At 40.8% G+C, this 144,179-nt stretch overlaps 2 protein-coding genes and 1 long non-coding RNA gene across 4 annotated transcripts in view; 1 reads left to right on the top strand and 2 right to left on the bottom strand.

Moving 5' to 3' along the window:
* nhlh2 (nescient helix-loop-helix 2) overlaps positions 1-5,720 on the bottom strand; it is a 13,995-nt gene extending 8,275 nt beyond the window's left edge. The window contains exon 1 of the mRNA XM_003216805.4: positions 4,424-5,720. The gene's annotated coding sequence lies outside the window, so the exon portion shown is untranslated. The remainder of the gene's footprint in view (positions 1-4,423) is intronic.
* Positions 5,721-61,933: 56,213 nt separating this feature from the next.
* LOC103277751 (uncharacterized) lies at positions 61,934-88,178 on the bottom strand. Its single transcript, XR_505650.3, has 3 exons — positions 88,023-88,178; positions 73,638-73,752; positions 61,934-72,294 (listed from the first exon to the last, which is right to left on the bottom strand). It is a non-coding gene; the product is annotated as an uncharacterized LOC103277751 (long non-coding RNA).
* Positions 88,179-88,245: 67 nt separating this feature from the next.
* On the top strand, positions 88,246-122,120 carry slc22a15 (solute carrier family 22 member 15). 2 transcript variants are annotated; one of them, XM_062971354.1, is made up of 12 exons: positions 88,249-88,517; positions 93,927-94,139; positions 95,505-95,637; positions 96,570-96,734; positions 99,733-99,862; positions 101,926-102,141; positions 103,700-103,840; positions 105,917-106,002; positions 110,536-110,656; positions 111,185-111,257; positions 112,720-112,908; positions 113,615-122,120. In XM_062971354.1, the coding sequence occupies exons 1-12, from the start codon at positions 88,431-88,433 to the stop codon at positions 113,693-113,695; spliced, it is 1,635 nt and encodes a 544-aa protein (XP_062827424.1). In that variant the 5' UTR covers positions 88,249-88,430; the 3' UTR covers positions 113,696-122,120. The 2 variants fall into 2 exon arrangements, with proteins under 2 accessions (XP_062827425.1, XP_062827424.1); XM_062971355.1 differs by lacking the exon at positions 113,615-122,120 and having other exon boundaries at positions 88,246-88,517; positions 111,185-111,353; positions 112,720-112,859.
* The last annotated feature ends 22,059 nt before the right edge of the window (positions 122,121-144,179 follow it).

Raw genomic sequence — 144,179 nt, 5'->3', positions numbered from 1 at the left:
TGAAGTACTGTTAGGGATTGGGGGAGATGGACCCGGGATGATGGTCGTAGCAATTAATTCACAATCAAAGAGCACTGCGAAGTTCACCAACATGAGGGATGTGGACCACATTTGGCATGCATAGACATCATGACCAAGTCCTGGTGGGATTTGAGGGACATGGACCTGGGATGATGGGAGTGGTCGTTTACCCCTTACACATATGTGGTTTTTTTTCCTAATGGGACCATTGGAGCCCCCGATGGCGTAGTGGATTAAAGCCTTGTGACTTGAAGGTTGGGTTGCTGATCTGAAAGCTGCCAGGTTCGAATCCCACCTGGGGAGGGCGCGGATGAGCTCCCTCTATCAGCTCCAGCTCCATGCGGGGGACATGAGAGAAGCCTCCCATAAGGATGATAAAACATCAAAACATCCGGGCGTCCCCTGTGCAACGTCCTTGCAGACGGCCAATTCTCTCACACCAGAAGCGACTTGCAGTTTCTCAAGTCGCTCCTGACACGGAAAAAAAAATGGGACCATTCATAAAACCCCCAAACAAACAATGGCTGTTTCTAATACAGTGTTACAAATGTCCTAACCTGGGCATCGCTAGTTTCTTATACAAATTAAATGATTGTAGTGTGCCCCACAATATTTTTTAGACCCAGTCTGCCACTGAACGAAATGGGGCACGAAATACGGAGAGTCCTATTTTCATAGCATCACAGAACCCTAGAGCTGAAAAAGAAAGACCCCAATTAGGGCTATTTGGTCCAATTCCCTGCCATGTAGGAAAAGTACAAGCGAAGCACCCTGGACAGATGGCCATCCAGTCTCTGCTTAAAAGCCTCCAGAGAAGAAGACTCTGGAGCACCAGGAAGGTCTTCCTAATGTTTAGGTGGCATTTCCTCCGTCTCTTAAGGGGAAGCCGGCTTCAGAACCAAAGAGGGTTCCTTTAAACCTGGGGCTCAAATCTGGGACGAATTCAGGGCCCGCTGCGCAGAGGCTGGATCTACGCTGCTCCGACAGCCACAACCGGCGGGTTCCTGCGAAACCGAACGAGGGACATGGCTTGCCAAATATCGTTCCGCCTTTCTACTGTCGAAATCCGAACAAAAAGTGGCGGGGCGGGGAAAGGGACCCGAATGCGATATTATGGAAGAGGAGGAGGACGAGGAGGAGGAGGAGGCCGCGGCCATGTAAACAAACGAGCTTCCGTTGTTCTAAACGCTCTTCAGAGAAATGGCTCAGGTTGGGGCGGGGCGGGGGGGGGCGAAGAAGGAGAGGCTCTTTGTGGGACAGCGGCAGGGAGGTGATAGGAAGATCACAGAGATAGATTAGATTAGAGAGAAGTGTGAGAAAGTAGATAGATTAGATAGCTTGATAGGTGAGAGAAAGAGGGAAAAATATTACAGACACACAGAAATGGGAGATCTGTGATAGATAATAGCTAGGTAGACAGACAGAAGGATATAAGTGTGAGAAAGTAGATAGACTGATAGGTAAGAGAAAGAGAGAAAATATTAAAATAAAATATGATAGAAAGATGAGGGAGGAGTTAGACTAGATAGATCAGTTAGATGGATTAGATAGATAGAAGAGAGAGAGGTGACAAAGACTAGATAGAGAGAAAGATGCGAGGGGTGGTTGGTGTCAGGAGCGACTTGAGAAATTGCAGGTCGCTTCTGGTGGATGTTTGATATTTTTACTATCCTCGTGGGAGGCTTCTCTCATGTCCCCGCACAGAGCTGGAGCTGATAGAGGGAGCTCATCTTTCCCCGGATTCCAACCAGCAACCTTTAGGTCAGCAACCCAACCTTCCAGCCAGCAGCCCTGCCAGCACAAGGGTCTATCCCATTGTGCCACTGGTAATTAGATTAGATAGACAAATGCATGAGTGGATGAGATATGTGTGTGTGTTAGAAAGTAGATAGATTAGATAGATTGATAGGTGTGTGTGTGTGTGAGAGAGAATGTGATAGAGATGAGAGAAAGGTGATAGAAAGACTAGAAAGAGAAAGAGTGATAGAAATACTAGATAGATAGATAGAAAGATAGATAGATGAGAGATATATATGGGGGTGTATTAGAAAGTAGATAGACTAGATAGACTGATAGGTGAAAGAGAGAAATATTATAAAGATGAGAGAGGGGTGATGGAAAGATTAAATCAGTGGATATATGCGAGGTGATGGAAAAATTTGATGGATAGATTGATAGAAGGAGAAGATAGACAGAGATGAGAGAGGTGATAGAAAGAGGAGATAGATACATGGATGAGTGAATACGATATATGTGTGTGCTAGAAAGTAGATTACATGAATCTTTAAACTAACGCTCTTTTAATAGAGGTTGTTTTATACCTGGTTTATGTAATGTTATTATTGTTTTCATGTTGATGTATTTTATTTTATGTATTATATATTTTACGTATGGCATCTTTGTGTGCTATTTTGTAAGCTGCCCCGAGTCCCTATCAGATATGGTGGCAGGGTACAAATAAAAGTTTTATTATTATTTATTATTAAATTAGATAGAGTGATAGATGAGAGAGAACTATTACAGATAGAGATGAAAGAGGCGATAGAGAAATAGTTGAACTGATTGAGACAGAGAGAGCACTGGATAAACAGAGATGAGAGAGGTGATAGGTAGGTAGATAGATTCTAGATCAGGCATGGGTGATAGAAAGGCGAAATATAGATAAAGAGAGAGATGATAGAAGTAGATGAGAGAGATGATAGAGTACTAGATAGAGGTAGATGAGAAAGATGATAAAGAAATAGATAAGAGAAAGGATAGATCAGGCAAGGGGAAACTTGGGCCTTCCAGGTGTTTTGGACTCCAACTCCTACAATTCCTAACAGCCGGAAACACTGGGTTGTTGTGAGTTTTCCGGGCTGTATGGTCATGTTCCAGAAGCATTCTCTCCTGACGTTTCGCCCACATCTATGGCAGGCATCTTCACAGATTGAGGGGTCTATTGGAAACTAGGCAAGTGGGGTTTATATATCTGTGGAATGTCCAAGGTGGGGGAAAGAACACTGGTCTGCTCGAGATACGAATGCTGCAATTTGTCACTTTCATTAGCATTTTAATGGCCCGCAGTTTCAAGGCCTGGCTGGTAGCTGCCTGGGGGAATCATTTGTTGGGAGGTGCTAGCTGGCCCTGATTTATTCTTGTCTGGAATCCGATTGATTCTTGTCAGGACACAGCATATTATTTGAGAACACAGAAATGCTGGATCACTCTAACAACTACCTTGTCAAGACTACCCAGAGAAGCCACTGAAATCCACAAACATGTCGACAATTTCAACAGAAAGGAGGAAACCACGAAAAGGAACATCTGGCTACCAGTATTAAAAACCTCTAAAATCAGAACAGTAAATAAAGGCCGAGACTCAAAAAGCAGGGGAATGCCAGATACATAAATCTCACTTACTTAGTTTCCAACAGACCCTTCAACCTCTGGGGATGCCTGCCATAGATTTGGGAGAAACGTCAGGAGAGATTACTTCTGGAACACAGCCAAACAGCCCGGAAAACTTACAACAACCCAGGTGGTAAGCTGCTTAGGAATTGTGGGAGTTGGAGTCCAAAACACCTGGAGGGCCCAATTTTGCCCATTTGTGTGTGTTTGTCAGGAGCGACTTGAGAAACTGCAAGTCATTTCTGGTGTGAGAGAATTGGCCGCCTGCAAGGACGTTACCCAGGGGACGCCCGGATGTTTTTACCATCCTTGTGGGAGGCTTTTCTCATGTCCCCGCATAGATAGACGGAGCTCATCCGCGCTCTCCCCAGGTGGGATTCCAACCTGGCAACCTTCAGGTCTGCAACCCAACCTTCAAGTCACAAGGTTTTAACCCACTACGCCAGCGGGGGCTCATAGTTTGCCCATGCCTGGGATAGATACACAGACGCACAGGCAGATAGATGAGAGATGAGAGATAACGGATATAGAGATGGGAGAGATGCAGGTTTAAAACCGCAGGAGTAGCTTAGGTGCCGGGTCCCGTGGGTTCCTGGTGGAGCCTCCGGGAAAGGCGAGGCTCGGTGGGGCGGGGGCCTCTCCCGCCGTCAGTCACCCCTCCCCTTTCCTTCCTGGGGGCCTCAAGAGACGGGAGCCGCCTGTCAACAGCGTGACCTTTCACTTCGGGTTCCGATCGAAGCCCAGCGCTTGGGACGGGGAGGCAAGTGGGGGGAAAGTTCTCTCCCCAGGAAGCAACCGAGGCGCCCTTTCCATCCCTTCGCAACGAGTCCCGTGGGCCCTTGACGCCGTCACCTTCATCTCCCTTCCATTGTAAGACCCCATCGATTGTAAATGAGGCGCCCTAATTGCCATGCCACCACCAACAACAACAACAACCAAAAGGCACACCTGCCATTCTAAGACGCACCCCATTTTGGAGGGAAAAAATAAGTCTTAGACTGAACATATTTACCTTGTCAGAGCCGCCGTCGCCGCCACCGCCGCAGCCTCGCTTGCAACGCTTCCGGCCCCTTTGACGCCTCAAAGGACATTCCAGGAGGGAGGCATCGGGGTCTACGCCGAACCTGCTGCTGTTTTTTGGTTTGGGGGGAGAGGGAGGGGGTGAAGGGGAGGCGCCGCACAGAGAAATCCGGGGATTGGAAGGGGATGGAGCAGCGCGCTAGAAGTCGATCCGGATCGTGTTCATAGCGGAGACAGAGCAGGGAGAAGGAGACAGGAGGGAGCGCGGATGCCGACACTGCTGCTCATGTTCTCGCCGCGGAAGAGCCACCAAAGAGCGCGCGGGACGGTCCACGGAGGGGCTCCGGAGGGAGGGATGGAGGCGAGGAGGACGCGCATCCAATAACAAAAGAGAGGCCGAGGAGGAGGAGGAGGAAGAGGGAAAGGGGGAGGAGGAGGAAGAAGGCGGCGGCGGGGCTCCTCTCCTCCGGGAAAAGGAGGAGGTGGTGGTGGTGGAGGAGGAGGAGGAGGAAACGCTGCTGCCGTCTCGGGTCTCGAAGCCGATCACTCTGATTCGTTCTTCGGGGGAGGGGGGGGCTTTCCCTTTCCACTCCTGATGCTGCTGCTGCTTTTAATGCTGCCCTTCTGCTCCATCCAGAGCCCACCCACTGGTCCACCTCGCTATCAAGGCGAAAGGAGGAGGGAGGGGGGAAAGGGCACGGGGTGGGGTCCGCTTCTGCCTTCCTTCCCTCCCCTTCCCTTTTTCTCGCTCCACTACAGAGCCAGGCGTCCAGACTGTTTCTCGGGTTTCCAGAGCACGGGCCCACGAGCCCTCAGGGACCGCAGAACCCCTTCTCACTGGAGAGACGAGGCTCTGCTAAGGCTCCGCGTTGGGTTTGCTGCCCGTTCTTTCTCTTTTCGATTTCGGAATCCTCCCACAGACAGGCATCTGTGTCCCCGAGTTCCAAACATCCCTCTTCCAAACGACTCCTCCGGTTCCAAATCAACGGTGGGTTTTACTAACAAATCATCTCTTGGGTGCCACTTGGTTCATTGATAACATTATGATGTTTTAACAATAACTTGAATAAGTTTTACCCCTCCTTCCACTCCCCAATGGGCACTGTGGAAAATATCAATTAAAAAATTATGAGGTTCTGTATCCAGGCAGTCCCCAAGTTACAAACATCCCCCTTACAACTGACTCACAGTTAAGACAGCAGGAAGTGAGAGGAAATCTACCCCTCGGAAGGGAAATCCACTCCTGGAAGAGCGGTTATCACGAGGGAAAAAGAGCCCCCAGATGGTGTAGTGGACTAAGTGACTTGAAGATTGGGTTGCTGACCTGAAAGCTGCCAGGTTCGAATCCCACCCGGGGAGAGTGCGGATGAGCTCCCTCTATCAGCTCCAGCTCCATGCGGGGACATGAGAGAAGCCTCCCACAAGGATGGTAAAAACATCAAAAACATCTGGCCGTCCCCTGGGTAACGTCCTTGCAGACGGCCAATTCTCTCACTCCAGAAGCGACTCAAGTTGCTCCTGACACGAAAAAAAAACGAGGGAAAAGAGTCTCGGGGTTCTCCATCCAAAAGTTGTTCCCTCCGCTCTCATTATCCAGCCTCAGCAGAAACCTGAAGGGTTTGCCTCCTCAACATCTTAAGGTTGCAAACATTGGTCTTCAATAGATTTTCAGCAGCTTTACACGGAGATCGCTTGCGGGGGAAAACAACCTGACGCTCTTGCAAGATCAATATATTCTGCTGGCACATCATTGTCACAACTGAAGTGCACACTGCTGGGAGTTTTGAAATGGCTAGACCTCCAGTCTGTGTCCCAACAAAGTTTCTCTGAACAGTTTTGTTTTGAAAGCGAACTGTGATCAGGTAACAGAATATATGGAAGGGGAGTGGGGGGGGGGGATAAATAATGGTCACAAGTTTTTTAAAAAAATAGCAAGTGTACCTACCAAATGTATGGTTGCCTGAATATTTCACAAATGTAGTACAGGCAGTCCCCAAGTTACGAACAAGATAGATTCTGTACGTTTGTTCTTAAATTGATTTTGTTTGTAAGTAGGAACAGGCATATTTTTAAAGTGTAATTCTAGTCATCTATCTATCTTTGGATAACATGGGGAAGGCTTTACATCCCTGTGGTGTTTGTTTTAATGCCTGTGCTCTGTTCAGAGAATTTCACCTTACTTTCTGTCCCCGTGAGAATTGGATTCTGGGAATGTTTGCTTGTTGTGGAAACAAGGATTGGTGATAAAGATTCAGTGGAGAGCCCTTTCTTTCTCCCATGAGAATAACTCTTTCAGGATTAAATTTCCCTTCTGAAGAGTAGCTTTGTCTCCCTTCCTGTTGTTTCACCCTATTCTTAACTAGGAGTCGTTCGCAAGTCGGATGTTTATAACTCAGGGGACTGCCTGTATACAGAATATAATAATTTTATGAATGGACCATGTTGCACCCAAGATATTATTTGTTAGTAAAACCACAGTTAATTTGGATGGGAGACATTACAGCTGGCACGTCCAGCCACAACACGTGCTCTCTCTTGCATAGGGAGGTCACACTTTACAGTGGGGAATTAATGATCTGCCAACGGATCTCTAAAAAAGTAGAGATAGCACTATTGCCCAGGATATAGAAAACAATTTTTTTATTGTTTAATATAGATGAATGAAAGGTGTTCTCTGTGACTGAAAAAGAATTCTAGAATCACAGCGAGAAACTACACACTCAGAGGTCTATAGAGATGGTCTCAATAACTGCCTAGGCTGAGTCAGTTGTGCAATTACTTTGAAACTGTCTCCTTCATAATTTCAAAAACAAGATACTTATTTAAGTAATTGCTTATCTAACATTTATATATCATTTCCCCCAAGTATTGAAAGTGTTCCAAATCCAAATGAAAGGAAAATGGTCAACATAAAGAAATAAACCAATCTGTCTATGTTCTTTCCATTTTATCTGATACTTTTGAAACAGTAAAAATTAATATATTCATCTAGAGGAAGACTATGAAGATATGAGGGGGATAACCCTTTCAGCACATGTTTTTAAATCATTGGCACATTTCTTAGGCAATATCTGCATTTTACTATATATGCATTTCCACTCTTTAACTTTGAATTCATTGCTCCATTGAAATCACCACTCCCCAGATGTTATCCTTCTATAAATCCATCAGTTGCTTTTGTCAGCTTTTTAGAGAACAATGTCAAATTGTATAAGTGTTAACATTCAAGATATTATTTTAACAACTGTAAATAATACTTTTTCAGAGCACAAGCTAAACGTTTTCATCTCAAAAATTCTGCCATAGTGTTTCTTGTAATAACAATGACATCCTTTTAAATTTTATACCCAAAGAATAAACTTTCCCCAAGCTCATGTTTTTGTGCTTTTTTCTAATATGAATAAAATTATCTTTTTTTTTGGAAAGCACTTATAATTTATTCCTGTTGTTATCCAAGCCTGTTGTATGGATAGATGTAATATTGATTAATCCTATAATTAAATGGATAATTGGCTTGCATTATCCTGTAAATAAATCTTGAGGAAAGTTCAGAGTCTGAGGGGAAATGCAACTCTGGTAACACTTTGAAACACTTTTTATTATGGCCTCATTCCAACTCCCTTTAGCATGGTGTGAATACCCCCCATGCAAACATATGCCACGGCAGCACTCTGCAACCCTCCTGCAGAACAGCCAGATTGCACAACATATGTCAGTGATTTGATGCCATTGCACAATGCACATTACATGATACACAACCACAATGCGAAAAGTGCAATTTCTTTTCAATTTCACTACCTCTGCTATCAGCAGAATTACACTGAATTCCCATGGCTTCATCCTATGGAATCCTGGGAATTGTAGTTTTGCAAGATCTCTAGCCTACTCTGCCAAAGAATGCTGGGGCCTCACCAAACTCCAACTCCTAGGGGTATATAGCATGGCAGTTAAAATGGTTGGTAAAGGTAAAGGTTTTCCCCTAACGTTAAGTCCAATCATGACCGACTCTGGGGGTTGGTGCTCATCTCCATTTCTGAGCCGAAGAGCCGGCGTTGTCCATAGACACCTCCAAGGTCATGTGGCTGGCATGACTGCATGGAGCGCCGTTACCTTCCCACCGGAGTGGTACCTATTGATCTACTCACATTTGCATGTTTTCGAACTGCTAGGTTGGCAGAAGCTGGGGCTAACAGCGGGTGCTCATTCCGCTCCCGGGATTTGAACCCGGAACCTTTTGGTCCTCAAGTTCAGCAGCTCAGCACTTTAACACACTGTGCCACCAGGGCCCCCTAAAGTGGTATCAAACATTAATTAATTATGTATTATCTATTAAGCATTAATTATTATTAAGCAATATTGTTCTCTTCTGTGAGAGAAGTTGCAGAGATTGCTACACCAGATCGTACAAAAATGGCACTGCCATATTGTCTGTGAGGTCGTTCCACTGCCAGTTGCATTCCAAGAATTTTCGGTCTTCTCATTGTGATGTCTCTGTGTGTTTCCTGTATACATAGGATGTCACACGAAATGTCCTCAGACATTTTGGCTAATAGTTCTTCATTAGCAAGTGACAAACCTTCTATATTAATAGACATAATCGTCAGCAATGGTCTTGATAAAGACCTTTGGTATTCATCCATTCATCCACCCGACTGAATTTACTCAATCTTCGAGGAAGCTCTTTCCGTGTCCCCCAAAGACAAAGAATGGGCAACTTGGAAGTCCCTGAACAGACTCAGAAGTGGAGTGGGCAGATCTAAAGACAACTTGGCAAGGTGGCACTACCTGGAGGAATCCTCCACCTTGTGTGACTGTGGAGCAGAACAAACAACTCAGCATATGTATGCTTGCCCACAATGTCCTGCCTCATGCACGGAGGAGGAGTTGTTTAAAGCTACGGACAATGCGGTTGCTGTTGGCCGTTTCTGGTCTAAAACTATTTAGTTGTTTGTGATTTCCTCTATTTTTTTTCATCATTTTTAAATGTATTTGTATGCAATGCTTTTGACACGAAATAAATAAATAAATAAATTATTAAGCAATAATTCTACAGTGTAGATGAACCCTAAACAGTGTGATGGGGATTAGGACATCAAGCAGATAGAAAGCTGAAGCAAGTTTCAAAGAAACCAAGGCAATGAACCCTTCCATTTTCCTGATAATGAAAAAACTTCATGATCTTTCCTAGAAAATGGCATCAGAGATATCAGTGTGGGCCAATGCTTAGAAGCCCATTCATTTCTTCCCAGGCAATTTTGCAGTCCAGATTTATGATATTTATTTTAGTGGAGTTTAGGTTTACACTTTGTGGTTGTCATTTAAATTAAGAAAGAAAATTAAGTCAAGAAGTCAAGACAGTTGTAATAATAGTTGTAGACAGCATCCACCTGTCACGACATTTTTGAGAAAAGTGCAGGTGCTTTTGAACTATTGTTAGTACTTCTGATATGAAAGTTTTCCCTTCTGGTTTGTAACTTGTTTCTCCTACATAGTTGTGTCAGCAATGTTAGGGCAAGGAGGGATCTCCACGATAGCCTAACATCTCACTAGTGGGCCTCTTTTTCTTATTGTTTATTATCCTCAATGTATCAGTAGGTCTTTCACTGATATGTTCAATGCTGGAATGCAATGGGATCTTTAAAGGCACTGACAACTGTCCCATTCTTCAGTATGGTAGAATCCAGCCTCAAATGCAATACGAGTACTGGGAAGTACATTAGGGAGACTTTTACATGTTGGAGAAAGTTTGGCTATGTTTTTCAGTAGCTCAAAGATTTCTTAATAGCATGCTCTGACTACTAACAATGCCTACTCATTCATGGGTGCTGCTCACTATAGCAGCTCTACTTAGCTATTGTCAGTAGTAGCATATGTTACTTCAGACATATGCTCCTTCATTTCTTTGGCAGAGGACTTTCTGCCATCTGTTCTTAGTCCCAAGCACATACATATGCATACACAAACGAGGAAGGCAGGACTCACAGCACTGTTACACAACATATTTACACATTGTTGCCCAACAAAATGGAGGAGAACTACTTCATATATGGGTAAATTAGCAAAAGCACGGATTGTTAGTCCAAATGAATGGACATTGTACAGCTCATGCCTTTAACACATGAATTACCAAAGATGAAGAACAGCTTGCTTGGTACAGCAGCTCACTAGCCCCTCTATCTGCTGCATAGATTTATAAACAATGTGATTGACTCAATCAAGTGATTGAAATAGGACGATTGTAGAAAACCATGGCTGCAATTTAACATGGTCTAGACCCCTTCTAAACTGCCATATTTTTAGATTCAGATTATCTGCTTTGAAACTGGATTATATGGCAGTGTAGACTCATAAAAATCAGTTCAAAGAAGATAATATGGGTTATCTGCCTTGACAATCTGGATCATATGTCAGTGTAGATGGGGCATCAGTGTACCAATGTGAAACTAATGTTATATGGAATCATTTACCACTCCCTGTCTCGACCATACAGCCATTTAAATTCCACTCCATGGCCATTCCAAGGTTAATGAAGAGCAAGGGGATCACAGAAACATCTGGTTATGTCCCCATAGCCATATGTGAAGCAAGATTATATCTAGATGCTTCCACAAAAGTCCAACACCATATTTTCCACCAAGAACTATATGTACGTTCTGGAAGGAAAGGCCTTTGCTTGCTACCAAGGGCAGAAAGGGAACACAGCCTCTGTTCAACCACAAATAGGCATTACCAGATGTAAGATTAATAAATTATGGGTGCATGTGCCACTAACTGCATGCCAGCCAAAGAGTTCTAAGTACTCCTTGGTTCTGTCACTGGAGCTAGATTGGGACCAAACATAGGCTGATTTTGGAGAATGAAAAGAAAGTCCAGGAAAGTTCTTGGCCATTTGATAGGATTCAACTGAACTGGCTATGCAGAGCAAAAGCAACCGAGAACATTAGTGCTATTCAAATCAAAAGATATGATTATGATGGTTCAGGTGGTAGTTAAAGACAGAAACATGCCTAAGGGATGAAAAACTGCCAGGATTAGGCTGTATTTACTACCAATACTTGGAATTGTCTAATTTAAAAATACTTGTTTATGTTTGTTGACTGCTGAAGATGTCTGGCAAGCATTTTTAAATGTATTTGGACAAAGTAAGGAGTTCCTGGGGAATGTGGCAAGTGGGTTTATATCACATTCTGAGATTGCTCTGGAATCTTCAATGAAATAAAAAAGAAGCATAAAATAATTGGGAAAGGGATATATTTTGAGTTGGGTCTGAATGCCTGAATTAGATGTATTTTATTATTGTTTTCATATTTATATCCAACACACATAGTCAGGACATAATAAAAAGTATTTCAGAAAAAAAATCTGTAAAATCTAGACAACAGAAAGGCACAACTGAAACATGAGATTCATTTATTAAAATAAATTGTAAACAGTGGCAGTATTAGAAAAAAAAACCCTGCAACTGCAGACAGAAGCCTAAAGGTAGGTGCAGACATTATTTATTAAAATATGGAGTGTAGATGCTGCAGGAGAAATGTGGAGAAGGGGGATAAGCAAATCCTATAATAAAATAACAAGAGAAACATTAGAAGGCTACACCCAAGATGCATGTGAACTTCTAATATGGGAAAATAAATATGACTTGATAGGTATAGTTGAGACTTGGTGAACTGTCTCCCATGATTGCAGTGCCACAATTGAAGCATATAATGCCTTCAAAAACAATATATGCAACAGAAAAGCAAGAGAAGTAATATCGTATGTCAAAAGGGTATAGATTTGCATAGAAATAAAATATTATGAATATGGTGGTTGTGTTCTGTGTTTTACAGAGCACTTGAGTCCAAATAAGTAGAGAAAAAAGATAAAGAACTGTGTGATTAGTTTACTACAGATTGCAGATCCAAAACCAAGAAATTATCCAGGGTAGGGAGTGGTGGGAAGGAGGAAATTATGAGATAAAGATTGTGCTGGGAAAGACTCATCTTCTGCTCTAGCCAATCTTACTGTAAGGGTGTGTGTCTGCCTACAAAAGGCATGGTCTCCAGAATTCCCAGACATGCATGAATAGTAGAACACGTTTGGCCCACATATTCATGTTAGGAGTGTGTGAAACAGCAGAAATCTGTTAGATTTTCGTTTTGAATTCCCCCCCCCCCTTTTTTTTGTTTTTGTTTTCAGGAAGATTCCTAGAGATTAGGAGGGGGGGGGCGTTCAAATTTGTAACTTGGGATCCAGAGTTCCATTTCCATTGCAGGAAGAATCTTCCCAAAAACAGAACTGGGGGACGGGGACGGGACCCAAATTTTGAAACAGAACTAAAACAGAATGGATTTCTGCCATTTTGCATACCCCTATTTCATGTTTTTGGGATTCATGGGTTGGCCACTCCTCTTCATGAAGCCTGAGGCCGCCTTGTGTACATTGACACCACGGCCTTGAATTTTGAGAGGGGGGAACCCCAGGGATCGCCATAGCTGCTTCCAATCACCACCCAAGGCCTAGGGCTGTGTGAATGTGCACAGAGTGATCTCATTTACCATTTACTTCTGGAACTTTGCTGTGGATTTCCGGAGGTGGTTGGCAGGCCATTGCTGTGGCTCCACCACCCCTTCAAGCTTTGGGGGAGAAGGAGGAACAGCTGTCTTCTTTGCTAACCAACACTGGCAGCCAGCCAGTACATAGGCTTCCAAAGTTGGTTGGCTCACTGATCCCCCACCTCCTTCAAACCCACAGTTGCAGTGACCTGCTTTGCCAACCTACTCTGGCAGGCAGGCAGCACATAGGATGCCTGCCTGCCAGAGTGGGTTAGCAAAGGGCTTGTTGCTACCTTGCCCCTCCCATGGCTTAAGAAGAGATGGGATATATCTCCAGGGGATGGGGTAAGGGGACCTGGTGGCAGAATACCAGTAAGCCCCTTCACCAACCTCCTCTGCTTGTGGTTTTTTTTTTAATTACCCAGTTTAAATCTGTAAGAGGTCATCTTTTATTCTATGACTGCTAAGGCAACCAAGCAATCTCAGGCATGCGATTTTAATAAAATCTGTGTAGAAATCTAGGTAAATAATATCTGTCAGATCATTCTCATACATATGCTTAAACTATTAAAGGCTCATGAAATAGGACTTAGCTATTTTCCTATCTTTTCATCATGGCTTACCCTTCTATGTATCCTTTCTAGCCCTTTTCACCAATTTACTAGGCATGTGGGTTGTGTATCCACTATCCAAAATGCTTGGGACGAGGAGTGTTTTGGATTTCAGATTTTTTTTCAAATGCTACTGCTCAATCGCATAATTGTTTCCGACTCTTCATGGCCTCATGCTAGAGCCCAATCGGCTGTCACCGCCCCCAGTTCCTTCAAGGTCAAGCCAGTCACTTCAAGGATCTTGCCCTTGGTCGGCCTCTATTCCTTTTTCCTTCCATTTTCCCCAGCATCGTGATCTTTTCCAAGCTTTCCTGTCTTCTCATGATGTGGCCAAAATACTTCAATTTTGCTCTCACAACCATAAATTACTATAGGGAATAGCATTGCTTTGACTATGCGGACTTTCATTGCCAATGTGATATCTCTATATTTCAGATGCCAGAATACCTGTATTTATATGTACATACATTATGAGAAATCTTGGAGATGGGACTCACCTCTAAACACAAAATTCATTTATTTTGTGTGTGAAGCAATTTTTGTGTACATTTAACCACCAGAGAGGAAAGATGTTGCTGTCTTAGATGCCCATTGAGACAGTTTTGGATTCTGGAGTATTTTGGATTTGGGAATTCAGGATAAGCGTCCACTGTATTGTGCATATTTTGTATTTTCACTGCAGTCTTGAGAGGAAATTCATGCCTGGAATATGTATCTTTATCAACTTTTGTAAACTTTGAATTTTAAGGATGTTTGTTTTAACAGTTGCAAATTGAAGGCCTCACCATTGTTGTTGTCCAGACAGGTAATTGCAATGGCAAAACAAAATGTTAGTTTTTCTTGAGGTTTGTTCATAGTCTACAAAGTTATATAATCTATCTTCAAGAGGGGGCAAAGGCCAGGGTATAATTTTTTAATTAAATTTCCAGCCTTCCTTGTTTAACCTGAAACTGAGTGAAGGAGAGATGCAGGAGAACCTTAGAAAAACTACACTTATCACACTGGTTGCTATAAATGCAGAAAAGACAGAAATTTGTCTCAGGAGGTTTAAGTAGTGCGTCTATTACACCTTCAAATCTGTCCATGGGATGTCTCAGAGATCCCATCATCTCCCATGGACTAGTTTAATCCTCTGCTTCTGCCAAAGAAATGGCCCCTAATGGTAATACACATTCCTATAAGAACTACTAAAGTGATCCCATATAGTCTGGAAATACTTTTGCATACTCTTAAAAGAAGTGCTAATTTAGTAGTAACAGAACATCCACTTGAGTGGAACAAAGTAATTACATTTGTTAGCAATTCTTAAAGGAAAGTTTGAAAAAGAAGCCAGCAGCTGTTTCTTCAATATGTCTGCCACAGCGATATCTGCATTCCAGATGTTCTTGTCAAGAACCAGTGTTTGCAAACACTCTTAATAATTTGCCCAGTGTTTGGGCCACTCCTCACTCCATTTCCAAGGATAAGACCTTTTCATCACCCTTTCCTTTATGCCTGTTTCCGTTCACCAAGGGATTATCACAATAGCTGATCATTAATGTGTAAATTTGAAAATAGTAATCAAGATAATCTCATACAACACCAAATTATTGTAACTGTGTATGAGTTCTATCACAGCCTTGTAAGTAAAAGTTTGCTACAGGCAGGTTACAAACAAGATAGGTTTGTTCTTAAGTTGAATTTGTGTGTAGGTCGGAACAGGTACATTTTAAAAGTGGAACTCCAGCCAGATAGATAGATAGATAGATAGATAGATAGATAGATAGATAGATAGATAGATAGATAGATAGATAGATAGCTTTGGCTGGCATAGGGAAGGGTTAACACTTCTTTGGTGTTTGTTTTGCTGCCCTATTCAGAGGATTTCACTTCACTTTCTGTCTTTGTGATAATCTGATTTTGAAAAAATTGCTTGTTGTGGAAACAAGGATTGGTGATAAACCTTCAGTGGAGACATCTTTTTCCCATGATAACTCTTTTCAGAGTGAATTTATCTTATGTTTGTAACTTGAGGACTTGCCTGCATTTGTGTTAACAGCACAACCGACTAAAGCTATGAGTTAATCACTATAAAACAGAAGCAACTACTCCAAATACTTTTAAGAAAGTAAAAAGGTACAGTTTACATTTATTGTTTCAAAAAATCCATTAAAATGTAGTGCAGTTTTTGTAAACGTGGTACACAAGTTCATAAAGAGCTTTCTCTCTGTGTTAGTGTGCTTGGGCAATCACTATAGAAATTCCATGTACTGCCTATCTCTTTCTAGTTAAGAGAAAAAGCAAAAGGGAGTGGTGGTCTCATAAACAAGAGAAAGGAAGCAAAACCTAAGCTGAACAATCTACACACAGATCTAGAAAAGAGAATAACCAAACCAATGATTTGGAAGTAGATCTATGGCCAATCAGGCCTCCAGCAAAAACACCGCCAGCAAGGAGCTGTCCAGCCTCTTTTTGAAAGCATCAGGAGATGGAAACTCTTTCCCCCACCCAAATATATATTTTTATTTTTAAAAAACAATTGACACAACAACAACAACCCCCCCCCCCCATAAAATATAAATCCATCTCCGAGATTACACAGAAAGAAAGTAGGAAGGGACAGGGAAAAGGATGGGACAAACACTGTTTGGGATGGGATTGGGGTGGGGAAAGAAAGGTATATTTACCCTACACCCGACAGAAAACGTGTAAGCTGCTCCCGGAAAAAGAGAGGAAAAGAAAAAAAGAAGAAAAAAAAATAAGAGAAGGAAGAAAATAATGATAATAATGATAAAAATGACTTCCATCTATTGTATGATGTTGTGGATAATGTTCTTTAATTATGTTTCCATCTCCTATCTTGTTTTTCTTAAAAATTGTTTCAGCCACCTGCGCAGCTTAGTCTGAGGCAATTTTTTTAAGCAGTCATTCTTAATTATCATATGATTATTTTGCAATTTTCTTTTTTTAGATAATTTTTAATTTGTTCCCAATTTGTTTGGTTTTTTGGTCTACCTTGGTTTTGTGATAATAAGTTAGTTTATCCATATTCATAATCTCTAAAATTTTGTTGTACCACATTTTTATCTCTGGTCTACTTTTTTCCCTCCAGATTTTTGCATATATCATTCTCACCGCCGTTATTAAATAATTAAATAAAACCTCTTTGTTTTTGTCCTTTTCTGTATCATATAATCCAAACAGAAAATATTTTGGGTCTAAGTTGATTTTAATTTGTAACATCTTTTGTATTCTCTGGTGAATTTCCTTCTAAAAATTCCTGGCTGTATCGCACGTCCACCAGCAATGGAAGAACGTACCTTCCTGGTCTCCGCACTTCCAGCATTTATTAGAGATTCTTTTGTTATACTTTGATAATTTTTTTTTTTGGGGGGGGGGGGGTCAAATACCATCGGTTAAAAAAAATCCAATTTTCTTTAAGGTACGCTGAGTACGTAGATTTAAATCTGCAATTCCATGCCTTTTCTCACTCCTCAATTCTTATAATGTTCCCTATGTTTCTTGCCCATTTGATCATGCATTCCTTTATTATTTCCTCTTCTGTCGCCCACTCTAGTAATTTTTTATATATTTTGGTTATTACCTTGTTTTCTGATTGCATTATTTTATCCCAGAATGATTCCTTATCCTCAAATCCTATCTTCTTATCTGTATTGAAGTAGTCCTTCAATTGTAGATATTGGAGCCACCCTATATTGTAAAATTTTTGATTTATCTCTTCTTGGGTTTTTAATGTATATATTCCCTTTTCCCTTCGTAATATATCTTTGTATTTTGGCCAACCTGTCCCTCCCATTTCTCTTCTGTGTGAGGCCTCGAAAGGTGAAACCCATAGTGGGATTTTTGGGAATAGGTTTCCCTTATATTTTCCTCATATTTTTATTATTGCAGAACGGATAAAGTGGTCCCCGAAGTTCTTTTCTGTTTTTCATTCCCGTACCACGCATATGCGTGCTAGCCTGCTCTAAGGTCTAACCCCTCTATTGTTAGTAGTCTAGTTTTCTGGAGTGTTGTCCACTCTCGAGCCCACATTAGACCGCAGGCATCACTGTAGGTCAGTGAGGGCCAGACCACCTCTTCTTTTCTTGTCTATCATATGAGTTTTTCTTATTCTGGGTTTCTTATTTACCCAGATGAATTTATTTATATCCTTGTTCCAGGTTTTGAATTTCGTTATGTTTCTAATTAGCGGAATATTTTGGAAAAGAAATAGCATTTTTGGCAAGACTGACATTTTAATTACTGCTACTCTTCCCAGTAGTGAAATTTTGAGTTTGTTCCAATTATCTAGATCTTTTTTTATTTCTTTCCATTTTTGGTCATAGTTGTTATCCCTAAGTAACTAATCATCTTTCTAATTTGGATGCCTGATATATCTGCCAATTTGTCTTGTCTATCCTTAGTCATATTTTGCGTTAATAGCATAGTTTTATCTATTTATCTATTTGCTGCTTTCAGCTCTGGATCTTCAGTAGTATTACTAGTGCGAAAATAAATAACAGCAGGGAGAGCGGGCAGCCCTGCCTGGTTCCTTTCGTGATTTTGATAGGTTTTGAATCCAGGGTATTTATCTTAATTTTTGCTTCTTGTTTATCGTATATTCTATTAATCACATTATCAAATTTAAAACCCATGTCTAATTCTTTAATTAATAATTTTTAAAAATCCCAATTTAGGCTATCAAAAACTTTCTCCATGTCAATTGCCAATAAGGCTATTTCATCTTTATTTGTTTTTTCATAATATTCTATTATATTTATAATTTTCCTTACATTGTCTTTCAATTGTCTCCCTGGCAAGAATCCTACTTGATCCTCCTTAATCCACGCCTTCAGGAATTCTTTCATCCTTTCTGCCAATATCCCCATAAAAATTTTGTAATCTTGGTTCAATAATGATATCGGTCTATAATTTTTCACATTTTGGGGGTCGTGGCCTTCTTTATATGTCATTGTTATTATCGCTGATCTCCATGTAGCTGGCATTTCTTGGTTCTCCAAAATCTCATTTGTCATGGAGCCAAATCCCAGGGCTGAATTTCCAAGCCCTGAATCTGGCTTCATAACATAACATAAATAACCCTGCAAGCACCTGGCGGGAGAAGATAAAATGAGCCTGGGAACTCAGGGTTGAAAGTATAAACAATTATAATTGATATAGTGTGTGGGAATGGTAGTAATGTGATCCAGAGGGTGGGATTTGATGATGATATTTGCGTGTGGTATTACGTTGCATCAGAAGTGATAAAATTGAATGTATGTAAACATTAGGTCATTCTCGACTTTTCCAAAGTCATGTATTCTTCAATAAAGATTGGATTTGAGAGCAGCTATCTTTGATCTGCGTTCAGACTGGTCCTTTGAAGTGAGCCTGACATTTAAGTCGCTTTACTTGGGCCAGGGTGGATTCAACGCGCCCCGCTAGTTGAATCCATCCCTGGAGCGTTTCGGGGTCATCTCTGTGCGCTGCCCAGCTGAAAATCTCGGGGCGTAGTCCCTCTTTAAATAATTCCACTTTGGTCACTTCAGACCACTCTGGTACCCTTTCCGCGAGGTGGAGGAATTCCTCTGCGTACTCGGGCACTGTTTTGTCCCTCTGCTTTATTCCTTTCAGCTGGTCTCGAGCCCTCAATTGCTCTAGCCGGTCTCTGAACCGGTTTGTCAGTGCCCCGCTTCCTCGCCGCACTGGAAAACCGGGGCGCGTTGAATCCACCCTGGCCCAAGTAAAGCGCTTCAGGAGCAGCGGCGGCCAGCAAAGACCGGTGGCGAGAGGTCGAGGAGAAACGAGGAAGCAGGAAAGACCCGGAGGGAGGCCGGGGATTCCCTCCAGAGGAGACGACAACAAACCTAAACCGGGATGCTTTGTATGTGGGAAGACGGGCCATCGAGCAGCAGAATGCTGGGCCCGGAAGGGGGAGCCGCCAAAACCCCCAAAGCCCAAGCCAGCAACCGGGAGGCGTGCGGAAGAGGAGGTGCAAGCCCCAGAATCTTCAGAAAAACTGGTGAGTCGGGACAAACGCATGATAGTAGTGCCAATCTGCCTCTCGGGGCTAGAGAATCGGGCCACCTGCAAGGCATTTGTGGATTGTGGTTGTTCTAGAAACATTATAACTCCGGAATTAGCAGGAGCGCTGAAATGCCAGCAGATGGCGCTTGACTCCCCAATTGCATTTTCGCAGCTAGATGGATCAGTCGCTGCTGGGGAAGTATCTACAAAGGAAATACGGGGGGTCCCATGTAAAATAGGCAAATGGGAAGGAAGAATATCCTTTGTGATAGCCCCTATTGCCACATACCACGTAATATTAGGGATACCATGGCTCGAACAGGCAAATCCTGAAGTAGATTGGAGAGGAAAGAGCCTAGCATTTAAAGAACAGCAGACGCAATGGGAGATAAGCAAAATTGCAGAAGAGGAGGACGAGGGAGATGAAGCAGATGAAATAGACCCACAGCTATTGCCACCTGAATACAGAGACTTTGTGGATGTTTTCAATCAGAAAGAGGCCAGTAAATTACCTCCCAAAAGGAATATAGAAGTAGAAATTGAAATAACCCCAGGAGCAAACTTACCAAAACCAAAAGTGTATCCCATGTCTGTGCAGGAGAAGGAGGAATTGAGGAAATATATTGATAAAAACCTGGCGCGAGGCTTCATTAAGCCATCCAATTCTCCTCTCGGGGCCCCAGTGTTATTTAGGAGAAAGAAAGACAACTCCCTAAGATTGTGCATTGATTATCGAAATTTAAATGCAATTACTAAGGACAATAAATACCCTATGCCCTTAGTAAAGGATTTAATTACCGTATTGAAGAAAGGGAGCATATTTACTAAACTGGATTTAATTGAAGCATATCATAAATTAAGAATCAAACCGGAGGATACTTGGAAAACTGCATTTTCCTGCGCATTCGGCCATTTTGAATATAAAATTTTGCCTTTCGGATTAAAAAATGGAGGCGGTTGCTTTATGCAGCTTATAAATGAAATACTACACCCATTGTTGTACAGAGGGGTATTCATATTTCTTGATGATATCTTGATTGTGAGCGAAGATAAGGAAAAGCACGTAAAATTGGTCCGGGAAGTTTTGCAGAGACTAAGAGAAGCAAAGCTGTACGCAAAACTGTCCAAATGTGAATTTAATAAAACTCAAATTGACTTTCTGGGGTATCGGATATCTCCAGAAGGGTTAGCTATGGATCCAGCTAAAGTATCAGATGTGAAAGAATGGGGAGTGCCTCAAACAAGGAGGCAATTGCAATCATTTCTGGGGTTTGCAAATTTTTATAGATCCTTCATAAAAGGCTTCGCGCAAATAACCGCACCCCTTACTGAACTTTTAAAAACAAAAGGGAAAGGGGAGACAGCAAAAGTAAAAGCTCCTGGCGCCAAACTGGGTTGGACGCCAGAATGCCAAAAGGCATTTGAAACCCTAAAAGAATGCTTCACAGAAGGACCCATCCTAAAACACCCCGATATCAGGAGCCCTTTCATAATCCATTGCGATGCCTCAGACTGTGCGTATGGGGCAGTACTATTGCAAAAAGATCAAAATGGGAACTTAAAACCCTGCGGATATTTGTCCCGGAAGTTCAGCGAAACTGAAAAATGTTGGCCAATATGGGAAAAAGAGGCATTAGCCATATTAAAAGCCTTAGAATGCTGGCGACACTTCCTCGAAGGAAGCGGAATCCCATTTGAAATTTGGTCTGACCATAAGAACCTCCAGTATTTAAAGTCTCCTCGAAAATTGTCCCCCAAACAAATTAGATGGGCGCAATACTTCAGCAGGTTCGATTTCCAATTAAAGTTTTTTCAAGGGAAGCAGAATGTCTTGGCAGATGCTCTTTCACGCATGCCTCAACACGGAGGCATAACCACAGCAAAAGAGGGAACAATATTCTCTGATAAACAATGGGGCTTAGCTGTCAGGACAAGAGCGCAAACCCAAAAGGAGAACACTGCTATTGTTGAACTCGACGGGGAAGATAATTGGGGAAACGAACTGAAACAGTCTTATGAAGGAGATCAGTGGATCGCATCCAACGCAGAAAAGGGGAGCAGAAGGGGGGATTTTGGTTTGTGAACAAGAAACTGTATATCCCAGCAACATTAAGGATTAAAATTTTGCATCGTTTTCACAATAACCAGAGCGCTGGTCATACAGGAATTACAAAAACAACAAAGGCAATAGCAAAACATTGCTGGTGGCCAGGGATGAGGAAGGACATAAAGAATCATGTTGTTCAATGTGATGATTGTGCCAGAAATAAATCGAGAGGAGGGAAGCCAATGGGATTATTACAAACAGTAGCAGAACCTACCAGACCTTGGGAATGTGTAGCTATGGACTTTGTGGGGGAACTACCGGTTAGCAAAGGACATCGTTATATTTGGACAGTATTAGACCTGTTTTCTAAACAGGCCCACTTTATAGCACTGACGAAACTACCATCAGCCGAGAAACTAGCTGAATTGTACATAAACCACATTTACAAACTGCATGGATGTCCCAGTAGAGTGGTCAGTGACAGAGGAGTACAATTCACAGCAAAATTTTGGGAAAAATTCTTGGAAATGCTAGGAGCAGAAAGGAGTCTAAGTTCTGCTTTTCACCCCATGACAAACGGGGCGGTAGAACGTACTCAGCAGACACTTGGGCAGTTCCTTCGAATGTACTCTAACATGAGACAAAATGACTGGTCTAGGTGGTTGGCTTTTGCAGAACTAGCTTTTAATTCGACTATACATTCAGCAACAAATAAAACCCCCTTTGAAGTGGTTTACGGGTATGAAATACAGCCTTTGCCCCAGTTGCCAAGATGGACAGAGAATGAGGAAACAGAGGCAGGGAAATGGAAAACGCAAATGCTAGAATGCTGGAGTCAAGTGACTGCATCCTTAAAGGAAGCACACAAAAAGTATAAAGCGTTCGCAGACAGAAAGAGGGTGGAAGGCGATAAACTGGATAAAGGAGATCTAGTGTGGTTAAGTACCCAAAACATCAAATTGGGGCTACCTTCGAGAAAATTGGGCCCCAAATATATTGGACCATTCAGAATACAGGGTGTTATCAATGAAGTAACTTTCCAGTTGGCATTGCCAAAAAGTTTAGGGAAAATACACCCAGTATTCCATCGCAGCTTGCTGAAAAAATACATGGGGACTTTGGACAAAATGGACACATAGAGTTATTGTTTGATTTGTTTCAGGATTATGATGAAAGAAGAACCGAAGAGGAGGACGAAGAAAACGAGGGCGCCATGTCATGGAGCCAAATCCCAGGGCTGAATTTCCAAGCCCTGAATCTGGCTTCATAACATAACATAAATAACCCTGCAAGCACCTGGCGGGAGAAGATAAAATGAGCCTGGGAACTCAGGGTTGAAAGTATAAACAATTATAATTGATATAGTGTGTGGGAATGGTAGTAATGTGATCCAGAGGGTGGGATTTGATGATGATATTTGCGTGTGGTATTACGTTGCATCAGAAGTGATAAAATTGAATGTATGTAAACATTAGGTCATTCTCGACTTTTCCAAAGTCATGTATTCTTCAATAAAGATTGGATTTGAGAGCAGCTATCTTTGATCTGCGTTCAGACTGGTCCTTTGAAGTGAGCCTGACACTCATTCATTATCTTTTTAAGATGTGGTGTTACTTCCTCTATGAATACCTTATAATATATTCCAGTTAGTCCATCTGGACCTGGCACTTTATTACAATCTATTTCCCTAATCATTCTTTTAATTTCATTTTCAGAAATTTCTTTATTCAGTAATTCCCTTTGGTGGTCTGTTATCTTCTCTAATTTTTGTTTGCCTAAGAATATTGATATATCTTCCTTTCTTATTTGATCCTTGGTGTATAGTTTACTATAGAATTTGTTAAATTGGTTGGCTATTTCTGATTCATTAGTATATTTTTTCCCCTCTGATTGTATTTCAGATACAAATTGGGCCTGTCTTTTTTTCCTGATCTTCCAAGCTAACCACTTGCCAGGCTTATTGGTATTCTGAAATTGTTGTTGCTTTATAAATCTTAGCTGTTTCTCTAATTCTTTGACCTCTAAAAAGTTTTTTGTTTAGCCAATGTCTCTAATTTAAATTTTATAATCTTATTCCCTGGATTTTCTTTTAGTTTCTTTTCTCCCTGTCTGATTTCTTCTATTATTTTTTGTAGATCTTCTTTTCTCCATTTATTTTTTGGGCACTTTGCTGTATAAAGTGACCCCGCATGTAGGCTTTGCTAGCATCCCAAATATTTTGTGATGATACGTCATCGGAATCATTCCGGGTAAAATATTCCTTTATTTTTTTTGTTTTTCTCAATGTCTGTCTCAGATTTTAGTAGATTACCATTAAGTCTCCATTTATTTTTTGTGTTTTATTTATTGTAAATTCTAATGGGCAATAATCCAAATTGTTTCTGGGAAAATTTTTAATTTTTGATAATTTAGTAATCAGTGAGGGTGGCATCCAGGCCATATCAATTCTGGACCATGAGCTATGATGATTTGAAAAAAAGGCGTAATCTTTCACATTTGCATGGTGCATTCTCCATGCATCTTTTAGTTCCCAATTTTGTAGAATTTTCAAAAAAAATTACTGGCAGTTTCCTTGTTTTGTTTGTTCTTTTCAATTTTATATTCTCATTCTTATCTAATTTGGGGTCTAGTACTCCATTGAAGTCTCCCATAATGATTAGTTCATCAAAATCATGTTGTGTAATTTTTTCCTCTAATTTTTTGATAAATGTCATTTTTGCCCCATTCGGGGCATAAATATTGCAGAGTAATACTATTTTATTGTTGATTTTTATTTTCACGCCAATCATCCTTCCCTCTTCATCTTTAAAAGCGAATTCAGGTTTCAATTTAGGATTTACATAGATTACTAGCCGAAGAGATGAATTCATCTCCAATACATTTATTAATTAGGAGAGTTATATGTCTTTGGGAAATATGTGTCTCTTGAAGGGCCGCAACATCAAATTTGGACTTCTTTAGGTAATTGAATACTATTATACTTTTATTAGAGGAATTCAGGCCATTAATATTATTTGAGTATCATCTCAGTTCCATAATTTAGTCCTGGTTTTTATTCTCTTTATCCAAGGTCCCCAGATCTAGGGGCAACAATTTACCGTATTTTTTGCTTTATAAGACGCACTTCCCCCCCCCCCCAAATCGAGGGGAAAAGTCAGTGAGTCTTATAAACGCAACATGACCCACGAGCCCTGCGCTCAAGCCGGCTTTAAGGCCTGCCTCCCATTACATTTTCCCTCCGGGTTCTCCCCCAGGTCCGCACCATCCTGAGGGTCGTCTTCGGGGTCCTGTGAGGCGCCGGGAAGCGGGTTCAGGAGCCGCTCCAGCTCCTCCGCCAAGGGCGCCGCCATCTTCCCTGGCCTGGCTTCTCTTCCGCCTTGCCGGCTGCGAGACTTCATTTCCCAGAAGCCCTCATCATTGCAGAGCGCAGCCGAGGCTTCTGGGAGTTGAAGTTCGTGTGCTCTGAGGCGAGCCAATGAGGAGAGAGAGCCGTTGCCCCAACTAATTACTTAAAAGGCAGGATTTTAAACAGCCAGTGAAAATTGAAATACAGTAGAGTCTCACTTATCCAACATAAACGGGCCAGCAGAACGTTGGATAAGCGAATATGTTGGATAATAAGGAGGGATTAAGGAAAATACTATTACACATCAAATTAGGTTATGATTTTACAAATTAAGCACCAAAACATCATGTTTAACAACAAATTTTACAGAAAAAGTAGTTCAATACGCAGTAATGCTATGTAGTAATTACTGTATTTACGAATTTAGCACCAAAATATCACGATGTATTGAAAACATTGACTACAAAAATGTGTTGGATAATCCAGAACGTTGGATAAGCGAGTGTTGGATAAGTGAGACTCTACTGTAGTAAAATTACAGGCAGTTTTCTGACATGATTCCAGTACTTAAATTTGGTTCATACATTTATTTATGTAATGTTGCTCAGTAACCTGCGAAAGCCAAAATTTGGATATTTCTTGTATCATAAATCATAAAGGTCATCTTTTAGTTCAAATTATTTTTCCCCATTTTCCTCCTCTGAAAACTAGGTGCGTCTTATCATCTGGTGCGTCTTATAAAGCGAAAAATACGGTAATTGCCGTCTCCATCATTTTAGGGGATATTTCTCTAGCTCTTTTTCTCTCTCTTCGTTTTCCTGTTCTGTCTTTTCCGGTGTTTTAGTCTCTCTCATTAATCTCTTATAAAATTCTTTTGCCTTTTCTTCAGAAGTAATCCAGTATCTTTCATGTCTATAAGTCGTCATGATCCCTTCTTTTCTCTCCCACCTGAAGTGGATCTGTCTCTTTTTCAGCTCTTCAGTGAGAAAGTGGTATTTCTTCCTTTTTTGTAGGGTGCTCGTTGGGAATTATTTCAGTATAACTAATTTCTTCCTTTTAATGGTATTTTTACTGCTACATTTCAGGACTTCTTCTCTGCATTTTCTCTTAGAGAGTTGCACTATAGTGTCTCTTGCTACTTGATTTCTCCTGGAGAAATTTGTTGTGATTCTGAAGGTTTTATCAATATTTTCCTCCATCTCTTCATCAGTTGTTTGGACCAGGTCTGCTAGGACTTGGGTCACAATCAATTTTAAGTCTTCTTTTGGTTCTTCTGGCATATTCCTTATTCTTATTTGGAATTCTAATTCTTTCCGCTCAATTTTTTTCTGTCTTTCTTCTAATTTTGCATGTTTTGCCTCCAGTCATTCCAATTTCCTTTCAAATTTGTCTTGAGTCTTTTCCATTTTTTGTTTGTCTTCCTTAATCTCTTTGATGCTTAATTGAAGTTCACTCATTTCGTTTTTCATTTCCGTGAGGTCTTCTAAGAGGTCCTTTTTCATATTTGCCAGTTGTTCCTGAAACGTCTTCTGGTTTTCCCCTATCCTCAGGAGTTCCCTCATAATATCTCTTAAGTTAGGTTCCTCTGGGAGAGAGTTTTTCCTCCCTGGTACTTTCTTTTTTTCTTTCTCCATTCTTGTTTTCTGTGTGTACATTTCTAGTTTTCCCTTGTCTTTATAGTGCCTCTTGGTTATATGTTTAGTCCCAATATAGAAATTAGGGTTGATCATAGGTAACTGGAATTGATTGGTTAGCCAGTAAAATTAACAGTCAATTAATTAGTAGTTATCAGTTAAATGATTAACGATCAGATGGTTAATCTTCAAATAATGAGTTAATTAAACACTTAACCACTTAGTTGATTTCTTAGTAAATATTGCCTAACAATTATTTTTTCCAAATAATAGAGTGATTAATTACTTAAGTAGTTAAGTTAGAATGCAAAAGCATTTGAAACAATTAAACAAATAGTCAATTCAATTAGATAGATAAATAAACAAATAGACAGTTCACTGCTTGACTTGATCCCCTTAATTGATTTCCCGTCCCAGCATTGATTATTCAATTAATTATGCTCAAATATTTCTTGCTCCTTAGACTTTGTATATTATTAATTTATAGTTGATATATTTTTCCCAGCGCCCTATATCTTATTTCCAGACACTCATTAATCACTGTTGGGGTCTTTCTTTATAATTTGATAAGTCTATAACCAGTCTTTGATGCCAATAGGTCTCTAGGGGGTGGGGGTGGGGGGTTATCACTGAACAATCTCTTATCCCTTTTTGCCCCTTACAGTCTCTTCGTGTCCTTTGTTTGCTACAGACCCTTCTGGCTTCACCCTCCTTTTATTTTCTCTCCCGGCCTTGTCTGCTTCTCATCCTGGTCTGCCGGTTCGTCTGCTTCTCGTCCTGGTCTGCCAGTTCGTCTGCTTTTCGTCCTTGTCCTGTTTATCCTCCCCGACTGCTTCTCGTCCTCGTTTGTCTGTGTCTGTCTTCTAATCTTGCATCACGGCCTCCCTTGCTACCTTCTCCTTCGCTGCTGTGGTTTCCCTCGCGTCCTCTTTCCTTGTTGTTTGTATTTTGTCCTTCCTTCTCTATTTGATCCATTTTGGTCCTCTTTCCCACTATTTCCTGTGGCTTGTCTCTCCTTTAGTTTCTTCCACCTCTCTAGGCTGCTTTCGAACTTTATGGTTTATGTTCTCCCTTTTTGTTCCTCCTGTTTGTGGTGGTCTCACTAATTCCTCTGGCTTCACTTCCGGTCAGGTTGAGCCAAGCGCTTCTTTGTGTGGCGTGGTTCTCCGCTAGACAAAACAATTTCTCTCCAAGGTCAGATCTTATCTTTAAGGGCTTTAAGGGCTTCGGTTTCTTTCTTTTTCTTTCTTTTTCTCCTTGCCCCGCTACAGTTGCTCCTAATTTTCCAATACTAAAAGATTATGTAATTATAAATATTCCTTAAAACTTCGTTGAATATTTCTTTCCAACTAGTTGCCTTCTTTAGTTGAGGAGGTGGGATTTTTTCTCCCTCCCCCCTCTTAAATTTGCCTCAGTTTTCTTCCTTGCCCTTTTCTTTTTCTCAAGCTCATTCACCATACAATGATTTCTTTCTTTTCTGTACATTTACTATGTACTTGCATTTCTTTCGTTTCGTCTTTGCCGTCTCTATGAAGAGAGCGGCCAGGCTGCTGTAAATGGGAACAGGGTGTTTACCCGTCCGTGCTTACGTCCTCGCGTCCCGCTGCCCATTGCCCCTCGTCCAGATCTTTTGGCCGGCCTCCTTGAGGGGGGTCCGGCTCTTTGGATCATTGGTAGGGGTCTCGTTGGGCTCTGCCAATTCTCCAGCCTCAATCTGCTTGAGATGGGTGAGCTTATTCACTCCACCGGGTCGCTTTTAGGAGGCTGGTGTCTGAGAGCTCTCGAGACACTCATCCAGTTGCCATGCTGCCACTCCCAGAAAACTTCAGGGAGCGGCAGCATGGCAGGAGATGGAAACTCTTCTTGTTCTATTGCCGAACTGCTCTCACTGTCATGATATTCCTTCTAATGTTCAATCAAAATCTACCGTCCTGTAATTTCAAATAATTAGCCTAAATCCAGCTTTTTGTGGAAGCTCACAAGGGATTTAAAGAGTATAATCATGTCACCCTGCAACATCCTCTTCACTAAGTTGAACATGCTTTTCTCCTTCATTATTTCTTGTTAATGCCTTTTATCAACTCCACTGCCCTTCTCTGAACTCACTTCAACTTGTCGATATCCTTCCTAGGATCAGGCATCCGTAACAGAATATAAGTACTCTGGATGAGGTCTGACCAGCATAAACTAAAAAATATTATTTCCCTTGACTTGGAAACAGTGCTTCCACTAATGCAAATTAATATAACATTTGCCTTCTTTGCTACATTATCATACTGCTGGCTCAATATCAATAAAAAATCCTATGATCCTTTTCACTGAGTCAGGTATGTTCCATCCTATATCTGGACATTTAGTTTTTGTGGCCTCCCATCTTCTGATCTCACCTATAGTACAAGCTCTCTCAAAAATGATGGCCAGTAGTTCAGCCAGTTTGTCAGCAAGTTTCTTCAATAGTCTGGGATACAGAGTAATAGAAAAATCCCACAGGCTGTCCAAAACACAGCTCAACGCCTGCTTTCTCTATAAAGAATGAGAGGAAAGCAGCAGGGCCTATCTATTTCCTTGTCCCTGCACCATCCACTGGTTTAGGTTAATTGCCATAATGTTAGTGCTCTAATTTCCAGCAATTAAAAGATATAATGTCTACTGCTATTTATTGCTGGCAATGTCCACATCAATTAAGAAGTGGGATAAACTACAGAAGCACATTCACTACATTTTGTTCAGCTGTTCACCTTTCACCCAGGATAGGGATGAGGCTAAACCAGTTTGCAAGAAAAATCAATTGTGTGATTTACTCAACCCTTACCCCTTTTGTGGTGTCAAATGCCTCTTCCTTTTCATGATGGAATTTTTCAACTCAAACGCTTGCTGGGCTGTTATTTTTCAAATTGTTGAATCCACCAGAATAAAGATAAGGAATATGATTAATCTAAAAAGCTGTCAGATTTTGTTAAGCACTTAGCATAAAATCTCCTGGCACATGATGGATTGTGAGCTCTATAGTAAGCTTTTTTCCTCCTGCAGGCTGAAGGCTGAGGATCAAACTAAATGTGACACCATTTGCACAATTAGCATTTGTCTAAATGGTTTTTAAAGGCCATCTAGTGGCCAAGCCCCTATCCATCTAGATCAGGATGCTTCTGAGGGCTTTAACCTTTCCATGCTTCTGTGGTCCTGATCCAGAACATAAGTCCCAAGATTGGTTTTGGCATGAAGAATATCTAAATACAGAGAACGTTCTTCACAAGCTATTGGGACACTCGTAATCCTCTGCTAAAATCTCACATTTCTGGCAGGTTCATATGAAAGGAGGTGGTCTTTTAGAAATCTTGACTGCAAGTTGTGTAGTGCTTTGTAGGTCAATACCAGCACCCTGAATTGAGCTTGGAAGGAAATTAACAGACTAGGATCCCATTCCAAAGTTTTCCTACCAAAGCCGGCCCTAGGTATTTTTCAAGTGTAGGCGAACAGAATTTTGGCGCCCCCCAAACCAATCACTGAAAAATAAAAGCGTTGGATAAGCGAAAATGTTTGATAATAAGAAGGGATTAAGGAAAAGCCTATTAAACATCAAATTACATTAAGATTTTACAAATTAAGCACTAAAACATCATGTTTTACAACAAATCAACAGAAAAAGCAGTTCAATACCTTGCGGAGGCAGGCCGCAGGAGACAGGAGTTGCCTCGATGGCACCCCCAACAAGATGACGCCACAGGCAACTGCCTAGTTGGCCTGGTGGTTGAACTGCCTCTGTTTCCTACTGACTAGCAGCACTTCCATCATGTCTGAATGAAGCTCTAGCTTGTTCACTTGCATCTAGTCCTTTAGTGCATTCAGATGATTCAGCACTACCTGAGCTTCCTTGGCATCAGTTGTAAAGAAGCATGCTGATGATATCCAACCAGAAATCTCCAAATGACCTCTACCAGTAGCTTCATGTATACACTGAAAAGCATACAGTATTGATCCATGAGGAATTCCACAAATGGCAGAAAGGCTGAACAACAGTTTTTCCCAGCACCCTCTGGGAATTTTCAGCCCAAACAGTCCAAAACCATTGCAAAGCAATGGCCCTAAGTCCTATATGACCAAGTGACCAAGAAGGATCAACCAAAATATCATGAAAGACCAATGTATACTCACCTCTTGTCCAACTCCTAGTGTATATCAGTGACCAAGGCGAACAAAGCTAGTTCTGTGCCATAAACAGGCCTGACTTTAGATGGTTTAGGTATACAATCAGCATCATTCAAGAAAACCTTGTGCTTCCACTACTCTCTTTAGACCTTAGACCCTAACTGCACTGATATACAATGCAGTTTCAGTATAGACATATAATGCAGTTTAACTAGTAAAAATGGTTTACACTAACCATATATAAAGCAACTAGCTGTGCCCGGCCACGCGTTGCTGTGGCTTAGTCTGGTGGTGTTGGTCAGTCTACATTAGGTTGTATTTATGCTGTGACCTCCACCTTCTTTATACGCACATTAGTAGTAGTATTTGAAGTCTGTTACCTTCTTCAATTTTTGTGTTGATTGATAATTGCTTGAGATCCCTGTTGTCTTTGGATTGTTGTTAATTGTAAAGTCTGATTCTGCTAAGTGCGGTTTATATTTTTATTGTGGTACAATTGTCTTTTTTTTTGTTTTGCCTGTGTAGGTGTTTATTATTATTGTTGTTGTAATGGTCATGAACGTTGGATAAGTTAGATGCTACTGTATTGTTTTTTGGAGGCCCAGTATAGCACTGACTGGCCTCTCAGCCTCAGTGCCTGGCTGTTTCTTGCCTGTGATGGTGCTGATTCTTATTGTTGTTGTTGTTGTTGTCATTGTTATTATTGTAATTGTTTTTTTGGAGGCCAAGTGTGAATGTAGGGATTGGGGAGGTGGATGAGTTGTGTTGTCAGATTTTGTATTTGTTATAGTCACAATGCGTTGTTGTGAGTTTTGTGGGTCCAGATTGTGGTTTTGTGGTGTGGTTGTGTTGTTACAACTGAGAGGCAAGGCTTTTGTGTTGTGTTGCCAAGTTTTGTATTTCTGGGGCATTCAGTTGTGCTGTTATAGTCATGATGCATTGTTGAGAGTTTTGTGGGTCCGGATTGTGGTTTTGTGGTGTGGTTGTGTTGTTACAATCGGGAGGGAATGCTTTTGTGTTGTGTTGCCAAGTTTCGTATTTCTGGGGCGTTTAGTTGTGTTGTTATAGCGATGATGCTTTCTTGTGAGTTTTGTGGGTCCGGATCATGGTTTTGTGTTGTGGTTGTGTTCTTACAACTGGCAGGCAAGGCTTTTGCATTGTGTTGTCAAATTTTGTATTTCTGGGGCGTTTAGTTCTGTTATAGTCACGATGCGTTGTTGTGAGTTTTGTGGGTCCGGATTGTGGTTTTGTGGTGTAGTTGTGTTGTTACAACCGGGAGAAAAGTCTTTTGTGTTGTGTTGTCTAGTTTCGTATTTCTGGGGCGTTTAGTTGTGTTGTTATAGTCACGATGCATTGTTGAGTTTTGTGGGTCCGGATTGTGGTTTTGTGGTGTGGTTGTGTTGTTACAACCGGGAGGCAAGGTTTTTGCGTTGTGTTGTCAAGTTTTATATTTCTGGGGCGTTTAGTTGTGTGCCAAGTTTTGTATTTATGGGACGTTTAGTTGTGTTGTTATAGTCACGATGCATTGTTGTGAGTTTTGTTGGTCCGGATTGTGGTTTTGTGGTGTGGTTGTATTGTTACAACCGGGAGGCAAGGCTTTTGCGTTGTGTTGTTAAGTTTTATATTTCTGGGGCGTTTAGTTGTGTGCCAAGTTTCGTATTTCTGGGGCGTTTAGTTGTGTTGTTATAGTCACAATGCGTTGTTGTGAGTTTTATGGGTCCGGATTGTGGTTTTGTGGTGTGGTTGTGTTGTTACAACCTGGAGGGAAGGCTTTTGCGTTGCGTTGCCAAGTTTCGTATTTCTGGGGCATTTAGTTGTGTTGTTATAGTCACGATGCGTTGTTGCAAGTTTTGTGGGTCCTGTGTGGTTTTGTGGTGTGGTTGTGTTGTTACAACTGGGAGGCAAGGCTTTTGCATTGTGTTGCCAAGTTTTGTATTTCTGGGGCGTTTAGTTGTGTTGTTATCGCATGATGCGTTGTTGTGAGTTTTGTGGGTCTGGATTGTGGTTTTGTGGTGTGGTTGTGTTGTTGTAACCTGGAGGCAAGCCTTTTGCATTGTGTTGCCAAATTTCATATTTCTAGGATGTTTAGTTTTGTTGTTATAGTCACTGCGCAAACAACTTTATCATTTTATATATATAGACTAGCTGTGCCCGGCCACGTGTTGCTGCGGTTTATGGGAATCATTTGTTGGCCAGGTGGAATAGCAGTGAATAGCCTTGCAGCCTCAAAGCCTGGCTGTTTTCTTCTTATGCGAATTCTTGTTTGGTGAGCTGAACTACAATGGTATAGGCTTCCTGTTTGGAGGGCTGGGTACTTGCATTCTAGGGAAATAATTTTTTGGGCTGCTAGAGTTGCACTGAATAGTCTCGCTGCTTCAAAGCCTGGCCGCTTTCTACATAGGGGCATCCTTCGTTGGCCAGGTTGAATGGGATGAAGTAGCCTTGTTGCTTGCAAGTCTGGTCGCTTTTTACCTTGTGGAATTCTTGGTTGGCCAGGTTGAATAGGAATGAATAGTCTTGGTGCTGCAAGTAGGAATGCTGTAATTGATTAGCATTTAATGGCCTTACAGTTTCAAAGCCTGCCTGGGCAAATCTTTTGTTGGGAGGTGTTAGATGGCCCTGATTGTTTCCTTTCTGGAATTCTTGCTTTCAGAGTGTTGCTCTTTATTCGTTGTCCTGATTTTAGAGATTATATTGTTCTGTATTATTATACCACAACAATTATTATATATATTTATAATCTTATATTATCTGCTTAGAACTGGATTATATGAGGCTCTTTCTACACAGCTGTATAAAATCCACACTGAAGTGGATTATATGGCAGCGTGGACTCAAGATAATCCAATTCAAAACTATGGATTATCATGCCTTGGCATTCTGGATTATATAGGTGTGTGGAAGGGCCTTGAGTCTACACTGCCATATAATCCAATTCAAATCAGATAATCTATATTTTATAAGCAATGTGGAAGAAGCCTGAGTGAAGAGGCCCTGGCTGAGTGGGTTGCTAGGAGATGAAGTGGGCGGAGCCTACCCTTCTAACTGGCAGCAATGGGAAAAAACAGTTCTTCCTCTTCCTCTAATTTGGATCTTATTTTTCTAGTTTTTTTTAATTTGAAAGACATAGACTGGATGACTATGTCTTTTGTGGCCAAATTTGTTGTGATTTGGTTCAGTGGTTTTGTGGTTTACTCCATAGTAAAACAGCATATTACATTTTTATATAGAGAGAATTTAAAATGCATTATATGCCAGTGTAGACGGGGCCTTAGAAAAAGGGGAGATTTACAGACTGGCCAATAGTTATCTAGGAAGTTGGGATCCGATGATGATACAACTGCTTCCTCTTTTTTGTTTTGAGAGGTTGGAACTTAGCTCTCTTTCAAAGAAGCATTTACGACCTCTACCACCCAACTGGCCAGTCCACCTTGGAAGCTTTAATTAGCCGGGATGGAAATAGGTTGAACAGATATGGGATTGGCCTCACCTCTCCAAGCAACTTGTCCATATCTTGAACAACTTGAAGCTCATCCATCAAAACTGGACAAGTCAATGTCTCTGTTAGTTCCCTAGATACTACCTTCAAATATGGCACTGAAGTCAGAATGAATCTGATCAATTTTCTCCACAAAGTATTTATCAAACTCATCACAGCACTTTTCTGAGGGCTTTTGATAAATATGAGGTCTGAATCTAACAAGTTAACTACATGGAATAGCAGCACCCAACAAGATGGGGGTGATGTAACAGAGGCAACAAAGCTTGTTTCTCTGCTCTTGCTGTACTCATCAACCTAAGTTCTTCATTGCCCTGAGCTTTTGCTCTGCTTCTTAGGTAAAGGACATTTTATATGTTATCCTACTCTAATATGTCTTCATAGTTGCTTTCATCCATCCTTTCTGTCCTTTGTTTGTTTGCTCTCCACAGCTTCGTATTCTCCACCCCATCACCACATTCCCCTCCCATCCGTGCTTCGCTCCCTCACTTTGTCTCTGGAGACAGGCCTAGTGGCCTGGCTGCCATCTGCTGCCTGTTTCGTTTGTGCATGTAGGGTGTTTTTTTTTATGAGGTTGAGATCAGATGGCATCTAATCGATCGTCATGGTCTCCATGGTTACCAGGGTGACAGACTAGTTGGAAGAGAGACACAAGCTCCAGCCCTGGGGCTGTCAGACAGTTCCCGGAGAGGAAAAAAAGAGGCATAAAGACAAGACAAGCCTCTCCCATCAGATTTTCCATTTATATCTTCCTTTCTTCTTGATAACAGACACCTCAAGTCAGTGGGAAAAACATATACAGCCATGTTTGTATTTTGCATTCTTAATGCTCCAGGAGGTGTAACATGGCCTTTCTGCACAGATGGAAACAGGAGGTACAGAGAGCTTTAAGAATAAAAACATCTTCCCTTGCCCAGTTCATTGAAGGTTCCTGTGAATTCTTCATAATTCCTTTATACTAAGATAGAATGAGCTTGGTTTAACTAGAGAGGGGCAAGCACATAGCTTTAAAACTGCATGTACTGCCCTTTACTGAGATATACAAAATTGTATGGAAGTCGGACAATCAAGAGCAAGGTTTGGCTTGGTTCAGCCCCACCTTAGCATCCCCTCCCCATCATAGGGGGCCCGGGGGCAAGACAGAAACCCGGCACAGAGGCAGATCATTCCTCTGTTAATTGGTGTATCCTGATATCCTCAGAGGTATAACAAGAAAGCCTTCCATCTCCGTCTACAGCTGACACTGGATCTGCTTACAACAGTTGCATTTAAAATGTCAAGGCTGTAGCCTCCTCATAATTTTCAGCAGGAGGAGTTAAATTTTAGGGAAGAAGCTAAAAGCCAATAAGGGCTGGCTAGACATTTTCCTCCCAGCCTTCTGTTCCTTCTTATTGTTTGACACATCCCACTTTCCCTTTGTTATTCCTGCTCTTGGTATCTTTACTAGCTTCCCCCCAGAATAAAATTTCTGCACGGGAGATCCGCTTGTAAGAAATCTTGGGATCTTTCTCTTTTATATATATATTTTAAAAGCCTGATCGTCCATTTCCCCCGCTCTTCAGCTCCAAACCTTACCTTTGCTCTTTCATTTCAGATCACTGGTCTAATTCAAGGACTATTTATGCCTTACAGGAAATGTGTGTCTACCACCAATCTGTATTCAAAGTGCAACCTGCCACCAAGCCCCTCCAGTAACATCTGCTAAAAGAAACACATGGCTGGACATCATTATTTTCTCTGTTTCTCTGCCCACCTGAAAACAGCCCAATACTGTCATCAATACAGAACAAACAGATATTGCCTTTTTATTAGACATTACTGGGAAACAAATGGAAGACACAGTTTGGTGACAATATACAATATGCTCTGCAGTATCTAGGTGACATGCTTGAGGGCAAAAGGAAAGAGCCATTCTGGATCAGATCAGAATGTTCTGTGTTCAGATGGGGGCCAAACACAGTTCCTCAGAAACTGTTAAGTCGTGACATATTGCCCCTCATATTTGGGATGATATATACTTGTCCAAGCTATGCGTATTGATCACGCTATGCTCTATGAATTGATCTAAGTTGCTTTAAAGCTGTCCAAGCTGGCAGTCACTATATCTTATAGCAGTAAGTTGTACAGAGAACTAGTTTCTCGAATCTATTCTGAAATCATAGGATTACCTTTCCTTGTTTTTTACAACAAACACTCACAACACACACCACGGCACCTTTTATCCATGTTTTTGATTGTGTCAGTCACCATAACCCCGACAGCCCATGGTGGCTTATCTATTTGCAAATAGTAAGTTGTAGAACTTCTCTCATGACTTTTGGACTGAAGTTGTCATGCTTTTCTCCTAAAATATCAGTTCATGTATTTGTGCCAGATATTCATTCAGTATTTCTGCAACCTTTTTATCCTCCTTTAGAATTCCTTTAATTCAACTGACATCTAACAGCCTAACTGCTGTCCTGGTTTGGTATATTAAAATAATACAGTGATACCTTGACTAAAGAGTTTAATTCATTCCATGACTAAGCTCCTAACTCAAAATGTTTTTATCTCAAAGTGAATTTTCCTATTGCAATGCATTGAAATGCTATTAATCCATTCCAGCCCCCAAAACCCTCCCCCCATTTTTGTTACGTATTTCTACATAAGAAAATGTACTTTATAAATAACAAATTATGTACAAATGCACATTCGTTCATATAGAACAATAAAAAAGAAAGACCAACTTTAAAATGGTAGAAGCACAATATTGTAGCAAGGAAGCCCAAAGCACAAAGTGAAGAGACAGAAGCATCCTTTTCTTCATAATGTACACATTCCAGCCTCCCTCCCTTTCTTGCTCTTCCCCCGCTTTCTCTTCATCAAGCCGAACATCTGTCTATCTATACACATAATAAAAGTGGGTATGTGGCATGGGTGTCTGTTCACACAGACAGTCTCCAACCTCCATAAACAGGCTATAGTTCCCAGTGCTGAGGAACCACCAAGTCACTCTCTCCAAGGATATTGCAGGTTACAGCGAGCACATCCCAGTGTTCTTTTCTCTCTCCATTTGCATGACCCCACCCACTGCCTCTCCCTTAACCCTTTCCTATGACACACAGCAAACAATTGATCAGCAACTGAACATATTGGAAAGGTTTGGGGAGAATTCACCTTGATTCATAGGAGTTGTATGGACCGGGACGTATAGTTCACCTGCAATCTAAGAGCACTCTGTATCCCACCAACAATAGACCTGGAACTAAATTGGCACACAGACCCAACATGGCCAACTTGACCTTGACATCCAGGAGTAGTTCACCCGTATTCAGAGAACACTAAACTCACCTGATGATGGATCTGGACCAAACTTGGCACACACATTCAACATGGCCAACTGGGAATACTGGTGGACTTTGTGGCTGATTGACCTTTAACACTGGGAGTTATAGTTCATCTGTATTCTGTGAGCCCTCTGAACCCCACCAATGATGGATCTGGACCAAATTTGGCACACAGATCTAATGCTGCCAACTTGGTGTGATTGACCTTGGCATCGGAGAGTTATAGTTCACCCATATTCAGAGAACACTGAACCCAGCTGATGATGGATCTGGGCCACATTTGGCACACAGACCCAACATGGCCAACTATGAATACTGGCAGAGTTTTGGGAGGATTGACCCAAGATTTTTGGGAATTCCAGTTTATCCACATCCTTATGCATTTTCTAATGGGAGTATTCATAAAAACATCAGGAAAGACTGAGGTTTTTTCCCCTAAGAAATAGTGTAACACATGACCAAACTGATATTACCTAACATCCAAAAACAAACAAGACCCTTTTACAATAAACTAGGCATTGCCAGGTACCCAAACTAGTACCAGGAATAAAAACCACACAAATTCAATTAACCCAAAGTTCCTCAAAGCAGACAAGAGCAAAGCAGGCAGCAAATTCCCAAAGCGAACAAGAGCACAAAGCAGGGAGGCTGCTGTCTTGAAGCCCCAAAGTTTTGTACTCCAGTGCTAATGCTCCCTCTGGTGCTAGCTCTTAGCTCAAAATGCTGATCTTATGTCAAAGCAAAATCTGGGCTAAGTGGCAGTTCTTAACTCAAAATAATCTTAAGTTGGGATACTCTTAAGTAGAGGTTTCACTGTACTGTATTTTTTAACTTGATAGTATTACTGATAACAGGACAAAGCAGCATGCAATCAGAGTGGATTACAAATGTGCATTAAGGATATACGATAGTTTAGCAATAGGGAGATGGGGCATCCTCTACTTTCTGCAAATAAATATAGAATAATAGAATAATAGAGTTGGTCGAGGTCACACAGGCCATCTAGTCCAACCCCTTGGCATGAAGGAAAGAAATCAAATTATTATTAAGAGAACAGTGGTAGAATCAGAAGGACAGTAAGGGAGAGACCCTTCAGTGCTATGTATATGTCAACTTGCTTGCTGAACAGAACATGACCCTGTTGCAGTAAGTTCCCGCCCTTCATGAATGAAGGAACAACCATAAAACTGGTAAATAAGGTTAGTGCAAGTGGTGAACACTGGGACAAAAAATTACTGCTTTACACACGTCTTGATGGCATCTATGGTGGGTTGCAGTAGACAGCACTATTCAAATGTTAATCTGTAGCTACTATAAAAAGGGAAAGTTCTACATTAGAAAATAAATTGAAAATAAAACTATCAATAGAATCATGTTTTTATACACTTCTGTGGGGCAATCATATTTGGAATACAGTTTTAATCATAGTACCTAGAAATGGCTGCATCACAGATTAATGAACATTATCAAAAGATTAGAACACTTCCCTTGAGATGAAATATCAGAATGCCTGGGGCTGTTGAACTCTGAAAAAAGATGAAGAATGGGGCTATGTGATGTGAAGGAAGTCAGGAAAGGCTGCTAAAGCTGAATAGGTTTAGAGATAAATGAAAATATTAATATAAAATAGTGCATAGAGAAACTGGAGAAACTGCTATCACTAGATGGAGTTATTTCCACTGACTTCAATTACTTCTCCGATATGTGAGGTCTCTGATCTAGTATGATTCTATATATCAATTGTGAAAAGGCGTTATTGCACTCATGCCCCAGGGGCAACTTGCCTAATAAAACCCCCTAATAAAACAGAAAAAAAATGAGTGTTTTCTTTGGAACTCTCAAAAAGGTATAATAGATCAGAATGTCCTTTTCACGTACTGCTCTCATGGATATCTACAACATTAGTCTCATGATCAATTGAGTTGAACAAATTTTGCTTATACCACTTATTGGTCTAAAACAGATAGTTATGACTTTAACTATAGACAAAGAAATAAAGAGAAATAATATTTTATGAGATTATTTTGTCCAGTTGAAAACGGAGTCCCCAATACTTTGAGCAAAAGAGAATTATGTATGTGGTGCACAAACTATATCCATGTTTAGTATTTTTTCCCCAAACTGTAACTTAGTGTTCATATCAATTTGCTGTTTGACTCTGCCCGCCTTCCAGTTGCTTGCAGGTGTGTTTACCCAAGGTAGGTGAGTATGAGGCCATTTGTCCATGTCATAGCCCCAGTGGACACACTGCAGCAGTTCACCCTGCCGCTTGCAAATTGAGTTTGTCAGTGCTCAACCATGGAGACAGACAAAATGCTGCCTGATGTCTTTACCTCTCCTGGGAGAAGCAAGCAAGAATCATCTACCTTATAATGGAATCAATAAACAAAGGAGCGTGAATAAAGACCTAATTGCATTCATAAAGACGTTAATAAAGGAACTAAACACGCTTCTGGATTCCCTCCTCCTAGATATGAATAAGCAAATATATATCGAGATTCACTGAAGGCTAATGATGTCAGGGTAGCCTTATAGCCAGTTCTGGCACCTGAGCACAAAAGAGAAGAGATTTCTCTGTCTGGCATTCCCCCTAGGCATCTTTCACAAAGACAAAGGAATGGATATTTTATTATTTCTTTGTCCCTAAAAAGAAAATATATATCTGTCTCACTGAAGAGGCTCCTAAATACATGTGCACATGTATGCACAGGTACATACACATAGAGATAAATGACTAGTTAGTGGGAAATTGTTGCCACCATAAAATTAGTATGCATTCATCTTGATAACTAAAAACACGCTAAGATTAAGGATTTTTAAAAATCACTCAAACTTGTTAGAGATACTTAAGTCTAGTCCCCAGAAATCAGATAAACCCAGATGCCTTAGAAAACACAGGATTCTGGATTCTGGTTCTTTTATCTTCACATATTTCAACAATTGTGAAGCCACACTAAGTAATGCTTTCTGGTGATCGTGGATTATGTCGACGAAAGCAGAAATCTTTAAAGTTAACCTAAAAATGTGGAATAAACACAGAAAACTGAGAAGTCCTGGCTCTCGAGCGCTCTAACTGGAAGTCCGCTATTACCAATAGTGCTATGGATTTTGAAGAGCACAAATACAGAGCAAAAGGAAGAAATATGCCAAGAGGAAGGTATGTCCAGCAAACCATTGTTGTGACTGTCTTTGTCTAGAAATCTATGTTCTCAATGTAAACGATTATATGGATCCAAAATAGGTGAGTCGGAACACAGGCGCCTTAAAGAGCCACACACACAATTCTTAATCTAACAAAAGGTTTATTGCAACTCAAAAACAGGCTCAGAGACACTTAACTGCAGTGTTGCTGACCAAAACTCAAAGCTTTAGCCTGAACTGGGCTCAAAAAGAAGAACAGAAAAGAATCCGGATTAAATGGATGGATAATCCGGATTAAAACACAGTCAATGGAATTGGCAGCAAACAGCGCTGTAACAGGTTTCCTGGAAGACAGCGCTGCACACAGAGAGTAAACAAACAAGTCAAAGTTCCAAAAACAGCAGAAAAGAAGGTCCAAACTAACGTTGTCTCCAAAATGTTTACACAAGCCGCAGTCGAGTCAATCCGGGAGCCAGGAACAGGGGAAAGCCGCACTTACGATAGCCAATCCAAAGGTAGTTTCCAAAGTGGGTAACCGGAGCCGAAGTCAAGTCAATCCGAAGCTAGGAAGGGAGAAAGCTGCATCCATGATAAGCCAATCCAAACGTCGTTACCAAAGGTCATCAAACAGAGCCGAAGTCGCCAGTCCAAAGGTCCAGGAAGGGAGAAAGCACACTCACGATAGTCCAGTCCAAATCCAAGAATCACAGGAACCAGGAACGCCAAGCTGTAGAGCCAGGACCCAAAGCCCAACAGAAAAAACAGGCAGTGACAAACCTACGCCAATCCCTTACTACAGAAGATGAGTCTGGGAGAAATACTGATAGTTCGACTTCATCCCCCCACACTCCCTCATAGATCCAAAGGAATAGACGTACTAGATCGACCCTTTTTCAGAAGGACCAACACAAGAAAAGCGGTCCTTAGTAGTAAATCTTTCTAGTTACCCATTATCCATACAGGAAATTGTAGTAGTCAATAAAGGTTTAAATTTTGTACCCACCCCACGTTTCAATTTATTTAAAACTAAAATTGAGATCTTTAAACTATTTAGAACAATTAGTGTCACAGACAGAACGCCACCAGATAAGATTCAACACAGTTTATTGAAGTTACAGAACCAAAAATGCCCGTAAAAGACAAAGGGCTAGGCAAACATTGACCTTCAAAGTGAAAAGATACTAAAAAACGTTCAAAAGATAAACCGGATTAAACTGGAGTTTAATCCGGGTTAAACCAAAAATGCACCGTAGACGGTGTAGTACCTGCTTAACATGCTGCTGGTGTTCTCTTTCATCCTTAGAGAAAATTAATATATCGTCCAAATAAACCACTACAAATTGATCAATTAAGTCTCTAAATACATCGTTTATGAATCTTTGGAAGACCGCAGGCGCATTACAAAGTCCGAAAGGCATTACACGGAACTCGTGGCATCCGAAACACGTGTTAAATGCCGTCTTCCATTCATCACCTTCCCGTACTCTAATCAAGTTATACGCCCCCCGCAGGTCGAGCTTGGTAAAGATCTTAGCCCCTTGCACTCTTGATAGTAATTCCGAAATCAAAGGTAGCGGATACCTATCACGAATGGTGTGCTTGTTAAGAACCCGGTAATCACAAACTAACCTGAGCTCTCCTGTCTTTTTAGCTACAAAGAACACAGGTGCAGCAGTTGGAGAGCTAGATGGGCGAATAAACCCTTTAGCTAGGTTCTCGTCAAGGAATTCCCTCAAGGCTTGTCTTTCTGGTACCGTTAAAGCGTACAACCTTCCTGCTGGCAACTTAGCGCCTTCTACTAGTCTAATGGCACAATCGTATGGTCTATGAGGCGGCAACTTATCCGCTTCCTTCTTACAAAACACGTCTTGAAATTCCCTATATTCAGCAGGCACTCCCTCCATGTCAAGCTGAGAAGGATTTAGAGCAAAACATTCCTGCCTCTTAAAAGCTATAGTACGCTTCACCCAATCCACTTGAGGATTTACTAAAGTTAACCAATCCATTCCCAGGATTACATTGTATCTTGGTAACCGTGTAATGTCCCACACAAACTTTCCCGTTACTCCTTGTACCTCCCACGTTATTTCTGAGGTCTCACGATTAACCACCCCAGACTCCAGGAGTTTCCCATCCGCTCCTTCCACCCATATATCACATGCTTTACATACTGTAGGAAGCCCATGCTTCCTTGCAAACCCAACATCCACATATGAGACCGTAGCCCCTGAGTCCAGCAGTGCCAAAGTAGAAGCAAGTTCTTTCCCCCCAACAGATAAAGAAATGGGTACAAAGACATGTTTCTTCCCCTCAAGTGACTGCTTTAGAAGCCCTAATGCATTGGACTCACGTCGCACTAGGGCTGGCCTTTTCCCGAAAGCTGAGAAGGCTTAACATTACAATTCCTGGCAAAATGCCCAGCATTCCCGCAATACAAACACAATCCCAATTGTCTCCTACGGTCTTTTTCTGCCATAGACAGTTTTCTAAACACCCCGAGTTCCATAGGTTCCTCCCCTTTTGTCACAGGTGCCCTAGGCGCAGATGCAGATGGCGCATACATTGCCCTAGACTGTTTGCGAGATTCGAACTGGGCGTCCAAACGTAACACTTTAGCTACCAAAGCGTCCCAGTTTTCTGCCGGTTCTAAACGTGCCAATTCATCCTGGAGGTAGTCATTTAAGCCAGCAATAAACAAAAGCATAAACGCGTTCTCCCCCCAATCTAGTTGATGACGATAAGAGTTAAACTTGTTTAAATAGTCCAAAACAGACCCCTTTCCCTGTTTTAACCGATAAAGAGCCCAGCTAGCATTTTCCATACGGAGGGGATCCCCAAAAGTGTCAGATAATAATTTTTTGAAATCATTTAAATTGTCCTTGACTGGGTCGTTTCCCAAAATCAAATTAGTGGCCCATTGTCCCGCAGGACCGGTCAATAAACTCAAAATAAATGCCACCTTACTGGTGTCCGTAGGAAAAGCTTGTGCACTAATCTGGGAAAAATAAAGTTCAATTTGTGCCAAAAAAGTTGGCAGTTTGTTTCGAGTCCCATCGAAACGTTCGGGAGTCATAACATGTCCTTTAGCTGGCTGTGCTGCTTGTGCAGCGTAAAATGCAGCCTGCAGCTGGTCAAAACGAGCCTTAAGCTCCTCCATCGTCTTCTTGACGTAATTACCTAGCTAGAAAACTTTTTTCTGGCGTTGGGCAATCTGTCACAGACAGAACGCCACCAGATAAGATTCAACACAGTTTATTGAAGTTACAGAACCAAAAATGCCCGTAAAAGACAAAGGGCTAGGCAAACATTGGCCTTCAAAGTGAAAAGATACTAAAAAACGTTCAAAAGATAAACCGGATTAAACTGGAGTTTAATCCGGGTTAAACCAAAAATGCTTACTTCAGCCTGGCACTTTAAACAAACAAAAGCTGGTAAACAAAGGTTCAAAGAAACACAAATAACTGGCAGCAGATACTTCTCTGCTACCAAAAGCTTTGATTGAGTAACTAAGAAGTTACTCCTCCGAGCAGCAAGCAAACTCCGGGTTCAAACACATCAATCAGGGCAGCAGCGGTCAGCGAGATCCCAATCCGGTCCGAAGGTCGAAAGCCAGGTACAGATGTCTTTAGTTCACCAGTTCCAACGATAGCCACAGGAAGGATAGTCCGAGGTCGTAGTCAGTCAGTCAGTCAGTCAGTCCAAAGTAGGCAATTAGTGTCCGTCAAAAAGACGACGGAGGTCCAAGCTATCAAGATTAAACACAAGTTGCACAGGAAAAGCCCACACAGTTCCTCCCGCCGTCTATGCCCAGTGTCCTTGGTAACTTACGTATTCAGCAAACGAATCACACCCATCTTCAGGAAATTCCCAACAAGAGCCCAAGCGTTCGTCCAGATTACCTTGCCCAACGCAATTAGCCCTGGATTCTAAACCCCATTTTATGCCAGTTTACAACTCCTCATCGCTGTCAGCTGTTACCCTAATTCCAGGTGCCTCATCATCATCCTCCTCATCAGAGCTAAAACACCTTTGACTACGCCCCACAGCATCCCCAGCTGTGGATCCCGTTCCATCCCTCCAGCTCGTCCACGGGTCTAATCCTGAAACCCCCCAGTCGCCTCCCATACTATCATTGCCGGTGGCACCCAAATCCTCCCTCACACGAGTCCATTCCATGTCATCCTCCTCTGAGCTAACCATCTCTTCCTCCATTCCCTCGGTAAAACCCTCAAAGGAGTCTTCATCAGTTGGTTCTGCAAATAAGTCCTGCAGCCGCTTCCTTTCTCGCTCCTCAAGAGAGTCTGACTCCCGAGGAGTCTTACGACCACGTCTCCCAGTATCGGAGCCAGAAGGCTCAACCATAACAATTAGACTGAAACATTTTTTCAGAAACACAACTGTCTATACTCAACAAGATCCTTTCAAACCAAATAGTAATATAATATAATGATTAAGGCAATATAATGATTAAGGCCTTTGAAAAAGTAGTTACTAGGGACATTGAAGCTTTATCGAGTACCAACAATATACGACATTCTAATATGTCTAGATCAGAACTAGATATTTTATTTATCAACCATGCCAGAATTTATTTGGAAGCCTGCAGATAAAGGAGGAGCTATAATACTACTAAATATATCTGACTATATCACAGAAGTCAACAAACCTTTGACAGATCGCTCCTACTACAAGCCGATATCATCTGATCCAACCAACAAAATTAGATCCTTAATCAAAACAGTGTGTGCGGAAAGATTAGCTCTAAACTACATCACCATGCAGACGTTCAATTTTTTACAAAACCCATATCCCAGAATTCCTGTTTTTTATATCTTACCAAAAATACACAAAGGCATCATACCCCCTCCGGGTAAATCTATTATATCAGGCATGTATTCAATCTTAGAACCACTAGCCAAATATTTAGATTTTTTTCCTTCAGCCCTTTGTCTCTAAAACTCAAGCACACATCAAAGACACTACTCATTTTATTAACATCATTGAATCCTTACATCTTCCAAGACAGTCTACTCTCATGACCCTGGACATTGTTTCTTTATATACTAATATCACTTTAAATGAGGCAAGAACTATCATAAAAGATCTCCTAGATTCCAGAGAATCACAAGCACCACCAACACATTTCCTCATGGATCTACTGGATATAATTTTGGAAAATAATTTAGATTTGATACACAATTTTATTTGCAGACCAGTGGGGTTGCCATGGGAAGTCCAACAGCCCCTTCCATAGCAAATCTGTTTGTCTCACAACTAGAAATTGATTACATTTATAATCAAGACATGAATCCTTTTTTGAATGATATGATCTATTGTGGGAGATTTATAGATGATATACAGTAGAGTATCACTTATCCAACACTCGCTTATCCAACGTTCTGGATTATCCAACGCATTTTTGTAGTCAATGTTTTCAATATATCGTGATATTTTGGTGCTAAATTCATAAATACAGTAATTATTACATAGTATTACTGCGTATTGAACTACTTTTTCTGCCAAATTTGTTGTCTAACATGATGTTTTGGTGCTTCATTTGTAAAATCATAACCTAATTTGATGTTTAATAGGCTTTTCCTTAATCTCTCCTTATTATCCAACATATTCGCTTATCCAACATTCTGCCGGCCCGTTTATGTTGGATAAGTGAGACTCTACTGTATTTACGTTTTTTTTCTAATTTGCATACAGCTGAACAATTTAGTTCCTGGATCAACACCATACACCCCAATATTAAATTTTCCAAAACTATTAAATTAACAGACATAAATTTCTTAGATGTTTCTATACATCAAGATGGATGATAGGGGCCTATATGTAACCAATTACTCAAAACCAACTGACAAAAACTCTATTTTGCATTATAATAACTACCACCATCACTCACTCAAATTCAATTTACCTTACTCTCAATTTCTCAGAATTAAGAAGAACAATAGAAAGCCTTCTCATTATCTTTCAGCAGCCAGTTCACTTAGCAGCAAACTTAAAGCTAGAGGCTATACAGCCAAGATACTAAAACAGGCCTTTCAGAAGTCCTTACAAATTGATAGGAGTTCTTTATTAACATACAAACCAAAACAACAAAAAATAGGATAATTTGTCCATTAACACTTCCCCCACACATCCGCAGTATTATTTACAAACATTGGCACCTCATACGGAAAATCCCAGGTTACAAAGATATACCCATCATAGCACACAAAAGATCACAAAACTTAAAGGATATCCTTATCCATTCTGATTTTTTAAAAAATATATAGAATCCAGAAGTATCACAACAGGAAGTTTCAGGGGCGGCCACTGTGATGTCTGTTGTCTCATGTCCGACATTAAACTGTTTGTTCATCCATCATCAAATATTAAGATTAAATTGAAAGACTTTATTACATGTTCAACAGAAAATGTAATATACGGAATTTGATACCCTTGTGATTTACTTTATATTGGGATGACTACTAGATCCTTGAGAATTAGGATACAGGAACATTGGTCCAAAATCAAAAGAGAAAGTTTAGATTCCACTTTATATACGCATTTTCATGATAAATCTCACCCCTTTAACAGCTTTAGATTTTTTGCTCGAGAGAAGTTACATACTACTGACAATGCTGACATCAGAACTGGTCTCCTCAAAAGGGAAACTTTTTGGATTCACAAATTGAGAACAATCACACCTCATGGTTTGAATGACAGACTTGACCTCAGCTGTTTCCTGTAATCATATATTTAAACTGTCAGAAGACCACTAATGGCTGCTCACACTATAGAATCCACAATCAGCACGTAGACACTGCGAACATGTGAGTAGACAATTGGGACTATTATGCCTGGGAGTAAACAGTATGATAAATATAGCATTTGTTGATATTTTCACCAGGTCTATACAATCATATGTGATATCTTATAAAGAGCACTATATTAGACCATTTTCCTTTTATCTTTTTAAGAAAACTTGAAGCTGAGCCAACAATACAGATATTCAAAACATTGTCGCTTACCAGATGAAGGGTTAACTGAAACTGGAGTAAACCTGGGAACCAGTAGTAAATGGCTTATGTAAATGGCTTACTTCGGCTCACAGCCAGCCACTTTAAAATAACATCTATTTGACCAGGCTTCCTGGCTGGGAACTGTAAATGACTGCAACATCTGTCCCCCTATTTGGAAGCTTATCTCTGAAAAACTGAATTTATTGTCAACAAACTGAAACTACGGCTAATTGACTGCATTTACAACCTGAGGAGTCCTATAGAACTGCTTCAAGACTACAGAGACTTTGATTTGTTTTGACTCCAACCCAGGTTTGAGCCAATTGATTTGTATACTGATATATTTAGTTTCACAGCATATTACATTTTGGAAAGACTGAATGTACACATACTGTGTCGCTACCAAATTTTAGTTGGAGTCTTGTTGATATATGTTCTATACTGAAAACTGCTGTGTAGCATTTAAATCTGGATGATTGCAGTCTATAAATCTTTATACTCTGTAAGTTACTACTCTGTAAGTTATGACTGTGTGCCACTACAGCTGACTGAATTTGGTTATCAGTTGTATTATTTGTATTATTGTTAACATTATTATGTATATGATGCTCTAATATACATATTGTGTTCTATGCTTTGAACCTTTATCAAGGTGCATATTTTTCAGATATACTTATAGGCTTACCGTCAAAACTCTATCCTTGGAAAACAGCCATACTTGGTCATGAGTGATAGCCTATGATGATGATTTCACAGATAGAGGAAAGCAGCAAGACTGTCTCAAGGAGTGCTGCTCTTGGTCACTGGCACTAACATTTCCCTAATCAGGCATTCAAAAAGTCGAGAAGTTGCACCACAGCAGAGAGAGTAGAAAGGGCTGGTGTTTCTTTTAGGTTTTCTCAGGACGGGCTAAAATCTTGCCTTTCACGATTCTACTCAGAGAAGGGGTGGTTCTTTTTTATCAGAGTGAAGGCACAGGGCTTACATTGAAACATGGATAAATCAACCAATTTTTTGGGTGTGTGTTATTTTCTGACTGATATTTCTAGGCTTATTCATGAATATAGACATAGTTTTTATATTGGGGATGTGGTAATGGTTATATCGAACATTTGATTTTAACTGTTTCAACTTCAGTATTGTATGTTTTATGTGTTGTAAGCCTCAATGAGTCTGCTTGCAGAGAAAGGCGGGGTAAAAATATCTTAAATTAGTAAATAAGTAAATAAAATATGGTTCCGAGTGTTCCCCAGTGTGGCAGGTTTGGGGAGACCCAACTGAAAGCAAGTGGTTTTATGCAGAACCGGCCCGAGGTCATTTTAAAACATATGCGGGGAAAAAAATTCCGCCCCCCCGCGGTGCGGGAGGCGTGGCCACGTCTGGCCCCGCCTCCTGCACCACGCACCCTGGCCCAACCGGGCTGCGGCGGGAGTCTCTCCAGGCCACAGCAAAGGCTTTGCTGCAGCCTGGAAGGCCTCTGTCACAGCTTGGCTACCCCAGGGTGGCTGGGCCAGGGTGCGCGGCGCGGGAGGTGGGGCCAAACTTGGCCCCACCTCCCGCGCTGCACTCCCTGGCCCCGCCTCCCGCACTGCGCTCCCTGGCCTCGTCTCTCGCGCTGTTCGGGGGGCGGGGCCAGGGAGTGCCGCGTGGGAGGCGGGGCCAGGGCACCAACCACGCCCCCGCTTTGGGCGCCATGTTGCGGGGGCGCTATCGAGCCCCACGGGAGGCGGGGCCAGATGTGGGCCCGCCTCCCGTGGGGCTCGATAGCGCCCCCGCAACATGGCGCCAAACGCGGGGGCGTGGTGGGCATCCCATGTTGGGCCAGGCCTGGTTTTATGTTCAATGAAACATTTCTCCATGTAATCAGCTGAGGACAGAAAAGTCCCTGGTCAGCAAAGAGAAAAAATTGGCTCTGCTTTTCCATTTTCCAGTTTTATGATTTTAGGAGCCTGTTTTGTGTGCCACTTGTAGCAAATAGCAGCAGAAACGGTGCTCAGGAAAAAAAAAAAACCCAACCCACCCTGATCTGGATTTGCAAAAAAAAAAAAGATGGATGGAACTCCCAAAAACAAGATTCAAGGAAATAGTTATCCAATATCTTATTGACTCATATCCTCTTTTTGAAAAATACACCTGAAGAGGTGTATATATGTTATATATGTGCCTATATATATGTGTGTGTGTGTTATGTGTTTACAAATTACCTTCCATTGTTGCTGATATGATGCAGACTAAAATAAAATAAATTCAAAGATGTAAAAATTAAGTGAATGCTCTAATGGAGCAATGCGGAGTAAAATTTCCTTGAGCTAACTGCTGCACTGTATTAAGTGTGTGTAATAGTATGTTCATCAAGAACAAGAGTACTGGACCCAGTTCCTCTTCTCTCTTTGAAAGCATTGTTCAGCTGCATATACTGCATGTCAGAATGCATTTGCAAACATAGATTGGGGGGCCTTTATCTGCTCCCCACCTACCTTTGTTGCTGAGACCATATTCACCCTATCATAAATCCAAATGGCAAGCCTTAACACCAGTTATGCAAAATTATTGACAAGGAGGCATTTGCAAACCCACTAGACTTTACACTTTCATGCAAAGCATCAACCACCACTCCAATGGAGCCACTTATACTACTGTTCTTTTCCTGTATGATAGAGACGAGGACTGAAGAGTAAAGGTGCCTTTGTTTACCACTAGGGTATATATGGATTTGCATGTGTACTCCTTTGTATGTACCCTTGCCTCCCATAGCTGCTATGGCTCCTGATTTACAGATTTGGGGTGCCTGTTTTGATCACCAGTTTTTTCTTAATTGACCTCTAGAACAATATACCCTTCAATTGTCTCCATTTGGCAGGGACAGTCTCAATTAATCCTTTGTCATACCAACTTTTACGCTGCATTTCAAACAACCCCATTTTGTCTCCCTTCCCCTTTAACCTCAGCTTATTTTAATTGCTGCAAATAGAGGTCCGAATGCAATGGTTAACATGCTGCTCAGCAATGGGGAGAGGAGCGGTGGTTCTCAAGGCTTTCCCTTGCCTTTCCCAAAAGGCTCAGGCAAAAGCAAACAGTTGAAGCTTCTCCTGGCATATTCCTCATTAATAAGCTTTTGATATCTGGACCACATTGTGCTGTTGCTTGTCAACATGTGTCCTGGTTTTCATCTTGTGGAACATTGGAATTGGAACAAAGCTTTCATCTTGTGGAACATTGGAATTGGAACGAAGTGTGTCCCTAGATGCTGTTAGAATGTAACTCCTAACAGCCTTAGGTAACTTAGTAGTGAAGGATAATGGAATTTTTGGTTCAACAGCATCTGGGGGGGGGGGGGGAATTGCCTAATGACTTGAGTCAGTTATTCAAACCCCCAAAAAACTCAAAATCTGTGGCCAAGAAAGATGCCATGAAGGGTTTCACTGGCTGACAACTAAGGATGACTTTTACCCCAGAAACACAGTCCGCCTGACCTTTCCCCCCAGAAACACAGTTTATTTGCATCTATCAAGTAGGAAATAAGGTACCACTTATAAAAGTGGGGAGGCAAGTTTAACTAATTTACGACTTGGAATGAGGAAGTGCCATCAGAGTGGATGATGAAGCAGCTGCTCCCCCCTGTGGCCAGAATTGAACATCCCCTCAGGAGAAGGTTAAATTGCCTCTGCGTCTGTCTGTCTTGGTCTCTGTTTGATGTGTTTATGTTTGCCCTATGTGTGTATAATGTGATCAACCCTGAGTCCCCTTCGGGGTGAAAAGGGCGGAATATAAATACTGTAAATAAATAAATAAAGTCTCTATAAATGTCTCTGTATGTATCCATTGCCTTGATGTCTGATTTGAGAGTGTAGACTCTCCAACATCCACTTTTGATCTCTGATCCTTGCCTTCAACCTGCTTGTATCTGATTTGATCCTTTGGAGCAATCCTTTGAATTGCCACATTTCCAGAAATATACATAGTCAAATATAGTTAAGACTACAGATGTATTGTGTCTATCTTGCTGAATCACTTTTAATTTGGACTTGGAAGAAGATCTCCCTATTAGATTTTGTACCTCTTGCCAAAAGAAAAACTGAAAAGTAAAATTGGTTTCTGTCAGTTTTAGTTTCAGTTGAAAAATTACAGTCTCTCTCATCCTCATTTTCTTTCAGAACTTTACAATCTCCTCCCTCCTTTTCTTAAGAAACAGGTATTTTCCAGCTGCTAGAGCCTAAATGTTGCACCCCTGGAAATCTCTATGACCATAGCACCACACAAGAGTCCAAAGTATAAGAAAAGTTTTTGTAAAAACACATAAAATATATGAAAAAAACAGGAATAAGGAAAGAAGATGTATAATCCAAAAGTCCACAAGCAAAGGTATACTTAGTAAAACTTGTGCAAGAATATAAAACAAGAACATAGAAAACTTCCAGGATACTTAAATCCAAAATCAAAGCTTGACTTTATTACCTTTAGTCGTTCCCATCCCTAGTCACCAAAGAATATGCATTTTCAGATTTCCATTCCCCTTAAAATGGCCCATGGCCTATGGTGCTTGACTACAGATTGGGATTACTGTCTATGTCAAGGGTCCCCAAACTACGGGCCGCGGGCCGCATGCAGCCCCCCAAGAACAATTTATCCGGCCCCCGCAGCTTTATCGCCTTTCCTGCCTTATCCCGCTCCCTACACAAGCCTTGGAGCCTTGCCTTTCCATTTTTCCCGCCACTTTTCTGCTGCACGAGCCTTTGAGCCTCTCCTGGCTCCCCCCTCTCCCTGCCCAAGCCTTGGAACCCTGCCTTTCCCGCCACCTTTCTGCTGCACGAGACTGAGCCTCTCCAGGCTTCTCCCTCTCCCTGCACAAGTCTTGGAGGAGTTTCTTCCCCCCACTAAGGCCTCGAACCCTGGGAGAAATCCGGAGTATATTGCCAATGCTGATTAGTAATACACTCCGGGTTTCTTCCAGGGCTCGAGGCCTTAGCGGGGGAAAAGAGTTTCTTCTACCCACTAAGGCCTCAGACCCTGGGAGAAATCCGGAGGGTATTGCCAAAGGCCTGGCTTAGAGAAACCGGGGAGCGTATTTCTAATCAGCCCTTAGTGGAGGGCAGCCTAAGGAAGAGGGAGAGAAAAGTGCTCCTCCCTCTCTTGAGCTCTCTCCAGCTCAGCAGTGTGCTCCCTTCCTTGGGCTGCCCCAGGAGGAGGTGCAGAGGAGGGGGAAGCAGAGGCAGGGAGATACAGATAACTGGAACTCTATTATTATTATTATTATTATTATTATTATTATTATTATTATTATTATTATTAGTAGTAGTAGTAGTAGTAATAATAGTATTATGGCAGAAGAGGGTTGAACTAAATGGCCCAAGGGGTCTCTTCCAACCTGCTCCATTATTATTATTATTATTATTATTATTATTATTATTATTATTATTATTTATTAACATTGAGGCTGGGTGGCCATCTGTCAGGGGTGCTTTGCTATGATTTTGGTACACAAAGGCAGAAGAGGTTGGACTAAATGGCCCAAGGGGTCTCTTCCAACCCTCTTTATTATTTTTATTATGATTATGATTAACATTGAGGCTGTATTTATTCCTGTTTTTGTTTTTTTTACTTCAAAATAAGATATGTGCAGTGTGCACTGCATAGGAATTTGTTCATAGTATTTTTAAAAAACTATTGTCCGGCCCTCCAATGGTCTGTGGGACCGTGAACTGGCCCTCTGTTTAAAAAGTTTAGGGACCCCTGGTCTATGTTTTAAGTTATTTTAACTTTTGTAAGATGTGTTATTATACTGTGATTTTGTCCCAGTGTAAGCCGCCCAAGTCCTTCAGGAGATGGAGCTGGGTATAAATAAAGTTTTTAATAATAGTTATTATTATTATTATTATTATTATTATTAACTTAAGCCTAGCTTCTCCCTTGAACATTATGTTGCCGGAACTAACTCTTAGGTAAACAACTTGCCAGTTAATAGACACCCATGAAGTCATTTCTTTTCCCACAAATTCTCTCCTCAATTTTCCCATGTAAACACTCTGATCAGAGCTGCCTATTTTCTGCTCTAATCTATACACAAAGACTTTTGTTGACCTCTGTAGCTCCAGGTGTTTTTCCCTGGGAGCCTTCCATATCAATTTGCTCTTCGCCCGACTTCTTATCTAATGTTGCAGTTTCTGGCTTCTCTAACTGACCTTAAGGCCCTGCACTTTCTGAGTCAGGTTTTTCTCAGAGAGAACCATCATTTCTCTGACTTGAATATTCTTCACTTTGTGCTCCAGGAAATCTCATAGGAAATCGCACAATTCTCTCTAACCCATCAGCCTCAGGCTGTACTATAACAATAAATATCTATGCACCTATGTTTCACGGTGCACCTACACTGTAGAATGAATGTAGTTTTATACCACCTTTACTGCCATGGCTCAATGATATGGAATTCTGGGATTTGTAGTTTACTAAGGCACCAGTACTCCTTGGCAGAGTTGGCTAAATACCTTGTAAAATGATAATACCCTCAATTTCATAACATTGAGCCATTGCAATTGAAATCTGGTGTCAAACGGCACTGTTTCTGTGGTGTAGATGCACTTTTGATGTCACTGAAGGTTGCTTCATAAACTATAGACAGCCCTCCACAATTGCTGAGGTTAAGGGCATAAGATCTCCATTAAAAGTGAAAAACTTCACATAAAAATTGCTCATCATTTTTACCTGAGAGAATTCTTTCTAGGAATATCAACGTCCTCCAGTGCAACACCTTGGCCAACTCTTGGTGGATGCTGACCATAGAATTGCGCCAGAGGACCTAGAGTTTACTAGCGAGAACATTGTAATCAAATTCATGATTAATAAAGCTGCAAAAATCAAATCCACAAACACAAAGAGCCAACTGTAGTTAAAACCTCTTTAAATATAGTAGCTGATTGAGAGAATTAAGATATTCATTTGCATACTAACCAGTCCCTCTACTCTTTTCATTATTGCAAGGATTGCTTGACTGAAGATTGTTACCGCTACTACTGTTGTTCTTCCTGCAAACAGCATTTCATTTTTCAAAAACACCTTTTCATAGAGTAATTCTTAAATAAGGACTCAGTGGATCACACAAAACAGCTGCAGGCTGGTGAAGGGTGTGTTAACTGTTGCAGTGAATCTATCATGTGTCTCTGTCCTCAGAATCAAATGATAGCAATAGACTCCACATGAAGTTTACAATCTTTTTTGTGCAGTGCAGAAGGGCCAGGAAAGGAAAGTGCGGGTTGAGGCAGGAGGTGGCCAAGTTTTCAGCCCAAGTCTGAAAAGGTGTTTAAGGATGAAAGGGAGAGTTTTGAGGACGAACAGCATGGAGGAGTCCTTCACCTTCAAGAACAGAGAACGACGTGGCTTGTAAGAAGGCTCTTCTGGATAGGAATCATGCACACACACCCTCAAAGGATATCACTTTGGGACAGTTGAAAATGCCTAGGTAGTTGTGATAAGGGCTTTGAACATCTCAAGTGAAGACTTCCTCCACTGGCATGAAGAATGGTAGCAATGCTGGATTCGTTCTATTCAATCACAGAGCCTATTTTGAAAGGGTAGACTGTGATTGCATGTATGTTCAATTTTTTTTTTAAAAAAAAATTCTCATTACTTTTAGGGCAGGCCACCATTCTAACTTTACTCCATGATTTTTTTTTCTTTAGTACTTTCCTTCATTCAGATATTATTTAATTGATCAATCGTTCAGTTCTTTATATTTTCCTTTTCCTTTGACTTTATCAATCTTCACAATTTCAGATCTCAGTTCTTCTTGATTTGGCCTGATGTATATTTGGTTCTACTTCCAAGTTATAGTTTCCCAAGGTCTACACCCTTCTCTGTGAGGCAGCCGAAAGAGACGGAGAGTGCATCACCGCTTTCCCTCCCTCCTTGCTTCCTTCCCCAGTGGGGCAGCGGGGAGAGAGGCTAGACTGAAAACTCAGGGAATTGAAGACACGTAACAGCTGACATTTCAAAGGTTTTTTTCAACAAAGAACATGGTGGGCAGGGCCAAATCTCTACAATGTGATGGCAAAACAACTGAAAGAATACTGTGTACAACTGATATATTTAACAGTGTGATGAAGGTAGGGAAATCATCTGTTTCCTTTCAACACGGAGTCTTACTGAGCTCTACTCTGCCAAACACTTCCCTGCTTCAATGTGATGAAGTCCCTAATGAAGATTGTTCACTGTGTGTTCTCAGTAGCCAAGGAATATTGACTGCCGGCATGAAGGGAATGGAAAACTGGGTGGGATAGGTAATGGAATAGTTAATTGGGACAGGATCTCTGGACATTCAACAGGTCCCATAGTATCAGTATTACATGCTCAATGTGTGGCAGTAATTTGAGAAATTCTTAGTGAGAGGAATAATCACTCGCCACCAGAAAGAAAGATAAGTTGTTGCCTGTACACCTGGAACCATGACATTTCAAAACTAAAGATTTGCTAGATGACTGAATGCTGCTCAGATCCTTACTCCAGTGGCAGTGGATGGGGCGGTAGAGGAAAGATGGGCAAAGCAGCAAGACTGGTTGGACTCCAACAGTATGTTATCTGATGGTCATCCATCACACCCAATCAGCCCTGAGTGCCATATCTGGCCAGCATCTGCACTACAAAACTAGCAGTGGATCTGGCACAGTCAATACCATCTGTGTGGTCACAGGAGAGATTATTGGCATGATTTCATTCCATGACTGTGTTTTTTTTTTAAAAAAGATGGGATTTTCTTAATATATTATGGTAATGTTATCATTTGAAAAAAAAAGATTTTGAGTTAAAAATTTAAAACAACAAATTGTCATAGGAACTGTTTGGGGGCCAAAATCCAGTTCACATTAAATTTTATAAATAAATCAAAATATCAGATTGCTGTTGCTGCTTAAAGAGATGGAATTGGCTATCATCCCCAAACCCTGCCAGTATGCAAATTTGGCCATGTTGGGTCTGAGTGCCAAGTTAGTTACAGGTCCATACTGGCAGGGTTTGGGGATGATTGAACTTGACATTCAGGAGTTATAGTTCACCCATATTCAGAAAATACTGAATCCAGCAGATGAGGGATCTGACCCAAACTTTGCACACAAATTCAATATGGCCAACTGAGAATACTGGTGATCTTTTAGGGGTGACTAACCTTTAACTTTGGGAGTTATAAGGTAAAGGTAAAGGTTTCCCCTGATGTTAAGTCCAGTCATGTTAGTGGGGTTCAGAGGGCTCTTAGATTGCAGGTGAATTATATATCTCAGTCCCTACAACTCCTACGAATCATGGCGAATTGTCCCCAAACCTCTCTCTTTAGTATGTTCAGTTGCTGATCAATTCCTGTTTGCTGTGTGCCATAGGAAAGGATAGGAAAGGGTTAAGGGAGAGGCAGTGGGCGGAGTCATGCAAATAGACAGGGAAAGGAACACTGGGATGTGCTCACTTTTATTATGTGTATAGATAATGTGTGTGTGTGTGCATATGTATATGTGTGTATATATGTGTGTGTGTGTGTGTGTGTGTATGTGTGTGTGTGTGTGTGTGTATATATATATATATATATATGGCTTTTTAGCGTCACGGCCACTTTCTGAAGTTGCTTGGCCAGATTTCATCTGTATATCTATCTTTCCAAACAACAAAAAACAAGAATGACAAAAATAACAATACCACTCATAATAATAATAATAATAATAATAATAATAATAATAATAATATACAACCAATACAAAGGCGAATCGGACAATCCTTCGCCTCACCACAAAATACTAATACTACTACTACTAATAATAATACACTAATAATGAAAGGTCCTCACACCAAACGTTAATACACTACTCTCAAACCACGCACATAATATATTCCCGGCAAAATACCTAGACTCCCTTCAACAGTTCAATAAAATACCCATTAAACTACATTATACGCCACTCTAAATTCAAATAACCCAACTCAAACCAAATACTGTCATTTACCTACCACAACAATCTATGGTCCCTTCCACAAAACTGAATATTATTACCCACTCTAACAAGAGGACAATTCCAAACATCAAACAATCACGACCAGCTAACACCATCCCAACAAAACATTTCCCCGGGGAGAAAGCACCCAAAATTTCACGCTAAAACCCCACTACATCCAAAACATACTACAAAACTACGACCTTCACACTTCCCTCCAACACACAAAACAACTAACAACCAAAAATATTACATAATCACATACTTTACTAACTCACATATACTAATTACCGCCAATTCTACAATACTTTATTTCCAACACCACCGCAAATTGCCACAGCATCGCATGGCAGGACACAGCTAGTGTGTGTGTGTGTGTGTGTGTGTGTGTGTGTGTGTATAAACCAATACATTTATTATGGCATAAGCTTTTCAGATCAGAGTCCACTTTATCAAATGCATACGATATACTAAGTTGGAAAACACATAGAGACACAGTACAACCCCCTTATTTACGGATTCAGTATCCACAGTTCTACCTACCCATGTTGCAAAAAGCATCTCTCGCTCTAAAGTATTTGTAAACTTCTTTAGATTCCCCAGTGTTTTCTATGGTATGATTCTGGCCCAAGTATCAAAATATAGAGTTTGCTATTATCCATGGTTTCATATATCCACAAGGAGTCTTGGAACGTATGTCCCACAGATACAGGTGTAGTATTGTACCCACTAAAACTGTGAAAACCATGAACAATCTTATATGTTGTGTATAAAAAAGAATTACAGTGACTCCTCTTTACTGTGTTTATTTCAATAGATTAACATGACAGGCAACTTCTCTGGAAAGAATAAAATGAAATTTCACATTAAATTAAAAATAAGACCTAATATTAAGGATCAGCTGCAATAAAATTGCATAAATTAGTTAAAACATCAGTTTGTTTCCTAGATGCTAGCATGAATAAATATCTTTATATTTAATAAACGATGGGATTTAACACACCTCTGCTAAGTTCCAATGGGAAGGCATTCTTCAATTTTGGCAGAATCCCCAAGGAATTCTAGCGCTAAGACTTGCCTGCCATATATGACACATCAATGGCCTTCCCCTATACATCTCTGTGGACTGATATGTATTAACATTAAATAGAAGGGTCTGTTAGTTTTGCACATAGAAAACTAATATATTAAAAAGAGAGACATATGATACTAGTTTTCTGTATGGAGGGATGTTATGGGGTAGAGTGACATGACCACCAACTGCCCTAGTTTGGCAGGAAGAATGCCAATTAATCCTACCATATTTTAAAATTTCTCAGTTTCTTTCTCCTCCTCCACTTTCCCTGTTTTCTTCTAGCTAACTCAATTGCAACACACTGAGCTCAAAATGCAAAAGTGGTTTTCACTCAATCACTTCAGCAGCAGTTGGGTAGAGGAGTAGAAGAGATGAAACCTTTTCCTTCCCAGCAGGTGTTTTTTCCTCTTCCATTGGCAGAGGTAAGGCATAAATTTGGGAATGCATGTTCTAAAAGCTTTTTCTCTGCTGTGGGTAAGGTAAACACAAGATAATGGTCTTCAAGCAGAAGCCAGCAAGCTCCTAAAGTACTCACAATAGTCCTTTATTGTTGCCACTCACAGACAAATCCAACAAACTTTTATCTCCCTCCCACCTCTCTGCTCAACACCTTTTACTTTTATTTTCCCAGTTCCACCCTTCCAGAATCTCACAATAACTAGCTGACATTCATCAACAAGCCTTGATTCAGAGCTGGTTTTTCATCTCTTAGGATTAGGGGATAGGCATGTGCGATTTCCCCCCCCCCCCCCAAAAAAAAATGGTTCTAAACTATGTTCAAAAGTAGGGGGCACTAGCACTTCGTTTCTAAAGTTCTTTCTGAATTTTGGAGGTAAAAAGTTCAAAACTTTACAAAACTTCCAAATCTTCACAAGTGTGTTAATGGCGGATGTGCATGCGCAACAGGGAAAATAGCACTGGCAGTGGGGAAAATCCAGGGGTTTCTCTCTCCATTATTTTTTCAATATCCTGATGAAATTTGTGACAGTGTTAGCCCACCAAATTTCAGAACGTTTTATTTATCCATGGATTTTTGGCAAATTTTTAAAGTTTTTAAAAACAACATTTAAAAAACCTACAAGACCTAGTTCTTGAATTTTCTGTCCAATGACACAAGATAACAGGGGATCATTCCCCACTCATTTTTTAGAAATACTAATATATCTACCAATGTAAGGGAATTTTAAAAAGTTTTCAGAAAAACTAACTGTTCAAGGGGAAGCAGAATTTTCTCTCTCCTCTTCTGATTGGCGCATTCTCTTCCCAAGGCATACTGGGAAATGTAGTTTAAGGCAGGCCTATTGCAATCTCTACCATTGGGGGCCTGAAACTGTAGTTAAGATGGCTGTGATTAGTCACACCCACAGCGCCTCCTTTATGGCAGCACCAGTGAAGATGCGGCCACAAATGAGATTTTAAGATTTTAAAAGCAGCTTTACCAAATTAAACTGAACTTGGGAGACATCCGAACGTTACAGAACATTTCCAAAAATAAAAATAAAAATGGGTAAGTGATTCAAATTCTAAATCCCCTAACCTTTTTGCATGCCTCAGAACTCACCTTCTTATATCAATATTTAATGAACCAGATACGAATTCTAATCTAATCTGAAATTTTGCACACCTCTATTAGTCCCCCACATTCTTACACTCAGTCAAAAGCAAACTGAGATAGCTTCTCCTAACTTCTGTGTTCCTCTTCACAAATAACTTTTGGCATTATTGCCTGAAATTTTGGGTCCTCCCGGTGTGCTACAGCTCCCAATTGGTCCAATGAAACAAACAGGAGTTAGAGGCAGGAACAGAAATCAGTTTATTCAGCTCTGGTCAGAGTGGACACTGGAGGCAGTTAACAAATCTAGTGTGTTTTCCAAGTACAAGAATGGGTATTAAGAATTACATACATTTAGTAACATAACAAACAGATATGATTGGCCATGTTCCAGAAGTATTCTCTCCTGACGTTTCACCCACATCTATGGCAGGCATCCTCAGAGGGTGTGAGGTATGGAGAAAACTAAGCAAAGAGGTTAATATATATCTGTGAAAGTCCAGGGTGAGAGAGTCCAGTGTGAATGTTGTTAATCACCTTATTTATTTATTCTTTGAACTTTTATGCCACCACTCCCCTAGGGCTCGGAGCGGCTTCCAAAACAGACTAAAATCTAAAACAATTTAAAAACAGCAATAACAGAAATCCAAAGCCTGCCGAAACAGGTGTGTCTTACATGCCCTGCGGAAGGCTGATATCTCCCGCAAGGCACAAACTTCAGGTGGCAGGGTGTTCCAAAGTGATGGCGCCACTGCTGTAAAGGCTCTGCATCTAGTTGCTGTTAGGTGTAAGGTCTTAAAACTAGGAACTTCCAATAGGTCTTGGTCCTCAGAATGGAGGGATCTCTGGGGTTGGTAGGGGGTGAGGCAGCCCCTCGGGTACATCGGCCCCAGACCATGTAAGACCTTAAAGGTACGTACCAAGATGGGGATAATGAGTGGCTAGGTCCTTGATGGGTCCCAAGATTCAGATAAAATGGTGAGAAGATGGCTTAATGAGCTTATGGCATAGTCCAGTGGTTCTCAACCTGTGGACCTCCAGATGTTTTGGCCTTCAACTCCCAGAAATCCTAACAGCAGGTAAGAGAACCACTGGCTTAGTCAGTCCTGGGTCGTTTGTGAGGCAAGAGAGCTGACTGATTGCCATTATCTTGTTTACTGTGAAGGTGCAAGCCAAGGGGAAGTGAAATGCTTATGCATACTTAGTGGCTGAATGGGAAAGGCTTAGGAAAGAAGACTTGGTAGTGTCCTTTGGGGAATTCCAGAGTGTTGCCTGGGAGGGGAGCTTCGTAGGTCATCTATCCAGGTCGTGATGGTAATCCTAAATTGTGTATGTATGTGTGTTTGCGAGTATAGCAACATCTTGACCACTTTCTGAGGTTGCTTGGCAAGATTTCATCTGTGAAATGTTAATAGGAATATATTTTCATAACCTGTTAAGATTATGATCCCAATATGGTTAAATATTAGTGCAGAGCAGTAAAAACGCAGAAGACTAGGGGTTTATGTGAGCAGAGGTAAAAAGAAATTAAACAATAAGACAAAATATCCAGCCTCCCTTTCCCTTTTAAAAGTCATGCGCATAAAATAAACATCAGAGACATCAAATAAAATAGCAAAAATATGTTTACTCACAATCTTGTATGATGATGGTCATACAGGCAAAAACATCTTAGTTCCAAAGAAAAACAGTTCAGGAAACTACATATCTCTTAACAGACAGGAACATCAGCATGGCATGGTCAGGAGCGAAGAGGAAGAGACAGGAAGAGGCATCTGTACATCACTTCCTGTGTGTCCTCAGAAAGGATACTCCCATTTCCCATTTCATATGCAAAACCCCCTAAATGGTGTCATCAACTCTGGAATGCAGCTTGGCTCAGGTTACTAAGCAACAGACATAACTAACTACATAAACCATCCCACATTGAAAATGCTTGCATGATTGCTTAGATAACCCAACAAATGTTGGTGGGTATACAGTGGTAGGTAAAGGTTAAAGGTAAACCCTATTGTCTGGGTTTGTACAGTGTGGGCAACTAGGCTTTTGTCAGCCATTGCTCTAGCTTGCGTGATACTGGGGTGCCTCAAGAAATGGAAATTGGTGCTATTATGTTCAGTGTAGTGCTATTTTATGGTTCGCATTCAGTGTTGTCACTCAGTATACATGATATGATATACACTCAGTATATATGATCTGATTGGGTCGTCTTTTACTTCCATAAATGGTAGCCCAATAACTCTACATGCCCTAGAGCTGAGGATTTTCATTCCATGTCATTCCATGTCATTCCAGGTTCCCTTTGGCTCCCAAGAAATTCCTTCCACCCTTTCCCTTCTCTTATCCAGACATTTCTTTGTAGCCCTTCCTTCTGGCTGGGGTCCTGTCTTGTTAAAAGCTCAGGTGGTTCTGGGCTCCAGCAGCAGCTCCCTGCCAATCTCCATAACCAACACCTGCTTGGCACCCAGTGCTGTCCTTCACTTAGCCCATCAGCTGGCCTTGCCCAGGTCCAAGCCTTATTTAGAAAGCCAAAAACATATTTTCACTCATTCCTCATAGTTCAATGGCCGTCGTACTTCTGGACTAACCGTTTTCTGTTAACTTTCCATCTGCCCTGATCTGAAATGGCCAAAATCCCTGGTCACATTTGCTCAGTGTACCATATTTGGGATTTAGCTCCTCTTTTTTTAGACCTATGCATCTGTCTTCTATGGTCTATGCCAACTTGTAAATATTTTGAAAAGCGAAACTGATTTACAATGACATCTTTTCATATATACCAGGAATATTCCTTCTGGCATGCATTAGCTTGTTTTCTATCCAGAACAAGATGCCTTTATATTTAGTTGTTAATGTTGGAGACTCTAGAAAGTTATAGGCTCAAATCTAGGTTGGCAAACTGTATCATGGTATTTAGATTCACACCTTGGAGCTACTGCGATTAGTAGGCCTGGGGCGCTTCCTGGGAGTCAACAGAATGAAGAATAGCACACAAGAATACATTCATGCCTCCTTCTTTGTAGAAAACCTGACCAGAAAAGAGGGAGGGTTGTGTGGTTGGCAGTCCCAATTAATCCTCTGTCATCTTGTTACTGAACTCAGCTGTCTGCTACAAGGGAGCAGTGTAGGTTTGTTGCCCAGCATACCATGCTATTTTGAAAGCCAGAAAAATGTGGCCAAGTTTGGGATTACTAGAACAGCGTAATCACCAAAATAACTGACATAACATATAATACAGTGCAAAGCATTTTATCTCCTTTGCCAGTCATTCAGAAGACCCACTTCCTCCTCTGATTGGTTCAAGAATGGTCGAGCTAGGTTCTGAGCTGTCATTGGCTGGGGACTCCCTGTGATGTCAGAGGTGGATGGAGTCTCTCTTGTGGCAGGAAAATTGCGAGCTGCTACAGTAGAATTCTGCTTATCCGACTTCCGCTTTTCTGACACTCAGTATTATCCGATGCTCTGCCAATCCATGACAACGCTGAGTTCATTCATTAAACGCTTGCGCAGATAGCCAGGTCTTCAACTTCTTTCTAAACCCCAGAAGGAATGGCACCTGCCAGATGTCACTGGGGAGGGAGTTCCACAGCGCTTGTGAGGCAGGTGGGATCGAGAGCAGGGCCTCCCCAGATGATCTTAAGGTTCTCGTGGGCTGATAGGAGGAGATGCGTTCAGACAGGTAAATTGGACCAGAACCGTTTAGGGCTTTGTAGGTCAAAACCAGCACTTTAAATTGGGTTCGGCAGCATATCGGCAGCCAGTGGAGCTGTCTTAGGATGGAAGACGTCTATCATTCATTTACAACTTTGGGACAACATCAGCAAAATATTGCTATATAAGTTACCTTATGACAGTCCAGAAAGTGTGACACACAGAGATGGTGTTCACCCACTATTCTCTGCTCCACTGGGAAGGAGAGAGAGAGTGTATGTGTCAGATCTGCTATGGGAAAACAGGATTCTGGTCACTTTTGGTCCCCCTTTTCTCATGGGAAGAGAAAGGAGTGTGTTTTGGAGATGTTCTTTTTGGATTTTTGAAGTTTTGGAAATATGTGTTGGCAGGCAGCAGTGGAAGCTGGGTCTGGCCTAAGCAGGTGCTTCTCCAAGGAGGGAGAAAAGATATGGTAATCTTTGTATGCATGAGGATGGATGCATATAGATGTGTGTGAATGCTGAGTGAAATTGTAACCCCCCCCCCTTTGTTTCTTAGCCAATGTAGTAGGTTGTTTGTAACTCCAATGCAGTTGCATAGAATCTATATGTCTGTGTGTCTAAATGTTGTTCTGTAAAAGTTCTGCCATACCTCTCAGACTGAAATTGCAATAAAAAGAACCTATGCTTTAAGATATTGAAAAGTTATCCATAACAGACCCTCCCCTGCCTTGTTGGCGTCAGCACTAGCCTTGTACTTGGTGGGCTTGGGATGAAGAGTTCCTACTGATAAGAATTAGACAAAATGAGGGTGCAGGGCAGAGGATATGAAACATGATGTGAAATTGCCTGATTGTCTTTTAACCAACTGAACCTGACAAAATGATTGAGTGATGCCCCAAAAAGGTGGCACAGCTCTGTGAAACTATAGAAGCAAATATACTGTCACTGCTTGGGGTCTTTCCATTTTGGAGGCATCACTGGGAGTTCCAGTTCTTTGTATTTTTCTACTGTGTTTTAGGTTTTTTTTTTTAAGAAAGCTTTCTTTCTGAGAGTAAGAAACACCTGGTTAGTAGGAATGTGTGATCCATGAAAAAAAATTGTTCAATACCCGCTTTTAAAGTAGGGCGCGCTGGCGCTTTGTTTCTGGAACTACTTCCGAATTTTGACCCAATTTTTTAAAAACTTAACGAATATTCAGAATATTCAAAATTAATTCGTTAATGGCAGGCAGGAAAGGAAGGAAGGCAAAGACTGCCAATATTGAAGACAGTACCAAGAAAACATCTGGCACTTCTAATGAATGATGTGAATGCTACACTCGCAACTGTTGAGATAACAACAATGGAAGAAACCAATCAGCTTGCATACAGCACAGCAGTGATTGTAACACAAGAACTGGGGATACAACAACTGAAACCCGCAAGAAAAATGATTGGAAAACCAAAATGGAAAATAAGGCTGGAGTTACATTCAGATGCAAGCAATCTAAAAAACATGAAGGAGCAAAAACTGAAGAATGTCAAAATAAAGAATTACCTGATTAAAAAATATTGGCTGAACACAAGAAAAATTGAAGAAACTCTTGAAATTGTGAAACAACAAATCACGGCAACAGCCAGAAAAATTGAGCGATATGAAGCTAGAGTAATCCAATACAAACAAAATCAACTCTTCCAATCTGATCAAAGACGGTTCTACCAGAGTCTGAATCAGCAGATGGCTGTGAAAAATGAAAAACCAGAAAAACCAGCTACAAATGCATTCTGGAAAGATCTGTGGGAAACAGAAAAAGGTTACAACAAAAAAGCTGAGTGGATAAAAGACTTTGAAAATATTTTTTTCAAAGAACAAAATGAGAACCTTGGAAATAACAACAGAAATGATCACTGAAAGAGTGAAGAAAGTCAAGAACTGGACATCACCTGGCAATGATCAACTACATGGATTTTGGCTTAAATATCTGAGTAGCCTGTACTCGAAAATGGCCGAACAATTCAATGAGATGCTGTAAACTAGAAACATCAGCAAATGGATAACAACTGGGAAGACATATTTGATACAGAAAGATCCAGCAAAAAGGACAATACCAGGAAACTATAGGCCAATAACATGTCTGCCTACAATGTTCAAAGTGCTGACAGGCATAATAGCTGATCAAATCCAAGATTACTTGGAGGAAAATAACATCTTGCCAGTAGAACAAAAAGGTAATAAAAGAAGAAGTAGGGGCACGAAAGATCAGCTTTTGGTTGGCAAAATGATACTGGAGAATTGCAAAAGCTGCAAGACAAATCTCTATACAACTTGGATTGATTGCAAAAAAGCATTTGACTCACTGCTACATTGCTGGATTAGCAAATGTCTAGATGTCATCGGTGTTTGTGAAAAAAATTAGAAAGTTCACCAAAAATGCAATGAAACAATTGAAAACTGAGTTGTTCGTGGGCAATGAAAGCCATGGAACTATTAATATCAAGAGAGGAATTTTCCAGGGTGACTCACTATCACCACTGCTGTTCATCATTGCAATGGTCCCTCTGTCAGTAATTCTACAGAAAACAAACCTGGGCTACCAAACAGCAAGAAATTCACCAAAAATTGCCCACTTGCTGTACATGGATGATCTAAAGCTTTACAGAAAATCAGAAACAGAAATCCAATCACTGACCAACACAGTCTGAATCTTCAGCACTGACATCAGTATGGAGTTCGGCCTAGACAAATGTGCCACAGTGGCATTAAAGAAAGGAAAAATTACTCACAGCGAGGGCATAGAGATGCCAAATGGACAAACCACAAAATGCAATGAGCCTGAAGCCTATAAATATCTGGGCATACTACAGTTGGACAATATCAATCATGGGCATGTGAAAAATGTGGTCAGCAACGAATATATCCAAAGAGTCAGAAAGATTTTGAAGAGCAAATTAAATGGCGGAAATACAATCAAGGCTATCAACACCTGGGCCATCTCTGTCATTAGATACACTGCTGGATTTGTGAACTAGACACAAGCAGAGCTAGATTAGCTGGACAGAAAAACAAAACTGATGACAATCCACTACTCATTACACCTGCGTAGTGATGTCGACAGACTTTTCCTGCCCAGAAAATCAGAAGGCAGAGGGCTTCTGCAAGTGAAACAAATGGTGGAGGAAGAGAAACATGCCCTGGCAGATTATGTGAAAGGCAGTCAAGAACCAGCATTGAGGGAAGTCAACAGTAGTAAACTGCTTCAAGTGCAAAAGACCAAGAGTGAATACCGCAAGAACACAATCCAGAGCAGAAGAGAAAACTAGCAAAAGAAGGCTCTCCATGGACAGTTCCTGGGAAAAATCGAGAGCCAAATTGACAAAGAAAATACATGGCTGTGGCTCACAAATGGAACTTTGAAAAAGGAGACGGAGGGCCTGATTCTGGCAGCCCAAGAACAAGCCATTAGAACCAACGCCATCAAAGCCAAAATTGAAAAGTTGACGACAGATCCCAAATGTAGACTCTGCAAGGAAGCAGATGAAACAATAGATCACATCCTCAGCTGCTGCAAGAAGATCGCACAGACAGACTACAAGCAGAGGCATAACACCATTGCTCAGATGATTCATTGGAACTTGTGCCACAAATACCAAATGCCTGCGACAAACAACTGGTGGGATCACAAGCTGGAAAAAGTTACACAGAATGAACATGTCAAGCTACTCTGGGACTTCCGAATTCAGACAGACAGAGTTTTGGAGCACAATACTATTGACCTTACAAAGCATGGATTGTCGATGTTGCAATCCCAGGGGACAGCAAGATTGAAGAAAAACAACTGGAAAAGCTAACACGATATGAGGACTTAAAGATCGAATTGCAAAGACTCTGGCACAAGCCAATCAAGGTGGTCCCAGTGGTGATTGGTACACTGGGTGCAGTGCCTAAAGACTTTGGCTTGCACTTAAACACAATTGGTGCTGACAAAATTACCACCTGCCAGCTGCAGAAGGCCACCTTATTGGGATCTGCACACATTATTCACCGATACATCACACAGTCCTAGACACTTGGGAAGTGTCCGACATGTGATCCAATACAACAGCCAGCAGAGTGTCTGCTGTGGACTCATCTTGTTGTGTTTCAAATAATAATAATAATAATAATAATAATAATAATAATAATAATAATAATAATAATATCAGGGTAATTTAAAATAATAGGGAGGAGTTGTGGAAAATCCTTAGCAGGGTGATAGTTTACTTTCCCTGCCCATTTCCAGTTTTCTTCTCCCCCTGAAGTGGAAAGTCAGTCACACACCAACCTGGGTGGAGAATTCTAGTTTGGGGTTTTGCCAGCACATTGCAAGGGAGATCCTGGTGAGGGCATTGCAAATCCAGGCTTCCCTCCACTTCTGTAAACTGGTTTAAGCTTTAAGCGCGGGAAGAGGAATTGGTTTGCAAGGCAGATCCAGGCTCGCTCTTCTGCACGCCGGCAAATCCAGGCTTCCCTCCATTTCTGTAAACCGGTTTAAGCGCGGGAAGAGGATGTGGTTTGCAAGGCACATCCAGGCTCCCTCTTCTGCAAGCCAGCAAATCCAGGCTTCCCTCCACTTCTACAAGTCGCTTCTACAAGCCGGTTTAAGAGCCCCATAGAAACCAACCACTCCAGGGGAAGGGGATTTCTCTCCTGAATAGCAACAGTTGGTTGAATTAAAACACTTTCTCATATATCCAAAGGTTATCTGAAGGTATTTCGAGAATGGGCACCAACGCTTCGAATTGGAAGGTTAATTCAGAAGCGCCAAACCACCTCGGAACTCAGTTCAATAGTCATACAATAAACTAATTTATTACGATAAACGACTTTTCCAATTTTTTTTGCACATGTCTACTGGTTAGTTTGCTGGCCGTGTCTCTAAAGCTACACCTTTTAAGAGATTGGGGTAACAATATCATTATCCATTAAGTACCAGCTGCTGTTCCTCGTACCATTCAAACACACACACACATATATACAGAAAATACTTTCCTGATCACAAATTAAGACACATCTTAATATGCTAAACTGGCTGTTTCTAGATCAAGATGAAATGAAGAGACAATGCTCTTTCCTTAACCACATTTAATGAGGAGCTTTCTAAACTTATTTGCCTTCCACCCTCCTTTCAGGAAAAAAAAATATTTAGAGCCCCTTTGCAAATCTACCTTCTTTAAGCAAACAAACAGAAAGATGCAGTGACAACTGTCCATTCTTTTATTTATATTTTTGCCTACATACTACCCATGGTAAAGAAAGGTGTTGTAAATAAGACATCTTGAAGCATTAAATTGTATTTTTTATTAAAATAAGCCATAGTAACATTCACATTACAAACAAAAAATTAAGATAATGAAGGGTGATATTAAAATAAAAATTGCACTCCAGGTGACTACCATCCCCTTGGATCATCCACTATGAATGATCAGTATAGACTCATATAGTGCAGTTTAATTGCATTGAACTCCATTATATTATACATTGACCAGTTTCAAACTGCATTATATGGCAGAGTCGATGCGGCCTGAGTCTGTGTGACACAGCTGCAAATTACCACCCACATGTGAATGTCAGAAAGAGCTGCAGAAAATGGACCACCCTTGGGAACTGGCCCAGCCCGTCTATGCAGTGCTGCCATGCCATGCTCCTCTGATGTCCCTCCCAGATCAGCAAGGCAGAGAAGGAGGAGAGAGTGAGCAGTAGCTGGGACCAGCTGGTACAAACAGCATCAATCATGGTGCTCCCTCTTCTTAAGGGGAATAAAATGTACCACACAGCTGATGCCCAAGTTAAGGAGTTTTGCCTGAGATGTAGCTGGATTCATAGCCCTTGCAGCTCTTCCCACATTGCTGCTTAACTGTACTCCGTACCCCCCCAACCCTGGACTGACTATATATTTTTTTGTTGTTGGAGCAGCTGTTGCAAAGCCATGCTCAAAACACTTGATACAAGAATGCACACTCAGACTGCAATCAAATGGGAAGGGCTGTTTATCGCTGCTGATGTACCACCTCTGCACAAATCTTGCAGCACAGGGGGAACATTCGGATGTCTCTTGTTCTGTACCATGCCCCTGTCTTGATTTTTGGTCTGCTTTGGCCTTGTATCCCTTAGCACTTGAACCTGTGGGCACAACCACAGGAGTCACACACTCCCAGGAGTGGCCACAGGAGAGGATCCAGACCCAAGAACAATCCGAAGACCCAAAGACCTCAATGGCGGAGCAGGCAGAGGATAACATGGTACATGTTACAATGGCTGTGAAGGCGGAAGAAGGCTGCAACAGACTGAGAAGCCACTCTTGTTGTGTTAATCACACCACTGCTGGGACCTCAATCTGTGAAGACTGTGTATTGACCGGCCGTGCACCGACCTCCACACATTAAAAAAAAAAATCATGCACAGGCATCTTCTAAGAAATGGAGGACCATCATCCTCGAACTACGAGGGATTGCCTAAGTAAGTAAGTAAAGTAAGTAAGTAAGAAGGTCAGAAACCCTGCTGCTGTGATTATACAAAAGAGACACACTATCTCAAACTATTATCCAAGGGAGGGCTCCAGAAATTGTGCCATCCTTCTGTGTGTGGCCATATGGTTAGAAGCATGATCATACCACATCCATAAGTGATGTTTTGTCCCTTCTGTGCATAAGACGTAGCCCATAATTACTCTTTTGCCACATGATGATGATTATTATTACTGTTATTACTTTCGGTCGCCTTGCCCCTGCAATCACCAAAAGTCCAGGCTGAGTGTGTTAGTTACAGGCTCAAGGGAACTCAGCTGCCTTTCTTCACACCTCTGCTTCTCTCTTCTCTCCTAAAGCATCTTTTGCCTCATCAACACAATTCAGGTTAATAAATGCAGTCATCAAAAGCGCTGGGGATGCAGGCACTGAAACTCTTGCTTTTTCTGAGCCTCAGGTGCTGAGCCCAATGAACCAGTTAGAAATGCCAGATCCTTTTAGAATGTCAGACACTGATTTTATATCCTGCAGCAAATTTATGACAGAGTCAGAAGTGGGGCATGTTAATATTATTGAAGCATGCAGGTTCACTTCGCTCTCAAAATCCAGCGGATGGCTGCTCTCCTGCCCCATATGAAGCCAGTGGGTGGTCCTAAGATAGTAACTGGTAGCTAGGATATGAAATGTAGTTCACCAGAGGAAACAGCCTACAATATTGAGTGAATTTGGAAGGTGTGAGATCAGTTCAAAGTGGGAGAAACAAGGGTGATGCATGAGCAAAAATTAAACATCTGTCTGGCTGTTGGGGTTGAAACAGCTCCCCAGTCTTATAAAAAAGCTCCAGCTCTTACGGAATCTTGATGGCACAACAAAAATTGATATGACAAAAATTGTGTTTTAAAGTTATATCTACCATATCCCCTAGTAATCATATGTGGGTTGGAGGGTTTCTTTGCTGAACACCAAAATTTTCCCATTGTGATGCTACTCCAAATTATAGTAGATTTTTCAACAAGGCCAGTATTAATTCTGGTTTGTTTGTTTGTTTGTTTTTTAAAAAACAAACCTGTTATGAGGTGAATTATCTGACCTGGCAATCATCTCATAGTGGAAATTATTCTAAACTAGCTTGGGGACCCAGCAGTGCCCAGGTCATTTGAGAAACTTGTGTGCCAAGTTTGGTCCAGATTCGAAGTCGGCTGGGTTCAGTGCTGTCTGTATAAGGGTGAACTACAACTCCCAGAGCAAGAAGTGAGTGAAACTACTTGGTCCATCCTCCCCCAATCTGCTTCAGGAGAGAAAGGGGTTAATGGGGGTTCTGTGTGCCAAGTTAGGTCCAGTTCCGTCACTGGTGGGCGTTGCAGTGGCCTGTGGGAGCCGTAGCAACCCATCACCCATGGCCCATTGTCCCGCAAACGGCACCAGGGTGTAAAGTGTGTCATGCAGATTAAGTGTGTCAAGTTTGGTCCAGATCTGTCATTCGTGGCAGTCATAGTTGTCTGTGTAAGTGGCGGCCAATCAGAAAGCTGCCACATACTCGCACACATACATACAAACAAACATACATACATACAAACATACATACATACAAACACTGACTTTTATTACATATATAGATATAGATATAGATGTGAAGGGTGAATTCCTTGACATACTCACGACTGCTTCTTATACATGACTTGATCAGAAATGTGGGGAAAAAATCAAATGTTTTTTGCTGTTATGATAGCTTATCTGCATCCAGTTTGAAGTCCTCGTAACACTGGATAGCAAAGATTGCATTTGACAGGCTTTAACACTTTCATCCAGACGTTTTTATGCCATACAGATATTCTGCAACAAAGAACAGAAAAAGAAAGATTGGGGAAATTATACTAGAATGGACTGAAATATGTTGAGTAAAATATTAAAGATAGAGTTTGCTCAAAAGGGTAGTGCTGTAGTTGCTAAGATGGGTAGCACAGCTAACAGCAGAAGACAGAGATCATAGAATCACCGAATTGAAAGAGACCATAGGTGCCATGCAGTCCAACCCCATTCTGCCATACAGGAAAAACACAATCAAAGCAGCCGCAACAGATGGCCCTCTAGCCTCTTTTTAAAGGCTTCCAAAGAAGTATCCCCTACCACATTCCAAACCAGAGAGTTCCACTGCTGTGCAGCTCTTATGGTCAGGAAGTTTATCGTAATGTTCAGGTGGAATATCCTTTTCTGCAATTTGAACCCATTGCTCCGAGTCCTAGTCTCTAGGGCAGCAGAAAACAAGCCTGTTTCCTCTTCCTTATGACAGCCTTTCAAATATTTAAACAGAAACAGCAGACAAGAATTTGGGAGTAGACTGCATTTTATTTTGATGTTATCACCTCTCCTCAAACAGACTTATTCAGGTGACTTTTTCAAGTGTATTAGATTGAAGACAAATGTGCAGTCTTGTGCAAGACTACTATATGCCACTGAATTTACTGCAGCACACTTCTAAAATATGGATAGGATTGTTGCTTAAAAGTTTATATGTACTAATAGTGGCCAAGAGACTAATTTCTTAATCAGGAAATCTTTGGCATAAATGAACTCACTACGTGGCTTAAGCCAGAACACTTTTTTTCAACTCCCTTCCAGTTTGTAATAACAATGATAATGTACCTTGAACATTGTGTAAGGACTGTGATATTGTGAAATCGTACCCCAAGTTATGAAATGTATAATGAAATATAGAAAAATATGAAATTGAAGCTGCTGCTCAGCCAGACCCAGAGGTCATGCACCCATACCTCACCCATACCTTTGTTATGAATTACCTGGTCGCACCTCAAACCCCTTACTTTAATTTCTATAATCCCCAGACAAAAAACTGGGAGATGTGAGGCAAGTCACTCAATGAATGTATATCAGAGCTCTCCCAGATTAGTTTCCTGCTCCCATTGATAAAGATCACGGCTATTTTTGGGAAAGATCCAGCACCCATGTCTCAAACCAGTTTCACCTACTGAGATGGTCATCCCCAAGTGTCTATTGTGTACATTGGACTAACCTTATTGTGTTGATGACAGTTAACCCATTAAACCCATCAAGGACTAATTACACATTGCCACATTGCATTACTTTGGAATCACATCCCTTTCAGGGGTGGACTATTAAACAGACTGACACTTCAAATGCTCCAATGAATTTCCCACCATATGAAGAACCAATCAGCAAAGACATCCGATGGAGTCCAGAGTCAACCAAAATGTGGATCCTAGTCAGACAGCTCTTGAGCCAATCAGGAGCAGGCACCAGTTTCTTGAATAGCTGTCAAATAAAATAAAAATGATCTGTATTTGCAATTGCAGTATGGCAGCACTTTGGAGTGCTTTCTCCACTGACATCCTCTTTTTGGCCATTGCGAATAAACCTCTACTTTTGACTTTTACCTGTCTCTGTCTGATTTGGCCTTCTGGGAATCTAGATACGCTAGGAGCCTGAATCCACAGTTTTAATGGAGTTGAAATCACTCAACAACAATACCAAGACAGTATATGTTAAGCACTATGAACATCTAAAGACTACATCAAGTGTTGTATTTGTCAGAGTCACATAAAGATCTTACCATGCTTCCAAACAAATTAATTTTTTACCATGTTCGAAACTGAAACATAGGTTCAAAAAAAAAAAAGAGTACAGATATATAATTTCAAGAATTGTCTGAAGCCGTAATGAAAAAAATAATAAATTCTTTTGGGGAGGCGGAAATGAAAAAGTGTTTTATCAGTACTGTTACAGACTGGAAGTTACTTTCTTACTTTAGGATTATAAAACACTAGCTGTGCCCGGCTACGCGTTGCTGTGGCGAAGTATGGTGGTATGGGAAATAAAGTATTGAAGAACTGGTGGTAGTTAAGGTAAAGGGAAAAGGTTTTCCCCTGACATCAAGTCCAGCCGTGTCTGACTCTGGGGGTTGATGCTCATCTCCATTTCTAAGCTGAAGAGCTGGCGTTGTCCGTAGACTCCTCCAAGGTCATGGGCCAGCATGACTGCATGGAGCACCATTACCTTCCCGCCGGAGCAGTACCTATTCATCTACTCCGATTTGCATGTTTTTGAACTTCTGCGTTGGCAGAAGCTGGGGCTAACTGTGGGGGCTCTCTCCGCCCCCCCAATTCAAACCTGTGGCCTTTCGGTCCAGAAGTTCAGCAGCTCAGCGCTTTAACACGCTGCGCAATCAGGGGATATTATTTTCTAAAGGTTGTGAATATACAATATTTCTGAAGTATGAATGCTGCAATTAGGGAAAATGATTAGCATGTAATGGCCTTGCAGCTTTAAAGCCTGGCTGCTTCCTCCCTGAGTGATTTTTTTGTTGGAAGGTGTTAGCTGGCTCTGATTGTTTCCTGTCTGGAATTCCCTTGTTTCCAGAGTTGTGGTGTTTGTGATATTTTATGTGCTTCTACTGTCTATGGCCCTCAGAAAACAGAGGATTTGCCAGACTTTGGTGATGGGAATACTTTGTTGGGAGGTGTTAGCTGGCCCTGATTGTTTCCTGTGTGGAATTCCCCTGTTTTCAGACTGTTGTTCTTTATTTAGTGTTCTGATTTTAGAGATTGTATTGTTCTGTTTTATTATACCACAGTAATTTTTATATATTCTGATTTCACTGTTTTTGAATACTTGGAACCAGACTGTATTCATTTTCATGGTTCACAGCAACACAATAATAATAATAATAATAATAATAATAATAATAGTAATAATAATGACTTTGGTAATATACACTACTTCACTCCCTTCTCAGCTTCCTTTCTGGAAGAATCCTTTCTTGGGAGATGTTAGCTGGCCCTGATTGTTTCCTTTGTGGAATTTCCAATTTCCCTGCTTTCAGAGTGTTGTTCTTTATTTACTGTCCTGGTTTTAGAGATTATATTGTTCTGTATTATTCTATCACAGTAATTATTTCATATTACAGTAGAATCTCACTTATCCAACATTCGCTTATTCAATGTTCTGGATTATCCAACGCAGTCTGCCTTTTAGTACTCAATGTTTTAGGATTCACTCAGCACTTTAAGTATTACTCCTGCTGTGTAATTATCCCTCCCTGATAATTCGACATTGCTTTGCACCTTGGCCTGGACCTTTTGACCCACATCGTGATTTTAATATTATTTTGTATATTGATTTTCTATGACTGTTTTTAATCATGTTGTAGTTTTATTGTTTGGTGATTTGTTTAATATTTTTATTTGACTTGTATTGTCGTACCCGGGCATGGCCCCATGTAAGCCGCCCCAAGTCCCTTCGGGGAGATGGGGCGGGATATAAGAATAAAATTATTATTATTATTATTATTATTATTATTATTATTATTATTATTATTATTATTAATGTTTTTGTAGTAAGTGTTTTAAATTCATTGTGATATTTTGGTGGTAAATTTGTAAATACAGTATAGAAGAGTCTCACTTATCCAACATAAACGGGCCGGCAGAACGTTGGATAAGCGAATATGTTGGATAATAAGGAGAGATTAAGAAAAAGCCTATTAAACATCAAAATAGGTTATGATTTTACAAATTAAGCACCAAAACATCATGTTATACAACACATTTGACAGAAAAAGTAGTTCAATACACAGTAATGTTATGTTGTAATTACTGTATTTACAAAATTAGCAACAAAATATCACGTTATATTGAAAACATTGACTACAAAAATGCGTTGGATAATCCAGAATGTTGGATAAGCGAGTGTTGGATAAGTGAGACTCTACTGTAATTACTACCGTGTTTCCCCGAAAATAAGACCTCCCCAAAGAATAAGACCTAGCAGGGGTTTGGGGGGATTGCCAAATATAAGGCCTCCCCTGAAAGTAAGACCTAGCAACTAAGCTGCAGCAGAGTTCCATTGGGAAGCATGGCTGCCGGGCAGAACCAGCACTCCTACACACACCGGAGGGAGGGAGGGAGGGAGGGAGGGAGGGAGGGAAAGTGCTTGCTTTCTGTGCCTCCCTCCCTCCCTGCCTTGCCTTGCCTTGCCTTGCCTGTCCCCCAGCCGAGGCTTGAAAAACCTTCCGTGGCTGCTACTGCGCTGCCGTTTCTTCCTTCCTTCCGTCTCCCTCCTGGCCATGCTGCCTTGCTTCCCAGAGGCTTCTGATTGGCTCCTGGAGCCAGGGCAAGGGAGGGTGGGAGGGAGGGAAGTAAGAGGGCTTTCATCCTGCTGCTTTTGCTCCTTAAAGGTACAGGACGCATTGGGATTCTCCTCTCATCTTCCTATCCTATGCCATGAAACTGATTATTTTATACTATTATTCTATTGCCATATTATTATCATCATATTCTGTTACTATTATTATATCCCATTATTATATTATCCTATTAATATATTTTAAATCATTATATTATATTTTTCTATTATTATTATATCATTATATTATTATTCTATTATAATTCTATTATATTTTCATATTATTATATTATTATTCTGTTATTATTAAATTCCATTTTATATTACCCTATTAATATATTTTATTTCATTATATTCTATACTATTATTCTATTATATTATCATATTATTATTTTATTATTATTAGCATATTCTGTTATTATTATTATATTCCATTTTATATTATCCTATTATTATATTTTATATCATTCTATTCCATTCTATTATTCTATTATATTATCCTATTATTATTATATTACAGTAGAGTCTCACTTATCCAACACTCGCTTATCCAATGTTCTGGATTATCCAACACATTTTTGTAGTCAATGTTTTCAATATATCGTGATATTTTGGTGCTAAATTCATAAATACAGAAATTACTACATAGCATTACTGCGTATTAAACTGCTTTTTCTGCCCAATTTGTTGTCTAACATGATGTTTTGGTGCTTCATTTGTAAAATCATAACCTAATTTGATGTTTAATAGTCTTTTCCTTAATGCCTCCTTATTATCCAACATATTCGCTTATCCAACATTCTGCCGGCCCGTTTATGTTGGATAAGTGAGACTCTACTGTATTATGCTATTCTGTTATTATATCCCATTATTATATTATCCTATTAATACCATATTATTATCATTTTCTGTTATTATTATATCCTATATTATATTATCTCATTAATATATTGTATATAATTATATTATTATTATATTATCATATTATTATTATAGTATATTATATTATTCATCATTCATGACTACATTGAAACTAGAATAGAGAGAAATCAGCATGGAAACCTTGTGAAACCTAAATTGCAAGAGGTACCATAGATTGTTGTACATGTAAATAATGGTAGTAACAAGAAATTCTTGATAGGATTCATAGTTTGTCTGGTTATGCTGGTTTGTGATGACAACTACTTTACAGTATATAATAAATGTTCATTTTGTTGTTCAACAATAAATGTGAGCTCTTCTTCAAGGAAAAATAAGACATCCCCTGAAAATAAGACCTAGTGCATCTTTGGGAGCAAAAATTAATATAAGACCCTGTCTTATTTTTGGGGAAATAGGGTACATAGCATTACTGCGCATGGAACTACTTTTTCTGTCAAATTTATTGTATAACATGATGTTTTGGTGCTTAATTTGTATAATGACGACATAATTTGGTGTTTAATCGGCTTTTCCTGAATCCCTTCTTATTATCCAACATATTCACTTATCCAACGTTCTGCCGGTCTGTTTATGTTGGATAAGTGAGACTCTACTGTATATTGATAATGTTATCTGCTTCGAACTGGATTACATGAGGCTCCTTCTACACAGCTGGATAAAATGCACACTGAAGTGGATTATATGGCAGTGTTGAATCAAGATAATCCAGTTCAAAGCAGATAATATAAGATTCTAAATGGGTTATATAGCTGTGTGGAAGGGCCTAAATCCAGTTAAAATCTAATATTCTGTGGAAGAGGCCTAAAAGTGAGGCCTAACTGTGTCTGTCCCCTGGGTTGAGTAGGTTGCTAAGAGACCAAGTGGGCAGAACTTAGCCTTCAAACTGGCAGCAATTGGATAAAAACTATTATTCCTTTCCCTGTAATTAGTACTTTATTATTTTCTTCTTTTTGTTGTATCAACCTAGAGCTGTGGATGATGGGTTGTGTTGTCAAATTTCGAGGTTGGGGGGCCTGTAGTTTTGTTGTTTTGTCCGCTGCCCTGATGCCATCACTCTTTTATATATAGAGATGTTTTATATAGCTGTGGCATTAAATTGTCATGTGCTGTACATCAAAATATAGTTTATTCTGAAAACAATTACATTCAAATGTAAACAACATTTGTAAGACAAATAATTGCATTATAAGTACTCAGAAAAGGAAACCACAACCAGAAATTATAATGATCTCGTCCTGTACTTCTTAGGCCAGTGATGTGGATAACTGGCCCTTTTTCTTCAAATTGGCCAAGGAACAGTATCATATTTGGCATTGACAACAATTCTTAATTTCTTTCTGTCTGTCTGTCTGTCTTTCCTGGAAACTTATCACACACTGGAAGCTAATGGATCACACACCAGTCTATGGGCAACTAACTCTAAATAGCACTGCTATATATAATCTCACATAAAAGTCTTCCTCCCAGATAGCTTTTAGATATGTGTGGGAAATAAACATTTAACTTAAACATTTTACTAACTGTTCTAAAAAAAATCACTTCCAAATATATAAAATAGGTATAAAAACCAAACATTTACTGACAACAAATCAGCCTTTGCAGTGCCTGCTAAACAGGATGATTTCCTGTGATGATTTCGATGATTAATCGTTTGTAGGTTCAATTTATCTGCCCATTCAACAATAGCTCCATCGATGATGCTTTGCCATTATTATATTGCACTTTATTGACTATTTTAGCTGTGAAACTACCTCTCCCATTTTGAAATATTCTGCACTTTGGCCCAGATCCGTGTATTAGTCTCCTGTTTTTAACATTTTATTCTGTATGTTGATTTTTATGACTGTTTTATTGATGCTGATGTTTTATTGTTGGGATATTTGTTTTATTGTCTTCTTGTTGTAGTACATTGTTGTGTTGGACAAGGCCCCGTGTAAGCCGCCCCGAGTCCCTTCGGGGAGATGGGGCGGGGTATAAGAATAAATTTATTATTATTATTATTTCCCTTTTTTATGAAGAATAGCTGAAGCAGAGCTCACTGCAAACACTGCACATGTTGCTAACAGATTGGTGTAAATGGGCAGCCTTCAGAAACCTTTCACTGTTGCCAATTTTTTCACAGTTTAAGAAGCAGTGGCTAGGTGTGCTGATGACCATTACAGACTCTATCTCAGAGTTCTGTTGATCCTGGATGAAAACCTTCAGTGTGCATTGCTGTGCATGTCTGCAATGCGTGTCATATGACACAGTGTTCTCAAGCTGCCTTCCAACCACATGAAGTGATTGGTGTAGACATGCCCTATGTGGTTTTCCTTCTCTTTATTCTCTCTTAGCTCCTGTTGACAAGAAGTTATTTACAGAGCTATTTGGCCCTGCCCCGGGTTTCTTCCAGCCAGCCAGTTGCCCCTGTATCCCCTACCACACAAAGCAAGGCTCCTTGCCATGCATTGGGAAGGGCAGCATGGGCTTTTTAATGATGGGTTGTGCCTGGTTAATGTTCAGAAACAGATAAGGAATATCTACACTGCCAGATCACTATGTAATAAAATTGGAATTTTTTCTGTTCCTTGTTTGAAAGGGTGATTTCCTGTTTCATTGTGCAGGACGTACTTTGAAAATAGTTGTGGAACTCCAGAAACACCGTTTTTGGGGCTGCCACGAACTATTTATATATTTAACTAGCTGTGCCCGGCCACGCGTTGCTGTGGCGAAGTCTGGTGGTCTGGGAAATAAAGTATTGAGGAATTGGTGGTAGTTAAGGTCAAGGGTAAAGGTTTGCCCCAGACAACGCCGAAGAGCCGGCGTTGTCCATAGACTCCTCCAAGGTCATGTGGGATGACTGCATGGAGCGGCGTTACCTTCCCACCGGAGCAGTACCTATTGATGCATTCACATATGCATGTTTTCGAACTTCTGGGTTGGCAGAAGCTGGGGCTAACAGTGGGGGTTCTCTCCGCTCCCCCAATTCAAACCTGTGGCCTTTCGGTCCAGAAGTTCACCAGCTCAACGCTTTAACACGCTGCGCCATCAGGGGATATTATTTCCTAAAGGTTGTGAATATACAATATTTCTGATTGGTTTTTTTTGTTTGTTGGAGGCAAGTATGAATGCTGCAATTAGGAAAAATGATTAGGATGTAATGGCCTTGCAGCTTTAAAGCATGGCTGTTTCCTCCCTGAGTGAATTTTTTTTGGGAGGTGTTAGCTGGCCCTGATTGTTTCCTGTCTGGAATTCCCTTGTTTTCAGAGTGGTGTTGTTTGCGATATTTTATGTGCTTCTACTGTCTGTGGCCCTGAGAAAACAGGATTTGCCAGACTCTGATGATGGGAATACTTTGTTGGGAGGTGTTAGCTGGCCCTGATTGTTTCCTGTCTGGAATTCCCCTGTTTATTTACTGTCCTGGTTTTAGAGATTATATTGTTCTGCATTATTCTATCCCAGTAATTATTTCATATTAAAGAAGAATCTCACTTATCCAACATTCGCTTATACAATGTTCTGGATTATCCAATGCAGTCTGCCTTTTCATAATCAATGTTTTTGTAGTCAGTGTTTCAAATTCATTGTCATATTTTAGTGGTAAATTTGTAAATACAGTACAGTAGAGTCTCACTTATCCAACATAAACGGGCCGGCAGAACGTTGGATAAGCGAATATGTTGGATAATGAGGAATTAAGGATAACCCTATTAAACATCAAATTAAGTTATGATTTTACAAATTAAGCACCAAAACATCATGTTAGACAACAAATTTGTCAGAAAAAGTAGTTCAGTACACAGTAATGCTATATAGTAATTACTGTATTTATGAATTTAGCACCAAAATATCACGATATATTGAAAGCATTGACTACAAAAATGCGTTGGATAATCCAGAACGTTGGATAAGCGAGTGTTGGATAAGTGAGACTCTACTGTAAATACTACATAGCATTACTGCGCATGGAACTACTTTTTCTGTCAAATTTGTTGTATAATATGATGTTTTGGTGCTTAATTTGTATAACGATTTCCTAATTTGATGTTTAATTGGCTTTTCCTGAATACCTTCTTATTATCCAACATATTCACTTATCCTGCCGGCCTGTTTATGTTGGATAAGTGAGACTCTACTGTATATTGATAATCTTATATTATCTGCTCAGAACTGGATTATATGAGGCTCCTTCTTCACAGCTGTATAAAATGCACACTGAAGTGGATTATATGGTAGTGTGGAGTCAAGATAATCCAGTGCAAAGCAGATAATATAAGATTATAAATGGGTTATATAGCTGTGTTGAAGGGCCTTGAGTCTACACTGCCATATAATCCAGTGCAAATTAGATAATCTGTGGAAGAAGTCTAAGTGAGGCCTAAATCTGCCTGTCCCCTAACTGAAACCTGGCTGTCCCTTAGTTGCTAGGCAACCAAGTGGGCAGAGATTAGCCCTCTAAACTGGCAGCAATTGGATAAAAAAAATATTGCTCTCCCTCTAATTAGGACTTTATTTTTCTTTTCTTTTTGTTGTATCAACCTTGAGGCGTGGATGATGGGTTGTGTTGTCAAATTTTGAGGTTGGGGGGCCTGTATTTTTGTTGTTTTGTGAATTGCCATGATGCCATCACTCTTTTATATATATAGATTTATATACCACTCTTCTCCACCAGGGGGAGTTCTTACACAATGGCAGAATTAGATGCCACATCTTCTTTCTAATCTATATATATAAAAGAGTGATGGCATCACGGCGATGGACAAAACAACAAATCTACAGCCCCCCCAAACTCGAAAATTGGCAACGCAATCCATCATCCCCGCCTCCAGTAAGATACAACACAAACAAACAAAAAACACAATCACAACACCAAAAAAACACAACAGGCGATGTGCGCATGCGCACAAACACAATCCTCCCAACTCTTCCCCCGCGTGCGCGTGCACACACAAAACCGTCCCCCCTCCCTCCCCCTCTATCGCCGCCTCCACCGCCGAAGCCAGAGACTCGCCAGGAGAAGGCACATCTCCGCCTCACGAGGCTGAGCTCCCCATCCTCGAATTGGGAGTTCCACTCCAAAACACCCGGAGGGCCTATGCTGGCCCGCCCCTGGCCTCACATCTCGCCTGGGAAACAAAAAAGGCTACTTTCCCCCTCCCTCAGTACCTTCCCGGTGTTTCGCGCCAACAATGTGACCTCCGCTTGAGGCGCTTGGGAAAGCGAGTCCTGCCTCTCTCTGTGTGTGTGGAGGTTCCTTTCCCACCCCTTTTCCTTCCTCTCGGCCCTGCAGCGGCGGATGAGCGCCCCATCGCCCGCCTTCCCGGCCCCGTTCTCCCCCTCCTCCTCCTCGCCGCTGCTCAGGCCTCCTCCTATCCTCCTCCGCGGGAAGAACATGGAGGCCGGCACCGGGAAGCGCGAGGCGGGGAGGAAGCCGCTACGCCCCGGGCCTGCGCCTCCACCGGAGCCCGCTCTTCCCTGGCCTACCAGGCCTGCCAACCCACCACCACACCGGCGCCGCCTTCGGTAGGAGAGGGAGGGCCGGGATGGAGGGGCAAAGGAGAAGGGCAGACCTTACCCCACCACGCCTCCCGCCTGGCCCCTGAGCAGGTACAGAGCGCCTTCTTCTCCTCTTCTCTTATTTATTTACCCTTTTCCAGTGCCCGGGGATGACGCAAACGCCTTCCTTACAAAATTATAAATATACAGTAGAATCTCACTTATCCAACATAAACATCCCTGCACAACATTGCATAACTGAATCTCTTGGATAATAAGAACAGATTCAGGAAAACCCAATTAAACATCAAATTAGGTAATCGTTATACAAATTAGCCACCAAAACATCATGTTATACAACAAATTTGACAGAAAAAGTATCACAATTTAAAACACTGACTACAAAAAAATTGACTACTAAAACGCACACTACGTTGGATAATCCAGAACATTGCATTACCAAATGTTGGATAACTGAGATTCTATTGTAAGATGAAATAATTACTGTGGTACAATAATGCACAACAATATAATCTCTAAAATCAGAACACTCAATAAAGAACAACACTCTGAAAACAGGGAAATTCGACACAGGAAACAATCAGGGCCAGCTAACACCTCCCAACAAAGTATACCCATCACCAAAGTCTGCCAAATCCTCTGTTCTCTGACGCCCACAGACACTAGAAGCACATAAAATATCACAAACAACACCACTCTGAAAACAAGGGAATTCCAGACAGGAAACAATCAGGGCCAGCTAACACCTCCCAACAAAGTATTCCCATCATCAAAGTCTGGCAAATCCTCTTTTCTGACGCCCACAGACACTAGAAGCACATAAAATATCACAAACAACACCACTCTGAAAACAAGGGAATTCCAGACAAGAAACAATCAGGGCCAGCTAACACCTCCCAACAAAGTATTCCCATCATCAAAGTCTGGCAAATCCTCTTTTCTGACGCCCACAGACACTAGAAGCACATAAAATATCACAAACAACACCACTCTGAAAACAAGGGAATTCCAGACAAGAAACAATCAGGGCCAGCTAACACCTCCCAACAAAGTATTCCCATCATCAAAGTCTGGCAATTCCTCTGTTTTCTCAGGACCACAGACAGTAGAAGCACATAAAATATCGCAAACAACACCTCTCTGAAAACAAGGGAATTCCACACGGGAAACAATCAGGGCCAGCTAACACCTCCCAACAAAAAATTCACTCAGGGAGGAAACAGCCAGGCTTTAAAGCTACAAGGCCATTACATGCTAATCATTTTTCCTCATTCCAGCATTCATACTTGCCTCCAACAGACAAAAACAATCAAAAATTTTGTATATTCACAACCTTTAGGAAATAATATCCCCTGATGGTGCAGCGTGTTAAAGCGCTGAGCTGCTAAACTTCTGGACTCAAAGGCCACAGGTTTGAATTGGGGGAGCGGAGAGAGCCCCCACTGTTAGCTCCAGCTTCTGCCAACCCAGAAGTTCGAAAACATGCAAATGTGAGTGCATCAATAGGTACTGCTCTGGCGGGAAGGTAACACCGCTCCATGTAGTCATCCCACATGACCTTGGAGGAGTCTACGGACAACGCCGGCTCTTCGGCTTAGAAATGGAGATGAGCACCAACCTCCAGAGTCAGACATGACTGGACTTAATGTCAGGGGAAACCTTTACCCTTGCCCTTAACTACCACCAATTCCTCAATACTTTATTTCCCAGACCACCAGACTTCGCCACAGCAACGCGTGGCCGGGCACAGCTAGTATATATATAAAAGGATAAAAAAATCGGCCTAGGACAAAACAACAAAACTACACATCCCAGAAACACTAAACTTGGCAGCACAACCCCTCATCCATGCCTCTACGTTCATACAACAAAAATAAAATAAAAATAAAGTCCTAATTAGAGGGAGAGGAATAATTGTTTTTTATCCAATTGCTGCCAGTTAGAAGGCTAAACTCTGCCCACTTGGTCTCTTAGCAACCTACTCAGCCAAGGGGACAGGCACAGTTAGGCCTCAGGCCTCTTCCACACTGCCTATAAAATACAGATTATCTGATTGGAACTGGATTATATGGCAGTGTAGACTCAAGGCCCTTCCACACAGCTATATGACCCATTTATAATCTTATATTATCTGCTTTGAACTGAATTATCTTGAGTCCACACTGCCAGATAATTCACTTCAGTGTGCATTTTATACAGCTGTGTAGAAGGGGCCTCATATAATCCAGTTCGAAGCAGATAATATAAGATTATAAATATACAGTAGAGTCTCACTTATCCAACAAAAACAGGCTGGCAGAACGTTGGATAAGTGAATATGTTGGATAATAAGAAGGGATTCAGAAAAACCTGATTAAACATCCAATTAGGTAACGATTATACAAATTAAGCACCAAACATCATGTTATACAACAAATTTGACAGAAAAAGTAGTTCAATGCTCAGTAATGCTATGTTGTAATTACTGTATTTACAAATTTAGCACCAAAATTTCACAATGAATTTAAAACATTGACTACAAAAACATTGACTACTAAAAGGCAGACTGCATTGGATAATCCAGAACACTGGATAAGCAAATGTTGGATAAGTGAGATTCTACTGTAATATGAAATAATTACTGTGGTAATCCAGTCCAACCCTATTCTGCCATGGAGGACACAATGCAAGCACGCCCAACTGATGGCCAGCCAGCCTCTCAATAATAATAATAATAATAATAATAATATCATACAGTCATAAGGTTAGGACAGGGGTCCCCAAACTTTTTGAGCAGAGGGCCGGTCCACAATCCTTCAGACTGTTGAGGGGCCGAATTATCATTTGAAAAAAAATACAAACAAATTCCTATGCATACTGCACATGTCTTATTTGTAGTGCAACAACAACAACAACGAAAGAATACAATATTTAAAAATGAAAACAATTTTAACCAACATAAACCTATTAGGATTTCAATGAAAAGTGTGGGCCTGCTACTGGCCAGTGAGATAGTCAAGTTAATTAGGATTGTTGTTGTTGTTGTTGTGTGTCTTCAAGTCATGTCAAACTTTGGCTGAGCCTAAGTCTAAAATTAATTATTTATTTACTGCATTTATTTACTACATTTATATCCCGCCCTTCTCACCCCGAAGGGGACTCAGAGCAGCTGTATGTACATACAATATATTATATTATTAGCATAACACAATATTAGCATTATATATTACTATATTGAACTATACCACTATACTATTATATAATATGTAATATATACCATATAATTAATATTATTATATGGTATTACTATTAGTATTATATTGTAAGATAATAATAAGATTATTATCAATATTATATGTATATACAATATATTATATTATTAAAACTGATATAAAAATATTATATTATAAAACTGAGGGCGGGGGCCAGGTAAATAACCTTGGAGGGCCGCATCCGGCCCCCGGGCCTTAGTTTGGGGACCCCTGGGTTAGGAGACACCCCTAAGGATCATCCAATTCAACTTCCTTCTACCATGCAGAATGACACAAACCAAGCACTCCTGACAGATGGCCATCCAAGATCTGCACAGTAATAATACAAATCGAATCATAGAATCAAACAGTTAGAAGAGACCCCTAAAAGCCATCCAGTTCAACCCAACTCTCCCATTGGACGATACAATCCAAGCACTCCCAACAGATTGCCAGCCAGCCTCTCAATAATAAGAATAAGAATATCATACAATCCTAAGGTTAGCAGGCACTTCTCGTTGTTTTTTTTTCGTGTTCAAAAGCTTATGGTATGAGAGAATTGACGGTCTGCAAGGAAATAATGTCCGGCTGCTCACTGGAGGGAAGGATATTAGAGGCAAAGTTGAAGTATTTTTGCCACATCATGAGAAAACAGGAAAGCTTGGAAAAGATCACGATGCTGGGGAAAATTGAAGGAAAAATTGAAGCTCTAAACGGTTCCAGCCCAGCTTATCTGTGCGAACATGTCCCCCGCTACTACCCACCTTGAAGCTTAAGATCATCAGGTGAGGCCCTGCTTGTGGTCCCGTCAGCCTCATAGGTGTGGCTGGTGAGGATGAGAGACAGGGTCTTTTCAGTAGTGGCTCCCCGCCTATGGAACACCCTCCCCAGTGAAGTCAGGCAGGCTCCATCCCTCTTATCTTTCCGTAGGAAAGTTAAAACTTGGTTGTGGGGCCAGGCTTTCGAATAACAATTAGCAGCACTAATTATTATTATGTACGCTGGAACTCAATTGACAGACCCAGTCTTTTAGACTCAAACATGCCCATCTGTATTTTATAAGTGTTTTTAGGAATGTCTGATGTTATTTAATAACTTTTTAATTGATTCACAATGTATTGTACAATTGTATATGGTTTTTTTTTATTGTAAGCCACCCTGAGTCCCCTATTGGGTGAGAAGGGTGGGATATACAGTAGAGTCTCACTTATCCAAGCCTCGCTTATTCAAGTTTCTGGATTATCCAACGCATTTTTGTAGTCAATGTTTTCAATATAACGTGATATTTTGTTGCTAATTTTGTAAATACAGTAATTACAACATAACATTACTGTGTATTGAACTACTTTTTCTGTCAAATGTGTTGTATAACATGATGTTTTGGTGCTTAATTTGTAAAATCATAACGTAATTTATGTTTAATAGGCTTTTCCTTAATCCCTCCTTATTATCCAAGATATTCGCTTATCCAAGGTTCTGCCGGCCCGTTTAGCTTGGATAAGTGAGACTCTACTGTAAATATTGTAATAATAAATAAATTAATAAATAGGAAGAGAGGCCGAGCAAGGGCGAAAAGCCCCAACAACAACCAACATAGAGCGATGTTGTTTTCACAAGAAGGCAAGAGTGGGTTAGATGGAGCGCGAACTCAAATCCATTAAAAAGCTCAGGCGAAAAGAAAAAGCGTCTCCCATTTTCACCCTGCCTCTTTTTTCAGGCTGTGTTTGACTGTACCTTTAAGAAGGGCGGGTCAAGGGCGGAGTCGTCCTCAATAAAGAAAACGGGAACTTCTCCCTTGTTGCCAATGGGCAGCTGTCAGTTTCTCCCAGTGGGGGGCGGGGCCAAGAGGCGTCACCCGGAAGTGGCGTCTCCCACCCATACCCAGGAGTTGACTGGTGCCTCGGCCTCCTGGCTGTTACGCATGCGCGTTCCCTTTCGAGCGCGCGCGCTGCTGCTGCTGGTTTTCCTTCCCTCAGGCCACGCAGCCGGGACCGAACTCCGCGCGGGTTAGTGAAGGGCAGGCGAGGCTGGGATGCGCTTCGCGGGGCAGGGAGGAGGAGGAAGAGGAAGAAAAAGAAGAAGAAGAAGAGGAGCCGAGGAAGGGCCGCCGCCGCGCCTGCCTTTCCTGCCACCGCCGTTGCCATGGATGTGGAAGAGGCGTTCCTCCAGGTGGGCCAGATAGGGCCCTTCCAGGTCTGGTTGTGCGTCCTACTGGCGGCGCTGCTCCAGGTGAGAGCGGGAGGAAGGGGGGAAAGTGTGTGTGTGTGTGCGGGGGGGGGGGGGGAGAGGAAGAAGTCTATAATGGTGGATAACATCAGCCTCATCCCTAGAAGCTCTTTTATTTGCTCTTCCTCCAGTGTGATGTAGGTCTTATACCAGCAATGCCCCTCCACACAAAACAGCATGAATGGATTCAAGCCTGACGTGCAAATGGCAGTATCTCAAAACCGGTTGAAGGACGTTTGAGCCTTCTGAGGTGTACAGTAGTGTGTTGGTGACACACAGTTTAGACATGTATCATTTCGTGACACAGTAATTTGGTTCTATAAGCAAGCCGGAGATTAAGCCAACCCCTTGTAAGACACCTACGCAAATTGTAATAACTTAATCTATGGGAACACAACATATTTCATGAAACCCTTTCATTCACATATAAATCCCCAAGTTAGGAGTCCCCCCCCCCCCCCAGTGGCACACAGCGAGTTAAACCGCTGGGCTGCTTAATGTGCTGACCGAAATGTCAGTGGTTCGAATCCAGAAGGCAGAATGAGCTGCCACTATTAGTTCCAGCTTCTGCCAACCTAGAAGTTTGAAAACATTCAAATGTGAGTAGATTAATAGGTACGGCTCCTGTGGGAAGGTAACGGCGCTCCATGCAGTCATGCTGGCCACATGACCTTGGAGGTGGCTACGGACAACACCAGCAATTCGGCTTAGAAATGAAGATGAGCACTAACCCCCAGAGTCAGACACGACTAGGCTCAGCGTCAGGGCAAACCTTTACTTTTACCTATATCTTATCAACAAGAACAAACTTGCAGAACCTAAGTTGAATTTGTATGTAAGCCAGAACAGGTACATTTTAAAAGTGTAAGCCCACCCTATATATCAGTGATTCCCAACCTTTTTTTTTTGACCAGTGACCACTTTGACCAGGGGCCACTCTCCAGCATTAGTACCAAAAGGGTCATTAATCAGTTTTTGGTCAACTTTAGATTCGGTTTGGTTATTTGGGGTGCTGATTCAGAAAATTTCATTTGATAGACCACATCAGCTCTAGTTTCTGAAACAGAACATATGTCACCCGGTAGTCGTCATCTGTTTTCATGGGTAGTCAGCTTCTCCCCTCCTGACATCCCCTAGACTTGGCACTATGAGAGGGTTTCACAAGACCAGTTGCTCTCATTGCAACGGTGTAGTAACGGTGAGGACCATATTTTAGTTCTTGGGGACCACTGGTGGGCCACAGACCACAGATTGGGAACCACTGCTTGCTCGCTCGCTCTCTCTCTCTCTCTCTAGCTTTGGATAGCATAGGGAAGGGTTAACATCCTGTGGTGTTTCCTTTGCTGTCTGTGCCCCTGTTCACAGATTAGTTTACCTCACTTTCTGTCCCTGTGCTAATTGGATTTTGGAAATTTTAACTTGTTGTGGAAACAAGGATTGGTGATAAAGCTTCAGTGAAGACCCCTTTCCCCCATGATAATAACTCTTTCAGGAGTGGATTTCAGTTCCAAGGGGTAGATTTCTCTTACTTCCTGTTGTCTCACCCCCACCCCATGCTTAACTATGAGTCATTTGTAAGTGGAATGCTTGTAACTCAGGGATTGCTTGTATGTTTTCTTGCTGACTTCACATAGATTCGATGATGATGATGGTGATGATAATAATAATAACTTTGTTTTTATACCCCACCACCATCTCCCCGAAGGGACTCGAGCAGCTTACATATAGGACAGAAAATCCAACAAACATAAAAGCAAACAATCCATTAAAACAAAACCACAACTAAATTAAAATAAGAACATTGTGAAATACAACAATTCATAAAACTACAATTAAAATAAAGAGAAAAAAAACAGTTTGTTGAACAAGGCTCCATCAGACCATGTTCAACAAAAACCAGTGACCATACTTATAAAATGGATGTGACCAGCCTATAAAAGGGTCGGACATGGGATAGTGCAAAACAACGTAAGATAGGGCCAAGGAAATGGATGAGGTACATACAACATGCCTACCACTGTAGATGACAAAGTAACGTGTCATGACACACACTTTGGAAAGGATTTACAAGTTGTCCTTGAACAAGGAAATTGCAAAGGAAGATTAGAAAGAAAAATTACTGAAATGAATGATCCCAAATGCCAGTCCGTTACTTTATTTCTTCAGTTCACACTTATATAAGCATGTCTAAAATTAGAGTGCATCTTAGAATTTTTGTTGTTGGTGGTGATACTGAAATTAGGATGTGTCTTGCAGTCAAGGCATCTTACAGTGGAAGAAATACTGTATTTGAGGTATAATGGCATTCTGACACACTATTGAAATATGCAATTACTTGTCAAATATTCTGACAATCCCGCCAGTCCCATTTTCGGTTGACTGAGTAGAAGTAAAACGGATAGGTCTATTTCACCTCGAAGATTAAGATCATCTGGGAAGACCCTGCTCTCTGTCCCACTTGCTTCGCAAGTACCAAACAGAGAGACAGGGCCTTCTCGGTGGTGGCCCTTTGGCTGTGGAACTCCCTCCCTAGCCATATCAGATCGGGCCCCCTCCCTCCTAGCCTTCAGGAAGAAAAGTGAAGTCCTGGCTCTGGGATCAAGCCTTTGGTTAAGAGCATAGTGCAATAATACATGTATATTTGTGCAACGATCATGGAATGGCTTAGACTATGGCTCTCTCAGATGGCGTGATTTTAATTGACTGTTAGGTTTTAATGTTATTGTTTAATTTTGTAAAAATTTTAATATGTTGGATATGTATCTTATATGTACAGGACAAGTGCCTGTGTAAGCCTTCTTGAGTCCCTTTCGGGACTGAGAAAGGCGGGCTACAAATGTGATAAATAAATAAATAAATACATTTCATATTGGTGGGGAAGCTGTAAATATTCAAATTCAGTGCCAAAATGTCTTGTGGAAGTATCCTTGGCAATCTGAGGGAACTCATGGTAGAAAGAGAGCACATTTTAAAATACATTACAGTGGAACTAGTGAAGTTTGATATAGTAGAATTTAATGTTACAAATTCTGGTGAACTTCAGGATTGCATGCTCTTCACATTTATATAACCATTTGGTTCACTTTTACAACTAATTTGATTTCACCTTGTTTTCCAAGTCAGCCATGATTTGTCCCTGGCTTGTTTGAACAAACCACAGGTCCTCTGTAGTCATGTGATTTGCTTTAAATTTGGCAGTGAGAGAAGAATGTGGTGTACAATCCAGACCTAAATAGCATTTCGAGTTACATGCAAAAAGGATGTTTGTTGTACAATATGTTAATTGTGAATGTGATGTTCTCTAATGGCAGGGTTACATTTGAGGTCCTCTGTGTTCTTTTCGGTCCAACATTCTGAATGTCATTTCTATGACCTGCTAGGAAACACATGGATGGCTCTTCCTAGAGTTTAGTTGTATGTGGTAGAAGTTTTGAACAAGATTGTATCTGGGTGATTTAAAACTGACAGAAAACAAGTTGGTCCCCTGTAATGCTGTGTTTTCTCTACCAAAGTGTTCTCCCCACAACTATCAATTAATGCTATACAGGCCAAGTTACAAACAAAATAGGGTCTGTAGGTTTGTTCTTGAGTTGGATTTGTTTGTAAGTCTCACCCCCATTCTTAACTATGAGTTGTTTGTAAGTCAGATATTTGTAACTCAGGGATTGCCTGTACTTCATTCCTGCACACACACCCCCCCCCCCAAAATTTACTGTTCTCCTGGACATTTCAGCGGCTTTCGATACCATCGACCATGGTATCCTTCTGGGGAGGCTCTCTGGGATGGGGCTCGGTGGCACGGTTCTGCAGTGGCTCCGGTCCTTCCTGGAGGGCCGTTCCCAGATGGTGAAGCTGGGGGACACCTGCTCGGACCCCTGGCCTTTGACCTGTGGGGTCCCGCAAGGGTCTATTTTATCCCCCATGCTTTTCAACATCTACATGAAACCGCTGGGAGAGGTCATCCGGAGTTTTGGAGGGTGTTGCCATCTCTACGCAGATGACACACAAATCCACTACTCGTTTCCATCTAACTCCAAGGAAACCTGAACCAGTGCCTGGCCGCTGTGGCGGACTGGATGAGGAGGAACAAGCTGAGGATCAATCCTGACAAGACAGAGGCCCTCCTGGTCAGTCGCTCATCGGATCGGGGTATTGGGTGGCAACCTGTGCTGGACGGGGTTGCACTCCCCCTGAAATCACAGGTCCGCAGTTTGGGGGTCCTCCTGGATTCAGCGCTGACGCTTGAGGCACAGGTGTCGGCGGTGGCCGGGAGGGCTTTCGCACTACTCAAACTTGTGCGCCAACTGCGACCATACCTCGTGAAGTCTGACTTGACCACGGTAGTCCATGCCTTAGTTACCTCTAGACTGGACTGCTGGAATGCGCTCTACGTGGGGCTTCCCTTGAAGACGGCCCGGAAGTTACAATTGGTCCAACGCTCGGCTGCCAGATTAATAACGGGGGCGAGTTACAGGAAGAGATCTACTCCCTTGTTCAAGGAGCTCCACTGGCTGCCGTTCATCTTCCGGTCCCAATTCAAGGTGCAGACCATCATTTATAAAGCCCTAAACGGTTTGGGACCCGCCTACCTTCGTGACTGTATCTCCTACCATAAACCTGCCCGATCTCTCCGATCATCAGGGGAGGCCCTCCTGTCGCCACTGCCTATATCTCAGGCCCGCCTTGTGGGAACAAGGGAGAGGGCCTTTTCTGCTGTGGCCCCCCGCTTATGGAACTCACTGCCCATTGAAATCAGGCAAGCCCCCACCCTTTTAGCCTTCAGGAAAGATTTAAAAACATGGCTCTTCCGGTGTGCTTTCGGAGAGTAAATGTTCCTTTACTACTCCCCCCAACATTTATCCTCTAGACTGTTCTGACGTCCCTATCTGATGTCCCTGTCCCCCGAGGTTTTTATTCTAATCCCTTTCTCACCCAGAGTTTTAATTTCGTGTTCATGCGGCCTGCCCTTGTTATACTGCTGTTTTGATCTTATGTTGTACTGTTTATTTTATTTATTGTATTATTTAATTGTATTATGATATGGTTATATTGTATTGTCCTGGGCATGGCCCCATGTAAGCCGCCCCGAGTCCCCGTTGGGGAGATGGTGGCGGGGTATAAATAAAGTTTTATTATTATTATTATTATTATTATCACTGTTCGACTATATGAAAGAATTGTACTTATGTGTTGTAACTGGAAAGAAACAAGCCCAGGATTGTGGAAGAGTGCAAAGGGGAACCTGTTCTGTGGGCAGTTCTTCCTGCTGAACTCCTGCTGGTTCCGAGATGTTGCAAGGAAATGGAATCTTGTGCTGTTGAGAAGATAGGATCAAGGAAATTGGTTCCCCGAGTGACTGAAGATAATACTTGCTTCTGGTATTGATACTGATTCTATTTCTTATTGTTTCAGCTCTTTGTAGCCAGTGAAGCAATCCTCATTGCAGTAGTGGGAGCAACCCCGCCTTATAACTGGGATCTCGAAGGGATGTCAGCTAATCAAAGTCATAATAATGAGTCAATTAACGGAGAAAGAGCTTTTGGAAAGTGGCTTCTGACAGCCAATGGAAGTGAAGTTCAAAAACACATACATTTTAGCAGCAATTTTACATCAATAGCTTCTGAGGTAAGTTCACGAAATGATTTTGTGCATGGTTATACTTAGCCTCCTTAAAGTTACAAAGCTTATAGGCCTAAATCAGTTCTTACTTACAAATAGAGTAAAACACATTGAATAATTTGCTAAATGTGTTGTCGAAGGCTTTTATGACCAGAATCACTAAGTTGATGTGAGTTTTCCGGGCTGTATCCCTATACAGCCCGGAAAACTCACAGCGACCCACAAATTGCTAAATGTTAGATCGCATTGATTTATTGGGCGTACTTTATTTGGGAGTAATTATTGTGTTTATCCTATAGGTAGCTGGAATTTGGGACAGTAAACATTACAAAATTTACAAAGTTACAATCAGCCATCCACATTTGCTAGAATTAGGAGGGTAAGCCCCCTTCCCCCCTAAAAGTGGGAAAATCATAAATTTAAAAAATCACTTTTAAACCCAAGAGCACCTTTCTAGGAATATCTAGGTCCCCCTGTATGACACTGTGATCAACTCCCAGTGGAAGTTGACCACAGAGTTGTGCTGGAGGACCTAGAAAGAGCATTTAAACCAAATCTGTGAATAAACCTGCAGTGTAGAAGATCAGCTAGAATGCCTTTATTATGTTGACCAAAATAATATTTTTAATAATTTTATAATTGTAATACACCTACAATATACATTACAAACATATACACATACAAAGACAGCCCACCACCCACAGTACAGTAACCCCGTTAAAATAATATGAAATAGCAAGCACTGTAAAGATCTCCCAAATTTCTACTAATGCTGCAGGTTAAGCAAAATTAGACATTCAAATAAAATTGTGTTTGTGCCATTTGTGCCTTTCTTTGCACCCATGTAAAACTCAGTATTTGATATCATGTGTACCAGCCAGCCTTTAATTTGTGCTTCCTGAGGTGTTCCTTTCCCAACTTTTTGGCTACCAGAATCAGTTCCTATTGCCTTTTCCCACTGCCTGAAACATAACTGATTGGCATTTTTGATACTGTAAGAGATAAATATATGATAATTTGTTTGATCACTTCAAATAGCATTGATATAATTCTGTGTAACTTTTCATAATTCTGTAACGATGGATATGTAGAATAAAATCTGTCAGATTCCTGTTTTAGTGACTTATATGTGGTGCAAGGACAGAAAATGTGCCAGAATGTTTTAACAAAGGTGAGACTTTATATTATATTTGGAGTATCTAACCATTTGTCTAGTATTATTTTTGGGGTTCTCAATATCGTTTGTTAACTAGAGGGTACTGAAAGAGGTTGCTTCTGATTAAGAGTTAATTTTTGTCTTGTTAAAATGAATATTTTGCTTTAAGAGAAAGCTCCTATTCCTCTGCCTTCTGATTTTTTTTCTCCCCCTAGTGGTTTTTAATTGGCAATACATCATACAAGATCAGTGCTGCCAGTTCATTTTTCTTCAGCGGTGTATTTGTTGGAGTAATAACTTTTGGTCAACTCTCAGATCGTTTTGGACGGAAGAAAGTCTATCTTGTAGGTAAGCACTAGGCAGCATAACAAAGAAATAAAAATACCCCCCCCCCCCAAAAAAAAAAAAACAGTAAGAGATACTTGCAGATACAGGAGAGATAACTCCTTTGGGCTAAAGATCTCCTTTGAGCTAAAGGCTTCTGGCGTATATCTTTTCCCAGAAAACCCTGTAGGGATAACATGGCAGCAATCTACAGCCTGACTCATTATTTATTTGTTTTTGTTGTTGGCAATTGCTGGTCATTCTTAAAGCAAGACAACCCTGCTGGAAATTGCCATCAGATACATTAAAATCAAATAATAATAGGAAATCCAGCATATCTATCTTGTTTGCTGTGTCAGACTATGTCGTTGTGTCAATAATAATAGGTTTTATTATCTCGCCCCCTCTCCCAGAAGGGCCTCAGGGCAGCTTACAGCAAGTAACAGTTAAAACAATAGTACATAGGTCAAATTAACATACCTTAAAATAGAACAATTGCAACTACTGAAAACATATAAGAATAATACATAACATCAACATCAAAAATAGTTTCCCTTGCTCGAATAAAAGCATTAAAATGTTAAAACCACCAATCTTACTAAATTACCTCTATTTAAGGCTGATGGTGTTCACTATCCATTCGTCAGCTAAAAGCTAAGTAAAGAGATAGAACTTGATTTGGAGTCACCAGCTTCAAAAGTGGGCATTGTTTAGCAATTTGACAAGACTGGTATTTTCCCCCCTTTCCCACAAAGTGAATCACACAAGGAATTCTGTAGAATTGTCAACTTCCATACAAGTTAACTATATTTTCATTAGACTTGTATATATGCTTATTTGAGGAAGAGATTTCAGGGCCATTAAAGGGTTTCATGGTATCAGCATTAGGCTAACTTTGGAAACATGCTCAGCTCTTGGGAATACTTCTAATTGAAAACTTTTTCTTTGCTTTCCAGGTTTTGGCCTTGACATCATCTTTGCTGTTGCTAATGGGTTCTCTCCCTCCTATGAGTTTTTTGCAGTATCACGCTTCTTAGTGGGAGTAATGAATGGTGGGATGTCCCTGGTGGCTTTTGTCCTGCTGAATGAATGTGTGGGTACTGCTTACTGGGCATTGGCAGGTATAGATTTTGATTACCTTATGTCTGTTTGTCATTCATTTGGATTCATTATATGCTTGAGGGCTTTTTCATATTGTTATGAAATCAGTAAGTGCATTTATGTACATCCATGGTCTATGACAATGGTTTCCAACCTTTGATTCTCCAGTTGTTTTTGACTTCAACTCCCAGGAATCCCAGCCAACTTTCCAGCTGTTAGGAATTGTGGGAGTTGAAACTGGGAACCACTAGTCCATGGTATACAGTATGTCAGGTGCAGGACATTTTTCTATGCCTATACACGAGAGAAAAGGTTAAGGGGACACGATAGTCATGTTTAAATACTTGAAAGAATGTCATATTGAAGATGGAAATAGCTTGTTTTATGCTGCTCCAGAAACCAAGACACAGATTAAGAAAAGGATTTCACCTCAATTTCTTGACAGCGAGAGATGTTCGTTGGTAGAATGTGATGCTGTTCGGGCGTGTGGTGGAGTCTCCTTCTCTGGAGAATTTTAAACAGAAACTGGGGTGGCCATCTGTCAGGAGTGCTTGGTTTGTGTGCTCCTGCATGGTAGAATTGTGTTGATCTGAATGCTTCTTTTGGTCTCTTCCAGCTCTGGGACACTATATATATTGTAAAGCAGAGTTACTCAAACTGTGCTTCTCCAGATGTTTTGGACTTCTGTTCCCACAATTCATAACAGCTGGTAAGCTGGCTAGGATTTCTGGAAGTTAAAGTACAAAACACCTGGAGTAGCACAGTCTGAGAAACACTGTTGTAAGGTGTTCTAATGAATCCAGACTTCCCACAATTTTTACACAGGGTCAAAAATATGGGCTTGCAAAGTACATGATATATGTGATATACCACATACCACATAATGTATAAAGTAGTTGTGGGTTTTTAAAATTCTTTATATACATAGTAATGAAGCTCTGCAGATTCACATGTTAGCAGCTGAGCTCTTCAGTTTTTATATATTAAAAACGATCACCACTGGTTTTGGCCTCTGTCTCCTGATGCCAAGCAAAATTCATATGGAATAGACGTTGTAATTTTATTAATACTTTTCCCAAAAAAAGGTGACTTAAAATGTCTGTTAAGTTAACAACAGTACTAATTAGCTAACTTGATATTTACTGGGAGGAAGCAGATTCCCTTTGCCATTTGGGCTCCAGTTAGTTCACTAAGAAATTAAATGAGTGGGACCACTTTCCCTAGAAATCCTCTAATGAGAGTAGGAAAGATATCCTTTCCCTTGCAAAAATATTAAATGTAAGAACTATATTTAAGCCCTTTAAAACCTTAAAACGTGACTGTTGCTTTGTGATCTATCCCAGAATACTTAAAACAGCCAACTTGGTGCCTTCTAGATGTGTTGGGACATTACCCATACGCAACATGGACTTCCTGACTTAGAATGCCAGCAGTTCTCATCCCGCTCAAAGGTTTTAGGTCGGCAGAAGTCTGGTTTAAACTACAATAAATCATTGAGCCTACCAATTTCTGTTATTGTGCAATGTAAGAGGGCAATCTCCAACAAAATGCTGCATTGATTTACCCGTTTTTGTTGTCCAGCAGTCACACACTTCTGTCTCACTTCCACACCTGAATCTCCTCTTACTGTTGTGTCTTTGCACCTCTTTCTTTTTCTTTGCTTGATTTCCTGCTACTTCCCTGCTTCTGCTCCTGTTCTATCTGTATTAATTTGGTCATTTGCTCCCTCTTCAAATTCCCTCTCATTTCAGTTTCTGATCCCACCCCCTTCTGGTTCATCTTCCTTTTCCTACCACCCATTCAGCCTTCTCCAAACCAGGATCCAACATAATTGCTTTCAGAAGTCTGACTTCTGTTGTCATTAGATATTTGTGGCAAGATACCCGGATGAGTCAAATATGCACTGTACACATGGAGAGGAGGACTTATTCCAAAAATCTGTCATCTAGGTTGAGTTTTTTTTTTCTTTTTCTGCATACTTTTAGATTCAACTAAGCATCTCTATAGATATGGACATGTTCTTATAGAGATTGGCATGCTCTGTCCCCCTGAAGTTGGGTAGTTGGAGTTAATGCTCCAACATCTAGAAATGGAAATGCCATGCTTCTAAGTCTGAGAAAAATTTCAAAAATAGTTCTGAATTTGCCAGGTCAACATTTTAGATCAAAAACCTTTGCAAGAATGGAAGAGAATGGCAAATAATTTGCCAGAATATAGAGATTTTTAAAAATGTCTAGCACATGGCTATGTGGCTAATACATTTACATTTCTTGTAATTTTATCGTAAGACTAGGAGGAGTTATGATCACTAAATAAATGGTCTAAGTGGCACAGCAGGTTAAACTGCTGAGCTGCTGAACTTGTTGACCGAAAGGTTGGTGGTTCAAATCCGGGAACAGGGTGAGTTCCCGCTGTTAGCCCCAGCTTCTGCCAACTTAGCAGTTCGAAAACATGCAAATGTGAGTAGATCAATAGGTAAGGTAACGGCTCTCCATGCAGTCATGCCAGCCACATGACTTTGGAGGTGTTTACAGACAATGCCAGCTCTTCGGCTTAGAAATGGAGATGAGCACCAACCCCCAGAGTCAGACATGACTAGACTTAATGTCAGAAGAAAACCTTTACCTATGTTGTTGTCAGTGTTTCTCTCCAATTCGTTTTCCTGAACAAAAACATGCATATTCAGATCTTGCTTGGAATCAATTTAACATTCTATTATGTCTTTATATAGCAATATCAATTTTTGTCTTTCACTACTCTTTATGTAAAACACACTGCCCATAACAATTTATAATATAAACAGTAAAACAAAAAAAAGTTTTCAAAGTAATAAGCAGAAAAGCTGCTATTGTTATCTTTATTTGTCTTGTCCCCCACCCCTCCCCAATTGATTAGCCGTACAATTTTTTGTTTTTGTTTTTTGTTTGGATAGTCTTCCATGCTTAGCACTGATCTTGAAAGTTCTTATGTTCAGAGACGTTGTTAAATAGTAACATTTTTCTCTGTCTTATATGTTAGGATCAATTGGTGGCCTGTTCTTTGCAGTGGGAATTGCCCAATTTGCTTTGTTAGGATATCTCATTCGCTCCTGGAGAATGCTAGCAGTTGTGGTTAACCTGGAGGGATCAATAGTCTTTCTCCTCTCTCTGTAAGTTATGTATCTTTAAATTGTTCTGGTAATATTAGTTAACAGGTTGAGAACTGCTGCATTGAATAATTCCTTCTTCTTTCACCTCTGTTTTAAAAAGTGCTTCTTTCTTTCCTCTCAGTTTCTAGTTTCTCAAGGGTTGGATAAGGTTTTACTCTCTACTTATAGCATTGGTCCCATGGACTCTTTCATTTTAGTAGCCCTTCCTTGGTTTCTTGGTAACATCTTCCTGGGTAGAAAGGGAATACTGCATCTGGAATTTTACAAGCAGAATTCTGTAGGCACAGTCTGTGGGTGACCTTGGCCCTGGGTGAGATCATTATTACTTTTTACCCATTATTCTCCCTAAATCTGCATTGGAAATATTGCTATCTTTTCCATTTCCCATTATTTCTAGCCTTGTGCATTTTGTGGTTCGTTCTTGTTTTGTTCTTACTCATATTTCTTGTCCCAAACTCCTATAATTTAAGTTGTGTATACATTGTGGCCTTTCTCTGCTGAATAAATAATCTGAAAGCTACTGTTTACAGATAAGTTTCTGCTTGACAGCTGTTAGCAGGAAAATAGACCCAGTCTTTTAAGAACATTTGCAGCAAATTCTTTGTCTGTACTGTACACTGGCTTACTGAATTGGGCCCTATATCTTGTACCTCCCTTACATATCTGGTGAGTGGCAGCTAATGAATGCCTGCTTCAACTGTCTTTTCCTTTTTGAGCCTGAGTTACTTTTGAAACCTGCAAGGTATTTATTCAGAACTCAGGAAAATGTGAATGGGTTGCATGGGAGGAGAATTTTAGTAGCACTAAAGCTGCTGCCATCACTCTTAAACTGATACATTTGCCTTTATCCTTTAAGTAACCAAAGAGGAAATTTAAATCTCCCAAATGAAAACTAGTTACTGGGTTCACATAACTCACAGTGTAGGGTTGGCATGAGAAATACAAGCAAGTTCATTCTCTGCTTACCCCAGCCCAAAGGGTGCTAAAATTGGAATGGAAACTTGGTGGTGGGTGTGCTGATGAAAGAAGATTGTGTTTCAAATCCTCCAGCTGCTTCACACTGTTTAGAAATTAATTTGCTCTTGGGTACAATAAAGAAAAGAAAGGTGTATTTTTCCAGTTCCCTTTGAGCAAGGTGTTTAACTAAGCTCATATGCAAATTAAATGTTGGAAACACTTCAAGCAGTGGAGAAAAATGAAAAACAAGAAATGGCAGGAAAACAAGCTTGTAAAGTCATTTTAGTACTTTAAGCCAGTCTCTGCCCTCATCAGAACAATGGTCAACACTTAAAGATATCTTTCCGTGCCCTTTCTTTTATTTTATCTATGTATAAGAAAAAACCCTAATAAATTTTTTTTTTTTAAAAGAACAGTGGTCTGCACTAGCCTTTCATGTCTGCGTTAGTGGCAAAAGAAGTGTGGATATTAGCAACATTAGCTCTGCACTGTTAGTATGTATACAATATTTTATGTGTAGCCCTTTCAATGCCATATTCTTTTGTATTGCCCACCATTTAGCCGAAGATAGTAGGTATATGGTATGGTACATAGACTCCAGTATACTCAATAGGGATTGCTTCCAGGTAAGTATGAGTAGTGCAGCCTAAGTTAGCTACAGATGTAAAAATTTAAAACTGTCACAATTTAAAATTACTTTAATATTTGGAGACAGTTAAAATAAACTAGAGGGGGAAAGGAGGAGAGGTAGTATTTGGAGCACAAATACAAAAACTTTGAACAATAATAGTCAATTAATTTAGCATATTCGGTGTTAATTATACTATGATCATGTCTTAATTATATATAGTTGAATTGTGTCAGTGCCTAATGCTATCATTTTCTTGTGTTTACATTATTTTTTCAAAGTTTATGTTTAATATTTGCACATTCAAATTTATTTGAATATTTTGTAAAGCAGTTGCATTCATACTACACAGTTGTTCCTATTTAGCAGCAGATATTAAAGTCAGTTTGTATATGTATGTTATATATTGTATTTAACTAGCAATATTAAATAGTAAAATGTCCCAAACACCACCAATAAACTGTTTTTCTTCTTTTAGATTCATTCCAGAGTCACCTCGTTGGTTGTATTCACAAGGTCAACTAAATAAAGCAGAAGATTCCCTCTACCTCATTGCAAAGAGGAATCGAAAGCCAAAGTGCACTTTTTCACTTAAGCTGCCAGCAGAACGGAACCATAGAGTGGCTGCTAGCATCCTTGACCTTTTCCGATACAAGATCCTTTTGGGACGTACACTGATCATGATGTTCATCTGGTACTTACACTCCCTTGAGATTGAAAATGCCACTCTTACCCTGCTATTTAAATATAAGGTTGTCATGTTTTTCAGACATAAATGCATGTTAATTCTCTCCAATGCCTGCCCATCTTAAGACTGGCCAGTAGACATGAGGCAAGCCTATAGAAACCCTGCCTCAGGTTTTGTGAGAGCAGGATTTCTCCTGAGAAGTCCAGGCGTCAGCAAGATTGAAGGTTTTGAGAAAACTGAATATCATTCTTGCTGTCACACTGTAGCATTTGATACAGCAAAATGGCTTCAGATGAGAATGAAGCTCCTGTTGCAAGTGTAGGCATCTCAGTCTTCCAGGTATTTTCTCAAGGGATGGATGACAGAAACATTTGAGCATGATTTGGGAAAGCTCTGCTTGACTGCCCAGAAAGCAGAAAGGAAGGAGGTGTCATACCAGCTATAACTTAATTTTTGCTTTTTCTTCTTCTGTTCATCTTGCAGAACTAATAATGCTCATGACACATCTCAGATAAGCAGTATCATGTGTTATAACACCAGGGTAACACTGTTTACTTCCTCGGCAGTTGTGACATGGTTATAGCTTGTTTCTTTCAAACCATCTTTGAACTTCTGTTCAGAATAATAATAATGGAAGCAGGATGTTTATATTGACCACTAGAGACTAATCTTGACCAAATTTTAATACTCCATATCGCTGCGTTTCCCAGGTGGTAGAATAAAACTGAGCAAATTTTAGTTTCTATTTTAGTTTTTAGTTTCTAGGCCGGGCTGTGGTGTAGGCTGGTTAGCAGCCAACTGCAACAAATCACTCTGACCAAGAGGTCATGAGTTCGAGGCCAGCCCAGTGCCTGCGTCCTTCTCTGTTTCTGTTCTATATTATGGCATTGAATGTTTGCCTTATATGTGTTCAATGTGATCCTCCCTGAGTCCCCTTTGGGGTGAGAAGGGCGGAATATAAATACTGTAAATAAATAAATAAATAAATATTATAGTTTCATAAAAATCCAAAAAGATGTGACTTGTGGTATGTAGGTCAAATCAGAACATTTTGTTTTTGTTACCTTCATGAAATAAGCAAATACCGAGGTAAAGTGATCTGGAGAGAGGGTGGTCAAAGTAGGCATTTGGAGAGCAGCTTCTCACTGCAGTTAAGGGGGAAATACAAAAGGGAAGAAGTGCCATTGAAGATGAGCATTTTATATGCTCTTAGCCTGTTGACTATGCTAGTCTGCCCAGTTTCCATCTGCCATTTAGATTAACAGGGATCGTCAAAGAGTTCCTGTGTGAATGGTGAGCTGAATCCATTCCTTCTAAAAGGTTATGCATGAAAATAGCTTGAGAGAATGGTTTGGGCACCAGGTGCCAGAATTTGATTATTCTATTTGTATCACTCTAACTTCATGCATTGATTATTCTCATGTAGGAGTTGAGGCAATGGATTTCATCTTTTGGAATTCATAATACAGTACCATTGTCTGCTTTTAAGGTAATGTTTACTCTGTAAGCATGCAACTAGAAGAGCCCACTTTTCATGTTACATCTCTTCTTTCTGCACCCACAGGTTTGTATGCAGCTTGGTTTATTATGGTCTTACTCTCAATGTGGGTGATTTAGGTGGCAGCCTCTATGCTAACCTGGCTCTTTCTGGGTTAATAGAAATTCCAGCATACCCCTTCTGTATCTACTTGATCAGCCAGAAATGGTGAGTGTTGAGTGCCAGTAAGACACTTGGTAACTGTTCTCATTGTAGCTTTAGCTTTTTTGTGATGGATGCTACCAAATCTAGCATGGAAGGGAGTAGACAAAAATCTACATTTTCTCTTGCATGTGTGGTGTGTTTGCATTTCTTTATTTGAATGCAACTGATTTTGATTTTCAAAAAGAAATAAGTACTGTAAAACATGGAGGCTGCACGCTCCATGTCAGGCACATAGATCAAAGAATGCAATTTATGACAAAGTAAATAACTGTTGTGCTGTCGAAGGCTTTCATGGCCGGGATCACAGGGTTGTTGTATTTTTTTCCGGGCTGTATGGCCATGTTCCAGAAATACTGTTTTTTACCAAATTCCAGAGCTCTTTTTTTATATCTTGGAACAATGATAAGATTTAGTGACACCTTAAATAATATATATCATATTATGTGACATTACATCTAAGCAAGGGGCATTTATATTGCCTAATTGTGGAGTTTGTTTCCAAAAGTCACCAAATTCATTTGCTACAAAATGCAATTTTCCAAGCCCTGTACCAAAGTGGTTTCATACATTTTGATAGTTTTGCTCTGTGCATAATATTCTACTCCTAGCCAACAATGTGCTGTCACCTTTAACACATTTCACTATTTTTTTTAATTTACTAGCTTTTTGGAAACAAAATCCTCGATTATGCAGGTGTGACATTATTTCTTCCTTTGGGATCTCCTGGAACAAAGAGCAACACTAGATGTCCTTTTGATTTACATTTTCTGTGCCGCTTTATAGCTGGTCATGCAATATAACAGAAATCCATGCAAAGAGAGAGCACATACAAGAGCAGAACATTTTTCATAGACTTCAGCGAAAAAACATGTTCCAAAGCATAGGTGGGAATTCTGTGGCTTTCCAAATGTTACTGAACCACAGCTGCTCCTCCACATGTCATGCAAAACAATCAGTTCACATAAATTGACCATAATTTTATGCCAATATTGTTCTCCTTGTTTCCTTGTATGGCATCAATCATGTGCTATGTGGCACTGTGGCACCAACTGATAATATCAATTGGTTTATTTATTATTTATTTATTTACAGCATTTATATTCCGCCCTTCTCACCCCGAAGGGGACTCGGGGCGGATCACATTACACATATAGGCAAACATTCAATGCCTTTTAACATAGAACAAAGACAAACAAACATAGGCTCCAAGCGGGCCTCGAACTCATGACCTCCTGGTCAGAGTGATTCATTGCAGTTAATTGCAGCTGGCTTGCTCTCCCGCCTGCGCCATAGCCTGGGCCTGGTTCTCAAGCTTTGGCTCTATTGGTATATTGAGCTTCAACTCTGGATTCTGTGTCATCAACCTTGCTGGGGCTTCTAAGCACCAAGGATTAGAATACCTATAAGGCCACAGTTTGAGAACAACTAATGAGCTTCCTTGTATGGTATGGGTTGCCACATGTCACTTGTTAATGTAGTCTCACGTGTCATATCTCAGTATGCATACAGAAATAAATGACACAGACACAAATAAATAATCTGAAACAGACTCCAATACCATTGAAAGAAGAAAGCTGGCAGGTCTGTGATCATTGAGGGTGCTGGGAATGCCCCAGATCTTCATAGATTCACTGCGCCTATTTAAAACATGTAGTAGGAAAGTGATTTGAGTTGTGCTTATTAAAACTTAAAAGAAAATGAAGTTTGCTTATGAAAGTTAATTCATTACATTCTGAAATCTCCTTTTGAAATTTATTGTTAATTCACATTCAGCAGTTCAAGCTTCCTTGGTTATAGCAGTTTGCAAGCAAAAGTGTAAAGCCTGTTAATACATAGAGGGTTCAATTTAGTACTGTGTTCAATATGTTATTGCCAAATTTATGAATACCTCATAATTTCTGGACCAGTCAGCCTAGGAACCTGGAGTGTTAGGTTTTTAAAAACTAAAACTAAAAAAGGAGGGGGACATTATGTGATGAATACAGACAGATTGGCTTATAACCCATGATGCAAAGACAGCCTGTTTTATTTTCTTCTCACAAGGCATTTTCATTGTTTCTTTTCTTTCTGGCTTTTTAGGTTTGGCCGGAAGCGGACACTTGCCACATTTTTGTTTCTGGGAGGGCTGGCTTCTATTGTTGTTATGTTTCTTCCAGAAAAGAAAGGTAAATGTATTCTACATGTTGAGAATTCTGCAGTGCACAGATCTCCTCTATTCAAGACTTTGCAAGAACCGTGAGAGCACACGCACACACACACACACACATGTATGCCATCTGGTGTTGGACCCATAAGTCCAGGAAGTGTGTCTGCAGCTCTTCCTTATAAATTTTGGATGTAGAAAATTCAAAACTTCTTCACACATGTTGTCTTTTTCAGGAATTATTGTAGCCATAGAGTTGTGTGCTTGTACAAAAGCTCATCATGTTTAGGGCATAGATATCACGTTTCAATCCTACTCAACATGTATAGAATCCATTTTTCTTTTGCAATTATTTAATGCACATGGTTTTGCCATTATACCTATTTTTATTACATTGTAAATTCTGTAGCTATTAATGGAAAGTTGCATGGTATGTTTGTATTGAAACTAGGAGCCGAAAATGTTAAGTTTGTCTTTTGGCTAAACATTTCTCTTTTCTTTCTTTTTGGCAGTGTTAGGGCACTATGAATAATAAAGGATAAAATCTCAGGTTTGTGTTGGTGCTAGAAATACAGCTTTGCCTTCAGACCAAGGCATTGCTGGTGGAGGTGGATCAAATAAATTCTACTGGGGCAAAGGCAAGTTTTCATAGCCAACTCAGCCACATTCCCTTCAGCTAGAGTCATTTGGTCCAGTCAGCCTCTAGGCCAGCAGCTTTTGTCAAAGCAGGAGAGGTTAGGATAGTTCCTAGTGACCTGATATCTTGCTCTTAGAGCTGAGTGTTTGCTATGGAGAGTCACTTCGGCTACTTTTTTGCTGTGATGTCTACTGCAGTAGGAGAGTTGCCAGCAGGACTCTTTGATGCAACTGCTTCATCCTGAAAGATTGGTAGAGTGGGAAGTGATTTGGTAGCCAACAACTGAGGGAATGGCTGGTGGCCCTTCCAGCAGGAGTTGCATGTATGATTTATTGTCTCCATTAAGATACGAGGAGTAAATTCTTCCTTCAAGTATCTGTTTACAGTGGAATATACATAAATTGACTCCTTCTACAGAGACCAGATTTAAGGCATAAGTAAAATTAAAAACATTCAAAATGGCTTCATATATGTAGATTTTCATTTTAGTTATACTTCATTTTATCTGCTATTCTTCCTGTCCATTTTTTCATTCTTGTAGTCAGCTTATTCAATAGAGGAAACAATTGCAGTTGTAGCAGATGACATGAGCATCTTTTTTTTGTTCTGCTGTTCAGCTCTTTTCTTGGAAGTGTGAGAGAAATGCAAATGTTCCCTTTCTGGCTGATACCAGCTTTGGCTAAGCCTCTGCCATTTTCTTTCTGTAGTTACATGCTGTGTTACTACAACTGCAAAGTTTCCTTCACGGTTCCAGTTCTGTAATAAAATGGTTTTGCTGTTGTGTATGAATGTATAAAACATGCTTTTCTCAAACCAGGCAGTGAGGCTGTCTTGAAGTACTCACTCACAATAAAAAAATAAAACTTTATCTGCACATGTGTGCACACACATATCTGCATCCATGTGCAGGAATATGTGGTCATTTGAGCCCTTGTTTGAAGTCTGAAGTAGTAGAGTTATGTAGTCTGGCTTCTTGAATGGGTCATTGATTAACGAGTTAACCAGTTAGCCCTTTGTGGGCTCGGACCTCATTCTTCCCATTCATTCTAAGGTTCATAGTATTCATTCTTTGCATAGAGTACTTTTTGATAAGCATATTTCAAATACAGCAAAACATAATAAAAATAACTTTATTTTTGTATCCCATCTCCATCTCCCTGAAGGGACTCAGGGTGGCTTGCATGGGGAGAAGCCCAATCAACATAGTTAAGATGTAACACATTAAAATTCATAAACAGCATAATAAAAAAATATAAAACAACCAACAACATGACACAATATAAAAACAGCCTTCAAACAACAACCAGTAGCCTGAAATAGTAAATAGTTTCTGGATTTGGGTGGGCGGCTAGTGCAAGTCAGTTGTAAGAACCAGGCAGATGGTTAAGCGCAATGTCAGAGGGGAAACATTAGGGATAGACGGCAATACAAAGTAGAGCACTATAACTCTGGGAAGGAAACAGTAGTAAATCGTAAGGACAAGATTTGAGATCATAGCCCAAGATTTTCTGGGAAACAGTCTAATCAAAAGCACAACGGCACATGGAACATCCATGTTTTTAGCTCTTTGCAAAAGATAGGGTGGGTGCCAGCCTGACTTCCCTGAGGAGAGAGTTCCAGAACTGGGGGGGGCGCTGCCGAGAAGGCCCTCTCTCATCCCCACCAGTCAAGCTTGTGATGGGCGTGGGACTAGAGGAGAGTCTCTCCGGAAAATCTTTGAGATCACGCACGTTCATAGGGAAAGATAGGCAGGTTCCAGAACGTTTGAGGCTTTTCTGTTATTTAAATTTTTCTTAGCATTTTATGATAACAAGGATTGATCCAGTAGTTTTTCAGTTCTCTCAAGGTCTTGATATTTCATGTGCAGTTTATATTTGAATATGTTATTTATTTATTTATTGTGGCGATTTCTTTGCCGCCTTTCTCCAGGATGGACTCAAGAGGGCTCACATCTAAATCCATAATAAAAGCGAAAACCTGTATGTGGCATGGATGTCTGTTCACACAGACAGCCTCTGGCCTCCACAAACAGGCTATACTTCCCAGGATTAAAAATCTAGCAAGTCACTCTTTTCCACTGACATTGTCGTTACAGCGAGCACCATGAAAATGCAGCCCAAACCCTGCCAATGTCCTTCCCAAACACTACAGCCCACCACCCAAGGAATGCTTTCATTTGGGGACAATTTCCTCCTAGATTTTGCTTTTTCTTCCACCACAGGCAGGCATCCCAGGGTTCTCCATTGCTGTGGCATTTGCATGGCCCCGCCCACTGCCCTTTCCTTTCCAATCTCTCTGCATAACAAACAGAGCAGAACTGAGCTGCAACTAAACTTACTGGAGGAGTTTAGGGATTGACTCCACATGGTGCAAGTTGTAGTTCATCCTGCATCAAGTCAGAGCACTGTCACTCCTACTGGGGAATATACAGGAGTTGTAGTTCACCTACACCCAGAATGCTATGAACCCAAACAAGGATGGGTCTGGGCCAAATTTACCATGCAGACCCGATATGCCCAGATTTGACTACTGGTGGGTTTGGAGGGGAACTGGACTGGAAGTTCAGGAGTAGTAGGTACTAGGATTTATAGTTCACCTGCAATGAATGAGCATCACACTTGGCACACAGAGCCCCCATAACCAATACAACATATTGGACAAGTTTGGGGAAAATGGAGTTATAGTTCACCTGCAACCAGATAAACACTGACCCCCACCGACAATGCACTAGGAGCACACTTCACACAGACATCCCTCATGACCTACTGAACATACTGCAGGTATTTGTGGGAAGGGGCCTTGATTTTGGGAGTTGTAGTTCACCTCCATCCAAAGACCATTGAACCCAGCCAATGACGAATCTAGACTTGCCACACAGACTGAACGGCACACAGACTGAATATTGCCTGCTGTGACTACTGATAGATAGGGAATCTGGAAATTGCAGTAGTTCACCCCCATCCACAGAGTACAGCACCACACGATTCTGGGAATTGTAGTTCACCCACTCCAAACAGAATACATAACATTAAAACACAAATACAGTAGAGTCTCACTTATCCAAGCCTCGCTTATCCAAGCCATTTTTGTAGTCAATGTTTTCAATATATCATGATATTTTGGTGCTAAATTCATAAATACAGTAATTACAACATAACATTACTGTGTATTGAACTACTTTTTCTGTCAAATTTGTTGTATAACATGATGTTTTGGTGCTTAATTTGTAAAATCATAACCTAATTTGATGTTTAATAGGCTTTTCCTTAATCCCTCCTTATTATCCAAGATATTCGCTTATCCAAGCTTTTGCCGGCCCGTTTAGCTTGGATAAGTGAGACTCTACTGTAATACAATTCTCAAATGACCCGGGCATCGCCGGGTCCCCAAGCTAGTAATAATAATAATATACATACAAATAATTAAAATCCATAACTAAACAAGTATTAGAGGTTCAATAATCCTTAAAAACTTTCCATATTCTTAAACATTCAGAGTCAAAATCAGTCCCATTATGACATTTGGCTTGTTTGTTTTTTAAAATGAAACTATTCCTATTTCAGCCAAACATGAAATACGTATTTCTTCCTATTTCTAAAAGACTGTCTTTGAATGTCAAAGATGAATTGTTCAGGAGGTGTTTTGCTTAGTTGAACATTTATTGGAATGATACTATATGTTTCACAGTTTTTGTTCCTCTAGTCAAAGCTCCATTGCCGTTTAGTGCTATCTTTGCAGCTCTAGGCTTCATCTGGCAGGCTGTTGGGCAAGTAAACTCCCTCCAACTGCTTTTGTTGAAGGGTGGACCAAAATGGCCTGCCTCTTGGCATAATGTTGAGCATGGGAGCAATCTAATTTAAGGAGGCAATTTTTAATTGCAAGGGAGTATTTACAAGAATTATATTTTTTTCCCTACAGATACAGGAGTCTTTGCATTTGTGAACAGTCGCTCGTTGTCTTTACTCGGGAAACTGACTATCAGTGCAGCATTTAACATTGTTTATATCTACACATCTGAACTCTATCCTACAGTGATAAGGTAAGGCAGATATTGTTATGATGGATTTTATTGTCTTTGTAGTTATCCTTCCCTCCCCGTTCTTTGGAGGCATTGAATATTTGCTGTTTTTGTTTATGGAAGCTGCCCTGAGTCTCTTCGGGAATAGAGGGTGAGTTAGAAATAAAGTTATTATTATTATTTTAAAAGATAGGACCTCATTATCAGATTGGGCTACAAGAACGCTGTAAGGTTACTTCCGCAAATCCTAGAATCACAGAGTTGGAAAAGACTCCAAAGGCCATCCAATCTAACCCCATTCTGCCATGCAGAATATAGTGTCTTATTCTCCACTAAAGCAGATAAGGCAAGATAAAGGACCCTTTGCTGAGACTGAAGATTATAATGCTAAGAAGTGGCTGCAGGAGACTTGATGTAACCAAAGGCTGCCCATTGGTCTTGCTTCGGGGCCACTGCACGATATATATGGTTGGGAAGTCCTATGTCCAAATCATTGGTTGGAAAATTATTCCTTTAATTGCGACTATATTGTCCTTTTTTTCTTCACAGGAATATTGGAATGGGAACCTGCTCTATGTTCTCCCGAGTTGGTGGGATCATTGCTCCTTTTGTTCCAGCTCTGGTTTGTGCCATTTTCCTTCTTTCCCATCCCACTCTGAGAAGAGACAAGGCCCCCTTTGGTGGCTGGACACACTACAGGACAAAACATTGACCTGCAGTTAGTCACTTTTTTTCATTTTTATGAGTATCTTGGAACCCCATGTGAAGCTCAGAAACATTTGTTGATAAGTCTAGCAGAGACCAATTCCAGATGCTAGTAAGAAGATTTTTTTCCCAGTATCAAATGTTAAGGACTGTCAGGTGCCTCAAATGGTGCCCATTGGCAGCATCTGATATACCTAACACTTTAATCTGACTGTACATAGAAGTCATCTTGAAATCTGAAAACAGCTTCCCTCTGAGGGAGGTAGATGCTTAACTGAATCACCTGCAGGTGTAGAACTATGAGTGTACTATCCCCCCCCCCCCAATTTAGAAGCCGGAGTCAGTGACTCTTTGTGTATTTTCTGTGAAAGAGAACTAAGAGATGCTTTGCCAGAAGTGTAGTATCAGGCCTGAGGGCCATGTGTCCAATCTTCCCCTTGTGACCAAAGCACTCTTTGAGGTCTAAGCAATAAGGCTATTATCAGCTCCCTTTGGAACTCAGTGTCCCAGACTTGGTCATATCAGTGGAAGAGCTGTGTAAGCTGGGTGTGGATGTGAGTAAGAGGGAGTCAGTGAGTATTCTTTAAGTGGGGAGTCCTCTGTCAGTACATTTGCGTTGCTTGCTAAGAGAATTGGTGATGTTGGACTTCAATGTAATCATTTTCTCAAGATGTTTTCCAAACCCTCTTTTGGTGGCATGGTCTCCTAGTTTTCCCCATTTGTATTACATCCATGTCATCATATCCCCCTAGCAATCTGGCCAATCTTGAAACTATTATTCCTGCATTTCTTGCACTTTCATCTGTAAGTGAATCATTTTGTATACATGATATTTCTTCAGTTTTAAGACACACTCTAATTTCAGTACAACCACCACCATTAAAAATACATAAATTTACATGCAATTCTAAAACACACCCCATGTTTAGAAATGTTTATATAGCAAAAAAGTGCATCTTGGAATTTAAAAAATACAATACATCATTTTGTACCAACTCATAGACCAATTAATGTGTTCTCGGGGCAAAGCTTGAGACAATCAGATAAGCTCTGAGGATGCCTGCCATAGATGTGGGCGAAACGTCAGGAGAGAATGCTTCTGGAACATGGCCACACAGCCCGAAAGACATACAACAACCCTGTGAATCAGATAAGCGTTCATTTGAACTATCATGCTATTAAGTAATACTGTTCACTACCTCGCTAGTCTGTAACTGACCCAACATGTGCTAGGTAAAAAGTAAAGGTTTCTCCTTGACATTAAGTATATGCCAATATAAAACAGCTAGAAAAGGACTAAGTGTATAAAAGTCCTGCAGCTAAGATTGTGGGATCCCAGCTGCTGTAGCTATTAGATATTTGTGATTTTTTTTTTACAGAAATCTTTGCAATGGTACCTGCCATATGTTGTTTTTGGGGTGGCAGGCTTGTTGGCTGGTTTTCTGAGTCTGTTACTGCCAGAAACTCTAAATAGACCCCTGCTGGAGACAATATTTGACCTCCAGGTTTGTTCATATCAGAGGCTGGGTGATGAAGCTATGTCACTTCAGGAACGGAAAGGCTTACAGGTATGTTTACATTCTGATTGCCTCTTGTTACAGTAGGTATAGATAAAAGGAACCATGGAATAGGTCCTCTACCACTTAACCATCAGGACAAGGTGGACTGCTCAGATCTCCATGCTGGTAACAGAGGAAGCAAAAGTTAGTGGTAGAATTAGCTTTCGCTGTCATTTTATTGAAGATTTTGGTAGGTGAGGGATGCCACTAGCACTGAGTAAGTTCAGTGCCTGTCTTCCTAGGCTGGGCTCACTGAAATGCAGTCCTTTACTTTGTTCATTGGGGGCTTTTAGTATCTTGTAAAGCAGTGGTTCTCAAGCTGTGGGTCCCAGGTGTTTTGGCCTACAACCCAGCCAGTTTACCAGCTGTTAGGATTTCTGGAAGTTGAAGGCCAAAATATCTGGGGACCCACAGGTTGAGAAACCACTGGTGTAAAGGTAGTTAACCTCATGAGTGTTTGTTCCAAATACAATTAAAATTACAAATAACATAATGACATTTTTCCAAAAATTATTGACCTCAGTTCTGCAGTTGCTGCTACAGCTTAATGTAATCTACATATGGCTGGGATATAAAACTATTAAAGGTTACCTTTGTCTTCTTCTACCATATGTAAATGGATGAAAAGTGATGCAATGCAATGATTAATCATATGAAAACTTTTATTCTAAACCTGATAAAGAATATCTTTCTCAGAATCTCATTTTTGTTTTAGTGCGGCCAAGATTCAGCTGGGAGTGAAAGTGAGGATGAAGAATTTTTTGATGCTGATGAAGAGACACAAATGATCAAATGATGGATAAAACTCTTCTGCTAAATTTAATGTCCTTTTTGAATCATTGACCAACTTTATTTACAAACACCAAACCAATCAGTGGAGTGTAGAAATACAGTGTCATTGTTTGAGGCAAAAAAGAAGATTTGATTCAATAATGGCAATGGGGCAACTCTGTCACTAAGGACCTTTTCAAGAAATTGATCATTTTGATTTTGTAGTGAGTGAAACGCTACACAGAATGGATGCAATGTATAGCTAGATATCTTTGGTTGTATTAATAGGGGTGGGTTTTTTTTCAGATAATCCTTGGATTTTATTTTATACTGATAAAATTTGTGAGGGCATTACTCACTTTTTGATGGGAACAGACATTGTGAAATTCTACACTCTGAATGCAGTGTAGAATTTTCATCTTGGAGTGATTTGTGTTGAGGGACCAAATCTGATATTTGCACTCCTTATACTTGGCTCTGTGAGTACATATTTTTTACCAACTCATAAACTAATGTGTGCTGCAGAGAAGAGAGAGATTCCGATTTTAAAAGTTGCAGTAATTGTGCGTCCAACTTCATTCTTGTGTTAACTTAGTGCCCTTGACAAGAGTCCTGATCTCTTTTGACTTACTGTGTTGAAATACTGGTACTCTGCATTTTCTTGTCATGCTACTTCTCATACTTCATAACTCTGTTTAATCGAGACTGACAGTTTCGCATTTACACAGAATGCATTTACTTCAAAATATGTTTCTATTTGTGGTAGCAGAGAGTTCTCTTTCTGTTAGAAGAAAGGCATTTGAGTGGCATTCTAATCCACTTGGTACTGTCCCTTCTGCACTACTTTTGAATGTAGAATGTCTTGTTCCTTTTCTTCTCCAATATTTCAAATGGGAGAAGATATATGAAGCTGGAGAAAGGAGGCAATACATTTCTGGCTCCATTATCATACCATCAAGAGATGTATAGTAAGGGGTCCTCAAACTTTTTAAGCAGAGGGCCAGTCCACAATCCTTCAGATTGTTGAAGGGCTGAATTACCATTTGGAAAAAAAATACAAACAAATTCCTATGCACACTACACATGTCTCATTTGTAGTGCAAAAAAACAATATCAACAACCATGAAAGAACAATACAATATATAAAAATAAAAACAATTTTAACCAACATAAACCTATCAGGATTTTAGTGGGCCTGCTTCTGTCCAATGAGATAGTCAAATTAATTAGGATTGTTGTTGTTGTGTGCCTTCAAGTCATTTCAGACTTTGGGCAAGCTTAAGTCTAAAAGTGAGGGCAGGGGCCAGATTAATGACCTTGGAGGGCCGCATCCAGTCCCTGGGCCTTAGTTTGGGGACCCCTGTCTTAGAGGTTCCTCTGAAATCCACGATAGGTATCTGGGCAAAACGTTTAGGTAATTGTGCTATAGACGTTTTGCTTTGAATCTATGAAGTGAAGATAATGTCCGATTCAATGTAAATCTCAATTTTTAGATTTATCTGACAACTAGTCTTATAAATGGCTTGTTGTTTGACAGGTATAGTATAAAAGAAATGTAAAGAAGCCCATGTAACCCTAAAATAAAAGCGTAGAAGTCTATAAAATAGAAAAATACATATAATTACTGGTATAGGCTACCATTGAGTGCTTTTGGCCTTATTTATATGCATGGCAATGCATGTATTAGGCTGAAGGTCAATAGTAAGGTAGTCCAGTGGAAAGAGAATGCACTGCTGGAGAGACCAAGAAGAAATAGCAGAAGCAGAGTTACACTAATGAAGAAGCACAGTAAAATCAAGCAGAACAGAGGTTTGTGCTCTGGCAGCTCTCTGATTTCAGAGAAGGAACAATTACACTTCTACATTGAAGCCATTAACATCAAGTAACATTGTTCTCTTTTACTGTTAAGTTTCTATTCTATTTGTCAGCCATTTTAGCGGTGCCTTATCCTAATCTAACCATTTAAAATTAATATCCCCATTTCCCAGAGCTAATGTACAAAAATGAATATTTGGTTTCTTTTCTTGATAGTAACAGTTGTTTTATTTTGATTTTGCTTTAAGAATAAGTCATCAGTGAGTTAAAATTGCGTTTTTTAAAACTTCTTGTGCAGATGAAGTATTGCCCGTAAATGCATTACAGAAAAAGAGAGAGATCTGTGCTCTCTGTTGACATGGACGACAGAACTGCTGCAGAGCCTATTCCGTTGTGTTTGCAATTATGAGGAAATTCCCGTGACAGCTGTCCCGCCATGCAATGCTGTGGTTATGAACCATTCTCATGAGGAAACCTTTTGCCGAAACAGAAAAATTGTTGTTTTCTTCATATGCACTTTAATGTCTCTGAAATTACTTCTTATTTAAAGATAATACTTAGCCAAAGATAAATGCAATGGTTTAGAAGTAGGCACATTTTTATTATCTAGAAATGTGTACAGTTTGTAATTGCTTTATGGTAACTAAATTGGGATCAGGATAATTGGATTTTATTTTTTTTCTTGTTTTGAATTGCAAGTAAGCTAGCTCTTGAATTGAAGGTCAGTATCTGAAATGTTAATTTTACCTCTTAAATGTGTTTGAGCCTGTCTGGTAAAATAAATAATTAGGCATTCCTGTCTAATTCAGATGACCATATCTATGAACATATACATGTTATATGTTATCTCAATGTTAGAATGCCCTCCCCATGTTTGTTCTTGTCAAATATTTCAAAGTTTTATGTGGAACAATTAAAGGGGAAAACTCGGTTAGGTACTAGACATTACTGCTATTTTGCTGCTATTTCTGCTAATACATTTTCAAAGGATGAGAAGCCATGCCCACAGGTGAATGGTCTTGATTTCAAAGAACAGTAACATGGCAGTCAATTTAATTTTTCTGTCAGCCTTAACTTCATGCATCTCTCTTTTCAATCCCAGAATCATTCCTACAATGAGCCAGTTTCTCTTGATCTTTTTGCTCAATTGAAATCCTTTTTACTGAAATCAGTGTAATGAAAGACTTTGTTTCATTGAGGAATTTGGAGAAACCAAATCTCCAAAAAAAAAATTAGGAAGCAAGAAAGTCAGCTCATCACTGAAGTCACTTGGATCAAGCAAAGGTTTTCAAGAGGCGATCCATTCACAGCTTTTTGTTGTTGCTGTAAGCTGGAAATTTTTCTTCATGTTAGATTTTCCCCAGGTAAAAGAAGAGGTGTGGTGCTTTTGAAGTTTTGTCTTTCTTTGAGGCGATTGGCACTTCCAAGCCCCTAAAGCTCATCTCAAGTACCAGACCTAGTAAATTCACCACCACCACAATAATAATAATAATAATAATTACTATTATTGTTATTATTCTATTATTCTATCCCGCCTCTATCTCCCCAAAGGGACTCGGGGTTGCTAACATGGGGCCAAGCCCAAAACAGAAACAGAATATGACAAGTTAAAACCAGTACAAATAACTAAAAACAGTATCAACACAACAATCAAATAAAATAAACAAATTTAAAACAGAATACAATATAACACCATGGTAACCAGATAAAAGATAAGGTAATAAAAATAGACGTTACCACTAATGGATAAGATGGGGGCAGTCAAGTCAGAAAGTGCATTGTTTCAAGACCATTTAATAAAGTGCCTGGACAAGTGTCGAAGAGTTGCCTTGAGACAGTTTGGGGTAGGATGGGTAGGAAGGAAAATAATGTGCAAGGAAGCAGTATGTCAATAAGAGGGGTCTGTCTTGTCATTGGTTGTTCGAATGCACACTGGAAAAACCATGTTTTTAACTGTTTAATAAAGGCAGATGGTTGGGGCCAGCCTAATCTCCATAGGGAGGGAATTCCAAAGCCGAGGGGCTACCATAGGGAAGGCCCTCTCCCTCGTTCCAACAAGCCAAGCCTGTGATAGTGGGAATGAGAGGAGAGCTTCCCCAGAAGATCGAAAAGATTGCGCAGGCTCACAGGGGGAAAGGCAGTCACGAAGGTAGATGGATCCCGAACCGTTCAGGGCTTTGTAGGTGATTACCTACACATTGAATTGGGACCGGAAAATGAACAGCAGCCAATCGAGCTCCTTAAACGGGGGTTGACTGCTCCCTGTAAGTTGCTCTGGTTAGCAGTCTGGCTGCTGATCGTTGGACTAATTGTAGTTTCCAGGCCGTCTTCAAGAGCAGCCCCACGTAGAGTGCATTGCAATAATCCATCCTGGAACATGGATCACCGTAGCCAAGTCCGACTTCACGAGGTATGGTCTCAGTTGGCGCACAAGTTTTAATTGTGCAAAGGCCCTCCCGGCCACACCTGAGCATCAAGCATCACATTGAGTTCAGGAGGACCCCCAAACTGCGGACCTGTGTTTTCAGGGGGAGTGTGACCCCGTCAAGCAGAGGTTGCCACCCTATACCCCGATCTGAGAATTGACTGACCTGAAGGACCTCTGTCTTGTCAGGATTGAGCTTCAGCTTGTTCACCCTCATCCAGCCCATCACAGCGGCCAGACACTGGTCCAGAATCCAAGGGGCTTCATTGGAATTCGGTGGAAAGGAGTAGTAGAGTGAGTGTCATCTGCGTAGAGATGGCACCGAACTCCAAAACTCCAGATGACTTCTCCCAATGGTTTCATGAAATGCATGGGGGACAGAATAGAACCTTGCGGGACCCCACAGGTCAATGGCCAGGGGTCCGAGTAGGTGTCCCCCAGCTTCACCAACTGGGAACAGCCCTACAGGAAAGAGTGGAGCCACTACCAAGCAACGCCCCCAAGACCCAGATAGCCAACCCAGAAGGATACCATGGTCGATGGTATTGAAAGCCACTGAGATGTCCAAGAGAACCAGCAGTGTCACACTCCCCTTATCTAATTCCCTGCGGAGGTCATCCACCAAGGTGATCAAAGTCGTCTTGGTACTGTGTCCAGGTTTGAAACCAGACTGTGACTAGTCTAGGAAGTTGGTGTCATCTAGGAATCCCTGGAGCTGGGAAGCGACCACCTGTTCTAGCACCTTGCCCAAAAACAGGAGGTTAGAGATTGGTCTGTAGTTATTTAGAACAGAAGAATCAAGGGAAGTCTTTTTCAATATTGGTCTTACTATTGCCAGTTTGAGGCCTGTTGGAAATTTCCCCTGGACCAACGAGGTGTTTATAATAGTTATAAATCAATCAACCAGCCCACCACTGGCCAGTTTGACTAGCCAGGAAGGGCAAGGGTCCAGAGCACAAGTGGTCGCCCTCACCAGCTCCAAGGATCCCGTCCACGTCATCAGGACGAACAAGCTGGAATTAATCTCACAAAATTCGACAGGTGCCTCGGTCACCTCCTCTGGCATTTCATTTAAACTCGTATCCAAGTCGGAATGTATCTGAGCAACTTTCTCTGTGAAGTGCTGCGCAAACTTGCTGCACCGAGTTGCCGAATTCTCACAGGTCTCCCCCACCTCAGGAGGGTGAAGGAGCTCCCCGACAACCCGGGACAACTTCGATGATCTGTTAGTTGCAGACGCTATGCGGGCAGTTGTGAAAGCCTTTCTGCCTGCCCGCAAAGCCGTGGAGTAGGCCTTAATTGTGGTTCTAGCCCATGCTCGGTTGGAGATGCTACGAGTTTTCCTCCAGAGGCACTCTTCTCGTATGCTTCATCACTGCCAGCTCCTCAGTGAACCAAGGAGCTGAAGTAACTGTGTAACGAGAGGGAATGTTTGGGGGCAATCGTGTCTAACACCCTGGTCATCTCACTATTGTAGTGGTCCACCAGGACGTCAACAGGTTCATCAGCTTCCATGACAGGAAGATCCCCAAGAGATCTCGGGAAACTGTCCGGATACATAAGCCTTCTGGGACAGACCATCTTAACCAGTCCACCACCCCTGCAGAGGTTAGAGGTCATGGTTAGTCTTAAACTGATCCGATGGTGGTCGGACCATGACAATGGAAGAATATGTTGTACTTCCATTCCAACCATTCCACCATCCGCAACAATAACTAAGTGGAGTGTATACCCCGCCTGATGAGTGGGCCCCGATATTACTTGGGACAGCCCCATGGTTGCACCTGTTTGGGTGGCCTCTGCGTGAATGTTAAAATCCCCCAGCACTACCAAGCGCTGGGAGACCAACGCCACACTCAAGATCACCTCTGCTAGCTCCGACAGGGAGACTGCTGAGTCGCAGGGTGGAAACCCCAAGCTGTCCTGGGTTCCCATTTTCAAATGGACACACTCGAACTCAGAAAATTGCGGAAAAGCGCACCTGACCAAGGAGATGAATTGCCGAAAGACCACCGCAATCTCTCCTGCCCGCCTCCCTGGCTTGTCTTGGCTGGCCTGGCCTGCAGGTGGACCCTAAAACCAGGAAGACAAAGCTGGGAGAGATTTTACACTCCCCCCGCCAGCTCATCCAACCAGGTCTCGGTGATGTAAGCCAGACCTGCCCTTTCATCCCTGATCAAATCCTGGATGATAGATGTTTTACCATTGACGGATCTGGCATTGAACAGCAGGACCTTCAGCCCGGGGGGTCTTTCATGAAGGCTACCACGTCTATCCTTCTCCAGGGTCACAATGACTTTGTTGCGCTTTTCCCTCTGGGATAAGAGTGACCACCCTTCCTCCTCCTCCACAGAACCTCAATGGGTTTCCCCTGCTCCGATCCTCCCCAGTCAAGGGGATCAGCTGGGCAAGGTTAACACTTGAGGGCCCTAGTCAACTCTCTGACAAGAGAGAGTCCTCTAGAATCCTGTCCTGTGTAGAGTATAGGGATGATTCCTGTGAGAATAACAGGAGGGAGTCGTCTGGGGTAGAAGGTGGGCTATATCGAGTTAGGCTTTGTGGGTGAGATTGAAGGCTGGGCAGGACACGGGGGTCAATGGAATTAAACAAATTCCTGACAATGGGGAGGGAAATCTGATTACGTAGTTCGGTGTCCTATTTTTGCTAGTTTATGTGATGCCTAGAGGGTGTAGTCTCAGGCTGGCTATAAGGGGGTGAATCAAGGGGGTCTGTACAAACCCTCCTGACGTTTATGCCCCACAGTTTGAGCCAAGACCTGAGTGCTAATAGTTCTGTAATCAGTGGGTTATCTTCGGTGGTAATGAGAAGACTTGTAGAACAATCCCTGGATTGGAAGTCTCTGTGAAGCACATATATGTTGTCAATTTTGACTTCTGTTTGAGTTCTAAATAATATTCGGGCCAGGGACTTCCGGTACATTCTCCTTGAACCCCATCTGCCTCTATTTAACTGCGAGTCTATAACTTTGAGTGCCAGTTTGTTTTAATGTAACTGGCGTTGATGCCAGTGACCGGGCATTAGACTCTGGTGATATACTTTCAGGTTCTCTTTGTGGAGACCATCTCTGTTAGGAGATCATATACCGATAAGTAGCCCTTTGCAGTCATGCTGCTCACATGACCTTGGAGGTGTCTGTGGACAATGCCGGTTGTTCGGCTTAGAAATGGAGATGAGCACCAACCCCCAGAGTCGGACACGGCTGGACTTAACGTCAAAGGAAACCTTTACTTTCCCTTTACTAGCCCTTTGGACAGAATTAAATTTGTGGGAACCATTTCAGACTGCTGCTGCTTCACCTACTAGGTGTCCTGTACAGGAACTCCAAATCATAATCTGTATAGAAATATAAATTGTGGTTGTTTCGAGGAGTCTGTGAAGCTTATTCGTTCTGCAAACGTTTTAGACTTAATGGTGCTGCTGCGTATGCTTTTAGTTCAGAATTGGGGGACCATATGGGGCATGCACTTTTCTAACACATGGGAAGAAGGAATTGTTATTAGTATATTCACTTGTGTGCAATGCCTTGTCCTACAGTAGGAAGTTTAACTTCTTTCTGTGTCCTTCCATTTTCTTTTAATGCGTTAGTTCTACCGCTATTTATGTCTTGGGTCAATCATCCTTTTTGTTTTGTTTCTCCTTGCCTGGTTGAACTTGCTGTTGGTCAGTGGTTTGACCTTGATAGTTTGGAGATAGTTATTTGGAAGGAGGGGTGCCAGTCTAGATTGTTTGAGTGCAATATCTGCTTGAACACAATTTTGAGAAATAAAATAAAAATAAAACAACTGAGCTTGAAAATGTTGTGAGGATCTACACTGTGAACAATCACATTTCTCTTTGAAATTATATCAGCTCTCCAGAAATAGCCTTTGTTCAGTGAACATATAGTGAACAATATTATGTAATCAGAAACGTAGTAGGAATGTTGGACACTGTACAGTGATATTCTTACACATAAACACTTTCAGGACCAATTTGCTTCTGTGGGACTTTTGTTTCAAATAAGCATTCTTAGGAGTGTGGCCTGAGCATTTCTGACATTTGCCATCATTGGGCAAGACTTTATGAATTTTAAGCTGCAAACTGCCTTTGATTTGCATAGTTTGTGTAATGTATATTTGACTTGCTTTGTGCCTTTTCCTCTCTTCTCACATTTGAAACCTCGCAATAAAAACAAGGCCATCTACCGTCATGCCTGTCTAATTTTTTATGTTCATCTGTTGAATCTGGCACAAGGAGGGACTGGTCCTGGTCTGCAAAGCCATCATCTGCTAAATCTTATAGAGCGTCTGGGAAAAAACCAGTTGTAATAGATAATAGGCATAAGTATGGTACCAATTAAACAATCAACACATATTTAATCTGTCTAGAAAATTCCTCTCCACTCTTTGGTCAGCCAAGTAATCTAAAGAGGACACCAGGGCCAGGTCCTGCTTTTGGACAGTTTTGCAGGAGAACAATTCTGATGATGTGGGAGGCAGAAGCCAACAGGGGTGTTTCTGTACGTTTATACATACATTTTATGTATGTGAAATGGGATGGTTTAGGCCAGAAGTTCTCAGACTTATTTGGCCCACTTCATCCTTTTCAAATTAAAAAAAATACACAAACCCTGGTAATCTATCTTGAAGACAGCAAACAGAAAGATGCAGTGATTAATTTGCATTCTTTCATCTGTTGTATATCTCTACCTATGTCTATAATATAGTAAATAAGACATTTCGAAGCTTGAAAATATAAAATTATCAAGAACTCTTCTGTGGAGAGAAAAAGCAGGCCATAAACATAATGACCATCATAACATTTGCATTACATATAGAAAATTAAAATAACAAAGAATAATATTTTTAAAAATTATAAACAACATTTAAAATACTAAATGAGAAAGATGAATTTGGTGTTCTCTCAATTTTTGTCAGCAGCATTCTTAAATTATCGTGATTAGCTATTTCCTGTTGGTTTCGTTTTCTAATTAACAGATTTGTGACAGCAATGAATCTACATTCCACTAAATATGATGAAGGAAATACATTTAAAAACTTGCATTGTATCCCATAATCCAGGATAAAGTTTGGGTATCTCTGTTGCAGCCAGAACTGTTGATAACTATCTTTGAATTTCAATTTCAATTAATCTTTTGTTTCAGTTCAGTTATTATTGTAATTCTGGGAGCCCCCAGATGGCGTAGTGGACTAAGTGACTTGAAGGTTGGGTTGCTGACCTGAAAGCTGCCAGGTTCGAATCCCACCTGGGGAGAGTGTGGATGAGCTCCCTCTATCAGCTCCAGCTCCATACGGGGACATGAGAGAAGCCTCCCACAAGGATGGTAAAAACATCAAAAACATCCGGGCGTCCCCTGGGCAACGTCCTTGCAGACGGCCAATTCTCTCACTCCAGAAGCAACTCCGGTTGCTCCTGACACGAAAAAAAAAAATTGTAATTCTGGAGATGCTTCTGTGTTTGACTAAAGCCCAATCTGGTTTGTTTGTTTTAAGGATATCTTCCAATTTGATTGAAGTCAGAATGGAGACCCTCCAAGTACTGACAATAGTTAAGATATATATAACAATCTACATATATTATTGAAAAAGTGAAATTTCTCTTTTGGGAACCACATTCTTTTGCAATGCTTGAGTTATTAGAATAGCACTCATGACATCAGGTATACAGTGTTTTTGCATAAGACAACAAAAGAAAAAATACTAATAAACTGCTCAGCATTAGATACATGTGTTTGATATTTAATTGTGAAATGTCAAACTAAATGTATCAAATTAATTTTAAAATATATCAATATGCAATTAAAATCAGCTAACATTTTTAGTTTGCCATTATTTCAATAATAATTCCTTACTAATAAACACTTACTTACTAGTTAACACAGATGAGTCAATAGATATAAATAAATCTTAATGGTTGACAGTTTTTTAGGGTTACATTCCTGTTTTCATTAGTATTATAATAAAAATGACTGTAACACTACAAATAGTATTATAACAACAAAAGCCTTCTAAATTTTATTATTAGTAAGAACTAGAAGACACAGAAACATTTGATAGATATGTCAGGAAATGTATAAAATACAAGTAGATTGTTGTTTTATTGAAATAACAATAATACAATTTGCTTTTAAAGTGATCCGTAAAGATTGAAGGTATCAAATGATTTGTTTTAAAATACTTATTGGACTTGCACTATTGTTAACTGCTTATACAGTTCAGAAACAATCTAAATTAGATTTTATAAATGTTGCCTACTTACAGTAGCGCATTGTAAGCAAGTTGTTACATATTCCTGTCAAGGCATGATGGACTTTTGAAGAATGTGTAACAATCTTGGCTGCTAATACTAGCTTCCTGACACCTGTTGGCAGACTTGAGCACTGATAGCTTACAATTTGATTTGGGATGTTTAATTGGAAAATAAAGCAATCACTATGAGTTTAACTCTGTTACACCACAGATGGAACATGTTTTTTCCAAATTTTCTTCTAGTTTTCTGCTTCCACTTCCCCTTATTATAATTACTAGCTGTGCCCGGCCACGCGTTGCAGTGGCGTTGTCTGGTGGTGTTGGTGAGACATTGTTGAGGTAGTGGTGGTATTGAATGTCTGTTGTATGGTTGTCTTTATGTTTAGTATGCATTTGGTTGTTTGTGTACTGTGAAAGTGGTGAGGGTAGAGGGGGGTCTATGTCCCTGTGTAGTATTGTATTGTATTTATACATTGTCCATGTGTTGTGAATGCTTGGATTGTGTCCTGCTGCATAGTAGAAAGGGTTGGGCTGGATGGCCCTTAGGCGTCTCTCCAAACTCTTGGATTCTATGCTTCTACTATTATTATTATTATCATTATTATTATTATTATTATCATCATCATCTTCATCATCATTATTATGTAGAGGCTGAATGGCCATCTGTCAGGAGTGCTTGGATTATTTCATATTACAGTAGAATCTCACTTATCCAACATTTGCTTATCCAGTGTTCTGGATTATCCAATGCAGTCTGCCTTTTAGTAGTCAATGTTTTTGTAGTCAATGTTTTAAATTCATTGTGAAATTTTGGTGCTAAATTTGTAAATACAGTAATTACAACATAGCATTTGTCAGCTCACTCCAGCCGCCTCCGAATGAACACAAGAGACTCTCCGTTATCACCGAAAACTTTACTGAAGAATACCGTACACACATATAAAGCCGAGATTGCTGGTCGACCCAGAAAGATCCCCTTATATACACTTCCCCCACATTCAAAGTAACAATTCCCGCCCAGAGAAAACCCCACGGAATTCTTCCCGCCCGCACACAGCCGTTTCCCTTCAGGGTCGAGAGCTGCAGGTGCCTTATCAGTTTTGATGTCAGCGTCCTTGATTACTGGCGCCAGAGTGCAGGCCCAGAAATTATGGTCCTGACAGCATTACTGAACATTGAACTACTTTTTCTGTCAAATTTGTTGTATAACATGTTTGGTGCTTAATTTGTATAATCATTACCTAATTGGATGTTTAATTGGCTTTTCCTGAATCCCTTCTTATTATCCAACATATTCACTTATCCAACGTTCTGCCGGCCTGTTTTTGTTGGATAAGTGAGACTCTACTGTATATTTATAATCTTATATTATCTGCTTAGAACTGAATTATATGAGGCCCCCTTTACACAGCTGTATAAAATGCACACTGAGGTGAATTATCTGGCAGTGTGGACTCAAGATAATCCAGTTCAAAGCAGATAATATAAGATTATAAATGGGTCATATAGCTATGTGGAAGGGCCTTGAGTCTACACTGCCATATAATCCAGTTAAAATCTGATAATCTGTATCTTATAGGCAGTGGGGAAGAGGCCTGAGGCCTAACTGTGCCTGTCTCCTTGGCTGAGTATGTTGCTAGGAGACCAAGTGGGCAGAGCTTAGCCTTGTAACTAGCAGCAATTGGATTAAAACAATTATTTCTCTCCCTCTAATTAGGACTTTATTTTTCTTTTCTTTTTGTTGTATGAACGTAGAGGCATGGATGAGGAGTTGTGTTGCCAAGTTTAGTGTTTCTGGGATGTGTAGTTTTGTTGTTTTGTCCTAGGCCATTTTTTTTATCCTTTTATATACATAGATTAAAATTCAATGCCTCCCAATTGCATCTGAGTTTATTACCTCCCCCCTGGATCATTCCAGTGCAGTATTGCCCACTTTGGGAAGCCCTAGTTTAGACCAGAGCTTCTTAAACTTTTTTCACTTGCAACCTCTTTCCACCCAAGAAAGTTTCATGCGACCCTGGGTATAAAGGTATATAAAATAAGTGTGATCTTTAATATTAAATTAGGATTTACAAAGCTTGCTAAACAGCTGATTTTTCTTGTATGAACTACAGCTGAAGCATTTTCTGCAGTCCACTGTAAATATTGCAGATTGTGGCAAAGATTTGTGTAAATGTCTAAAACAGCCACTAGGTGGCGTTCAGAAACCTTTTACTGTTTCTTTCTTTTCTTTTTTTCTTTCTTTTTCTTTTCTTTTTTTTTTTTGCAATCCTTACTTCTGGATATGGTAATCCCATCTAGGGTTGGACCCACAGTTTAAGAAGCAGTGGTTTAGATTCATCCTAAGCCCTACTACAGCTCATGAGAAGGTCCGAACTGTTATGCACTCTGTGGGCAAGAAAGACCAAGGTCAGCTGTTAACTGTCCTGGAGAATGTTGCTTATTCCGCTCTTTTAAGCCAATGTCTGATTGGCTCCTTCAAATCTTTGCCATTCTGGACCCTTTAGGTCTTGTCCTCAAGGTAGCAGGTCTGCCCTCTACTACCTGCTTTGGCTGTGTTTTGAGGTACTCACAATTGCCCGAGCAAAAATTGAGAGGAAGACTGGGATCACACTGCTGATTCATATTCAATCCCAATACAAGCACCAGGTATGCAATGGAATTGAATAGGAGCAAAGGGTCAGGGCCAGGCTAGTGGGTGGCTATTGTGTTCAGGTCACAGGAACTATTTCTGTAGAATCTGGGTAAGCAGCTTTTAGAACTATACTGGGAGTTAAATAATACTGGAAATAAGGAGTTATCTGTCTTCAATTAACTGCAAAACAGAAACTCTAGAAGTTACCTTAATGTAGCAAAGAGGATTGGAGCTTGGACCCTATCTATAAGTGGCATTGTTTGGCAACCCAATGTACATTATTGACTTCCAGCATGTGAAAAAGATAAGATGTTGATGTCATAATTGTTAGAGAAATCTCCAAAATAGCAGAATATTTAATACAGTAGAGTCTCACTTATCCAACACTCACTTATCCAACGTTCTGGATTATCCAACGCATTTTTGTAGTCAATGTTTTCAATACATCGTGATATTTTGGTGCTAAATTCGTAAATACAGTAATTACAAAATAGCATTACTGAGTATTGAACTACTTTTTCTGTCAAATTTGTTGTATAACATGATGTTTTGGTGCTTAATTTGTAAAATCATAATCTAATTTAATGTTTAATAGGCATTTCCTTGATCTCTCCTTATTATCCAACATATTCGCTTATCCAACGTTCTGCTGGCCCGTTTACGTTGGATAAGCGAGACTCTACTGTAATACAAAACAGGATACTTAACTGAACAGTTAGCTCACAGCAAGCAGGATGTGTAGTGTTGTGGCTGTAAAAGAATTCTTGAGCTAAGGAGGCAAAGCTGCAGAGTTCAATCCTTAAAGTTTCAAAAGGTTTATTTAAAAATATAAGAACTACATTTCTTGATAGAAAAGATTGGGTCTAAAATGCTATCTAACTCCATTACTTCTAAGGTTCAAACAAAAGGGGAAAAATCTCTAGATACTACATTTTCTCAATCACACATTATAGAGAGGTCTGAATGAAAAGGTGGAAAAAGAAATGTGACCATGAGGTCCTAAAAGAAAAGGACATATATCCTAAAAAAAAGCCACATTGAGGACTGCAGACTTAAGCAGTGTATGGTTGAATTCCAATAATCATCATCATCAATATAAATAATGTCGATTATAAGATCTCAAGTATCCTGGCAGAAAGACTCAATTTTTTTTTAATTAGATCAATGCGGACCAAGTAGGATTCCTCCCAAGTAGACAAATTAAAGATAACGTTCGTATAGTACTTGATCTAATCGAATACTATGAAGTAAATAACCAGAGAGAAGTACTATTCTTAACGATAGATGCAGAAAAAGCATTTGATAGGGTAAATTGGGATTTCTTCACATTGTTAGCACAAGAATTGGACATGGGATACTATTTTCAAAACTCATTAGAAGCTATATATCAAAATCAGACTGCAAAAATCATAAACTGGCTAGAAACAGAAACAATACAACTACAGTAGAGTCTCGCTTATCCAAGCCTCGCTTATCCAAGTTTCTGGATTATCCAAGCCATTTTTGTAGTCAATGTTTTCAATATATTGTGATATTTTGGTGCTAAATTCGTAAATACAGTAATTACAACATAACATTACTGTGTATTGAACTGCTTTTTCTGACAATTTTTTTTGTAAAACATGATGTTTTGGTGCTTAATTTGTAAAATCATAACCTAATTTGATGTTTAATAGCCTTTTCCTTAATCCCTCCTTATTATCCAAGATATTCGCTTATCCAAGCTTCTGCCGGCCCGTTTAGCTTGGATAAGTGAGACTCTACTGTATTAAGGAATATGGTGACCTGGCAGGATTTAAAATAAATACAAGCAAAACTAAAGCTCTGACAAAGAACATCTCTAAGAAAAATCAGGATCTAATCACAGACCAATTAGGAATTCAGATAACCTCCAAAATGAAATACTTAGGAATAACCATAACACCGAAAAATACCCAACTATTAAAGAATAATTATGAATAAAATTTTGAAAGAAATAAAAAAGAAAATAGACAATTGGAAAAATTTAAAAAATTCACTATGGGGAAGAATATCAACTATTAAAATGAACATCCTCCCAAGAATGCTCTACCTGTTTCAGTGTCTCCCGATACTGAGAAATCAGAAAAGTTTTACAATTTGGAATAAGGATTTGAGTAATTTTATCTGGAAAGGGAAGAAGCCCCGCATTAAAATAAAAAACTTAACAGACGGCAAGAGAAGGGGAGGCTTTGCAATGCCAAATTTAAAATTATATTATGAATCATGTAACCTAAAGTGGATCAGAGATTGGATGCAATTTAAAAAAGGAAAATGTTAAATGTGAAAGGCTTCGACCTACGTGCTGGCTGGCACTTGTACATCTGGTATGACAAAATTAAATTAGAAAAAAAAATCAGTAACCATCTGATTAGAATGGCACTCATAAAAACATGGAATAGGCTTCCGGTTGGTGGCTGCAAGGTGGCAGGCGTGTCCCCAAGGAGCTCCGCGGGGATAGCCAAGAATTCAAGCTAGGGTGGTGTTTTCCCCCTCTTTGTGGTGGATCGAGGCCAGAGAGGTGCAACCCTCATCGCGCGACCGGCCAATCGTGTAAAAGAGGGGTGCCTCCCTCAAGGAGACGTCCCCAAGACGCCTGGCAGTGGCGTGCACAGAGGGGCAGCTTAATCCCTAGGCATAGGAGCCAGCTGGTTCCCAAAGCCACTTGCCACCAGCATTTATTTAAAAAAGAAGAACTTCAAAGAATTAGATATTTGAAACATTGCCCTCAGAGGAAACCAGGTCTTAACAGGACTGTTAAGAGGAACTGAAAACTTGAAATGTAACCTGAAGAGGTAAGAAAAGCGGTGGACGCGAAGTAGCAGGAATAGAAAGGACGGAGGAGGATAGAGAAAGTACGAGAAAGGGAGGAAGAAACACGCCCCGCAATAGCTGAAGACCAATAGCTTTACCTGAGAACCACCATTGTGATCTTGGAGTACTTCTTGTTTAGTCTAGATACCTGTCTCTATAAACAATAGGAGCAAAGAGAGAGAAAGCTAGAGAGACAGGAAACCAGAAGCCCAGAAGGCCAAGGATTGGAGTGTGGTAAGGGACGTGAGAACAGAAGGAAAAGTGAACATAGAGCCACAGAGCTACAGAGCATAACAGGAACGGGGGGTAACCTCAACTAATCTAATAAAGCAAAAGAAAGGAAAAGTAGATTATTTTGGATGAACGGAAGAAAACTAGCAGCAAAAGGAGACAGGACGACGAGAAGGAGGGGACTTCAGGGCACGACCAGAGATCGAATATAACTCATAGGTGAAGGATAAGTGACATAGAGAGAAGTTCAAAGTAAAAAGGACAGAGCAGCATCTCTCACCTCACTAGTGCCAAATATATTAATACAGCAACATAATAATAGAACTGGGCTACACAGAATAATTATATCTAATACCTTCTATCTCTCTTTATTATTACTTTGCCCCCTCCTAATAGATTTTGAACAATATCAATTAACTATAACTACTAAGCATTGCTACTAAATTACCAGATTGCTATTAATTGCTATTAATTTACCAGATATAACTATCTATAAGACCATATAAACATAATCAATTATTGCTGACATTAACCAAATCTAAGGGGAACTATATGAATTAATTTATCACAAGAATTATATACTTCTCTAGTGGTTCCCAGGGCTAATTGAGCCATATAAATTATTGTCAGCACTTATCATTGTGACCAGATACAAACCATTAAACACCAGTTCTTAACTATTAAATATAGATTGGTAATTTAATAGAACATCAATCACAACATTATATTGGAACATATTAAAAACTGATAAAATATTAATTTAGTCGTAAAAGTAAGTTAACTAGATGCACAGAAAAGAAAACCACAATGCAGAGCTCCAAAGGAAAACCTACACAACATCTAAGACTACAAAATAAAAGGGACTCACTTCCGGAGGAGATAGGGTTCAGAGAAATCTTGCTAGAGATGCAAAAAATTGCTCTTAGACAAGACACACAATTTCAGGCAATACATGGAGAAATTCAAAACTTTAAAGAAGAGCTAAACGCAGAAATGAAAACAATTAAGGAAGACCTAGAAAATGTCAAAAAGGAAAATAAAAAAATAATCAAATTGCAAGAAAATTTAGAACATAAGGTAGAGAAATTTGAAAACTTGAATCAAAAATCACTACTACAACTGGAAATGATTGAAAACAGGGAACTCAAGTACCAACTAAGAATTAGAAACTTAGAAGAAACTGCAAGAGAAAATTTTAAACTAATAATAATGAATGTATTTGCCGAGTTGACATACAGAGATGCAGAGGAAATAGATCAAGACTTAGATAGAGTCTATCAGATCACAACAGGCTACTCAAAAAGAAATAAGACCACGAGAGACATGATAGAAACTTTTGGAAGAAAATGCATGAGAGATGAAATTCTAAAAGAACATGCGGAAAAAGTCAATTTACTACCAAGATAAAAGAGTGATCTTCATGAAGGAAGTATCACAACAAAGCCTTGCTAAATGCAGAAAGTACCTGTTCCTAACTGAAGAGTTAAATAAGAGAAAGATCAGATTCTGATGGGAGAAGATCGAAGGACTTACCATGACCCTAAACGACACAAGATCTTGGCTCAACTCTGAAGAGAAAGCTAAAACCTTCTTTACAGAACACATAAAAAGAAAATCCAAAACACAACCCTCCAAAAAGTATAAGATTCACCCATATAAAAAACCAATGAACACAAAAAACAGAAAACTGGGAGAAAAAGAGGAAGAAGAAGAAGTGGATGAATTGGAAGAAGATGAGGAAGAACAACCCTGCAACACCAAGAAAGAAAGAAATCCTAAAAGACTGAGACAATTTTATCCGGAAAATTATCAGCTGATGATCCCCCAGAGTTAATCCAGTGGGAAATGCAAGATAATACCCATGAATAAGGATATAAGAATCTTTTCTAACAATATTAATGGGATTAATTCCCCAAATAAAAGAAAGAGAATCTTTAATTACTTGAGGCAAAATAATTACGATTTGGTAGCGCTACAAGAAACGCACATCGCCAAAAAACATACAAAATATTTAGTCCAAACACGGCTGGGAAGAGAATATTATGCGGCTGCAGATGTCAAAAAAAGAGGAGTGGTCATTTACATCAAAGAAGGGATTCCAGCAAAACAAGCATTCAAAGATGAGGATGGAAGATATATTGGTATAATATTGGAAATTTAAAAAATCAAAAAGTGCTAATTTGTAACATTTACTGTCCAAATGGCCCTAAGATGAAATTCATGAAAGATTTAAAAAATATTATTGAAAAGCAAGAATTTGATGAATTAATAGTGCTGGGAGATTTTAACGGGGTTGTTGATATAGACAAAGATAAATCAAGGAACATTAGCACACTAAAACAAGACAAAAAGATCAAATCCAGTCAACTACCCAATCAATTTATACATTATCTAGAGAATGTAAATTTAATTGACTCCTGGAGACATCATAACGAATATGAGAAAGACTACACTTTCTATTCAGGGAGACATGAAGTATGGTCACGCATAGACATGATGTGGATGACCAGAGCCCTCACAATTAGAATAAAAAAAAATACATCCCAGAACCCTTTCAGATCACTGTGTTCTGGGATGCACAATACAAGGGACTAAAAACAACTTTAGATGGAGACTTAACAAAAATTTACTGAAAAAAGAAAAGGACATAGAAAAAAAGGACAATACTAAAATTATATTTAGATATAAATAAAGGAAATGAGATCACTAAAGAAATACAATGGGACGCGATGAAGGCAGTTATGAGAGGACACCTCATACAACAAAATATAATAAATTAAAATAGAAATAAAGAAATGAAAGAAATACTTGATCAGATGAATCAAAAAGAAGAATTATTAAAAAAAACATCCATCAAATAAGAAGACAGTAATGGACTTAGAAATACTTAGGAAACAGTTACAGATATTGCAGACAGAAAAATTGGAGACACAATTGAAATTTACAAAACAAAATTACTTTCAAAATGCAAAGAAGACAGGGAAATGGTTAGCTGGAAAATTAAAGGAAAGAAAACAGAATACATACATAACTAAAATACTACAAGAGGGGACAACATACACAGAGGAGAATAAAATTGCTGAACAATTTGTACAATTTTACAAGGATCTATACAGGAGAGAGGAAATCCCAGAAGAACAGATATTTATACAATTTAAAATTACCAAGAGTGACAGACACACAAAGAGAAGCTTTAAATAATACAATAACAACTTATGAAACAGAGATTGCCATTAACAAACTAAAAAATAATAAAGCACCTGGGCCAGACGGCTTCACCGCTATCTTTTACAAAATTTTCAAAGATGAATTAGGACCGTTATTGAAAGACACATTAAATAATATATTAGAAAATAGAACAATTCCAAAAACATGGGAAACCGCAAATATTACTTTAATACATAAAGAAAATACGGACCCGGCAGAAATAAAAAATTACTGACCAATTTCTTTGCTTAATCATGATTACAAAATCTTTACAATAATCATGGCAGAAAGATTAAAAACTTTCATGGTGAAAGAGCAAACAGGCTTCTTGCCCCATAGGCAAATTAAAGACAATATTAGAATTCTGATTGATAGCATCGAATATTATGAGAGTCACAATGAAAAGCAATTAGCATTGTTATTTATTGAGGCCGAGAAGACTTTTGATAAAATTAATTGGAGCTACCAAAAGTTGCTGCTAAAGGAATTGGATATAGGATTCAAATTTATAAATTCAATAGAAGCTATATACAGGAATCAAGGGGCAACATTAATAATAAATGGCCAAGAAAATAGGAACAAAATACAAGTCGAAAGAGGAATGAGACAAGGATGCCCCTTGTTGCCACTTCTTTTTATCCTGATTATGGAAACCTTGGTAAGAGCAATAAATGAAGACAAAAGTCTTGAAGGGTTAAAAATTAGAAAGCATAATTCTATGCCGATAATGTAGTATGCATCATCGAAAACCTAAAAGACAGCATAAATAATTGGCTAGACAAAATAGAAACATTTGGAAAAGTAGCTGGTTTTAAATTACATTTTTTAAAAACCCGAAAATCTTAACAAAAAATATAGATGGGAACACAAAAGAACTGATACAGCTGAAAACAGGAATAAAAATAGAAAACAAAATAAAATACCTAGGAGTGATATTAACATCGAGTAATGCAAAACTATTAAAAATTAATTATGAACAACTCTGGCTGAAAATAAAAAGGGATCTGTAAAGATGGAAATATCAAAACTTTTCGATACTAGGACGAATAGCAATTATAAAAATGTCATTCTTGCCACAGATACTTTTCCTTTTCCAGACAATCCCAATAATTAGAAACAACTTTCTTTTTAATAAATGGAATAGGGAAATCACAAAATTTATCTGGAAAAATAAAAAACTGATAAGTTTCCGGGCCCAATTCAAGGTGCAGGTTATTACCTATAAAGCCTTAAACGGTTCAGGACCTGCCTATCTCCGTGATCGCCTCCTCTCCTACGTGAACCCTAAGATCATCCGGGGAGGCGCTCCTCTCGCTCCCTCCTTTGTCTCAAATGTGGCTGGTGGGGATGAGGGAGAGGGCCTTCTCGGCAGTGGCCCCCCGGCTCTGGAACTCTCTCCCTAAGGAGATCAGGTAAGCTCCTTCCCTGCCCATTTTCCGCCGGGAATTGAAAACATAGTTGTTCCAGAGCGCGTTTGAATGAATAGGCCCAATAGAGCTGTCATTAGAATACTTTTTTATATTTTAAAAGCGTATGGCACTTTATCACTGGTACTTATTTCCATGATACAGCACTTTATGAAACCTGTCCCCACTGGTTTGCTTTTAATTACTCTGATTTTATCTGCTTGGATTTTAATGTATTGTCCATTATTTTATTTTGTGTATCGTTGGAATGTTTTAAGTTTTTGTCAAATATGTTGTGTTGTTGTTTCGGCCTTGTCCCTGTTGTGAGCCGCCCCAAGTCCCTTCGGGATATAAAAATAAAATGGGGCGGGATATAAAAATAAAGTTTATTTTTTTATTATTTATAAGAATAAGGCTGAAAATATTAACAGACAATAAAAAAGGGGAGTGCTTGGGCTCCCTGATTTTTAAGCTTACTATGAAGCTTGTAGTTTGTCCTGGGCCAAGGAATGGACCACACTTAAGAATGTTAAATTATTAGAATTGGAAAGCCATGACTTGCGCTCAGGATTTAATATCGGAGTACAAACATCTCTATCCATGGTAATTGATGTTCCCTGGTCTGATCACGCTGTCCTGAAGGCCCGGATTGAGATTCCATCTCCTCCTCTCCATCTTGCCAAACCAATCTTTGCTCGGTCTAGGAGACTCATGGAACCTGCTAGGTTCTTGAATGCTCTTAAGGGCCTGGGAACTGTGTGCGTCACTCTCAATGAGCTAGTCAATAACTGGAATGTCAGTTTGTTGGCTGCCTTGGATGAGATTGCCCGCAGATGCCTCCTTCGCCCTCACCGGAATCGCTCCCCCGGTACACTAATGAGCTACGAACGATGAAGCAAGCACGAAAGCGGCTGGAACGTCGGTGGCAACGGAAACCCGACGAGGTGTCACTGTCCGCTTTCAAGGCTTTTCGCAGGTCCTATGAAACAGCCGTCAAGGATGCTAAAAAAATCTTACAATTCCTCCTTAACAGCCTCTGCTAGATCGAGCCCAGCACAATTATTCAAAATTGTTCGTGCTTTGACCAGTCCGGCTCGCTTAGTCCAAAACCCAGCAACCACGGCTCTTACAGCAGTGCATTCCAGAAGTTTTTTCACTGATAAAATCACCTTGCTTCAGCAGGAACTGCCCCCTACAGTTGATACCTTGAGCGAGCTCAAAAACCGCACTACACTTATTTTTTCTGTTGTTTTGTTTTGTTTCTTTTTGTGAGGTGTTTTTTCACTGTCTGTTATATTGATGTCATGTCATTGTAAATCACAACATTATAAATGTTCACAATAAAAAATTTACTTTGAAAAAAAAAACCACACTACAAACTAGAGCTGACAGCTGACACAGCAAAACATTGCATGGAAAGTTCCTTGACAAAATTGAAGGAAAAGCTGATAAGGAGAAGACCTGGCTATGGCTCATGAATGGGACCCTGAAGAAGGAGACAGAAGGTCCAGGAGCAAGCCAGCAGGACAAATGCAATTAAGGCCAAGATTGAAAAATCAGCTGATGACCCAAAATGCAGACTCTGAAAGCAAACCGATGAAACCATTGATCATATCCTCAGCTGCTATAAGAAAATCGCACAGACAGACTACAAACAGAGGCACAACTATGTGGCCCAAATGATCCATTGGAACTTATGCCTGAAGTACCACCTCCCAGCAGCAAAAAACTGGTGGGATCACAAACCTGCAAAAGTATTGGAAAATGAGCATGCAAAGATACTGTGGGACTTCCGAATCCAGACGGACAAAGTTCTGGAACACAACACACCAGACATCACAGTTGAGGAAAAGAAAAAGGTTTGGATCATTGATGTTGCCATCCCAGGTGACAGTCGCATTGACGAAAAACAACAGGAAAAACTCAGCTGATATCAGGACCTCAAGATTGAACTTCAAAGACTCTGGCAGAAACCAGTGCAGGTGGTCCCAGTGGTGATGGGCACACTGAGTGCCGTGCCAAAAGATCTCAGCTGGCATTTGGAAACAATAGACATTGACAAAATTATGATCTGTCAACTGCAAAAGGCCACCCTACTGGGATCTGCATGCATCATCCGAAAATACATCACACAGTCCTAGACACTTGGGAAGTGTTCGACTTGTGATTTTGTGAAACGAAATCCAGCATATCTATCTTGTTTGCTGTGTCATACAATAAAATAATAATAATAAGAAGAAGAAGAAGAAGAAGAAGAAGAAGAAGAAGAAGACAATCTCTTCTCCCACCTCTGTTAAGGACTGTATCACATCAGCAATTTATTACGGTCTATGACCAGAATATATAGAAATGGGCACAGGTGCCCGAAAAGGGGAATCGCAGTTCCCATAAAAGTCAGATAAAAGAACAAGTTAAAAACACGTTATAATAAAAACAAATTAAAAGCAGACTATTAGCAGGGTAAGCTAATAGTAAATATCGATCCACTAAGTGGCTCTGGAGTGGGATAGAGGGAGCATTTGCAGTCTTTCAGTTATAACAGATTGCCCTGTGGGGTCAGTATGATGGAAATTGCTGCCGCACAGAACCTGGCGACGCTATAGGTTATTGCAGAACAGGAGTCAGAGAGCAGCAGAGAGGTGTAGTATCTTTCAGTGCGGCCTGGAAATTGATTCTAATATCTCTACTGGCCACCTCAGATGGAGATTTCCCTCTGTTCAATAGCTGGAGAGGGGCTGGCAAGCCTCCAAACAATGGGTGAGATGATGACTGGCAATGGGATTAAGTATCCCTGATGTGTGGGCACAATAACCCTGATGGATCTGCCGAAACTCTTATTGTCCTTTTGAATATACAGTTTTTGATTGAGCCCAGTGTCCCAAACACCAAGCTCCCAGGGCATGTCCACAGAAAGCAGAGTTCATGGCTGTGAATAACAAAGGGGAAAAATAACTTTTCCAAAGACAGTAGCACTGTATCCCTTGACTGGAAACTCCATGCCGGATTGGTGAATGTCACATATTGTCCAAGCAGTGACAAAGGGGAAGGGTGGACCATCCAATTCCTGTTATCCCCAGAGTCTCTTATCTGTATAGGTTCCATTGAGGTAGCTGGTTGATCTAACCATGTAAATGAAGCCTGGCAAGGCGTTGGAAGACCTTCCCAGGACAGGAAAATGCGGGCAAAGGTCATCACAAGACCTCAGTTTAGAATCATAGAATAGTAGAGTTGGAAGAGACCTCATGGGCCATCCAGTCCAACCCCCTGCCAAGAAGCAGGAAATTGCATTCAAAGCACCCCCGACAGATGGCCATCCAGCCTCTGCTTAAAAGCCTCCAAAGAAGGAGCCTCCATCACAGCCCAGGGGAGAGAGTTCCACTGTCGAACAGCTCTCACAGTGAGGAAGTTCTTCCTGATGTTCAGGTGGAATTGTAGTTTGAAGCCATTGTTCCGTGTCCTAGTCTGCAGGGCAGCAGAAAACAAGCTTGCTCCCTCCTCCCTATGACTTCCCCTCACATATTTGTACATGGCTATCATGTCTCCTTTCAGCCTTCTCTTTTGCAGGCTAATCATGCCCAGCTCTTTAAGCCGCTCCTCATAGGGCTTGTTCTCCAGACCCTTATTTTAGTCGCCCTCCTCTGGACGCTTTCCAGCTTGTCAACATCTCCCTTCAACTGCGGTGCCCAAAATTGGACACAGTATTCCAGGTGTGGTCTGACCAAGGCAGAATAGAGGGGGAGCATGACTTCCCTGGATCTAGACGCTATACCCCTATTTATGCAGGCCAGAATCCCATTGGCTTTTTTAGCTGCCGCATCACATTGTTGGCTCATGTTTAACTTGTTGTCCACGAGGACTCCAAGGTCTTTTTCACACACACTGCTGTCAAGCCAGGCAAAGTTGGTGACTTCTTCCGATATTTTGTATACATTGGCACAAATGCATAAACAAGATTATACATATACATACATAGGGGGCTGTGGTTGCAGGGGTACCCAATTCTGGAGGCCTGGTCTCCACATGTTAGGGATACACATATGGGTCAGGGTCGATCTCCCTCACGTCACCCACAGAGGAAGAAAACTAACAGAAAGTGGGAGATATTGGGTGAGGGAATACATATACATAAGGGTCCCCTGAAGTCCTGGTAGGCTCACAGGTGCTGGGGGAACATACACAGGGGATCGGTGAGTCTGTGGGGACCCGAGGGTTCCCTAGCCCCACCTGGGTCAAAACATTACAGTTGGGATCACGATCTCAGTATCAGATAAGGGATTGTGGGTTAGGTAGTTAGGGAAAGAGAGGGATGTGGGGTCAAAAAGAGGGCTGCCAGGGAAGCCAGAGCTTTCAGAGGGTCAGCAGTAAGGTGAGGAGTATCGAGGGGTCTGAGGGATCCCTGGCACCCAAGGTCACAGATATGGGGGGAACACTGGGTCCCCGTATCCGCGGTTTAAAGGGATGCAGCCCCTGGCTCCCTGGAGAGTCAAGATTTGATTTTATGTGTTTAATAAGGTTTATCATGGAGGGGAGGAGGGGCGCTGATCCTGTTGGGAGTCTGTGCAGCCTTTTCCTGGGTTTCATCAGCTGACGAGATCAGCTGGTTTGAATGTAGTGGCGGGAAAAAGACAGAGACAAAGAAAAGTGATAGGAAAGCTCAATTTCAGTCTTTATTTCATTAGTTTAAGTAGGAAAATGGATAGCAGGATTCCTGTTGAGGTTGCTAGCCGCTGATGGGGCTGCCTGGAAGATGGCAGCCACCTATGATTGTTAAAATCTGGAAGGGCCAGCGGAACTCCCTGCTGCAGGTACCGGTCATGTTGACATCCCAAATAGAAAAGAGAGGGGGTCTGTTCTGGGTTCAATAACACTGGACATATTTTTAAAGTGCTTTAATTTATGTAAGCAGGTTCTGGTGCCCTCTCTTATCCCCATACGATCATCATCATAATACTAATGATCACAAATTATCTGAAAATTGATGTTCTCACTACAGAAGAGCATGAGGATCCAGAATAGGTCTATACAGTCACTTATGGACCAACCATGAGACTCTATACTTGGAAGGCAATCATACAAGTGATAGCCTATGATGATAATGATGAATGATAATTAATTGTTTTGGTTAGTTTGAAGTGATGGTGATATACCAATAAGGAAATATAAACCAACCAGGCAATCCTATTCACATATGAATGCTCATATCTTTAAGTATAAGGGGAGGGTAAAATTTACAGTTCAGAATCAGGCCAGGCCCTGAGGTCTAGTCTTCTTTCATCCTCCAATCTTTATATTGTCATGCCTAATGAATAATTTCAGATAATTCAAAGGATCCCACACTTCATGGTGCTTTGTTTATTCTTACAAATATATTGCTGTGGAAATTATTTATTATGTGAACTAGCAAGGCTTTCTTTTTGTTTTTACATATGGTGTCGTGGATCTTATTTTATTTCATCAGTCTAAAATCTCAATGGGAAGGTATCTCCCTGTCCTACAATGTGAATTCCTGAGTCAAACTGAGGACTGACTAAATTTGCCAGATTGTACCTTTTATGTTTAAGTCCGTAGTCCCACTTGATCTTATCATTCTTCTTGTAGTTCAATTCTGTATCCTTCAACATCAGTACAGAGCCTTGCAGGAAGTCTTTAAAGGAGTATTGTCAAAGGCTTTCTTGGCCGGAATCACTGGGTTGCTGTGAGTCTTTCGGCCATACTGTATGGCCATGTTCCAGAAGCTTTTTCTCCTGATGTTTCGCCCACATCTGTGGCAGGCATCCTCAGAGGTTGTAAGGTACACACACAAATCTTTCATAGAATCATAGAATCATAGAATCATAGAATAGTAGAGTTGGAAGAGACCACATGGGCCATCTAGTCCAACCCCCTGCTAAGAAGCAGGAAATCGCATTCAAAGCACCCCCGACAGATGGCCATCCAGCCTCTGCTTAAAAGCCTCCAAGGAAGGAGCGTCCACCACGGCCCCGGGGAGAGAGTTCCACTGTCGAACAGCTCTCACAGTGAGGAAGTTCTTCCTGATGTTCAAGTGGAATCTCCTTTCCTGTAGTTTGAAGCCATTGTTCCGTGTCCTAGTCTGCAGGGCAGCAGAAAACAAGCTTGCTCCCTCTTCCCTTCATCTCTTCTTTCATGGAGATGTGTATGTGAGGCTGACATTATAGCAGTAACAATTTATAGGGCAAGTTTATTGTCAACGTGAAAAAATTAGCAACAGGGTTAGTTGATATAGCTGACAAATATTGATCTAATAGGACCAGCTACAACAAAGCAGTATTATTTGGCCTTGAACATGACATTGTCTCTCTGTCACAGTGAATTAGTTGCAACAAATGCTAAGCTTCTCTGTTTCCAACCCCCCACCCCCGGACGAATGTGACCATTAAGAGAAAAAAAATAGTGCTCAGATCCAGAAAATATTCAGGTCAAGCATATCCCCTTTCCATTGCTATTTATGCAATGTAATGTCATTTAATGTAGACTCTCTGGGAGGAAGCATTAAGTGTGAAAATAAACACTAAAAGCAGCAACTGTAGGTTACCTTTTCTAAGGGTATTCAGCAGCTGTTTCATTATTTTCCCAGGGAGCATGCCCAGTAGAGGTTTAATAAGTAAAGAGAAGAAGGAGGAGGAGGAGGAGGAGGAGGAGGAGGAGGAGGAGGAGGAGGAGGAGGAGGAGGAGGAGGAGGAGAAGGAGGAGAAGGAGAAGGAGAGAAACTTATAAATAAATTAATAAAGATAATAATAATAATACACCCTCCCCAGAGATATACGGCAAGCCCCAACCCTTTTGAGTTTTAGAAAAGCCTTAAAAACATGGCTTTGTGCCCAGGCTTTTAACGAATAAATGATAAAGACGACCCAGATTGTTATATGGATAAAGTTGGAGGATATTGGACGAACGGATTTTAAGCATATGTTTTATGTTTTATATTTTATACTGTATTTAATTGGTTGTAATATATTTTTATATGTTGTTGTTTTTAATGATGTATCGGCATCGAATTGTTGCCAATTGTACGCCGCCCTGAGTCCCTCCGGGTGAGAAGGGCGGGATAGAAATATTTGAAATAAATACATAAATAAATAAATAAATAAATAATAACACACAGCCAGGGCCGGCCCCACCATAGAGGCCACGTGACGCCGCCGCCTCGGGCGCAGGTCCCGGGGGGCGCCGTCAGGCTGGGTGGGAGGCGGGGCACCGCTCTGACAGTGCCCCGCCGCCCGACCAGTGCGCCCTGGCCTTGTGGCTCTCTCTTTCGCCGCCCGGGAAGGGAAGGAGGGATTCCCCTCCTCCCCTCCCCGGGAGGCGAAGCCTCGTTCTTTCACCGCCCGGGAAGGGGAGGAGGGGATCCCCTCCTCCCCTCCCCGGGCGGCGAAGCCTCGTTCTTTCTCCGCCCGGGGAGGAGAGGAGGGATCCCCTCCTCCCCTCCCCGGGCGGCGAAGCCTCGTTCTTTCTCCGCCCGGGGAGGAGAGGAGGGATCCCCTCCTCCCCTCCCCGGGCGGCGAAGCCTCGTTCTTTCTCCGCCCGGGGAGGAGAGGAGGGATCCCCTCCTCCCCTCCCCGGGCGGCGAAGCCTCGTTCTTTCTCCGCCCGGGGAGGAGAGGAGGGATCCCCTCCTCCCCTCCCCGGGCGGCGAAGCCTCGTTCTTTCTCCGCCCGGGGAGGAGAGGAGGGATCCCCTCCTCCCCTCCCCGGGCGGCGAAGCCTCGTTCTTTCGCCGCCCGGGGAGGAGAGGAGGGATCCCCTCCTCCCCTCCCCGGGCGGCGAAGCCTCCCTCTTTCCAACCCTGGCCGCGCCTCCCACGCTGCGCGGGAGGCGGGGCCAGGGCGAACAGCATGGGAGGCGGGGCCAACCCTGGCCCCGCCTCCCACCCAGCGTGCCCTGGCCCCGCCTCCCACGCAGCGTGGGAGGCGGGGCCAGGGCACGCTGGGTGGGAGGCGGGGCCAGGGCGCAGGAGGCGGGGCCGGCGGGGGGCGCTTTTCAGCACCCCCGCTTAATATTTAAATTTATCTCCGACCGGCCCTGCACACAGCCTTAAGTAATTGTGACTAAAGTGCTAAAACTGTACATAAATACATCTTATTCAGCAACCAGTAATTAAACAGAGTCTAAAGTTATAAGAATATAAAAACTACTCTGTGCCACCCTCTCTCCAAGATATTGCTTTATATAAGGGCACTGCTTGGAGTAACCTTTGAAAGTGCTCTTCTTTCATAGGAACTTTTCAGACCTCATCTGCTGGGATCTGCGCGCATCATCCGAAAATACATCACACAGTCCTAGACACTTGGGAAATGTTCGACTTGTGATTTTGTGATACGAAATCCAGCATATCTATCTTGTTTGCTGTGTCATATAATAATAATAATAATAATAATAATAATAATAATAATAATAATAATAATACTTCATTTGTATCCCGCCCTATCTCCCTGTGCGGACTCAGGCTGGCTTCCAAAATAGTAACAAGCAAACATTCAATGTCTATATAAACAATGCAGAGCTAGATATAGATCTATAATTGCATATGCATTTCCCCCCAAAAGTTTACAAATCCTCCCTCTATATATGTGCATTTCCCTCCTGCAATATTTTCAAGACCTATATATCTGTTTATATCTACAGTAGAAACTCGGTAGTCTGAGTTAAACGGGCGGACCTCAGCTCGGCCAACCCGGATGACTCGGATTACCAGGCCTCTCCGTTGGGAGGCAGCTTGAATCCGGAGGAGATTGCAGCCCCTCCGGATCCAAGCTGCCTCCCAACGGAGGAGAGGCCTCTTGGTTGGGACGCAGGCGGGATCGGGAGGAGCTGCAAACTCCTCCGGATCCAGCCTGCGTCCCAACGGAGAGGCCACCCGCCCTCCCGTGCCTCAGTTCCTTCGTCATACCAGGGGCCGGCAGCACCGGCGCCTGGCATGGAGAAGGAGCTAGCCGTGCGTGTTGCTAGGTAGATAGCAAGCTACCTAGCAACACGCAGGGGGCGCTCGCCCCTTGGGAGGTGCCCCCTGCGTGTTGCTAGGTAGCTTGCTATCTACCTAGCAACACACACCCCAGCGAGCAGCGAGCCCACCCCGTTCACCCGCTCGAATTGCACGGAGGCTGGGACGAGCAGGGCTCGGACGAGCGGGGTTTTACTGTATTTAGACATCTCTCTGTCTATATATGTGTGTGTACATTTCCCTTGCAATATTTGCAGGTCCTACATATCTATATTCATATATATCTAGACATGTCTATATATATTTGTGTATGAATTTCCATCCTGTAATATTTGCAAGTCCTATATATCTATACTAGCTGTGCCCGGCCACGCGTTGCTGTGGCGAAGTATGGTGGCATGGGAAATAAAGTATTGAGGAATTGGTGGTAGTTAAGGTAAAGGGTAAACGTTTTCCCCTGACATTAAGTCCTGTCATGTCTGACTCTGGGGGTTGGTGCTCATCTCCATTTCTAAGCCGAAGAGCCGGCATTGTCTGTAGACTCCTCCAAGGTCATGTGGGATGACTGCATGGAGCGGCGTTACCTTCCCGCCGGAGCAGTACCTATTGATGCACTCACATTTGCATGTTTTCAAACTTCTAGGTTGGCAGAAGCTGGGGCTAGCAGTGAGGGCTCACTCTGGTCCCCCAATTCAAACCTGCGGCCTTTCGGTCCAGAAGTTCAGTAGCTCA

The sequence above is a fragment of the Anolis carolinensis genome, chromosome 2 (genome assembly GCF_035594765.1).
Source record: "Anolis carolinensis isolate JA03-04 chromosome 2, rAnoCar3.1.pri, whole genome shotgun sequence".
Classification (NCBI taxonomy): domain Eukaryota; kingdom Metazoa; phylum Chordata; class Lepidosauria; order Squamata; family Dactyloidae; genus Anolis; species Anolis carolinensis.
Note: the sequence above shows the minus strand (reverse complement) of the source record. Positions and strands in the feature narration are given on the sequence as shown.

What these genes read in the sequence shown, in the direction of transcription:
- slc22a15 (XM_062971354.1), top strand. Translation starts at nt 88,431, where the DNA reads ATGGATGTGGAAGAGGCGTTCCTCCAGGTGGGCCAGATAGGGCCCTTC. An exon ending in CTGATCATGATGTTCATCTG is followed by an intron (nt 102,142 to 103,699) that starts GTACTTACACTC and finishes CTGCACCCACAG; the next exon opens with GTTTGTATGCAGCTTGGTTT. An exon ending in GTTTCTTCCAGAAAAGAAAG is followed by an intron (nt 106,003 to 110,535) that starts GTAAATGTATTC and finishes TTTTCCCTACAG; the next exon opens with ATACAGGAGTCTTTGCATTT.